This window comes from Podarcis raffonei, chromosome 2, assembly GCF_027172205.1.
Source record: "Podarcis raffonei isolate rPodRaf1 chromosome 2, rPodRaf1.pri, whole genome shotgun sequence".
NCBI classification, from domain to species: Eukaryota; Metazoa; Chordata; class Lepidosauria; order Squamata; family Lacertidae; genus Podarcis; species Podarcis raffonei.
Window position 1 is genome coordinate 32134607 of NC_070603.1, and position 133815 is coordinate 32268421.

General features: G+C 45.0%; 7 protein-coding genes across 15 annotated transcripts; 2 read left to right on the forward strand and 5 right to left on the reverse strand.

Annotated features, from left to right (window-relative positions):
• Positions 1–16577: 16577 nt before the first annotated feature.
• On the reverse strand, positions 16578–20976 carry MCRIP1 (MAPK regulated corepressor interacting protein 1). Of its 5 annotated transcripts, none has more exons than XM_053375635.1 (5): positions 20817–20976; positions 20137–20197; positions 19059–19177; positions 18474–18575; positions 16578–17631 (listed from the first exon to the last, which is right to left on the reverse strand). In XM_053375635.1, exons 1-5 carry the CDS (start codon positions 20959–20961, stop codon positions 17567–17569), a joined length of 492 nt encoding a protein of 163 aa, XP_053231610.1. In that variant the 5' UTR covers positions 20962–20976; the 3' UTR covers positions 16578–17566. The 5 variants fall into 5 exon arrangements, with proteins under 5 accessions (XP_053231610.1, XP_053231608.1, XP_053231612.1 ...); XM_053375633.1 differs by having other exon boundaries at positions 19059–19225; XM_053375637.1 differs by lacking the exon at positions 20817–20976 and adding an exon at positions 20578–20760 and having other exon boundaries at positions 19059–19225.
• Positions 20977–23544: 2568 nt separating this feature from the next.
• On the reverse strand, positions 23545–26212 carry PPP1R27 (protein phosphatase 1 regulatory subunit 27). The gene is made up of 3 exons (XM_053375639.1): positions 25703–26212; positions 24644–24794; positions 23545–24160 (listed from the first exon to the last, which is right to left on the reverse strand). The coding sequence occupies exons 1-3, from the start codon at positions 25878–25880 to the stop codon at positions 24037–24039; spliced, it is 453 nt and encodes a 150-aa protein (XP_053231614.1). The 5' UTR covers positions 25881–26212; the 3' UTR covers positions 23545–24036.
• Positions 26213–31890: 5678 nt separating this feature from the next.
• On the reverse strand, positions 31891–53019 carry P4HB (prolyl 4-hydroxylase subunit beta). 2 transcript variants are annotated; one of them, XR_008328778.1, is made up of 12 exons: positions 52749–53019; positions 51492–51698; positions 47328–47461; positions 46691–46828; positions 40601–40705; positions 40243–40368; positions 39113–39313; positions 36690–36810; positions 36332–36513; positions 35898–35984; positions 35481–35556; positions 31891–32943 (listed from the first exon to the last, which is right to left on the reverse strand). XR_008328778.1 is itself a non-coding variant. In XM_053375640.1 (11 exons), the coding sequence occupies exons 1-11, from the start codon at positions 52912–52914 to the stop codon at positions 32860–32862; spliced, it is 1551 nt and encodes a 516-aa protein (XP_053231615.1). In that variant the 5' UTR covers positions 52915–53017; the 3' UTR covers positions 31891–32859. The 2 variants fall into 2 exon arrangements, 1 of the variants encoding a protein (XP_053231615.1); XM_053375640.1 differs by lacking the exon at positions 35481–35556 and having other exon boundaries at positions 52749–53017.
• A 22110-nt stretch (positions 53020–75129) lies between these two features.
• On the reverse strand, positions 75130–93151 carry ARHGDIA (Rho GDP dissociation inhibitor alpha). 2 transcript variants are annotated; one of them, XM_053375645.1, is made up of 7 exons: positions 93029–93111; positions 86042–86186; positions 79410–79614; positions 78353–78436; positions 77274–77350; positions 77091–77154; positions 75130–76742 (listed from the first exon to the last, which is right to left on the reverse strand). In XM_053375645.1, exons 3-7 carry the CDS (start codon positions 79597–79599, stop codon positions 76543–76545), a joined length of 615 nt encoding a protein of 204 aa, XP_053231620.1. In that variant the 5' UTR covers positions 79600–79614; positions 86042–86186; positions 93029–93111; the 3' UTR covers positions 75130–76542. The 2 variants fall into 2 exon arrangements, with proteins under 2 accessions (XP_053231620.1, XP_053231619.1); XM_053375644.1 differs by lacking the exon at positions 86042–86186 and having other exon boundaries at positions 93029–93151.
• A 2946-nt stretch (positions 93152–96097) lies between these two features.
• Positions 96098–100443, reverse strand: ALYREF (Aly/REF export factor). Of its 2 annotated transcripts, XM_053375642.1 has the most exons (6): positions 100107–100441; positions 99610–99741; positions 98437–98584; positions 98103–98166; positions 97632–97803; positions 96098–96409 (listed from the first exon to the last, which is right to left on the reverse strand). In XM_053375642.1, exons 1-6 carry the CDS (start codon positions 100335–100337, stop codon positions 96395–96397), a joined length of 762 nt encoding a protein of 253 aa, XP_053231617.1. In that variant the 5' UTR covers positions 100338–100441; the 3' UTR covers positions 96098–96394. The 2 variants fall into 2 exon arrangements, with proteins under 2 accessions (XP_053231617.1, XP_053231616.1); XM_053375641.1 differs by lacking the exon at positions 96098–96409 and having other exon boundaries at positions 97602–97803; positions 100107–100443.
• A 90-nt stretch (positions 100444–100533) lies between these two features.
• ANAPC11 (anaphase promoting complex subunit 11) lies at positions 100534–104612 on the forward strand. Of its 2 annotated transcripts, none has more exons than XM_053375647.1 (3): positions 100534–100613; positions 103346–103489; positions 103575–104612. In XM_053375647.1, the coding sequence occupies exons 2-3, from the start codon at positions 103381–103383 to the stop codon at positions 103718–103720; spliced, it is 255 nt and encodes an 84-aa protein (XP_053231622.1). In that variant the 5' UTR covers positions 100534–100613; positions 103346–103380; the 3' UTR covers positions 103721–104612. The 2 variants fall into 2 exon arrangements, with proteins under 2 accessions (XP_053231622.1, XP_053231621.1); XM_053375646.1 differs by lacking the exon at positions 100534–100613 and adding an exon at positions 101020–101111.
• A 9126-nt stretch (positions 104613–113738) lies between these two features.
• NPB (neuropeptide B) lies at positions 113739–115051 on the forward strand. Its single transcript, XM_053380166.1, has 2 exons — positions 113739–114052; positions 114746–115051. The coding sequence occupies exons 1-2, from the start codon at positions 113777–113779 to the stop codon at positions 114872–114874; spliced, it is 405 nt and encodes a 134-aa protein (XP_053236141.1). The 5' UTR covers positions 113739–113776; the 3' UTR covers positions 114875–115051.
• Positions 115052–133815: the final 18764 nt, after the last annotated feature.

Here is a 133815-nt window from a genome sequence, read left to right on the forward strand (position 1 = left end):
GGAAGGAAACCAGTACTACCATTCAGTATATATATCTATGCGGAAGTGACACGGCTCACTTGGGTCATTGACTTTGTACGTGGCTCTACCATTGCATCCGCACTGTGGGCATGCTTGCACCTTCTGTGCTGGGTGACTCTGTAAATCTACTTGTGTGGGCAATACAAGCTCTGAGGGCCACTTCTGTGTCTGCGTATGTCTGCCTGTCAGTGCCAATGTTCGGGTGATTGAAGGACCCAATAAATTGTGCTGTATGTCCTGGCAACTTAGACGGTGCCTCCTGATGCACTGAGATGTTTATCCTTGCTGGGGCCTGGACTGCCTTTCATTCACCAGCATGGACAGGAACAGGTGTCCTGCACCAGCCTTGTCCTTCAGAAGTACTAACCTTTCCAGGGAGGCCACGCAGCAGCTTTAAATTAGAACCATTGCAAGAAACAGGTAATTGCCAACTCCTACCCCTGTGTGATGTCCCATCCAGTCCCCAAGTCCCTTTACAAAAGTGTTTCACTAGCACCCTCTGATTCCAAAATCTCCAAGCAGCAACTATTGGTATGTTCTTCTTTAAAAACACTGCATTCCACGCTGTCCCAAAAAAGCTTCTTTTTTAAAAAAGGTTTTCAGCATATGTACATTCACATGTGCACGCATGCACAAATGTGGCTTCTGAACATGAACAGCCACATAATAACTCCATGCATACGCATCGTAGTGATGTGCCATAGCAGGACACCAACTGCAGTATGGAAGAAGTCTTCAGTGCAGGCATGTTAGGAAATCATCAGAGCAGTCGGAGGCCATCAGCTTCCTGCTACCTCCCTCTTGCCCATTCCCATTTGTAGCCTTCTAAGCACTGGCAGGAAACAATCACCTTCAGCTGTGGCAGGCTTCAGGAGGCAGGTGGTCCGGTGGGGCAGAGAGCAGATTTCTCTCCATTCCTTACCTGCTTCCAGTCTGGTTTTTCCCTCTTCCATCCCATCACAGGTCTGCCCGTATACTATGGTGTGGATTCCCTCTGTGGGCAGAGAATGCTTTCTAGCCATGGACTTGTTGTCTGGTCTTAGACAGATTGCTTTCTTTCTGCCTCTGCAGCTTTCCTGTGAATGGGAATCGACTATAAACCAGAAACGTAATTTTCATTATTTTCTGCTGCGTAGCAATTGTCTGGCCTTGAGCAAGTATTTTTTTAGCCCTTGCTCCAACTGCTAAGTCCAATAGGACTGCTCAGGGGGTCTCCATCACAGGTGGTCATCACACGGAAAATATCGGCAGGAGTAGCATTTTCATTGTGAAGGCCTTGTTCTCTTTACTTCTGGTGGAGAGAGACATGTACACATAGAATGAGCTGGAATAAAGTGCAGGCAGTGCAGAATTGTAACAGGTTGATCTAAGAAAGGTCCCCCTAAAGCTGCCAAGGTGTATTTTTAAGATTAAATACTGTTCACATCTGACCTGGAATAAGGCCTGAATGCCAACTGAAAGGGCCTGGAGCAAGGTTACTGCTCATTGTGGATTCTTACAGACATCTGTGGAAACAGTTTGAATGCTTATACAAGCCTGAAAAAAAGCATTCATATTGACACGTAATTTGATTCACAAAGCATTATTTGAGATAGTAACAGCAGGCAAAACTTGAAGATGGGACAAAGAGATCCTACTGAGGAAGAAGAGAGAGCAGGTAAGCTTGAAAATGAACTTGCAGCACATCCCAGATCCTTTTCTGTTAGGAAGGAACCTGTGACGCTCCAGATATTGCAGGACTACATGATCCTCCCTGATCATTGACCATCCCAGCCAGAGCTGATGGGAGTTAAGAGTCCAAAAAGATCTTGAGGGCCACAGGTTTCCCATACCTGTGATATTAGATCACTGAAATCATACTGACTGCTCAGCTCCTGCCCAGTCATGTCCTGAACCAGGTACTGAACACACATGGCCAATGATGTACTCAATAATCCACTAGTGGCGTCATTTCTGCAAAGCACCACACTTAAGAAAGTGCATGGCCCTTTTCCTGACGTGGGATGATGACGCACCCATTGTGCTCACTTTGGATGCCTGCTGGACGGGTTACAGAAGAAACGTAAATTGTGTAACATCTTTCACAAACACATAGCACTTGTCGTCGTGTCCCGTCCCGTCCCCCCCCCCCCGTGCTACGTGCGCAAACAGGAGAGCATAGTTATGTCACACACACTCTCCAGTTCCTTTGTGCCTCCGCCTAAGGTGCTTTGGCAGCATGTGACTTCTAAGTCTCCCTGAGCTAGTTTTAGGAACGGGACAATCCCCTTGTTCATGGGATTAGTCTCCCTGTCTCTCCCCCAGTGCACCACCTCCCAAAATGTCCCCCCAAACAGGGAAGCATATGCCAAATTAACACTCCGCTTGCTGCTACGCATGCACACCCTCTTCAGTTTGACAGTGGGGTACATGCACACAGCCAGTTATTTGCTTGGCATTCATAATGCCTGTGACCCTCCAGCGAACGCCTTCCTCGTTTCATCTCCCACTGGTTTTAATTCAAAACAACACCTCGTTCCCAAGCCATGAGATGTAGAGCTTTTCCTTCCCTCATTTGGGAAGGAACACAATCCAGTGCCCTCTGCGCCCTCAGCCAGACCGCAGTCACACCTGGGGCCTGATTGGCTTAAGACCCAACAGACTGTAAACATGTCCCAGAGCCAACATCAATGGCCAGAGGGTACCCACGCATTCTGTTTAGGACTCAAGAATCTGAAAGGCACAGCAGGCCCAAGTGACCATTTAATCCGAGCCTTCACTCCATGTTAACATGCAACAGGAGAAGAGACGCAGAATCCCGCAAAGTAGAGCAATCTGTGCAATCTGGAGAAAAATGCTTTCTGCTCCAAACGATGGCAGTGATGGCTGTTTTGAAAATTCAGACATGCTGAACTCGCAGAGCTTACCAAATGCTTTCTTTTATTCCAGCAAGCATTTTAATTGAAGTCTGATTTTAAAGGTTTAACCCATTTTTAGTCTTATGCTATTGGGTCCCCTGTACAACTGCTTAGAGAAGGCTGTGAGGAAGCGGCACACAGTTGCTGGTATCCGTCTGTCTGGGGAGACAATGGAAGAATGCACTATCAGGCGTAAAGTCAAACTGCTGGAAAGTTACAGTGCCTGCTGTGGCTGTAGAGACCGATATAGGAGAGACATGTTTTATTGCAGCTGGGGCAGATGAAGGAATCTGGTTTAATGGTTGCAGATGTAACATGGCATTTCTTTTCTCTGTGCTCTTCCCAGCAGTCTAGAGGATGTGATCTAGAGGAGAAATGACTGCTTGGATACATGAACTTTCTGTCTCCAAGCACTGCAGTTGTTTGCAAGGGATTCACACATGGTGGGGCATACAAGTGTCATACAAACCGTTGAAATAAAAAAATTAGTTGCTATCTTGCATATAAGCTCACACTGCACATGGAATACAAGCACAGTGACCAGAAGTGCAAGTTGTCTTTGGAAACATAACAGCAGTATTTGCCTGGTTTATTATTTTCCTCTCTCTTGCAACCTTCACCCCCAAGAGCAGACGAGAATGGACTCAAGAACCACCACCTCAGCCATCTGTTCACAGGCCTGTGGTGAGCAAGGGGCACAGACTGAGCTGATGTCTCCCCCCACCCCCTGCAAGGAAGCCACTGCCGTCACCGGGTGCCTCTGACTGAGATAACGAGCCTAATTGAAGCAAATTGCCGGAGCACAAAGGCACTTGATGCAAAGGTAAATATGGCTGGTGGCGGGTCAGGCGCATGGCATGGATGGCTCGTTCTTCCCAGTTGTCAAAGTATCTCAAAAGTGAAGCCTAAGAAAGATGCCTTGTGCCTGTCCTCTGAAAGGGAGCGCCCACAATGCTGTTGCCTTCAAAGAGGCTGAGAGATTGCTGTGACCACCACAGTGGAGGTAAAGGTAAAGGGACCCCTAACTGTTAGGTCCAGTCGTGGATGACTCTGGGGTTGCGGCGCTCATCTCGCTTTACTGGCTGAGGGAGCCAGCATACAGCTTCCGGGTCATGTGGCCAGCATGACTAAGCCGTTTCTGGCGAACCAGAGCAGCGCACGGAAATGCCGTTTACCTTCCCGCTGAAGCGGTACCTATTTATCTACTTGCACTTTGATGTGCTTTCGAACTGCTAGGTTGGCAGGAGCAGGGACCGAACAACAGGAGCCGACCTTCTGATTGGCAAGTCCTAGGCTCTGTAGTTTAACCCACGGCACTACCCATGTCCCACCACATTGGAGAGAGGGGAGCAATTGCACTCTGGTTCTGTAATGCTCAAATTCCAAGACGAGCAATTAAATACTTGATAATGACGACTCAGTTCCAAGACTATGTGGGATGGTGGACAATGTCACCATGGCAGAACTTTCAGTAGCATGTTTGTGGACTCAGATGTGGACTCAGATGTTGTAGGTAAGCACCATAGGGCCAGCCCATAGCCAACGGGGCTGGCTGTACCATCGTCATGAAGAGTCCAGGGAGACTGACTTTCGACCTTCACAGATACGAATCCTAGGCAGGCCTTGGACTCCTGGCAGCAATAATGCATGGTTGGCACACACCGTCCTTATCTCCCACCCTATGTAACTGTGCCCAAATGCAGAAAGCTGTGTCTCTATTGGCACACTGAGTAGAGTTGGCAGGATAAATTACAGCCCAGAGAGCACAGCACCCTAGGCACTCCTGTCTGTCGTGTGGGCGATGCTGTGCCTCTGACAGCCACTTAGTCTCCAAGCGCAGACAGAAACTTATGTAAGAGCCCCATCGGGGTCAATTTCACGGTCCAGATCCTAGAGCCTAGGGAGCAGGCAGAGACCCCACCCACACAACACAGGAGGTGCCGGCAGACATTCCTTCTTATTCCTGGCATGGGATGCTCTAATCTTATCAACAAATGCTCACAATGGGAAACTCTGGACTATGGTGTCATGAACTTGGCCCAGAAAGGTGATTTAGAAAGAGCTAAAGTTGCTGCCACTCTCTACCCCACTACACACACACACAACCTATTGATTCTTGGGGCCCATAAATTGTACCCTGCCACATGTGTCTCTCAGAGGACTACTCCCAAAACAACTTGTGTCAGCCCAACTTCAAGACATCCCCCACTAGCTCCTCTTATCACTGCCTGCATTTCCCAATGAAGTGAGGCCCTTTTAGGGAGATTTGTTCTCCTCGGTTGCAAAGTTCTCTCACAGTGCAAAGAGCAGAAAGTGAAGCGGTTTCCTGGGCCCCACCAGTGCTGCTTGCTTCCCCAGCACTCTTGGGTTTCATGCACCACAGGGCAGGGCAGAAGATCAAATGCACAGACATTTTCTCCCAGCTGTAAAGAACCATGGCACATGTCATCTGAGAAGAATGGGCTTCCATGGTAACGGGGGATGCTCTGACAAGAGCAGCACTAGCTAGGCAGGAATCCAGACTTCTTAGGAGGAATGAGTTACCTGCTGGTGGACACAGGCATGACTAAACACTAGGAGACAAGGACTTATCACAAAGTACATATAGACCAGCTCTGCCTAAGCACAGGTGAGCAACTTGTGATTGTGGAAGGGGGATGTTTTTAAGCCAGGCCATGCTGGTTCATATACACACATTACCTTGCCCACAGGAGTGATGGACTCTGGAGCTAGCAGACTACTTCATATGGAGAGGAGTCTGTAAAATTAGCAAGCAACTGCACAGATGTCAAGGACTGGTACGATCATTCCTTTGCTAAATATACAATTACTGAAAAGGAGGACAATAAATCTTGAGTCTTGTTTCATATAGGAGTGGATATCCACAATCAATCTTTACACTAGCCTCAGTCCTGACTGATTTCCCCCATCCCTCTGTGCAAACAGTATCAAAGAATAAGATTTCAGAAGAGGAGGAGAGAATAAGAGCGTCAGAAGAGCAAGGGGGGGAGGTAGATGGGGCATGTGCAGCAATTCATGTGTCTTGCAAGGTGTCCAAGAAAAATATATAGGAAGAGAAGCTATAGCTGTCCCATCCACCACTCTGGTGTCAAAACAGTGAGACTTGAATTCCTTCTCAAATCTTTTCTCGGTTTAATTTATAAGATTCAGCTAGGCCTGCAATTGAAACAGAGCTGAAACAGTCAGAAAGAATAACTATTTCCAGCATTATTTCATTTGAATGATGATTCAAGGCCCATGTATGAAAACATCACTTTAAAGTGTTTTATAGAAATGTGTTTTCTATTCTGCTGCAATGAAGTTCAGTAAAACCTCAAAACGTACTTTCACCACTTAGGCACATGCATTTCTGTGGATTAAAAGAGACATCATAATGTTTACACACTTTTAAATGCTAGCGCCTTAGGAATAATGTATGGAGAGGAAATGCACCATAATCAGCCTAATGAGTTTGGGAAGCTGTCATTCGGTTTCTGTTGCTCTCTTAGGGCCTTTTATTATCTCAATACTATCTTGTTTGTAACAACTCAGCGTTAATGGTAGTGATTCATTTTGCTCTTCACAGCGTAAAATTTGGTCATTAAAAGAAAATCAGATAACTGTCACAATCCTAGCTCTCTTACCAAATAAAATAAAACTAAACTGTTGGCTTCAGGAAAAATAAACAAACACATGCTAAACATATTCAGGAGCTATGTGGAATAAAAATGTTTTCACACTATACAAACTCCTTTTTAGATGGGAGCTAAGGGAAGCTAATGGATATGTAAACAAAGAGGACAAGAACCTTAAAACTAAACCCAGCCAAAATTAAGTACTTTTAAGTTTCCTTGATTTCAGGAACGGCACTTGCTTAACTTTTCCTATCATTATCAACTGGATTTTGAAAAGCTTAATTAAATCATGCTTTGAAAAACAACAGCTTTGAATTCCAAAACGTCACTGAAACCTGTTTAAAATTATATATTCTGCAGCTCAAAGCAGAAAAAGTCATTCAGGTATCTAGATCCCTTGTCATGACATAGGATAAGAGAAACTAGTTCATTCATAGATCAGGTTAAAAGAAGAATGAGCCTCGAGACAAATGGGATTTTTCACCATGTAGAAAAGGTAAACTGCAGGGTGTCTCACAGTTTACCCATTGATTAACTGGAAAAGGGGATGGAGAGGAAGTTTGCACAACCGGCAGACAATCAGTTTGATTTAGCACAATTAAGCTCATAAAATGCTGCAACAGACTTACACACAGATCTCATAAAATGCCTCATAAGAAACAATGCAATCAAATTCAAGGTTGAGAAGCACAAGTGTTGGGATTCTAGAAAAATGAAGTATGCAGAAAAGACATCTGCTAATCCTTACAGATAACATAGCTCACTGAGAAAATATCAGCTTGATGTACTGAACAGTCATCAAAGAGACAAACAATGTCAGGAACTGTTAGGGGAAACATATAAATAAAGCCAAAAATATCACAACCACATATATTTGGGGTGTCAGCCTAACTTGAATACTGTGCTGTTTTCACCCTATCTCAAGAAGCTACTAATTTGTCACAGAAGAATTGAAGAAACTGCAGTGAAAAGCACATGCGAACACACACATCAGTAGGGGAGAAAGCAGTTTCCAGTATTTGCAATACAAGCAACCTAATTTCATTCTGGTATTCTTTGAGTTCACTTTTGTTATAGGGCATTTGCCTTTTGTAATCCCAAATATAACTTGCATTCACTGCCCCATTGCTGCCATGGCACCGCCATCCCTCAGGGTTGCACAGGACATTCCTAGAGATGTGCAGTCAAGCTTTGGTTCCAAGATGCTTCCATTGACCATCCTTTTAAAAACTAGTCATCTAGAGCCAAATGTATGCTTGTACCTTGTGAAAACAGTGCTGCCGCCCCAAATTCATTCTGTACTTGCAAGTATAGACTGAGCAGGTACAAGAACACCTACACAGATCAAGTGTACAGACTGAATTGTAGAGTTAATGCAAGACATCCACTATAGTAAGTTGATGCAGAAATTTGGCTCTATTCCAAACACACATCTGAACCACACCACCAGGGATTCCATCCATGCCTATGAGAGTTCCTAGATCCTTTCACGCAGACCACATAACCGAATGCGTGTTTTGCGTATCTCAGCTCTGCGCCAACAGCAGTGTAATGACTACATAATTAAAGGCTTAAATGAAGGGAACAATGTTTTCTATCAGGGGCTGTTGGCCAAGCGCGTCATTAGAACTGAGTCACAACAATGAGCAACTCATTTCCAAGAACCACCCCCTCTAGATGCGGAAGAGGAAGGGCTTACCGACGCAAGGTGCAAATAGAACAGAGTCCCTCCCAATTTCTGGTAGCGTTATGTATTTCATAAGGGGTATATATGGCCAATGACAGATCTGTTCTCCTTGAAAAGCTTCAGGGCATTTTAGAAGCCAATTCCGTACTTAGTTCTCATCACTATTCTGATTGAAGAAATCCAGCAATCAGTCTGCATACATCATTCACAGGGGTTTCTTAGCCTATTGTCATAGCAAACTGTCCTAGGTTAACAGGAGCTGTGTGGTTATCTGGCTACTGTCAGGATTGAATATGGAAAACCTAGGATTCAAAAGCTGGTTCAGGCCCAAGCTCATTGAGTAAGCCTAGGCAAATCACTTTCTCTCTGCCTACCTAACCTACAGTACAAAGGGCAGGGACTGTGAGGGCAGCTCCAGGTTGTATTTTGCAGGAGGGATTCAAGTGCATACCAATTAAAGTGGATTAGAGTGCTCTGTCACCATAGTGCAACAAATCCTTTTTTAAAATGGATTTTTGTGATTAAGAAAGTGAAGAGGAAATGCACTGGCACGAATGGCTAACGGAAAGGTATATGAACACCCTACAAGCAAATCAGAACATATGCTCAGTAAAGACGACACATAAACTACAGTAACCTCTGCGTAAGGTTAAATAGTGCAAGTAAATGAGGATGAATGCTCAATAAACAGGTTGTCTGGAAGAGCCCTGAGATTAGCATCCCATATGGAGCACCTTGGAAGGGCAGCATACATGTGCGGCAGATAAATTATCGCTTTAAAACTTCTCACACATAACTAGATGGATGGTTGGGTGATGCTGTGTATTCTCATCTGAATGAAAAGAGCTGAAGATGCATTTGGAGGAATCAACCCTCAGCACCTGGGCTAACTTGGGCATAAGGAAGACTAGGCTTGAAAAATTCACACTTTCTATGTCAGTAAGTATTTAGGGAAATCTTCATATTTTGAAGATAGCCCTTGTTGGTGAGTTAGCTTATTAAGACCACTTTGCTCTTCCTCACACAGGAAAGGTCAAAAACACTTCATGATTTCTAGAACTTAACTCCCCGCCCCAAGTATGCTGGATAACTGGAGAACAAGTGGTGCCATGATAAAAACAGATTGCAGAAGTTGATTTTGCTTAGCACAGAAAATACTAAGAGGTGACATAATCTAGTATTCAACTACTTGAAGCCTATCAACAGCAGGAAACAAATAGAAGAGCTCTACCAACCACCCAAAAGGTTGATGCTTGGCTTTAGGAAGAACGTTTTAACTCTATGATGATAGAAGACTATACATGTTTGGTTCGGAATATGGTGGAATATGCTGATGTAGCTGAACTATTGTACAGTGGTACCTCGGGTTACATACGCTTCAGGTTACATATGCTTCAGGTTACAGACTCCGCTAACCAAGAAATAGTGCTTCAGGTTAAAAACTTTGCTTCAGGATGAGAACAGAAATCATGCTCCGGCTGCGCGGCAGCAGCAGGAGGCCCCATTAACTAAAGTGGTGCTTCAGGTTAAGTACAGTTTCAGGTTAAGTACGGACCTCCGGAACAAATTAAGTACTTAACCCGAGGTACCACTGTACATTTTAAAACTTTGCTCCGATTACTGTAGATTAATGATCAGTATCCTGCCTCAGAATAAACCACGTATTCTTTGGATATTAGGCTTTGCAGGTGCCAGTTCTTCCTTTCCAGGAGTTCTTCACTCTACCTCTGGGACACAGCAAGTTTAGACTCAAATTATTTCTAGTTTTTTTATAAGCTGGGAATAGATCACAAGGCATACATCTACCTATATTAACCTTGGTTGTACATTTTTCTGTTGTGCAACTGGGACAGCATACTGAGCAGGTCAGGCCGTCAACTCAATCTAGTCTGGTACAGTTGATGTTCTTGTGACTGGTTTCTTTTTCTTGTCTATTCACTCCCTAATGAGAGCCAAGACTTCGCCAACAAGGCATGTTTCATTTGTATCAGCACTGCCATCTTCAGACAAAAACAGGGAACGTCCCACAAAATTTTATCCAAACTTATTTCCCCATCAGGACAGAGAAAACATGGGAGCTCAAGGGCATTGCTTCACACTTTGGCTCCTTTCACTTGACATGAGAGAGAAAACAGGAATGAGAGGAGAGGGTGCTCTTTGTTGGACTCAGTTTTATATTTGTATTTTCAGCCAGCCAAGCCACTTCCGTTTTGTTTATGGGCAGAAAGGATTGCAGCCTCCTTACATTTATGGATGCAATCAATTAAACAAGTTTCAGTCCATCCAGCTAGAGCTTGGGTACTCCAAATTCTCTCTCTTGTGCCATACTGTTATCACACAAGTTGCTGACTTCCAAGTAGAAATGAAAGTGGAACAAAGAAGGCCTCACACGGATTGACACACCACTTCAGGCCCCCTGTCGCCCGCTGAGCAGATCTCACCTTATACACACCTGCGCTGCTGTACAGCCACAAGATAATACCTGCTCTTCATTCTCCTATAACTTTTAACACTGTTTTACCTATGTTTGGCAACACACCATCCCCTTCTATACACGTTATACAAATCTAGTGAAATCATGAATCACTGTGATTTCAGGGATATCACAGATTAATACAAGTCCTGCAGCAGAATCATGAGAATATTAGTTAATTAGCTACCAAGCAGCTAATTAACAATAGGAAAGGTGTCCAAAGCAGACAAGCAAATAGGCAGAATAAGGCAATTTTTTAAAAAAGCTTTCTGTTAGTGTATGGGAAGTGGGGACAGACTCAATATGCAGATAGGCATATCTGTGTCATCAGGGATGAGCATGGAATAGATGCAACGGCTTTACTATCCTCATATCTAAGGGTCTACATGGATGGGTGAATTCACTGAAAGGGATTTAGTGAGAAAGCAGGAAGAGGATTAAAAACACAGAATAGGAAATGTGGCCCTGTCTGTTGGACAGAAGAATATTCCTTATTTTCTGCGATCAACCAAGCGACATTGATCTGTATAGATAGATAAAGAACAACTAGCATGGGGATGTCTCAATGTCCCGTCCCCTGTCCTTGTGTATTTGGATGGATATAACAAGATCAAGCCACTCCCAACTCTTCCTAGTTAAAGGTAAAGGTACCCCTGCCCGTACAGGCCAGTCTTGACAGACTCTGGGGTTGTGCGCCCATCTCACTCAAGAGGCCGGGGGCCAGCGCTGTTCGGAGACACTTCCGGGTCACGTGGCCAGCGTGACATCGCTGCTCTGGCGAGCCAGAGCCACACACGGAAACACTGTTTACCTTCCCGCTAGTAAGCGGTCCCTATTTATCTACTTGCACCTGGGGGTGCTTTCAAACTGCTAGGTTGGCAGGCGCTGGGACCGAGCAACGGGAGCGCACCCCGCCGCGGGGATTCGAACCTCCGACCTTTCGATCGGCAAGCCCTAGGCGCTGAGGCTTTTACCCACAGCGCCACCCGCGTCCCTTCTTCCTAGTTAATGCAACACAAAAACCCCACCCTTTGTGTTAATGAGTGCTTGCTGACACATCAACTAGGGAAACTGTTCCACCCACATCAACATCAGATATTTGTTTTTACTCTGAACTCTCCACAGGTTTAAATCTATAGTATGAGCAACACCCTTTTTCTTTCTTTCATTAAATGGGTTTCTCTTCAACGTGCAAGGTATTTTAGGACAATTTCAATGCAAAACAAATGCACGGTATTTTTGTTGTTGTGAGAAAGCTACATGTGCCCTTGCCTCCAAGCCATTTGCAAACTCGCTGCACTTTTTAATTTAAAAAAATACTCAAGCTACGGTATTTTGCAACTGGGAATTTGCTATTTCCTTTTATTTGCCACAACTGTTGCAGGAGTGAACACTGTACATACCTAAAAGTGATAAGCTTCCCTGACCCCATCATTTTGCCACTTTTTTAAAAGGTTCTCTAAAAGCTGGATATTTCTGTATCTTTTCTGAATCTGCTGTATCTTTCAGGAACAAGCATATTCACACAAAAACCTGTTACACACACAGAGAGAGAGATTTGTAGAGCAGCATGGCTGCCCCCTTCTTTTTGCAATGCAATACCTTTCTAGAATAATTCATTTTATTTTCCTTAGAATTTAATTATGGTTTTGAGTGAAGGTTTTGAGCCCCCCACCCCTCTGAAATGGAGTGGTGGTGGAAAGGCTATTCCCTGCAACAATATTCCTGTTCCTCTAGTGTTTCATGTGTGAAGGGTATCATGTCAACTTGTGCAGGATCAGAGCCAGCATTAACAGCAAGGACTATTAAATCCAATTACTTTTGTGATTTGGTAAAAGTCCTCACTTTTTCAGCGGTGAAAACATTTTTTTATTTAATGTAATTAGACCCACTATGCCAAAATTTGACCTCATAACCCCAAAAAGAATTCTAGGCCACAAAATGCAAGGGGCGGGGGGGGGGGAATAGCTCATAAACCTCACAGGTCAGACCTAAATAGGACTGTGTTTCAAGAGATTCACAGTGGCCAGAGGTGACAGGGTTCAGCCTTGGTGAAGTGATGGGGGAAATCTTGCATCTAGTAAGTGTAATTTAGATGGCAATAAATCCTCTGGACCAAAGGACGAAAACAGATCTGTGTATATTAATAGATGCAGCATTTAAATCCCAGTCCCCTCAGACAGCAACAGGGATGTCTCATGCTTTCTTGCAGGACTGTGGTACCTTATGAGTGTGGAAAACAATGCAGGTTTCCAAAGCCATTAAGTTGGCTTCCACACTCCTATGTATAAGGTGTGCGGCTGTAAAAAGACAGTGTTCCATGTTGTTAATTCACGTACTCTTCCGGTTCCACATTCACAATCACTTAAGCTGAATAGAATCCCCCACTGTTCATGTAAGTGTATGCTAAAAGGATGGGGAAAGCACACTATTTCACAACTTTTGATCATTTGAGTATGGCTGGCTGGGTAAGAGGTGACAAGCTCATCTCAAGAGACCATGAGCATGTGCCCTGAAGTTCCGCAACAATGTGAATCATGCAAAAACAAGGTGACGTGTGATCCATCTACAAATACAGCTGCCACGTTAAGTAGAAGGCAGAACGTAGGGATTGGCAGCTGGAGGCCCAGGGACAAAATCCAAGCTGGCAAATGAATAGTCATTTAGCTGGAGACCAAGAACACACACACACACACACACACACATGTACCTAGGACACTTTATTCCCAAGCACCCACACTGGGGTTAGTTTCTGTACTCGGTTAGTGTTAAACTGCCTTGTGAAACCCAGCCATATGGACGGGGTATAAATAATAAATTATATCATTATTTTTATTATTATTGCTTCATTCACTCACTTTCCACAAGGCACCCACATGATGTCAGCATCCAATTGTTGTCCCCCCCCCCCCCCCGTGTTTCTTCTATGGTTCTTCTGCCTTTTCTCGGAGCTCAGAATATCTGCTTTTAATTTTTTACTAGAACTGGTTCCAGTTTTTCTGCACACGCAGATAGCCATAGCTAGGCTTTTCCAATTCCAATGTGTGTGGTGTCTTGTCGGGCAGGTGAACATATCAGCAGTATCACACCTCCACTATCACCTCTATAAGGGGCATCATTTTATCAAGAATTCTTTATTATTCCCTTAGTTCCGATTGTTAGCATCAAGACACTTTTTTGGCGATACTTATTTAAAAAGTTAAGTTCTTCACACAATAATGTCAAAATGAAAAGTGCCATGGTGCTAACTTTTAAGATTTAAGACTCACCCCTCTTTCTCTTCATTGCCATCGTTTCAGCACTGCAGATTTTCCCTATCACTTTCAAAGACCTAAAGGTAATCTCATTATTGCACTTAAATAAACAAACTAAAAAAACTGACTATAGGAAATGGCTGCCCAAATGTCGTCCTCCTTTACCCATATAGTTGTGTGACGCACAGTAATGTGGATGGTACGTAGCAGGATATACACATATAAAAGTTTCGCCCACCATGTTAATTTTGCATTTTTAAAACATAGCATTATAAACTCTGTGGTCAAAGTCTATACCAAGCCCATCACTCTTGAGTGATTAAGGGTCAATTTACATGATAAAATGTTTATGTTGAGAAATCAACATGAGCTGCTTTGTTCCATATAATCTTATCACATTACAGTTGTGCCCACATTTGGAATATTTTTGGGGGTGGGTGAGTGTCTGGCAAAGGTGTCTCGTCTAACGATGCAGCCACTCAGGTGAGAGGTTGCAGGGGACACTGCCCAGTCAAATCAAAGGAAAGACTCAAATTATGTAGGTGTAACACAAACAGTCACATGGGTTAGCACTAATGAACGACCATTCTGTAGCCTTTTCAACAGAAGGGACAGATGTGATCAGCACATTTACAGTCTTTGGCATCCCAACACAATGGGTTGAGGGCTGACATCTAGCCTCAAAGATTCACAATGCACTGCATATTCCTGTATCGATACCTGTATCATCAAAAAGCTGGAGCAGGAGGAGTAATTCTGAGGCTGATAATATTTTCTGAAATCTATAAAGCCTGTACACATCCCAAAATATCTGGTGAAGAACAAGGGATATAACTACATATTACCAAAAACAACATGTCTGGTTCTCCTTGTTTTCCTCAAAAATGGGGGGGGGGGGCTAGACACAGGGCTGTTTTGGGCTGCAACCACATTTTCCCTGAGGCAGCATTGCACTAAAGCATAACCTATTAAACACAAGAAAGAGCAATAATGATTAATGGAAAGAAGTAACCTCTATGGACTAACCCCACAAATAGAATGTAAACCTATCCCAAGTAAAGATTCACACTTTCAGAGTGTCTTGGAAAACTGCCCTCTTTGTTTAGCTTGGATCAACAAATAAGATCTCACTTAATTGGGTTAATTCCCATGTTGGCTTCATATTTCAGCCAGAAAAAGAAACCCTGCAATACTGCATGGAGGGAAGTGCGTGGTTAAAGGTGCTGAAGGATTTACTGAAACCATCCCGTTTATCATTATCACACCACTGGCAACCTTTATTTTCTTCATTTGATCTTCTATATCTTCCTTGACGTCTCCTTGGCACTATGCTCCATGTTGCTTTCATAGCTACGTTTTTGTGCTGCCTGTTGGCAGAGAAACACACTCTGTTCTAATCCAATTCATGACATGACATTTGGTCAAAGTAAACAAATTGGTCAGGCTGGGTGCAAATATTGCCCACTTCAATCAAGACTGGCAAAAGCGCTCAGCAAGTTGGGTATGATTTCAAAGCTAGCATAGAGATATATTTGGGAAAGTAGACTGAGATAAAATATCCACAGCACAGCAAACTACTGAGGATTCAAGCGTTACTGAATTTGGGGGTGCTGATTCAGTTTGCTGCGGTAGGAAAATCCTGCTAATCCAACTAAAGGTAATAATATCACCTGCAGCCAGATTACAGTGTGAAAATAATGTTAGCTTCCTGTTGACCCTACAGGCATTACTGCTCCAGTTCCCAGACTTCAAGGAGGAAAAATACCTTACTAAGCAACACTCCCTATCCTGTTGCTTTAGGGGAAATGGATGTCTGAAAGTCTCCACCATTCTGCTGCAGAGGCACATATGTGTTCTGTGCACACAAAAACTTCTTAAGGTGTCAGCTAAGACTACTCAACATAACCCAACACCAGATAAACCCCGTGCTAACCCTATTAAGCACCAGTATTCCAAGGATAGGAAACACTGTAGGTGCCTGCTGCCAATCACACAGAAAATGATCATGTCATTAGCCAAGGAAATAGCAAGTTGTGAGAGAGGCCTTGCTTCACAGTAGGTGTCACCTCATAGCTAACATGAAGCACTTTCCCCAACCAGCCCGCAACTCCACCTCCTTCACAGCACGATGTGAACACCCTTCTAAGGTGCACAAAATAATGTGTATCCAAATGGCAACTGTTTACCAAGGACTAGGGTATCTTTCTGAATACTGATAGCTAAATACATCACACCTAAGGGACTAGATATTTCATAGTTCCTTCTCCCCTACAGGATTGCAAAAGGGACTTGAATGCCCTTCTGGAGGCTTAACCATCACAACAGCATCAGGTTAGGTTGAACTGTAAATTACTCCAGACAGACTAAGTTGCAACTAGCCCAGCACCAATGGAGAGTAATAGTCAAGTAAAAACACAGGAAGCTGCCAAGCACTGCCGTTAGGGCAACAAAAGGAACAAAACAAATCCCCTTCCTTTTGAGAAAATTCACTCTGGCTCAGGTCAAGCAGTTCAGAGCAATGAGAACATGGAACCCAAAGAAAGATTGGTAAGCAAGCCCCGTTCATGGGAACCCAGCTAGAGATGCAGGATAAATTCTCAGAGCAGAATGTCAAAATGACTAACCAGTTTTTATTTACAACACTCCTTAAAAGACAGACACAGACCAAGAGGGGACATTACAAAGGGAAAAGAACAGCCACCATGCCCCTTGCCTACCCAACTCTGAGCAGGGTCCCCAACATCACTGCCTGAGCTGGACACAAACTTGGGCACTACTGCCACTTGCCAGTGCCCAGCACACACCAAGGCTGTCCCCAGCCCTGCTGGGGCACAGGGGCTGGGCTCTGGGGCTAGCTCAGAAATGCTACCTGCCCCCCCTGGCTGGGGCTGCAAGTCAGCCGAGTGTAAAGACAGCAGAACCTGGAGTACCTGCTCAGCTCAGAATAAGGGAGTCGACTCAGTTTTATCCTATACAACAGAATCCCAAAAGAGTTTTCCCTTGGGAGACTTTGTACCTGGGTCCCTCAGCCTCTATCTTCAGAGTTTCTCCATTGTTGTGCCACAGAGCTGAGCAGATAGCATATGGAGATCGTAGCACAACACTCTTTCATCCTCCAGTCTAAAAGCTCAGGTACTGTATGAGGAGTCAGTCTGAATTCTCACAATGTATTGATAGGGTGGACAACGAAAACCCATATTGCTTCTGTCCCATCATTCTCTCTTAGCCTTGCCCTAAGAAGGGCTGGGCTTTGAGACGGGTATAGGGAGAGATTAGATATTGTTCCTGATTCTTCTGCCTTATTCCACACTCCTAAAACAGACAGGGTACACACCAACCTCTTGGCCACCATCAGAGTAAAATGTCATTTACTAAGGGGGAAAGGTAATTTCTAGGGCCAATTGTAGAATGAAGGCAGGCAGGCCAGGCCAGGCCAAGGGAAGCTGTGAAGAAAAGGCAAGAAGCCTATCCTTCCTTAGGGAATTCGGAGCCAGCCCCAGGCACAAGCCAGACCAAAGGAGGAAACCAACACAAAGTCATCAAATTCATGTACCAGTGGCCACACGCCAGCACTTGGGGCTGAGGCAGGCCGAGCCATTTTAGGATTTCTTAGCATCCTGTGTGTTCCGCCGCTTTAGGTCACTCAAGTCAACAGGTCTGAAAGCTGTCAAAAAAGAAGAAAGGAGACACAATTTAGGGTAAGATTCCTGACTACTAACATTGCTTTCCATCAATACTCCCTCCAGCCTGCCTGGATAAGAACAAAGATGCTAGCCTCCCCACCATCACCTAACAGTTAGTACCCTAAATTGGAATTCAGATCACAGGTAACCTACACACCTAATTAAATGGTTTGAGTTGGTACCCCAAGCCTATTCAACACAGCAGGCCATTACTACAACCCAAACCAAAGGGGTCTCCAGTTCTACCTAGAATGATAACCTAAATTCTGCAACCAGAAAATCTCTAATATGCAAGAAAGTAGGTACATCTATATTCATGTACCTAATCAAATTCATGGACTATAACACTACCACTATATGTTTCCAACTATCCTCCTATACAAGTGAGTTTTCACCGTATGTCGGAAGAGCAAGAAAGATGAGGACAAATGGGCTTCCCACGGAAACAAATGTCAGAGCCTGAGGCCAACTGCTGAAAAGCCCCTTTCATGCATAGCCATCTAGCTCAACCCCAGAGAGAACCGGAACAGGGCTTGAATTGAGTCAATAGACAGATCTGTATTGGAGCAGTCAGTCCAGGCCATATAAAACTTTAAAAGTCAACACCAGCACTTTGAACTGAGCCCTGAAACTATCTGGAAACCAATGACAACAATGCTTCTAGTGATGGGTTTCAGTTAGGATTCTTTCAGCTGCATCTTGGACTCTATGTTTTCAAATGCTCTGCAAAGCCAGTCCTACATCAGAGTAATCTAAACTGCTTGTAACCATGACTAAATTAGACCTCTCTTTGAAAGGGGAAAGCTAGCAAAAGAAAACTCACTTTTCAGACTGGGGTTTGGCATCTTCTCCACATACTCCTCCACAAGTCCCCGTTCACCACTTGCCATCTGATTGCGGAGATCCCGCTCCACACACTGCCATGCTGCAGAGAAGGGGAACAGTTAAAGTGGGGATAAAACTTCACATGGAGAATACGGAAGAGCTCTTTCCTTTAGCCCAAGAGTACCGCCAGCTTTTGGCACCCTAAGACAGCCTAGACACCAAGCAGTGGTCCCACCGTTACTACGGTAGAAGTCTTTAAATGCAAATAAAGAAGCAGGGAGGCAATGACAGCTGTTGTTATGCTGGATGCAGAATCAGAAGACAAGTCTCACATACCCTCAGAACTATCCGTCAGTTCCAAGAGTTGGATTCATATCTAAACATTCCAATGAGTCTCATCTTCATTTTCTTCACTTTCCCGCACCCATCTTAAATACACGAGTAAGGAAAAAATAACACCAGAACTGGCAACCGCATGAGAAACATATGTTACATACAGGGTAAGAGATAAGGAAATGTGCTACTGACTCAGTGGAGATGCAGCAACTGAAGAGATCAGCCTTCTCAAATGTAAATACTGCACCTTCAGAGATGAAACGCACATTCTCCTCATGTGCAGGAGTGAAGATCTCACTGCTGTTGCTTGGGGAGCGAGGGCTGCTGTTTCTCTTGCCATTGTATACAACTCGGGAGACAGGAGAACTGAAAGTGCAGTGGAGACCCCAGTGAGAGAGGAAACAAGACACTGATCTTTGCCACAAATAAAGAAGCAAAAAAGGAAGATTTATGCTAGCTATCCTGGCAAAAGGATCCTTTAGCTCTACAGACCATTCAATGTGGCTGCTATTACACTTCTCAGAGAGTGTGACCGATACAGATTGCGGTTGTGCTTAGTTGTCATTTACATCAGGAGTAGGCAGACTTCAGGCATGCAAAATCTACTCTTTTTTTTAAACTAGAGCTCAATGATCCAACAATCACAGCCAACTCACAAGAGTTGCACACTTAGAATTGAAGAATACTGAGCTCAGTAATTTGTTTTGAATATGAGCACTGAACTAAACTGAGCTCACAGTCCTTCTATATAAAAATCTACCTTGGGTTACCCCACCCTTTTCATCACTTGAGCCACATTACTTCAGAGGGATGGTCATTTTGTTATTGTCAGTGCCAAGCAACTGGGAATCAAAAATCCTTACCGCTCTACATCAAATCACCCAGAGATCTATTCTGATATCCCTATGGCCGACCCCTGATTAGCATGACACCTTCTTATGTACAAAGTGTTAAGCAGTTATTGTTTCAGACTCAAAACTAAAGTTATATAAATAAAGAATAGAAGCTTGGAGGAACTGACATCCAAACATTACCTAGTGAAGCTGGGTGGGGAGGTGAACACAAAGACCCATGCTAATGACCAGTTAAAGGTTCAATCAATTATATCCATTTACTTTTATTGCCCACACCATTCCTGAACCACTGTCAGCAGGTAGCAACACAGAACGATTTTTGGTACATAACCATGGTATACACAACCACCAAAGACAGCAAAATCAGCACTGTGGGTTGAAAGTCTCCAATCATCGAGGAGTCAATACATTCTGACAGCCCGCTCAGTATTAACACAAGTTCAATTCTCACAGCCCCATAACTTTTCTCACCTCGTCATGGCTGCCTCTTTCCCAGCCCTGGCCCAAGTCCTGGATGTGTGGCTTGGCGGTGCTAAAACAAAGACAAGACACTGAGCTCAATGGGGACGGACCCTCAATAAATCCCACGGGTGGGGACAAATTGCTCCGGTAACTGACTTTGGGTGGAAGCATCTATGCCCACCTCTGCTATTACATTTAAGGAGATTGCAGCATCTTACAGGCATAGAAAGCAGGATCCCAACCACCCTCCTACCACACTACCGATAAGTCCCATCCCATCGCTAAAAATCCCCGAATGTGTCAAAAAGCCCTGGAGCCCCCCCGACCACCACTTCGGGACCCCACCGCCCTCCTCCCTGCTCCGAGTCCAGTTCCTAGAGGCACCTGCGCCTTGGGGAACCCCAATACTTCCCTCAACAACCCCCCCTCCAATCCGCAACCCCACGCTACCCTCAGGCACGGAGATGGGATGTCAAGCTTCGTGAGGGAGGTGCGGGGAGAGGGAGGCCCAAGCAGCCGAACTTCTTCTCCCGGCCCCGAACGACAACAAGGCAGGCGTGGAGTTTGGGGACTGCGCTACTAGGCCCAGAGGAACAGAAAGGGAGCACTTCCACGGGGGGCCGGGGAAGAAAGGGCGCCCCACTCGCCGCGGCCCCACCCTCAATTCCCCACCCCGCAACCCTCTTCACCTGGGCCCGGGTTAAGTCCCGGCTTCTCTCGCTGCTGCCAGGCCCGGGGCGGAAGAGAGCGCCTAGGCCGGGCTGCGCGTGCGCACTGCGGGCGAATGGGCCCGGGTAGCCCCTGCACCGAGTACCCGAGGGAGGAGGTTTCCATGGAAACGGAGCGGCTGGGCAGGGAGGGGTATCCATGGAAACGGGAGTGAGGGGTGGGGAAGAGAAGCTCTGGGAGACGCGGGAGAGGGCGGGGAGGATCTCCAGAAACGGGGAAATGGGGCAGGAGCCGGAGCGGGACGGAGGCTTCTTAAAAGAGATCGCGTTTCCCTCCTTTGTGAGCTTCGGGAAGTCGGCATTGCCCAAAGCAGAGTCGCCACTTCCCAGGCTTGGGTCAGGATCCAACTGAGCGCTACCCGCCCCCCAGTTTACCGTGTGCCCCGTTTTGTAGACGTTTGAGGCTTCTCTCCACATCCTGTTTTCATAATCATTACTCTCTAAGCCTACGCCAACTAAGTGTGGACAATTCTGTGATCACGGGGGGAAATCATTGACATGATTTCACACGTTTACATTAACATTTTCCGTGTTTGTATTCGAATTGCAATCTGAAAAGAGCCTTCTCCAGTTTTCCAAGATCTAGCTCTGTTTGGGATGGCATTTAGGATGCATGGTTGACAGAAAAGATGGCGAAATTTCCCATTAATTAGGAAATGTTATTGTTTTTCTTGTGTAGGATTAATTTTAGACCTTGCCCAAGCCTTCAAGATAGGGCACACTATATATACATTGACACTTTCAAATAGCAATACAAAAGCAATCCCTTTCTCTCTCACACACTTGTAGTATCTTTTAAAATTCATTTTTAACTTGCCCATTTGTATGGGTTTTTGCCATTACACAGTGTTCTGTAGAAGCATTTTAAAGTGCTGCATTCGTAAGGGGAATCATGGGAGTGGAGACTTCCTGGTTTAGTACAACTCCAACACATTAGGAACTAAGGTTTCAACAAAAGTCTCCTAAATGTAACCAAACAAATGTAGGTAAAAATAAGAGAAAACCACTTGTTTTTGCTTACTAGACAAGGGCAGATCAAATATCCTTGCTGGACACTGAAGCCCTGACTTCTGACCAATCTTGTACATCACCTTGCTTATCATCTTATTGGGCATTGTCTGTGCCTATCATCTATTGCCAGGGCTAAAGGTTATTTAAAAGTAAAGCTGAGGATCTCAGGAGGTTGAGCAGTGTCCCCAAACTTAATGCATGTGCAGTGTATTATAGAGTGAGCCCTGACAATAGCTCTGCATGGTGATGTATGCTTAGATGGCAACCACAGTGACACCTAACCAAATATGTAGGAAGCCTGAAGCAACTGTGAGTTGTGCAGAGCTGCCCTACTTCTGTCAAAGCATGCTGACCCAGATGGTGCAAGTGATTCACTACTGATTTTCACCAAGAGACAAACTATCCGACTGGGAAGTAGTATTTAGCACTTATCAGGTGTCTCTGAGTGGACAAACCTCCAAGCATTGACTCTTCTCCAAGAAATGCCACATCTAATTTTCTTCCCGTCTTGTTCATGCATTTGCCAAGTCATTACTAGAGCCAACTCAAGTCATTTGGGACAAAAATAGTAAGAACTTTATTACAGGCCTCTTATTCCCCTTCCAAGTGATAGGTTGCAGGAACAACACCTCTGTACCTGAAACCTATCAGAAAGAAGCAGCCACAAACAAAAGAAGCCCAATTATTTAATTTATTCAAACTGTATGGTGTACCATAGACCATGCAATTATCAGAAATTTTGCACTCTGAATCACCACAGCTGAGGGCTAATACTCACCATTTAATTATTGCATTGCCATTTCATTCTTCTGTCTTCCAGAGAAAAGAGCATGCAAAGATTCATAGAATTGTAGGGTTGGAAGGAACCACGAGGGTCATCTAGTCCAATCACCTGCAGTGCAGGAATATTTCACCAACATAGGGCTTGAACCCATGACCATGAGATTAAGAGTCTTGTGCTCTGCCAACTGAGCTATAGTATGTTGCACATATTATAAGTGCTGCAAAAAAAAACAACAACCTCTAGTTGCTTAATTTAATAATACAGAACTGTAGAATTGGAAGGGACCCCAAGGGTCATCAAGTCCAACTCCCTGCAGTGCAGGAATCTCAACATTTAATCTGAAACCATACCAGACCCTGCTTAGCTTTGCAAATGTGCTAACAATTTTATTACTGCACCACTAGGAGGACATTGACCCTTACTTAACAGAATGAAATAACGGTGCAGCAGGGACAATGTCTAATGGACAACTTCAAGGTTAATACAAGTCCTCCATGAAAGTTAAGCAGCTAGATGTGTATGAATGAGAACTTTGAGGCATTAGTCACTATATCTTGTTCTGCTTTTTAAGCTGTTCTACTGTTCTTTAGAATTAATTTCCTCATTTCATATCCAAAATCTCATGTGGAGCTAGGGAACAGTCTAAGGGCAACCTGGGAAACAAAGTGTCTGGGCAGGAAGTGTGGCTACCCTTCCCAAGAGTAAGGGGAATAAAAATAACCCAAGGTTGTAGAAATTACTTTATTGAAAAAATAAAAAGCTGTTTCAGAACCACATAAAAAATAACAGTAGAAAAGCAAATCTAGGAGCAAACATGTGAGACTTTATACATGACATTTTTAGGATAATATATACAGCAGAAAGATACCAGCTTGAAGTTGGGGCTATTTTCTCTTTGTGATAATCGTGTGAGGATTCTTCAGGCCTGAATAGGTTGAATGTCTTTGAGAAAGCACTGTTCAAATCAGTCATTGCCAGATAATAATTGGAAGGTGTATGTTCACACAAATTGGTACCCAGTCCAGTTCATTTCATAATCACCTGTGTGAACCTCCTGCACAACAGTGCCGTTTGGGCCAGTGTGTCCCAGCCATTAGACTCATTTTAACTAAAGCCTGACCGTAACAGGTACCAGAAAATGGGCCACATGGTAGAGAAGTTTACATTTTCTGGAAGGGCTATCCCAAGCATAGCTCTCTGATAAACCCCAAGGTAGCCACTCTCATACATACACATTACAACCAAACTGTGGTCTCTTTTAGGAGGCCGTACACTCTTGCCAACGTAGTAGGGGCAACTTTGCTAGCCTCCTTGCAGCATGCAACAAATGCTGCTGCCTACCATGGAGGCTGAACTCCACATGTGAAAGAGCTGAGCGGCACTAGCTTAGTCTACTCGGGCTGCTTTGAAAAGCTCCACGAGCTCCTTGTACTCTGGGTCAATTAGGTCAGATGGCTTCTCCCCTTCATCATTGGTAGCATCACGCTGGGCCCCAAGAGAGATGAGGTACCTGCAGGATTAAAGAATGAGGTGATGAGACGAGGACATAATTGACACACATACCCACATGCACAGTTTAGTTCAAACATGCAGTTTTCCCTATGCTTTCATATACAAGATGATACAGAGGACTTGTGAATTGGCTGTTAGTTTCAATGTAAAGCTTTCCCCTTTCCATAGAGACCAGTCTTCTCTTATAGCTGGTTTCCATTCTCACCTTCTTACTTGACATATCCTATATATTTGGGAGATATCATAGGTCACTTAACCCGCCAACACAAAACATCACTGCTAGTGTCCGAAGACTAGCACTACCTATTGGATGGTCATCTAGCCAACAGACATGTCATCATCTCAAGTCTAAGCCTAGCACTCACTGTTGAGCAAGCCCTACTTCCCTCCCCATTTTCCTTGACCAAGTTTGTGGCCTGTCAAAAGAGGGTGGGCATGGCTAGACTAGAGATTAAAGGTTAACATAATTTGCATCTCTGACCTTGCAATATCAGCGTGACCGTCACTGCAAGCCATGTGTAGGGGTGTCCAGCCGTCCTCATCTTTCTGATTGATGTCAGCACCATATTTCACCAACAGCTTGACGCAATCAAGGTTCCCAGAAAGCACAGCTTCATGGAGGGCAGCCATACCTAATGGGAGAAGGTAATGCATTAGCCACAACCTGAAGATCTTAAGAAAACATCCCACAAAAAGGGAGTTATGCTAATATGCTTGAGACAGTGGGGAGGAGTCATCTAGAAGCAAAATGCATCTTTTTTCCCCCTCGGGAAACTAGACCAGGGCCTTTACATTTTTTGGGCTGCATTATCTTATAAATGTTGGGGAAACGGCACACAGAGAGGACCATTTTTGGCCCACCAGGTTATTTGCATGGACAAAAATAATATTCTTTTAACCAAGGCTGGTTGAGTTCCAGAAACTTATTTGGGGAATTAAGTAAGCAGTTTGTAAGAACGGCACCTCAATTAAGGCTTCTATGGCCTTCTGCAGTACTGAGTCAGTGTGATGAAAGTCGGTAAGAAGCAAACACACTCTAACAATCTACTGGGCCATAGTAGCTGTAACTGTTGAAATTCCTGTGACTACTGGATTTCTTTTTTAAGTGCAGCCTTTCATGCTGAGATCATAGCTGGGGGAAACGGCTCAAAGAAACACTGATTCAGCTTTACGGTTGGGCATGAAGCTACTCTGTTCATCCTGCCACTGGATATACTATTCTGTTCTCAACTCAGCAGCCATATTTTATTCACACAGGAACAAGCTGCATTAGCAGATTATTAAAGGGATTTAAATTTTCTCAGAGAGTGCGCTGTACATTGGCATAGTTTTCTCAGCATCTATCACCTTAGAATCTGTTCAATACCCAAGTGTCTAGCAAAGGGATTTCAGGTGACATAGCTCCCTATATTGATGTAAGTGTTAGAGGGGAAAACATGACCTAGTTTGTAACACACAGCCTGACTTTGGGATTAGGCATCTGCTAGTGCTTAGGCTTATTCAACCACCCTTCAGTTAGGTTCACCCACGTCCTACTTACCTGAGGGGTAGATAGTGTCCAAGGTGACCTTCCTGGCACGGATGAAACGGCCCACCTGCTCCAGGTCGCTCTGCCTAATATGGTCCAGGAAGAGAACGTCATTGGGGAAACGCACAGTTTTCAGGCCTCGTGTATATCGCCTATACCTGGGAAGTGAGTCTGGGTAGTAATACTTCATTGTGGCAGAGGTAGAAGGAAGAGCAAGAGACCAGCGAGACAGGACTGAAAAATGGTGTTGAGGAATAATTAAAAAAAGCACACGGCAACCCAGACGACTTTGAAGTGCCTTGAGACCCAAAGGATTCTCTTCTCTGTAACGCTTGCACCTGAAAGACTGGTGGGATGTTAGCTATGATTTCTGCTCCTGATGGGACTTCCTTGGAAAACACTGAGCATGTGTGGGTGATCTCCTGTTGAGGACTGACTATTTCCAGCGGTGTCTCCTGTTATATATCTTCCCCATGGCTATTTTGAGGATAGTCCGCTCATGCTATTTGCCATGAGATTTGGTAACTGAGCTGCCCTGCCCTCCGGCCTCCCCCTTTTGAATATAAGTCAGGGTTTCAATTTACATCCCACCTGTCGATGTGCAATAGTTAATGGGTCAAGCTTGCTCCACAATCGGCTTGTGTAGATCCCAGAACCCAGCAGCCCCAGATTCTGCAAACCACTGTTTGCAAAGTCCACTGTTAGCCCTGCTTTCTGGAACCTCTTGACAACCTTTGTGGGTTTTCCAGAATATACACAGGAGAGAAATGCATGGAACTTCAGTTCTACACTGAAGTTCACTTCAAATTGTGCGGATAGCAAAACTTCAAAATTTACATCTTTTAAAGGAAACTACGCATTTCCTTAAGTTGTATAACTCTAACTTGCTGCATTTTGTTGTATCTTGAGTTTTGAATAAGCAAGAATATTACCCAAATTATGTGGTGAAAATGGTGGAAACTATGAAATGTATGCATTTCCTCTTTTCGAAAACATCAATGCATTTCCACCAATTTCCCACTTCAAGTGCTGCCATCTCACAGAATGAAACTGGTCTCATATCCCAAACTTAACAGCAAAGGGTTGTATCCCATCAGGTAGACACCTTATTAGCAACTCTGATTAACTTCAGTTTGTCTCCTCCATTATGACTGGCACTGGATATAACCCTACGTACCCTAGAAAGGCATCTCCCAACCTTGGAAACTTTTCTTTCTTCAATCAGCCAGTTGATTCCAGACGTAACTGGCTCAGGACAGAACGGCCATTCCCAATGATATCCGTCCTCCTGCCCCTTTAGAACTGGCCACCAACCAAAAAGCATCCGCATCAGAGCAGCCTGATGAGAAGAGGTTTATCTTCCCTCTCTTCCTGAAGAAATATGCCAAGTTTCTGACTCTGTAAAAATAAACTAGAATAATCTACTTTCCTTGGGTACCTCAGCAGGCACTGGATGGTAAACAGTGCAACTGCAAGGAGCAGTAATGAGACATCCCACAGCTCTGCTTTTGTTATTCTGGGTTTTGTAAGGAACCCCCTGTTTACAGACACTGTGACAATGAATAAAAGCATGTCCCATTTGCCTTTGATATTACAACGCATGAGAACACTACACAATGAGATCAGGATGAGCAAATTACTGGGCTAGAAACTGGCTTTTCATCTCAGAATGAAGGCAGCTAAAACCAACAAAGACCCATAGCTGGCATGGAGGCCTTATTTCATAAACTAGCCCTGTTCATATGGGATGCATGTATTCCTCATAGCAACGATTTGAAAGTTTGCCTTCTGCAGCTTGAAATGAGAGACATCCTGCTAGTGTCAGAAACTAAAGTGACATATTGGGCAGGGGACCAATGCCGTCACACAACTCCCCCTGCCTATGGGCCCAGCTCTCGGCTCTTACCTAGCCTTGGATCAGCCACTCTGCTAGAAGTGTACATGTCAGTTGAATACTGCCAAACACATTTGTGCATATTTGCATATATATTTTTAATTTTGCTGTAGAAAGCCATTTGAAACAATCTACAAACAGACCCTATTTCTGGAGGCCCTAGCTCGCCTGGCATCCCAGCTGAGCAGAGCGAGAAAACAGTCTCCTGTCTTCCCTTCAATCAGCATGCAGCAACTTGTTTTCCTTTGCTAGGGCTGCTGTCGCTCCCCATCATGTGACAGAATTACATATTTGCTTACAGAAATATTTTTCAGCAGAAGTGGCCAGCAAGCACAACACCTGTCAGGATTCTGTGCGTATGACAGGTAATAGCTGTTCAGTATGTGCGTCTTTGTACACCATTTCTTGGAACGAGAGGGAATTAAAAGCTTCCTGACCTTTAGAATGTTTTCTACACTGAGAATCCTCAACTTGCCCAATGGCTCTGTCCTTTGGCAGGCTGGGCAAGGTTCTTCTGCACACACAGGATTGGGCAACAATATCCAAGTACTGCTTTCTGGTAATGACCTAGCAGGTGAGAGAAGAACTACAGAAATAAGGTGCTTCCAAGTCCCCAACCCTCTGAGTTGTTCCAGAGCACAATGTTGAATGATGATACTAAATGTCTCAGAGATCAAGAATCCACAGGGTTGCAGGGTTTCTCTCCCAATAAAAGTGATCAGTCAGGGTGACCAAACCTGTTTTTGTAGTAAAGCAGCCTGAAAACAATTCTGAAATTGGTCTAGGAGCGATCGTATCAATTTCCCTATCTTGCCATTTTAAAATGAAACTAGGGCCTCAACAGAAGCAACAGCCTGAAAAATCCCCCAGATCATTCAGAAATACATCAGAGTTGATCTCTCTTGGGTCAATGGGGTGATAATCACCACCAGATCCTTCCTCAATCACTCAGTAGCAAAGATGATATTTAGGGCATGACCACCAGCATGTGTTGAGTGCACAATTTATTGAGACAGCCCTATGGTACCCAGGAAATTCTGAGCAGGCCTAGGCACAACAGGCCCTGCATGGATCTTGAAATCCCTCAGCACTAACATCCTGAAATTCTCCACCAGGTCAGGCAGGTGGGTGGACAGGACACCAACCACATCCCTGTCCTGTATCTGCCACCCAACAGAGGTAAAAACCCTCACATCCAGCTCCCAGATGGGCTGGCCCTTCTGGCACGAATGATGAAATTTAATGCAGCAACCACTACATCCCTTCCCTGTTACTCCAATCTTGCCTGATGCTGCACCAAATACCAAGATAGGCAACACAAGCTAAGGTCAGGGCCCTCCAATTCACCTACCCATATCTCAGTTATGCGCACAAGGTCAGTCACCTCACCCATTATCAGATCATAGGTGAGTTGTTTTGCCTGGCATTAAGCAACAGCGCGGGACAGGTAAGCATGGATACCCAGTTCTCTGTTGTGGAGGTGGCTGACCATGGATGACAGACTTATAACAGAAAAGGACCAACAGGTGCAGTAGTTCCACTTAACTCAACGCTCAAGTGATGACGAGTACGGTATTGCTTTAGAAAGCACTCTTCAATTACGGGATTTTAAGCACATTGTTGCAATGGAGCCACCAAACTACCCGAGTAGCTTGGGGCACTTTTCAGAACATCAAATGCCTTTAGACTTGCTATCCAAATTCAGACCTAGCAACTGCAATAGCATCCTCACAATCTTGCCATTGTACTGCAGACTAGGAGGTTGCATGTGTTAGTTTTTCCTCTGCAGGTCGAGTCCCAGCGCCTTAAAACTCTACTATATGAGCCCTTGCAACACTGGCTGAATACAACAATTCCACTGGACATGGGGGTATGTGCTTGCTCCCTCTTTACATAAAGAGTAAATTCCTAGCATACGCAACCACAAAGATATGCTTGAAAGGTGAAATCTCAGAAGCCAGAGTAAGGTCTCTAGAACCTTGCTGAGTAAGGTCTCTAGAAGCCAGGGGAAGACTCAAGCCTTGCAGAGCTTCTTGACGCTGCCCAGGATGAATAAAAGAATTATGCAGAGTATGCGGTCATACTAAGTTGCCTAACTTGCCTGATTTATGTGGGTTACGGAGGTCAGGTGACGCAGAACGCAGCTCAGCTTACAGGGGACTGACCATCCGGGAGCACTATTACACCAGGGTTCCTATCCTGCACACCATTCAAAGACTTGGCCATGACGTACAAAGCCCTTTAAATAACTTGGTCCTTACATAACTTGCAAGTCACACTCTTCCTTAAGAGGAAGCACTTGCTTTTTTTTTTTAAAAATCATCCAATCTACTTCAGCAGACATTAGGCATCTACTCTACCACTTACAGAATTCCTTCCCTGTAAAGCTTTGGAAGATAGTTTAGTAGTTTGAAATGCCTTTCAATATGAATTTAGTTTGAGAAGAGTGGAGAGAGAAACTTCCATTTTGTATTGTTGTATTACAGGCTCTGCCGGGAGCCTATAAGAGAAGATACAAATTTGGGTTGCTCCTGAATTTTACCCTTTCGGTCAATAATGTAGACTTTCCTCAGTCTCAAAAGGTACAAGCAAGCCGCCAGGGCTCTGAAAGATCAAGCTACTGTGCCTTTAACAGCCTTCAAGAGGATGGTGGAGGGTCTGCCACTGCATACGGAGGCATGGTTTCTCATATCTAATTCTGTTGGAAGTGACATTCTGTTCCACACCTGTTCTTAGAACCATGTTGGAAGTAGATCTAGGAAAGGAAATTTGCCAACACTCATGGGAGTTCTCCTGGTCTTCTAAACTATTCACCTACCTCCTCTATCATCCAGGAAAATTCACTTAAAATGTACAGATGAGTGAAACTAACACAGTGCTACTTTTCCAGAAGAGGTGCCAAACTTACTATGAACGCCTCCCTTGGTTCTCTTATAATGGCAATGGTGCCTACCAGAACAGTTCCAGGTGAAAAGCCCTGGCACTATACCCTAGTGAAAATGTCACAAATCTTGTGAACACCCAAATCCCTCTGCTGGAGGCACTGTGGGGAATGTGGCACTTATATCCATCCTTTGTGCCTTTGCTCAGCTGTAAAATCTATCTGGATGCAGGTACTATAGAAGATGGGTGTGATAATTCATGGCTCAGATTTAGGTTTGCTTTTCATGTTCTGATCAAATCAATAATCTTCCAAAAGAGCTAGTTATCTTTATGTTGGTAGCCATAACACTGAGTGTAACTCAGAACTGAAAAGATTGGGGGCAGGGCTTGAAAATGTGGTGTAAGTCAATTTTTTACTGCAGTTTTTGAAACATTCACACATCATTTAAAAGTGCAATGAGGCAAACCTGGTCTTCAAGACTTCGCAGCTGTATGGTAGCCATTTTTAGCTCCCATGTCTGGTACGCCCCATTAAGCTCAGGTACCAAGCCACAAAGTTTTTGCTTGGAACTATATGTAAATATTTCCTCTTCTTTTTTTCCCTCTTCAAAAATAAATATGATCTCTTACTATACTGTCTCCTTCTGCCATAATTTACATTTTATTACCAGATAGAATTCCCAATTTTCCAGGGAAACAGCCTGCTCTACCACCTTATTCAGTAGTACATACAGACCGAGCTCATCTCCTGAGTTATAGCAATTAAATGGAAGTGGAGAGAGTAAGGTCCCCCTCATTTGACCCTGTACATTTCCTGGAATGTTGCATCTAGGGTCCCCCCCCCTACAAGTACAGTTTTGCACACAGCTGAATGCAGATAAAATAATTCAAGCATTTTTTGATGTAATCAATGTTTAAATGTACAGATTAGTTTTTTAATTATCTATGGACGGTTTGTATCATTCTATATTCCGTACTTAGTAGGTAATTTCCCACTACTGCCATTTTTCTTTAAGGTTTTGCTACCACATAGCATAAATCCACCCTCCAGATACTTGCTATTGGACTTTCATAAGCTGAAGTCAAAATAGCCAAAGATGAAAGTGATAGTATACCTCTGGAGAGTACCATGTTCGCTTCCCATGGAACATACTGTTCTTCAGATACTGAAAACCTAAAGCAATACTTTGCACAAATTAAGTTACTTTGTTCAAATGTGCATTTGTGCAAAACAGATTTGAATTCTATAGTAAGAACATGCAAAAGGCTGGACATAAGTTTCCCCCAGGAGGGGGGGAATATTTATCATGCAAGCAAGTTTCAGCAACAGAAAAAACCTTAAATCCACTTTCATCCTTCCTGGCCTAGATGAGAAGAGTTCTCCTTAAACCAGAGTTCAAACAAAACAGCCAGATACACAATATAGTATTAAAATCAACTTTTATTTGGCCAATGAGTTCCATTCCTTTTAGCATCATAGACGCTCCAAACTAATTCCAATTCTGTCAACATACATTCTTGTCCTCCCATCACTCCTTGGCTCTCAAGTACCCCCACAAAAAAAAACTAGTTATTGAGTGTCCTTTTTGTTTCATTCTGGTAGGCCCCTTCCCAAACAGCTCTGTAAATGCCTGGGAGACCCATTCACAAAGCAAATGCGTAAAGAGCAAGTCGTATTGTTTGTTCAGGGGGCAAGGTGGCAACACCAGTTAAGGTTTTGCCTCAGGAGTAATTGGGTCCTTTCCCCCTCAAGGACAGTCTTTATGCCATCCTAATCTTTGGAAGAGAGAGATACATATACTGTTCAGCATAAAAGGGAAGCAAGACCATGCAATGAGTTAAGAGGACCTGCTCATTTCCCTTTCCACTGCCACCACCGTGGTTAGCCCAGTAGGTTCCTCCACACCGGAGCAGCCCAAAAAAGAAATAGGAATTGAAAAACAGCCGAGACAGTATCCAAGACCCTGCTGGGCCAACAGCAGCTTATGACATTTGGACAAGTGTGAGTAAGTTTTAAGGCGGCATTACTGGTGAGGCTCCAAAGTGAGTTAGGCAATGGGACATGTTGCCGTTTCAATCTGCTTCTACCCAGATCACAGAACACTCTAGGAAAAGAAAATGTACATCACAGTGTGTAAAGGAGGGGGGAAAGAGAAGACCCAGCAGGGCTGGCTACCTAGGCAGATCCCTCTTCCAAACTGAAAATAATAATAATAAAAATTAAGTAGAGGAATCAGTTGACAGACAAGTTAGGATGAAGGGTTACTTTAGACCATTCCCTGTACTCTCAGACAGCATCTGCCTTCTGGTTCAAGTTGGTTCTGGACTTGCTTAACTGCATGAAGTGGCAGCCACAGTGTAGTGTCTGGGGATATGCAGATTGGACTTGTCTTTACAGTTCATCTTTTACAGTGTTTGCATCATCATCGTCTTCTTCTGCATCTGGCTCTTCAGCATCCTCTAGATCTTCCAGATCCTGTTTAAATGAAGAAGCAAAAGCTTGGTCAGCGGCAGCTACTCTCACAGCCAGTGCCAAGGAGGCCAACACACAGTTAGGTCCTGCCAGTGCAGCTGCCATTGCCCTTAATAGCATGAGAAATTCATGTAACTGCCTCTATGCTCAGAACTTTGCTCCTCTGGCAGACAGAGTCCTGCCTCCCGAGATGTGCAGGCCAAGGAAAGTCCATGCATTCCATCAAGTCACTCAAGGCAAAATAAAATAAAATAAAAATGGAAACAACCTACAAATTTCCATATACCAGGCAGAAGGAACTTGTAAGACAATGGGGTCAACACCAGGTCTGTTGGCTTTCTGCTTGCCCTATACATCTCAAAATTATTTGAATGGATAAAAAAACCTGCTGTACCAACTTTAGCACATTCTCCATCTATATAGCATTCTGAATCAGATGAATGCCATCGCATTTGAAAACCAAGTTGGTGATTTTAACGTTTTGCTCAACCAAGAAGTGCACAAAAGACCTCTAAGAAACTTACTTTAGAATTAAAACTTCATTAACACAACCATGTACTGTTAAGGTAAAATCTGATCTCACTTCCACACACAAACACACACAAAATAACAGATAAAGAGAAGCTGTGATTAAGGCAGCTGTTCCAGTATCTGTCTTTGAACTTTCTAAGCAAATATTAGTAGTAGCTCCAGAATAGGTATAATCATAGGAGATGATGCTGACAGGTCACATTCAGGTTCATTATCAGGGAAGCCTTGCAAGAGAATTGTACCAGTCCGTTCACAAATAAATGTTCCATTCACAGTAATAAGCAAAAGTAAAACAAGTGGAGATTCAGTCCGAATGACTGATGCAGTACTCTATACTGCAAATCCAATTGGCTGTTCCTTAGATTTGTGATCTAAACCCACCCATGTTCAGTTCTTTCTTCAGAAGTGTTGACTTTCAGTGGCTTGCAAAATCCTCAGTGATTTGCATACCCTCAGCCAATTATTTCATATACACTATACCAGAGGTGGCCAACTCCCAAGAGACTCACAGAACTAAAAACTGGCAGTGATCTACCCCTTTTTGGGGGGGTTCAGGTCAAAGTTGTTGAGCTCACCAACAGATTGCTGAGGAAACAACAGCCTCACTGAGTAAACTCCATCTTCCATTCTGCAGATTGTGCAGCAATGGAGGGCACGGCAAGGCCGAATTCTATTTTACCAGCGCTAAGGAAAGGGACCCAGTGATCGGCCACAATCTACCAAAACCTCCCGGGGATCTACCAGTAGATCGCAATTGACCTCTTGGACATTCCTGCACCATACCATTCCACTGCATTGCCTTAAAGAATATAGACTGGCTACCAGCATACTGACAAGAAGCAAAGAATATAGGCTGTTATCTTCAACAACAGCCTATGCTGAATAACAGACAGATGTTTAGCATTATCCTGTTCTCAGCATCTGGTACTAATGCTTTTTGAATGAGTACACACTGTGCTGTTGAGTTAGCAACTATGAAAAACCTGCTAGCACACAATTCTTCTCAGAATGAGAAAATGCAAAAGCACTTGCAAGAAATACACAGGGCCAGCCAACACAGCACCTCCAAAAATCAGCCGTGAGGGACTGGAATACCATTCACAGGAAGGACAGAATTTGTTTGCCTCCAATTCAATCACATTCTTCAATTCAAAATCTGTTTCCATGAAACACAGATTCAAGGACCTGCTACAATCCAAGAAGATTTAATGGCCATTTTTGGCCAATTCTTTTGCTCAGTACTCTTTATGTTTTTATACCCAAACTTCCACCGGTGACATCTTATAGAACACAGGTTCAAAAGCTATCTGTCTTCAAGGTGTTGGAACCTGACAAACAACCAAACTGAATAAAAATCCAAATTTCCAAAGTGTACAGAGATGATAAAGAATCAAACAAGCTAAAGCAAAATGGGGCCGGCCAGCTCTACTCTGCTAGGTCTCAGCTACATGTTAGTGCCAGGTCTGTGCCTGAAAATCATATAAGTGATAGCTAACCATAGTGTCTATCACAAAGATGCTGAATATCAAAGCCAGTTCACTCTTAAATCACAAAGCCTGGTGCAAAGACTTAAGCTCAAAACAGGGACAAAGGAATCAAATCAGGATATAGTTTCTGTGTATGCATCACTCATGGTCATTGTACCAAACAGTTGGCACCCTTGATAACTGTAGGTCTAGAAGTGTAGTCTACAGAGCTTTAAATCACACAGAACCCACCATACAGGGTCCGGGAACATGCAGAGGTGCAAAGGCTGGGTCACCAGTTGCTCCCTGTATCCAATGGTAATGTAGGAACGGCAGCCCTGAATGCACAGCAATTCTAACTTGGGCTATGAGCTTTACCCCCTCTATGTTCAGCTGCTACTCCTGCTGGGCAGCAGCACCCAGATAAGCCTAGCAGTGCTGCAAAGAGCCAGTAGCATTGCTAGCACAGCAACAGAACAAGCAAAAATTGTTACACATGCTGGCAGCAGCGACTACTTGACTCAAGCAAGAGGACACTCGCACCTGGTGCTGGGTGCTGGAGAAAGAGCCAATTCAGTGTAGGGTCATCTCTTGAGAACTACAGATAGTAGGGTCAACGCTGGGAAGAATGTAAAAAAAAGTCATGTTTCTTGAACATTTGCAGTTGATCTGGGAATGGTGGGGCTCTCACAGGCTGACTGCCTGTTTGTGTGGCCTGGTTAGTCCACATGGAATGGCAGGTATTCAGGAACACCCTTCCCCACCACCCCAGTTCATTCTGGGTATTACCAGCTGTGCTTTATTTACAAGTTGCTAAGGAACCAGCATTCTCGGCTGCCACAGTAAGCCCAAAGTAGCTTTGCAGGACAAAACTTCCCTTCCACGGGGATTGCATCTGAACCCTGCCCTAAAACAGCTACACAGGACAGTGCCCAACACGGCCTGGGTTTAGATACTCACATCTTCATCTACACCACCATCCTTTCCGCCGCTTTCCAGGAACTTCTTAAAACCTTCCAGCGTTCTCTCGCCATTGTAGTCTACAACCTGCAAAAGCAAAGGAGGAAGTGTGTCAGCAGTCGAAAGGCAAAGCTGGCACTGGGGGCTGAAGAATCGCTTTCTGAACAGCTAAGCAAAAAACAGGGATTGGAAAATTCACCTTCACCCATATGAGTCGAAGTAGAGCAGCCAGCCACTAGATTCCCATGATCGCTGCGAGGAGAGAATAGCCCGTACATGAGCATCATCCTCTACAAAGCAATCCTCCCCCCTATAATAGCAAGAACCCCCTGTGAACCCACCCTTAGCAACTCAAACCAAGGCACACCCTGGGAGTGGGAAAGAGAAACACCCAGGGGCAGCCACCTACACAGACCGACCACCGGTCTCCTCACCGTTCTGCCAGGGCCTGCGGGGAAAAACTTGAGGGTAGGGAAGCTGTGGACTTTCACGGCCTCCACTTCATTGGCTGTGGAGTCCATTTTGGCAATGATGATGTTTTCATGGTCTTTGTACGTCTCGCCTAGTTTATCCCAGATGGGAGCCAGCTGCTTGCAGTGGCCGCACCAGGGAGCATCTGCAAGTCAGAAAGGGGACAAAACCCAGATTAGAATCTGCTCAACAAGAACCACTCACTCCCCAGTTCCAGTTCCTGCCACCTGAGAAACATTCTTCGCTAGCCGAACCTGTGCAACTCAAGACAGGATGCGCCGAGGTGCGAGTGCATGTGGACTCAGCTATCGAAATACTTACAGAATTCAACAAACACGTTCTTATTCTCATCAAAGGCCACTTCTTCGAAGTTTTTCCCAACCAGAACTTTGACAGGTTGTTTGTCCCAGTCATCAGAAACATCTTGGCTCATCAGATGGGGCTGAAACAGACAAGCAAAAAGGAACCCACATGAAAGCAACAGCATGGAATGCGCCAACAGGAAACCCTCCCACCCACTGTTCCAAGACAGGGCAGAGCAACTGACAAAAGCCAGAGGCTATAAAAAGTCAGATTAATATAGACTTCCTCCTTCAAAGTCAACCCCCACCCCACCCAATGACCCAGCCATGTCCTTCATGAGCTGCTGCACGAAGGATGCGTGTTTACAGGGAGCTGGCATAGGCATGCTGAGCAGACAAGAGCCCACTCTGCTTCAGTTAAAGAACAAAAGAAATGCATGGCAAGATATATGTACAACAAGCAAGAGGAGATGGCTGCAAGAGTAAGATTAGTTCCAATATTTTTACAAGAGGGAGTTAGGGCTGGGCGATATGTGGTTTTCAACATCACCAGCTAAACATCGCAATATAGTGATATATCACAATGTCTAAAATAAAGATGGAGCTATGACAGGCATTGGAGGGCTTCATGGTTTTTCATGCAGGATTATGTTTGCATAGAGCATGTACACACACACACACACACACACACACACACACGATTCACAATATATTGCCAGGTCAAAAATTATGAAACTGGTATCACAATACGGATTTATCAGTTTTGGACAATATATCACCCAGCCCTAGAGGAGGTCTAGGATGTTTTCCAGAGCATTTTAACAATGAAAGTGACCTATTAAACCATTGTGTCAAAATTGTGTTCCAAGGTACAGAGCCAGCTGTCTTGTACAGAAGTCAGATCATTGGTCCATTCAGCTCCCTGATCTCCAGGGTTTCAGACAACCCCTCCCAGACCTACCTGGAGGTGCCAGGGATCTAAGCTGGGACATTCCGCATGCAAACAGAGGGTTCTATTAAGTGTTCTATCCTTCCAACATGCTTAACATTCAATTTGTCTTGAAGCCCATCTGAAAAATCCCCTACAACTTCCCCTAGGCTACATCTTTCATCTATCAACTGTTTTGAAACTCCCAACTCAAAACTGTTCAACCCTAGATCTACTTTAGCTTGAAGACCATGCATACTGTATCTCATGAATGTGAGGGGTCTTCAAACAGGCCAATGCTGAACATAACGTTCTCTGAGGTTAGAGGTCTTTGGAATGTTTCTATTCCTATTTGTAGTTCTAAATAACTTCAAGTATCTTTTCAGAAGTGAGGAATGCTGCCCGAAGGGCTATGCTACACATTAAAAAGGAGGCATATGTTACACCACCTATGAGACAGTACCACCTTTAGTGTGAAGGTGGGGGACTGCATGATTCAATGACCATATACCCCCAATCTAGCAGAACGCTACAGAGCAGAACAGAGTTCTAGCCTTTCCTTCTCCAGAAATGCACCAGCTTCCTATCTACAGAGTCTGATACGGGGGAAGCATATAGATATGTAACACTCAGCCTTTACAGCCAAGTGGCAGGGGCTTCATTGACCACATGCTCGCACTCATATGTTAACAGGCTGACCAAAAGAGTACTACAACATGAATATGTATTAATACAACCTAGAATGTATTTTACCTTTTATGTCATGCAACACCTTACTGTCTATGTGTTCCAAAATAGATCTACCATAGTCCTGTATCCTATTCAAGAATGTCCATCAAGCCAGGTATCACAATACTTTTTCTTCCCTATCATCAACTTAGCTTTCCCAATTAGAAAGGTCATCCTGAACTTTTAGCCTCGTTTAATAATCCCTTCCAGTTTTTCAAAGGACCTGCTGATTTTCTTTAAAGGTGTACTTGTCCAGTCGACTGAGTAATTAAGATGAAGGCTGTAACTTCACTGAACAGGAAAAGGAATAATGGGAGGCAAGGAAAGTAAATGAAATAGGCAGAGCCAAGAAAGAGCCCTGCAAAATTCAGGTGTGGGGCAGAACAAAAGCAGTAGCTGGCTCTGTACAGCTGCTTTCTTCTCCAGATTAAGATGGAAGCCTCCCAAGCGCTCGTGCCACGTGAGGACAAGGCCATGCAGCCATTAAGGCAGAGGTAGTTCTTAAGAGCTGGTGATGCAGAGAAGCTCCCAGACTTGTCAAGCTCACTTTATCAGCATTTAAAGGCTATTTTCATACTGGCACCGTGCCCCACTGGCTTTGCCCTTTGGGCTTCTCAGCATGAAGTCTAAATACTGGGCTGCTGGACGTGCTGCAAAGCCAGCTTGAAAGACTTCGTGCCACGTGACTGTTCTCAGGTTTCGTGTGATTCGTGCTGCGGGGATCACCTCACATGGATGCCTGTCTCAAGAACAAAATACAAAAAAGGAAGGGAAAAAAGAATTACCTTAACTTTGCCCTCCAAGAACTTATTGCAGAAGTCCCTGATGTTTTCTGGAGTCAGCTCTTCTGAATCCGGCTTGTACTTGGTCATTTCCTCCTCCAGGGTAATGAGGCGGATGGCAGGGCACTCCTCTTTCTTGAGGCCAAAGAACTCCAAGATCCTCTGGTTATCGCCGTGGTCACTGTCTATGAAGATGAACAAGATCTTGGCGGAGGAGAAAGGAAGAACAACAGTGGAATTGAGGCATTAGACAAGTGCATGGCACAGGCAAGAAACTTGCTATTTATGTCCTCCTTAAGTAACTATTCTTTCTCCTGCCACCCTAATTGTGTTTCATGCCCAACTATAAGCCTAAAGCAAGTTCTTGTCCGCTTAATAGTTGTCAAATACTTAGCTCAGTGGTTTTCAACCTTTCTGATTCCATGGCTCCCTTAACCAACCACAATCTTTCTGCAGCTTCCCTGGGGGAATCACTTACAGCGGGGTTCCATTACAGGACTCGAGTCAGTGGGGACTCCCCCATTCTGCCCCTTTGCTTCACACTCCCCATTCTGTCCCTGCCATCTCCCCTGAATGTTCCTCAGAGTAAAAGAGAGAGAATGCAGGAAGATATGAGCTTACAAGTTAATGAAAGGATGGTTCCCCCCCCCCCGGCTCCCCTGAACATTCCTCAAGTCTCCCCAGGGTGTTTCAGTACAACCATTGACCAAGCTTATTCCATTCAAAGACTTCTAGAGTTGTCACCTGATTGCTGGGGCTATTTAGGAGCAGTCTATGCTGAAGCAGCTTGTGCTACTTTTCTTGTTACTTAGCTATATTCTGAAACTCCTATGATCCTAATCCATGTCCTTCCTGAGAAGCCGCAATATTAGAACTTGTTACGTTTGTTAAAGGTTAAATCTTTCAGGTTGCATCCCACAGCGACCCAGGCGACCCAGACGTCACACGCATGCGCAGAAGCGGCGAATCACGACCCGCGCAGACGTGGGTTGCATTCTGCTCATGCTGCAAACGGGGCTCCAGAACGGATCCTGTTCGCAACCAGAGGTACCACTGTAAGTGCCAGTGTTCACCACCTGGGAAGCCTAGGGGGCGAAGAAAGGATTTTTAATACGTCACTTCCTGGTCCTCACCTTCCCTTTGAAGCTCTCTGCTGCTTTTTTGAAGTTATCCAGTTTTCCCTGGTAGTCTGTAACACTCTTGGGCAGGAACAACAGGATGTGGGTCTTGATCTCTCCTCCAAAGATTTTGGGTGCCGTCTGTGGAAGAACAAATAGATGCATGCTAGGGCCAAGAGTGTTACCAGTTGCCAAGATTATGCAAACTCCCCCCTCCCTCATTTACAGTTCATTCTACTTGGTATAATTTGTATGGTTAGAATTCTCCGCTCCTGATTGGTAGACACAGATCAAGGTGTGGGTTAGGTCACCCAGCCAACCAACCAACCAACCAACCAACCAACCCTGCCTTGCTAGAGAGCCACTTCCATACCTGTTCAGTGAATTCAATCACCAAGGGCAGCTGGTTTGATTTGATGAAGTTCAACAGATTCTCTTTTGTTATCTCCCCATCATAGTTGTTACGTCCTTCATCAAACTGGAAACAAGCACAAAGGGACACGTGAGAATAAATCAAGCCGACTTACGGTTGAGATCAATCAAGAGTTACAGGTGGGTCATCAGCCTACTGATCACCAAAACACAGGTTATGGGCAGATTGAGTGTCTGCCACAATTCTACAGGCATGCAGAATTTGGTATTGAGTAAATCATTTGGTTTCCTGAAAACGTTGGTGGTGGTTTAGGCTTCTAACCCTTATGTCTATGAAAAAATGTGTGCAAGTATGTAGGACTAAAGGCTGGCACAGCAACACCGAGAATGGCTCAGTTCACATTCAATCCTAAGCCAAGCTATGGCTTGAACACACCTGACTACCAGGGATGAGATTGTGGCCATTTTGCTCCTCCTCCAGTCCTTCCGCCACTGCACTGCTGTAAACCAAAGACTGGTTCAAGCTCACGTGTTATCCAAACCTGGGCTTGGATTCTTGTGGTGTGTGAACCACGAACTCTGGTTCAAACACAACACTAAGCCAAATCACAACTTAGCTCACAGCAAATGCAGGAGGAGCAGAGAAGCAAAACGGCTCTCTCCAGTAGCCCACATGCCATGTCATAGTTTGGACTAGTATTACATGTAAAACAGGTCAATAGTTTGAGGAATGGGACTTTAGGGCCTAACATTTATCTTCTGCCAAATCCAGGCTATTATTCAGATTTATGTAAAAAAGGCAAACATGGAGTCCAGCTGGCTTTCTATCCATTATTTCTCCAATTTTTACAAGTACAGAATACATAATCCTGAGTGTTATATCTGTAGGGCTCCCACTGACAAGTCTTGACACAAACTACGGTGCACATTTCACACTGCAAGCAAGACACAGAATTTCTCAAGTTAAAATCCAGGGTAGAATCTCTGCCAAAGCTCTCATCTTACTAACAAGCTAGGATTCAAGGCTCCATAGGAGTAAACAGAGCAGTGACTAGAAAGGAGTTTGGCACTTTGCAGATGATCTTGTATTGACATTACAAGAGCCAGTACCTAGTACCAAAAGGGCTTTAGAATTATTCCAGGAGTTTGGTCATGTGGCAGGTTTTAAGTTAAACAAGTTAAAAACTAAGGTTTTGGAGAAAAACTTGACACCAATGGAGAGAGAGAGGTTTCAGAAAGAGACAGATTTGACATTAGTAAAGAAGGTAAAATATTTGGGCGTGAATATGACTGCCAAGAATGCAAATTTATTTAAAGATAATTATGAGAAATGCTGGTCAGAAGTGAAGAAGGATTTAGAGATTTGGTCGAATTTGAAGCTTTCCTTGCTGGGTCGGATTGCTGTCATTAAGATGAATGTATTGCCGAGAATGTTGTTTTTGTTTCAATCACTACAAATCATTGACAAGATGGACTGTTTCAAGAGGTGGCAAAGAGATATCTCTAGATTTGTCTGGCAGGGCAAAAATCCCAGAATAAAATTTAAGATACTTACTGATGCTAAAGACAGAGGGGGGTTTGCCCTGCCGGACTTTAAACTTTATTATGAATCAGCAGCTTTTTGCTGGTTGAAGGAATGGCTACTTCTTGAGAACACAGACATTCTAGATCTTGAAGGTTATGATAATGTATTCGGGTGGCATGCATATTTGTGGTATGGCAAGGTTAAAGCGCATAAAGCATTCAAAAACCATATTGTCAGGAAAGCACTATTTAATGTTTGGACAAGATATAAAGATTTTTTGGAGAACAAAACCCCAAGGTGGTTATCACCTATGGAAGCGAAAGCTATGAAAAACTTAATATGGAGGCAAAATGGCCAAAGTACTGTGAAATTTTGGAACAGGAAGGTGACAAGCTGAAATTGCAGAGTTATGAGAAGCTTAAAGGGAAGGTGCGAGACTGGTTACATTATTTTCAAATAAGAGAGGTTTACAATCAAGATAAAAAAATTGGTTTTCAGGTGGAAAAATCAAAGTTGGAAACAGAATTGTTAGAACCCAATGCTAAGGTATTATCAAGAATGTATAATTTGCTGTTGAAATGGAGTACTGAGGAAGAAATGGTAAAATCTGCTATGATTAAATGGGCACAAGATATTGGTCATAATATTTTGTTTGCCGACTGGGAGCAGTTGTGGACCACTGGGATTAAATTTACGGCATGTAATGCCCTAAGAGAGAATATTATGAAAATGATGTATAGGTGGTACATGACCCCAGTCAAGCTTGCAAAAATATACCATTTGCCCGATAATAAATGTTGGAAATGTAAAGAAATTGAAGGTACATTCTTTCACCTTTGGTGGACGTGCCCGAGGATTAAGGCTTTCTGGGAGATGATTTATAATGAAATGAAAAGGGTATTTAAGTATACTTTCATGAAGAAACCAGAGGCCTTTCTCCTGGGCATAGTCGGCCAATTGGTGCCAAAGAAGGATAGAACTTTTTTTATGTACGCTACAGCAGCAGCAAGAATACTCATTGCAAAGTATTGGAAGACACAAGAATTACCCACTTTGGAAGAATTGGTGGAAATTTAAAATTTATTTACAGAAGTATTGTAAAATGTATGAATGCTGATGACATTGAAATAAAATGAAGGGGTTCTAGTAATAAGAGATAAAAATTTGAAATTTGGGAGGTAAAATATATAAGGATAAAGTAGTAGGATACGAATTTGCTGAACTAATTGTTAAAAAGGGATATAAAAAAGGGAGGCGTGAGGAAGTCAGGAAAATAAGTTAATTGAAGATGAATAATTAGAAAAGAGTGATTTGTGTTTTTCTTATTTTACTGTTTGTGTGTTGATTGTTTTTTTTTTCTCTTGTTAAACGTTTGTATTTTATGTATTGTGAAAGTTTGTATTGTTGTGTTTTATATTTTTTGTGTTCTTATTGTCCTATTTTTCTATTGTTAAACTGAATAAAATATTATAAAAAAAAAGAAAGGAGTTTGGCACTAAGGGATTGCCAGATTCTTGCTATATACCCACCACCTCAAAAGGGGTTTCTTAAATATTCTATAGTATTTTAAATACACAACTCTCGAAAGTCACAGAAGCAGGTTGCTCATTTCCTGGTAGGCAACAGGTTGTGCAGGTCTTGCTGGGAGCAGATATATTTATCTGATCAACAGAACCACTAAAAAGGAGGTAGTGTCCTAGGCAGCAGGACACAACATGGAACCAGTAAATATATAGCAGTTTATTCAGAGGACAACACATCCCTGCAGGACTATTGTTAGCCAAGCAGGAACAGAAGTCAGAAAGCACGCTATCATTCCTCTGCCAGGAATAATTTTGCTGCAGAGCAACACCTATTACTGTCCAGGTTCTCAAAATCTTTCCTGGCACCATGGAAAGGGGCAGGGAGTAACAGACATAGGAGAATCAAGGTTATCCACCAAGAAGACATGCAAGGGAAAGCAGTGATCCCATTGGCTGGGCTCCCTAGTGACAACTCTGGGGGACGCACACATAGGTCACTGTTTGAGTAACTTTCCAGGAAAGTTATACAAAGAAATCTACTTCAAGACAACGTGAAGCTTATGCAAAAGACAAGGAAACAAAAAGCAAAGTTGGGTAGCTGCAGTGCTGCATTCAAATCTCACCTTAGCCATGAACTCAATAGGTAGCCTTAGGTAAGCCAGTTTTCCCCCAGACACCATATATATATATAGTAAGAGCTACCTGCCTTCACATTGGCAGGTTAACCAAAAATGCTGTTTGCACACTCAGAAGTGTTTTATAAAATGCCAGATTTTAATACAACCTAACCCTGAAGAACAGTTTATTAGAATACACCTGGGAAGGAGGCACAAGTCAGCGGTCACAAAGAAACAAAACTTTAAAATGTGCAGCCTTACCAGGGACTAGATGTTCTACGGTTCTGCCAATCACACCTCTGCTTGTTTATGTGTGCTACATAAGACTTATAATAAACCAGTTCCTGGCCTTCATGTACCTCCAGTGAGATGCATTTAGAACAGGCTTCCTCAACGTTGGCCCTCCAGATGTTTTTGGCCTACAACTCTCATGATCCCTAGCTAGCAGGACCAGTGGTCAGGGATGATGGGAATTGTAGTCTCAAAACATTTGGAGGGCTCTGCTTTTACTATACCCTGTAATCTTAGCAGAAACTAGCCAACTTAGAGATACCTCAAGATTCCAAAAGCAGTCTTGCCACAGTCCAGAAGATTCTGAGTGCCACTCTCACCAGCCCCAATGTTTAGAGGCCTGCTAGCGGAAGACCATACAAAGACTTTGCGAACACAACAGGGCTTCACTCCGTGTGTGTGTGTGTGTGTGTGTGTGTGTGTGTGTGTGAACAACCCCCAGAACAACATGTGGGGAGGGAGGGTATATAACTAACAGCAGGGAAATAGAGGCAGGTGATTCCATCAGGCAAGCAGAAATTATCGTGCTGACAGAGCTATCTGCTTAGCGCTACTCTGAATTCCTCCCAGTGCTTCACCACTTAACAGCTGCAGGGGCATTTCACGTCCTGTCCAATTCTGTAACTGCTTACATGGTTTCATCTCATTCCAAACAATATTCCCTGGCATCAGTGAAGTCACTTCATGACACTCAAGCTCTATGGGGCCATGTGCAAATGTGGTAGGAACAGATTAAATGTAGCATCTGCTGAAAGTTTGTTTCATTTTGGTTGGAAGCAAAAAATAATAAAATGGCAGCACCACAGAGTTAACCATGTAAAAATTCAAGCATTTGACAGGTGTGCACCTGAAGAGTTCAGAAGCTTGGGCAAGTGTCCTTTTGGCAACTAAAAGGGATTTGCTTTTACTTTGGCTGGTTGAAGTCTCAACAGCTCCAATACTGAGGAGCAAGAAATGGAGAATAAGAGTGAGGAAAGTCCTAAGCCACTCAGAAAAGCACCCCCTTTTGATAGAAGAGCTGGCCAATCAGAAATTTACCTCCTATCCTTTAATAAAAGTGCTGGCCAAACACAACTTCCCCACCCCCTTAACAGATTGAAAGGTTTTTAAAAGCAAGTATTCAGCTTAACATGCCAAACACTTGAAGGTGGAAAAGCCTGTTTGAAGCAGGGAGAATTGACCTTAAAGAGGCAGTCAGGGTGTAATCTACAGGCTATAGATGCCTTTATAACAGGCGAGAGCATGCGTTGCTCTACTCTTCTCAGGTGGAGAGAAGGGTATGGACACTGTGGGGTCGCCATCCACTTTGTAATGGCGCTCATTCCCACTATCAAAAGTCAATGCCCGCAACTACAGTAAGTTCTGGAGGATTTCTTCCCTTAATGGTTGCTCTGCTAAGGGCCCCATAACTTTTGACAAACCACTTTGGCAACCTAAATACTGATAATGGCATGAGTCAAGATCTTGCTCTTGTGGCTTGCAACACAAAGCAGGGGTGTTTTTCCCCCACAAGTGTCCCTGTTTGGAAGTCCCCCCCCCTAAATTACCTCCTCCATTCTGGTTCTCTAACATCTGAACAGACCTAGCTATTATATTAACAAGGTTAACTTGCTGAATAAGCTACTCAGACTGCTTCTTCCTGTTCTGCTTTCACAATCCATCCAGTGTGCTTGGTTTCCACCAACAAGCTCAGCAGCGGAAAGACTGGTTTTGTTCCAGAGAATTGCAATTTAAGTGGCAACGAGTCTTGCTGCCAATCATTAAGATTCTCTTGCCTTAATCATCTATACTGACCTTGAAAACAAAAGCCCGACATCAGTTCCTCTTCACACTACCACTTCAGCTGTGATACTAGAAGTACCCTTTGAGGAAGCAACTGGGTTTTACAGGCTAAAGCCCATGCACTCTTAGGATATAAGAGCAATTCCAGGAGGGAGGGGGAAGCTGATGAGAAAAAATTCAAGTGGTTTCCAATTACCTCCTTCAAATCAAGTTTTTAGAGCACTATTTGGACCTGTGTGAACTTTCTACAAATACAGTAACAGTGTGGGTGGATGTGGAATAGAAACATATTGGGGAAGCAGAGTGCAGCCAGCCAGACTTAGCACATTATGGGAATATTTTGCACCACTCACCTTCTTAAAAAGGGCAACTCCATCTTTGCTGAGCTGGTATTTGGCAAAGACATCGCTGTTGGAAGAGATCCCAAAAGGAATGTCATCAATGGACTCTGCTGCCAACAAGAACTGCTTGGCAGCATCAGATTCTGCATCCTAACAGAAAGAAGGAAGATTTTAAGTTTTAAATACTCCACACCATGCCTTGATTTGATGCATGTTGCTTACTCAGTGATGCAAGAACAACAAAGAGCCAAGATGGGATAAAGAAATGGGCATCATACTCTAGCTGTAATTTCCCTGTGTCCACAAATTCCCCTCCCCACTGAAATTGGGCACGATTGATTCTACTGTAACCAATTGAACAGGTTGTGGTGTGCGATGCCCACAAGTTTCTCTGGTTTGCAAGTTTATTTATTCTATTTTTATCCCACCTTCCCCCTAAGAAGTGAAGATGCCATACATGGTTCCCCTCCTCCCCAATTGGAGGTAGGTTAGGTTAAGAGACTGTCTAGGCTCAGGTCACCCAGGGAACTTTGTGTTAGACTGCCCATGGTCCTAAATAGGTTAGCGAGCCCTGGTGTAATCTCTTCCCAGATAAAGGCCTCCAAGGGAGGTCAGCTAAAAGCAACAGTAACCAAGTGAAGCACTCTACCTTGAAGAATCCGATCACAGCAACTTCACTGGATTCCACCAGTTTCTCAGCAGCAGCTACATCTGCCAGGGCAGTGGCTGCTGGGCCTGTGCGTTTCTTCAACCAGTTGACAATGTCATCTGCTTCCCTGCCAGCTGTATTAGGGGGGAAAAGACACATCAGAATCTCTTTCACGTTTAAGTTGGAGCACTTGATCTAATCACCCCAAGCGGAAACTCCCATTATTTCCGGGTTCAGAGGGCAAAGAGTTTCTGTTCACCTTTCTAGGGAGATAAGCCACCATCTTCTCTTCCCCCTTTGCCTTCCAAGACAAAGTTGCCACCAGAAGGTGCTATTGAGCACAAAGCTGCTTTACTTGGTACAAAAAATATTTCATAGTAACATTTAAGAGCATGCTGTTTCTATCACCACATTGGCTCATGTATACTTAGAGCTTTGGTCACATTATAATATCACTGATGCAAAACGTTCTGCAAGATGCAAGCGTTTTCATGCTGAAGATTACCACAAAATGGTTGAGTGAAGAAAAAATACAGGAAGCAAGATTTTCTACCACAGTACCAAAGCTTAAAAGCAACATATAGATTTTTCAACGCTGTTAAAATTAGATCTGTATTTCTAACTCTTGGGAGGATCCACCCAAAACTAGCTGCCTTTAGAATCTGCTTTAAGCACATCTTGCACTGATTATATACAATGCAAGATAAGTTACTATACCAATCTCCATTTCAAAATTCCCCAAATGTAAATAATACGAATTGCCCTTCCCTATACCTGTGAACAGAAAGATTCCTATAGGCAGGAGGGTAGATACCTGCTCACTGTGACCATCACCCACATTGCAGGGGTGACTGCAGCCCTGGAGCTTGAGGGTGGTGGTGCAGAAACAGATCCAGTTTTATTGAGTTTTATTGATGAAACAATAGGAAAGAGCCATACCCCAGCTGTAAGCTTTGAAGGGGGGAGTTAGGAACAGCCACCACCTTCACCTTCCACTGCCTTGCCTCCTTCACTCCCAAAGTTTGCAGCAGGACAAGGGGAGCAAGTGATCGCTCATAATCTCCGGCAGTGCAAGCTCAGGGATAAGACCACCATCCTATGCACACTTACCTGGACGTAAACTCCACTGAATACAATGGGATATATAAAAACATGCAGAGGATTGCACTGAAGAGGAGGGGCTAGATCCTGACAAATATGTGTTTTTGGCTTGGCTAGCCAGATTAGGTGAAGCTGGTACTGGGGACAGAGCCCTGCTTTCTTTACTTGGACATGGCCAAGCAGTGTGAGAAACAGAAGGGCCGTGTACTCCATATTCTCTAGGCAGCTCTCAAAACTCTGCTGGACCAAGCTATACACCCACCCACCAAGTCGAAAATGATGCCCAAAGAATTCAGTTCAAGATGTATGGGATTGCTTATTACAGCTACTTTTACCACACGAGAAAGAAATCATATAACCAAGCCTGTAACATTTAATGCATATATTGATACAGCAACCTGGGGATGGGTTATTGCTTTTTGTTTTGTTACCATGCAATGTATTTTTGTGTTCTGATATTGTAAACTGCACTGCAATCCTTGAATGAAGGGTAGTTTGGAAATTTAATAAATAAAATAAACCTATTTTTTTAATATGCAAAAGGTAATAACTAACTCTACCAGCACTCAAAGTGGCTGCACAGGCTGCCTTTCAAGAAAGCCAAAATCAGAGGCAGGACAGTCATACCTGTGGGAAAACTTATCCTACATGTGGCTTCTGTGGCTGCTGCAAGCTCTTCTTCCCATACAATGGAAAGCACTTCTTCCCCTATAACTGGAAGCTCATCTTCCCCTACAACTGAAAGCTCGTCTTCCCCTAAAGCTGAAATCTCATCTTCCCCTATAACTGAAAGCACTTTTTCTCCTACAACTGGAAGCTCATCTTCCCCTACAATGGGATCTAAGGATGGGGGACTGGCCATTCTGTAGTGTTGCCCCCCCCCCAATGCAGTTTTTCACCAGCCACGAGCACAAAAAGTTAATAGCTGAAGACCATTCAGCTTCCTAAATGCCTAAATGAGATTTTTGTGCCTATTTCTAGGTGGCAGGCTCCAAAGCGTGGAGGGATTCTTCCCAACTGTCACCATGGAATCTTGGGAGAGAATCAGCTTCTTACATCATTGTGGCCCACCCCAACCCCACTTCTGAACCTTCCATCAGCCACCACTACCTTTTAAAAACTTAAATATTGTTTATTTATTTTTTAACCTGTGTGATTTTTCTTTTTTAATATGACTGGGAGTTTTAATAACTCTTTTACCTTAAACCACAGGCCTTCCATTATGATATCTGGGTTAGGGGAAAGTACCGTATGTTACAATCAGCATAACCAACCATTCAGAATGATCAGGCATGCTGATCAGCTGTCTGCCAGTAGCTTTGGTGATAAAAGAAGTTTGTCTAGCACTTATATCATCCACGTATATGGCACAACTCACAGAATCATAAATTGTAGAGTTGAGAGTGACCCTGGGTTTTATCTAATCTGATCCCCTGTAAGGCAAGAATCTCAACAAAAGCATTCAGACGAAGGACATGTCCCTGCCCCAAGGCTCTTACCATTTAGAAACAGATAAAGCAGGCAAATAAAGGAACGGAAGGGAAAGAGGGATGGGGTAAACATGGGGGAAATCACATTTCAGTAAAATGTATTAAAGGCTTAGTTGCAATGGTGCTTTAGGAGTAGGGGTCTGTCAAAAGCTTCGTGGAAAAGGTGATTTTGCAAATGGTTATGTAGGAAGGGTTTTGGGAGGCAGTTCAAGTCACAAGGTACAGTCATTGAAGGAGCAGAAGACAGCTAGATGACCAAGCATGGAGGAGCTGGCCAAGCAAAAGAGACAGGGAAAGAGATATGGGAGGATGTGGCAGCAGTGAGGCAAGAGGGTGAAAGCTACTGAGAGCTTTGAAGATGAATCAGGGAGGACTCAAAGGCAACATAGGGCTGCAAGAAGGGTATTTCTGTGCTCAGAATAATTTTGCCAAGAGTGATGAATATAGGCAAGATTATCAAGTCCAGAGGGCAGAAGGCTGGATGGATCAGAGGTTTTTTGCTGAGGGACAACAGGGAGCAGAGTGCAGGTAATGTTATAAAGCAGCCTTACTCATCTGCATGTCCTACAGATACTGCTAGACTTCCACCTCAACCCCATTTTCCAACAAGTAACATGTGGAAGAAAAACTTACTATTTTTATCATTTATGACATGCTAGTGCCTATGCTTTTGTGTTTTTAAATGCAACTACAGGTGCATGCTTGTCTCAGTTACACAAAACTGGGAATATGAAATATTTGATAAACTCTCATTTAGTTTTGATACAACTTCAAAAAATAGGACATCCATTTTATACGTAGGAAAGAGGCTGAAATAGACTCTAGTGAATGAATGGCTATGACTGAGCAGTAGCATGAGCTCAGTGCCTTGAGTCACAGACTTCTCCTTCAAGGCTAGAATGCTGTTCAGAATACAAACACTGAAATAGTCACTGCTTAATAGATTTATTGCCTTTGGCTGTAGCCCTATCTACCTCTTCTTGGCAGCAAGCCTCACTGACCTCCATGGAGCTTACTACTGAATAGATATATACAGAATTGGGTTGTAAGGAATAAACAATGGTGAGGGAGGGTATTACATGCAGTAAATTGCTCCAAGAGCTGCAATTTTGCATTTGTGATTCCATCATATACAAAGCAGGGAGCAGATATATCCTAAGGGCAACTATTAAAAAGCAATACCAACTTGTCCTTAATTTGTGTCAAGAGGAGTTCTAAGCTAGAAATGTGAAACCACGATACCTTATTCCTATTTAACAGATTATCCTTGTCTTTCTAGTGACTAGAAGAATTACATGCAAGGACAACGTTGCAAGTCCTCTATGAAAAACATTTTTTCGTGGGACTATTTAGCAGAGACCTTTTAAACTGGTGAAATATACATACAACATGAACAAACAGCTTAAAGGAGGCAGAGAACTATATCTGAACAACATGAAGTGAAAGCCAACAGTTTAGGCATCAAAACCAAGAAGTATCCTCTTGTGTCACTTTTGCTTTATGTTCCAGGTTTGGTTCCGCCCCCACCTCAATTCACATGTTCCAGACTTTTTAACCATTATCATAGTCTCACCTGTGTATTCTTTAGGGGATGATTTATCGCCATTCTTGAAGAATTTGATAGTAGGGTAGCCTCGAACACCAAACTGTTGGGCAAGCTCTGATTCTTCTGTTGCATCCACCTTGGCCAGCCGGATTTCTGAGTTGTCAGATTTCAATTTTGCTGCCGCCTTCACATACTCTGGGGCCAGAGCTTTACAGTGACCACACCAGGGTGCATCTGAAAAAGAGAAGTACTTAGTATCAAAGCAATTACTGTGCAACCCTCCAACACTGACACTTTCTATCAACAGGAATGCACGCACAACAACAAAACATTCCATGCAGATAGCATCCAAGTGACGGGTGGGGGTGAAAATTATGGCAAGGAGAGCTTCACGTTTGACTGCCCTGTAGTACTATAACCAGCACCTTTCCTACCACAAAATCCTAATGGAACTTTCCCCCTCTTCACCTATTACTTTCTCTGCAGTGGAAATGCAATGAGTAGGCAAGACAACGAGGAAGTCTAGAATATCTAGAAAAGCAAGAGACAGGCTCAGTCCTCAATACTGTTGCTCACTTGATGTAAATCTCTCCCCAGTGCATAGTTCAAAGTTTCTTGTCCTGCACTGCCGTCAGCAACAACCTGCAACTAGCACAGCACATCCAACTTTGGGAGTCTTCCAAGACTCCACTGAAGCCTCTTAACTTTACTGGCACACCCCTTCCAACAGTACTCCTGGTACTATGGCAATGCCACCAACAGACATAACATGGCACAATGCTTTCCCCAATACTTGAGAGAGGTGCATTTCAAACGCACTTTGCACTCTTACAAAATCTTCAGCGGGCCCCTGTGCTCTCCTGCATGAGACACTACCAGTGTTTCATAGCCAACTCGTAAGCATCTATCTATACCCCTATTTTCAAGGCTGAAAATATATAGCAACAGTAGCACCGGCCTATTCCATGCATCCGGGACACGCCAACAGCAAAAGACGAGCAAACGCCTACAGGCCCCTCTTTGGGCTGGTAAAAGACATTACCGCAGCCGGCGCACGCCAGCTCTCGCAAGTCCCCTTCTCACGTGAACTGTGTAACGTCTGAATAGGCAGGGGTTGTTTCCCTAATGGCGGGGGGGGGACGACCCGCTAACGTGAAAAAGCCTGTTCCCCATCCCTCCCCTAAACCGAACAGGGGGACCCCAACCTCAGTTTCCCCTCCCACCCGGCCGGCCTTCCCTCTCCACCCTCATCCGCGCTCCCCCCCCCGGCGCCCCTCCACTCACAGAACTCCACCAGGATGTTCGGGTGCTGCTCCAACGCCCGCTCGAAGTTGGCCGCCTTGAGCACCAGGACGCCCTCGTCCTCCTCGATATCTGCGTCGCCGGCCAAGCAGGCCCGTCCCAGGAAGAGCAGGCAGAGGAGCGGAGAGAAGAGCAGAGCGGTCTTCATGGCGGCGCTGACAATGACGGCAGGATCCCAGGCGAACAGACCGGACCACGAAGAGGCGCCGCAAAAGAGAACACTCCGCGCCCGCCTCCCGCTTTATAAACCCGCCCTCTCCCCGGTGCGTCTATCGCCCATTGGCTGCTTCCGCCCTCCTACGCTTCAGCTCCCATTGAACTGGCGTGGAGCCTAAGGCCGCCCTCCGGTCCTGGATTGGTCAGCTTTAAAGGTCGCGTCGCCTTTCCTTCCCCACTTCCGAACAGCCGCGAGAGTTTCCTTTGATCCGCGGGCTTTGATTGGCTGTACCGACCTCTCCGGTGACTGGGATTGGATAACGCGGCCGCTCTTAGAAACTCCGACCAGCCGTTTCTGATTGGTTGACCTCAACGAAATTCCCTCCCCTCCCCGCCTACTTTCGTCTCTCTTCTTTGGAACGTGGCATTCGAGAGATACGCCCGCCTCGCGCTGCGCATGCGTGTTTGAGTGTGGCAGGGAGACCTCGTTCGTGTTTGATTCTGACTGGCCGCATTTAATGAGCGACCCGGAATTGAAAGCTAGCAAGGAACCAAGTGTTTCCGGGACTGTACGAAAGAGGGGGAGGCTTTTGCATAAGAATTGCTTAGAAGTGGGCGGGGGACTCAAGCGAGCAAGTTCATTACGATGGGAAGTTCTGAAGTGTGTACATCTGCATTGCCTTTGTATATGCTTTACTGTTGGGAATTTTTTCTAATGAGAATAAGCGCACATTATATTTTTGTATTACCATTTTTATTATATATTTTTACGTATAACCCTAGCATGTTTACTCAGAAGTACTATAGAACTCTCTTGAGGCTTAGGCTGCAGTCCTAACCCCCACTTACATGGGATCCCCACTGAATTCAGTAGGACTTGCTTTTGAGTAGACGTGGTTAGGGCTGCGGTGCTGGACTGAAAAGGAATAGCTTTATTCTCTGCCTTCCTCTCCTGCTTTTTGACTTCATCTTTTTACTGCTGCAAGGAATAGTGTAGCTATATTACCTGGACAACTTTCCCCCCCAGCAATGAGGAGGAGTTTGCTCAAATAGAATTTGTTGATAAAATAAAATACAAACATTTTGTAGTTCTTTATATGGGAAATACATACCAGTGTCTGGATCATTTGCACTCCCATGTTGTCTGTGTTTCCTCTTCTGTTCTCTGGTTTATAATATAATATGGTCATTATAATAATGTAATGCATTTTATATGTCAATGTTTGAAAGGGCAGGGCAGTAAAGTGGCAGAACCAAGCCCAATAGTTTCTGAAAAACTATTTCAAAACATTCCATCCTTTATACATTAGCATTTCCACCACTATTCGAAAGACCTGTGCCACAATCGACCATAAGTGGAGCTCTGGGAGAGTGGTCTGTTGTAGGCTGTGTCATATTGTTTATGCCTAACAGCATAAGAGTTGAGACAGCCAAATTTGCCATTATGTTTAGATTGAGAGTCAAGCTTCAGACCTTTACTAACTTAACTGGAAGAAAGTCCCATTGAAATTATGTGGCTTATGTCTGAGCTGACATGCATTGTAAACTAAGACTGCAATCTTAACCTCACTCACCCAGGAGTTAGCCCCATTGAATTCAGTAAGGCTTCTGAGTAGGCACTGCGAATAAAATCATTGGGAGACAGCCAACATTAGTTATGCTCAGAGTAGATCCACTGAAATCAATGGACTTAAGTAACCTGATTTAGTGGGTCTGTTCTGAGTATGATATAATTGGATTTTACACAATGGCAGTGCAGTCCTATCTGTGTTTCTACATAAGTAATCTGGCTATATTCATTTGGATTTATTTCCAAGAAATAATTGCATTTAGAATTTCAAATTGCTTTTCTATTTTCAATTTGCTCTGCTTAGGTTTTTTATGCCAAACACAACTCACATTTTATAGCATCCTGTGTTTTTAAGATGCTTAAGAAATAATAGCTGTTAAGTGGACAGCTGAGCTCTTGGGTTAATTAACATTTTTAACCATTTTTATGGTGCTGGATGAGACTCTTGAGGGTCCCATGGACTACAAGAAGATCAAACCTATCCTTTCTTAAGGAAATCAGCCATGGGTGCTCACTGGAAGGACAGATCCTGAAGCTGAGGCTCCAATACTTTGGCCACCTGATGAGAAGAGAAGACTCCCTGGAAAAGACCCTGATGTTGGGAAAGATTGAGGGCACAAGGAGAAGGGGACAACAGAGGACAAGATGGTTGGACAGTGTTCTCGAAGCTACTAACATGAGTTTGACCAAACTGCGGGAGGCAGTGGAAGACAGGAGTGCCTGGTGTGCTCTGGTCCATGGGGTCACGAAGAGTCGGACACGACTAAACGACTAAACAACAACAACAAACCAATCATTTCCTTTGGTCTTAGTTGAATCAGGTAAAATATGACAAAATTCCAAATCATGTAATTTTACACTAGCCACCTGCTGATAACAAACTTTCAAAAAACTTTTCCAAGTACTTAAAGTAGGTCAATTATTTTTCAAATTCCCCCCATGTGCATTTTGGTATGATACAAAGAGATGCCTATCATACAGAACTAGCGAATGGGTGTTTTCATTGTATAAATTTGCATGTCCAGGAACCTGAAGGACAATTGCATCAATGGATCATCCGTGTAGTTGACTCATCATGCCTGCTCACAATTACCATCAACTTCAGTGGCATTGTTTGGCTTTGTATATGACTGCTGAAATAGTTGTGAGCTGTATAACTTCAGCAAAGTTTAAAGGGATGTTTCTGCTGCTGTGCAACATGACCAAACATTTTTGATATTCAAAATATTTAGGCTTGGCAAAACCCAATGTAAGCAGTCCTTTACATTGAGCTTCTAGACTAGTTTGGTTTTTAGATATTATTTTCTTTCTTTCTTTCAGTCTTGGTGTGTGTCTCTAGTGAGTGGGAAATTCCACATTGCTTCAGCCCCTGGAAGTCAGTATGCACACAGTAAGAATCTAGTAGTTTAGCCAGTTTAGGTAGAAATCCAAAGCTGGAGCATCTGTTTTGTGTACCTTACCTTTCTGTAGGATTGCTACCTGGCATTCTGTGTGGAATGGATGGACTCAGGGGACACAAACACTAAGCTTCTACAGGTATAATAGCATTCCAACAGCACAGGATTGAACAAGTTAGCAGCAGCAGTATTCAACAGAGCATTATAAATAATTTGGGCACACCCAGGGAGAGTATTTCAGCAGGAGCTTCTAGATCCTTTGCCACCAGGAGTAAGCAACTCTACAAGTGGCAAAGTAAATACATATAAGTCTGGAAAGATCCCAAAGCTGGAAGGCTCTCAAATTTATTCTAGCTTAAACAGTTTTCATGTTAAAATATTCCTAGTAGGAATAACAAATACAAATAGACTACATGCAAGTATATCAATGAATAGAGAAACCTCATGCTAACTTTGGTTAAAAGATCCTAGTTTTGGAAATAATTGTACACACACCCTGTACACATAGCTGTCAACTTTTCTTGTGAGAAATCCTATTCTGAATAAGGGAAATTCCCTTAAAAAAGGGAAATGTTGACAGCTATGCCTGTACCTTAACTTCTTTTAAAATGTTACACTTGCTATGGATCGCCGGGGCAGAGTACAAGGAAGGTCTGCTTTGAACTGCACACTAAACTCTTCCAAGGCTGTGTTGCATTTCCATCACGTTGTTGTTAACCCACTCAAATGTGGGTGTGCTTCTCTCAGCCAAGCTACTCTAGTTGTGCAAACAGATCTCTCTTTCTTCATCAGGGTGTGTATGCATGGGACAGAGAGGAGAGACAGCCTTGTTAGACTTAGTACTGCTGGGACACGTCATCAGAGATATCCAGCTTTGCAAGATGCCCTCCCTGTAAACGCCAGCCAAAGGCAATTCAGCTCAAAGTCCTACCTTCATTTCTGTCTGATCTATTCATAAGGACGGTGGGCCAGCCTGAGCAAGCAGGCAACAGTGGGTGGGTAAATCAGTACTGTAGAGCTAAAATGTGAGGTAGCTCCAGGCTGGAAGTAATAAAGGAATGAGAAAAGTTGTTATTTCAACCTTAGGAAGCCAGTGCAGTATGTAATACAAAAGGGACTCATTTCTGATAAAACACAGGAGAGGTAGGGAGCTTGTATCATTCACAACTGAGAATTTAGAGCAGGCAGGCATAACTGAAGCTGGGGCTTAGTAACCTCCTGTTTTTTCTTCAAAACTATGGAGACTGACAAACACCTACCAGTATGTAATTCATGGATATTTTTGGCTTAGTGGGTGGAGAAAGCACAATCTAGAGTCATCTTTGGCTTGTCTGTCAGGGGTCTGCTCAGAGATAAACCCCTACAACAAGTTCAGTGAATCTCCCTTTCAAGTAGGTATACTTAGAGTCGCGCTATTAAGAAAGCCACGGTGCACATTATGGACCTTCTTGCATTTTACTGCCTTCCCTCTAATTTTAGTACTCAATCCAAGTGTAAGGTAAATCATTCCCTGCATAAAATTATGTAATAATTACTCTTCTTCCGTCATGCAGGCAAATCTGCAGTTAAGCAAATATTTATGCAGAAGGTGCATTCCCTTTCCAGAAGAGCAGTCATCACTATCCTCCCCCCCCCACCATTTGTTTCCTGATTGTGAAAATCTAAACAAGTTCCCTATGTGGTGGCTTCCTCCTTTCTGGGTGGACGTGTCCCAGCCTGTTAGGTTAGAACCCCAGAGCCAGGGAAGAAGGCCACCATTTAGGAAGCTTGAGCTGGCTTGCTGCAATTGGTTGACTTGTACTGCCCCTTTACCCTTGGCTGAGAGCTGTGGCAGAAGGGGATAGGGCTTTTACTCCAGTCTTGCTCTGTTGTTATCTTGCTCTTCCTAGGAGTAAAGTAGATTCTATTGGCTGGGGATAGATAAGGTTTGCTTATCAATCTAGCTGGAGGAACAGATGTTACTCACCTGCTCCAATGTCCAGCGGAACCTAGAATGGGTTTTTCCCTTGGGTGGATATCTTAGCTTGCTGTCTGCAAGCAAGCCAATGCTTTGCCCTTCAGCCTTTATTCCAGCCAGCCTGGCTTGCTTTCTTGAGCTTTCCCACTGCATTTTGTGTAGGCAAAGCTGCTGTGGTGCACCTTCTTTTCTGACAGAGATGAAGTGTCTTCAGTCATGGCAGGAAAATATGTTGTAAATAGATCTCTATCTCTCTGGCTCGGTTTTTTCTTCTTCATTTTTTTAACAGCTATTTATTCTGCTCTGGATTTATTTTTATGTTGTTTGTTCTGTTTTGATCAGGTTTGTTTTGATTATTACTGTTATCTGAGCTGGGGGCGCCTTTCAGGGTGGATGAACAAGACAGACGTGTTGGGCTGGATTCTAGTAGGAGCCAGCAGAGTTACTGCAACCCCATATCAGCTCTGGGGGGGGGGTCAGGAGAACCCCCCCACCAGAAAAGCACACAGTGTGGTGCAGGGAGATCTTTCCATGTGGCAAGCGGAAATGCTTGTGCTGATGGAACTATCATAATAGTGTGACGTTGAGTTCAAAAGCACTAAGGAAATCCAACCACGGTAACTGTATTCATTACTCTACTGTGGACTGGTGAACTTGCTGAATTCCTGTCTATTAAGGGCAAAGTAACCGTGTCATGAAATGAGGATCCAGCAAGCGTGTGACATACGAAAACAGGAACAATTTGCCAAACTGGATCAAGGCCAGCAGTCGGTGTGAAGAAGGGTGTCTATGCATGATAAACATAATCAAGGCTTTAAAATATTGTAAGTGCTTTTCAGGGAAGACACTCCTGTGTGGAAAATGTTTCTAGTGGAATCCTGCAAGAATGAGAGCTCAGTTCCTAAATTAGGAGAACAGTGACAGGAGATGTTAGCGACTGACCTAGAAACTACCGTATTGATTTCATTTTTGCCTGACATGTCAAAACTCAACAGCTGAAGTTTTTCCCATCACTTCACCTCCATTCTTCTTTTATGTGCTGAATTTCTCTGCATCAGGCCTGCTGTTAAAGGCACAGGAGCTGAGCTATCTCTGACCGGAGTCGGGAACCCTAGACTCAGGAGCCAAATGCGGCCCTCGTGGACTCTCTACTTGGCTGTCAGGAGCAAGCAGTGGTAAATCACACTGTGATCATTGGAGTCAGCTCTTTATTAGCAAAAACATGATCAGCGCAGGAGTGCCAGGCTTAATGAGCTCAGCAACCCATCTCTGGTAGGTCTTGCCCTCATGAAGCAGTTGCTGAGACTGAAGGTCCCTGCCTCCTCACATCTACCTAAGTCCCTTTCTCCAGGGTTTTCTCCAAGCAATCGGAGACTGCATCTGCACCTCACCGGTCTCTCCTCTGCCCTTTTCATGCCTCTTCTGATTCTGGGAGACCAAGGGGGAGAGGAGCTGGTCGCAGCAGGAAAGGAAGTCACCCATGCCTTTAGATCAGCCTGACTCATCTCTGCTTCTTGACCTCTCTCCTCCCACCCTCCTGCTTCAGCTTCTGCCTCTGATTCTGAACTTCTCTCTGCCACAGTCTCTTCCAGCTCACTAAGCCCTGTTGCCCCTTCAGCTTCTGACACCTCCTCCTCCCAGTCTTCTCCCTCTGACCACCATCAATTCTCGGGCTCTGAGCCTTTGTCCCTTGGGGGTTCCGCCGCTGGTTCCTCCCACCATTCCTCAGTGTCCAGCCAGTCCATGACATCAACCTGCAGCACTCTCTCCAGGCCACAATCTCTCTTCCCCCTAGTCAAAATCCTTCACTGGACCCAGGTGTTTTTGCCTGGCTGGAACATGCCCCTTAAATGAACTCTTGCTTGTCTGGATAGAGGATAGAGGGGTGTATGAGTGTGTGTAGAAACTAAAAGTACAAAAAGAAAATGTTATATTCATCACCCACTTTTGCCTTGCTCTGCCCACCACTGGCATGCGGCCCCCAGAAGCTTGCTTTTAAGGGAATGTGGCCCTCAAACTGAAAAGCACTCCCCACTCCTGAATTAAGAGATGTTTGGATAACTGTATTTCAGGCAACTGCCAGGGCTTTCCTATACAGAAAAGGTAAAGGGACCCCTGACCACTAGGTCCAGTCGTGGCCGACTCTGGGGTTGCGGCGCTAATCTCGCTTTATTGGCTGAGGGAGCCAGCGTACAGCTTCTGGGTCATGTAGCCAGCATGACTAAGATGCTTCCGGTGAACCAGAGCAGCACACGGAAACACTGTTTACCTTCCCACCGGACCAGTACCTATTTATCTACTTGCACTGGTATGCTTTCGAACTGCTAGGTTGGCAGGAGCAGGGACCGAGCAACGGGAGCTCACCCCGTCGCGGGGATTTGAACCGCCGACCTTCTGATTGGCAAGTCCTAGGCTCTGTGGTTTAACCCACAGTGCCACCCGCGTCCCTTCCTATACAGTACATCTACTCAAAAGTCAGCCTCATTGAGTTTTGTGGGACTGAACGGCCAGTACAGTGTTTTAGGATGAGCAAAGTGCCAATGATGCAGCCAGCATTACATTCCTCCGACTCTTTCGCCATCTCTTGGTTAGCACCAGGAATTGTGTGGATTCAGATAACAATGGGAATAGTACACGGGAACACAAATAAACCAGTGTTACAGCTATTGAAGGAAACTGTCTCAGCTGCAAGGCAGCTCCTTCATGTGCTGTGCATTTTATAGCCCAATCCTAACAATATTTACTCAGAAGTAGGTCCCACTAAATTCAGTGGGGCTCATTCCCTGGGGAGTGTGTTTTGGATTGCAGCCCTTGATTCACATCCATTGTGTATTTCTCTTGCATCACCTTCTCCAACTCACGCTTTAGTCACCAAATACAAATATTCCCCCACCCTTTCTCTGTGTGCAAGCATTAGGCTGGTCATGGTAACCAGGCTGTACTTTGGAATGGCTGGGCAAGGTTCACTTCTCATGTCCACTTAGAGCAGTCATTAATATTACTTCCCTGCGCTGTCATATACTTATGCAATACAGTGGTACCTTGCAAGACGAATGCCTCGGAAGACGAAAAACTCGCAAGACGAAAGAGTTTTTCGTTTTTTGAGTTGCTTCGCAAGACGATTTTCCCTATGGGCTTGCTTCGCAAGACGAAAACGTCTTGCGAGTTTGTTTCCTTTTTTCTTAAAACCGCTTGAAGAGGTGCAGTTGTGACTGACCGTGCTTCGCAAGATGAAAAACCGCGCAAGACGAAAAGACTTGCGGAACGAATTAATTTCGTCTTGCGAGGCACCACTGTACAGTGGTACCTCGGGTTAAGAACTTAATTTGTTCTGGAGGTCCGTTCTTAACCTGAAACTGTTCTTAACCTGAGGTACCACTTTAGCTAATGAGGCCTCCCGCTGCCGTCACCATGCGATTTCTGTTCTCATCCTGAAGCAAAGTTCTTAACCCGAGGTACTGTTTCTGGGTTAACAGAGTCTGTAACCTGAAGCATCTGTAACCTGAAAGCGTCTGTAACCCGAGGTGCCACTGTACTATAACAATACAAGTCAGAATGATGGGGAAGGGGAAGAAAAGCAAGCAAACAAACAAACAGGGCAAGCAAAAATGCAAAGAAATAATTGGCTCTGCCACTACATAACATATTGCAGCGTACAATTTGGAGGATTTCTGTTCCGACACATGTTCATTTGCTCGCCAAGTTGACAACAGAAGAATTTACCCCTTTGTGGACTGGTATCACTTTCAGCATCAGAACACACCCCCAAACTGCAGATGGTTCTGGGGTTGGTGATCCTGTAGCAGATGAGCATTAAAGCTGCTGCAAATTGGCACTTGCATAGAGTAATTGGTACCAACAAAGCACAGCAACATTGCTGCTAATTGACTTCCAAAATACTATTCTGCCTTTCTTCAACTGCATGGCAAAATTCCAAGATGCCCGCTGTCCTTGTCAGCTAGTGCCTCTTTTCTGATATTCCCCCGGTGAATTATTGCCTCTCCTTTATATAGGGATGTTTCTAACATTTTTGTTAGTATGTTATTAGAGTTGCTATTCCTCACATCTCAGCTCCCACCCCTGTGTTTCTCCCTGAGTTTCTCCTATTGCACACATACATACATCTAAATGTATTCATTTGGACACAAAATGTTTGTGCAAGCATTCCAGACTGCAGTCTGTGAACCACCAATGACCTCTGAGCTTTGTTCAGGTCTGTGGCAAATCTGTGGATTTGTGGCTGAATATGGGAGTTGGGGTTTTTTTTTTTTTGTATTTTATTGCTTCCCCTAACTCACTAAGGATTTAAGTCCCAACGACCACCCTTGCCTTCATCTACTGCAGCTGCAACGAAACATGTGTCTCCCGTATCAGTCTCTACAGCCACAGTAGGTGCTGTAACTCTCCAGTGGTTTGACTTTACCCCCAAAGGCTCACTCCTCCATTGTCTCCCAAGACAGATGCAAACTATAGTTTTACTGCTTCTTTTGTTTTTTTCTACTGAAACTTGTGTTGCAGTTTGAATTATATTAAATTAAAGTTGCTATAACAGGCATTAAAAAATAAATAATTAAATAATAATAATAATAATAATAATAATAATTTATTATTATTTATGCACCACCCATCTGGCTGGATTTCCCCAGCCACTCTGGGTGGCTTCCAACAGAATTAATGATAATAATAATAATAATAATAATAATAATAATAATAATGCGATAAGACGGCAGACTTTAAAAGCTTTCCTGAACAGGGCTGCCTTCAGTGTCTTCCAAAAGTCAGATACAGTAGTTGTTTATTTCCTTGACATCTGATGGGAAGGCGTTCTACAGTGCGGGCACCACTACTGAGAAGGTCCTCTGCCTGGTTCCCTGTAACCTCACTTCTCGCCGTGGTCTACCAAGAACTTTGGATATTTTCAAGTAGTCCTTGTGGGGACGAAATTCAGTTGGGGGACCACTCTGCTAGTGCACAGTTTCCTCCTCTCCACCAAACCATAACTACCTATCCAGTTAGTAAATCCCTTATCCCTTATCTCGTCTCTTATTGATAAACCCACTTGGAATTGCCTTTGGCTTGCTTTGCTTCAACTTTGAAAGCCACGAACACTTTAGCCCAGGCATCACTAACGGTTTTGGGACTGTGGGCACATCAGCAAAGTAGATAAACGGTTGTGGGCAACATGCATGCACCGCAACTGTGCATGCACCCTCACTCTAGCTCCCCAACCCTGCACCCATAAACTAGGCTTGGAAAAACGTGCTTTTGCTTCTTCTCTTTCAAGACGTGTGTGTGTGTGTGTGTGTGTGTGTGTGTGTGTGTGTCTGTGTCTGTGTCTGTGTGTGTGTGTGTGTGTGTGTGTGTGTGTTGGGGGCGGGGAGAGTGTCTTCCTAGAGTGTGCAGCTGCAACTTGCAACAGTTAAGCAAGAAAAAGCCTTCTGCTGCCATCAATAGCAGGCCTTTTTCATGCCTAACTGCTTTCCCTTTTCTCTCTCTCTCTCTGAGAAAGAGAGCAAAAGAGCAAGAGATGACCCATCTCTACTCAGTTGTAGCTCCTTACAGTATTCGAAGTCTAATTGAACCAAGAGGGGCATTTTCAGCAAGGAAGGAGTCACAGCTGGGGAGGTAAGCCTTAATCCTCCCCTTCACAGCTGCGACTCCACCAAATCAGAGAATCGTAGAATTGGAAGGGATCCCGAGGGTCATCTAGTCCGCCCTACTCTCTTTAAACCTCTGCTTATAAACCTCCAAGGAAGGAGAGTCCACCACCTCCCAAGGGAATCTGTTCCACTGTTGAACAGTGTAAGTTCTTGCAGATGTTAAGCCAGAATCTCCTTTCTTGCAACTTGAAGCCATTGGTCCTATCCTCCATGTGGCAGCCCTTTAGACCATGAGTAGGCAAACTAAGGCCCGGGGGCCGGATCTGGCCCAATCGCCTTCTAAATCGAGCCCGCGGATGGTCCGCAAATCAGCGTGTTTTTACATGAGTAGAATGTGTGCTTTTATTTAAAATGCATCTCTGGGTTATTTGTGGGGCATAGGAATTCGTTCATTTTTATTTTTATTTTCAAAATATAGTCCGGCCCCCCACAAGGTCTGAGGTACAGTGGACCGGCCCCCTGTTGAAAAAGTTTGCTGACCCCTGCTTTAGACAGTTAAAGAAGGCTATCATATCTCTTTTCCAGGCTAAACAACTTATTGTAGCCAACAGAAGGCTTGTAGTCAACAGAAGGCTTCAAAAGAAGCTAATTATGGTGTGGGAAATGATCACAGCCAGGAAAGGGAGAATTAACATCCCCCCTTTAAAAAAAAATACCACAACTCTGTCCCACCATTCCTCAAAACCTAATTTTGAGGAAGAACAAGGGGGATGGGGTCCTGGGAGTGCATAGGGGCCCACAGGCACTATGTTGACAACCCTGCTTTCGCTTTCACTCATTGTTAAGGTGTTCACACCCAGGGGCCTTCTGCATTTTCTGTGTCTGCCTTCCTGCATTCCCATGGGCTCCTGAAGGCAGACTTGTTTAGATAAACACTTCCCTGGTATTCTGAGTTGAACCTGCTGTTTAATTGTTGTTTAAACTGTTTCACTGTTTTAATGGGTTTGTTTATTACACATTTTAATTATGGATGTTTCAATGTTGTGATGAAGCTGTTTTACTATGTATTTTTAATAATAGCTAGCTGCATTTTTATGATCAGTTTTATACTTGCTTCGTTCTATACTTGCTTTTGGATTTTTTTTACCTGTTTCTGCACTGCCTTTGTATTTCTTCTGGAAATAAAAGGAGGCATATACCGGTAAATTATATTGCTATTGTTGTGGTGGCAGTGGTTTACCTCAACCAAACCCACTTCTTCAAGGTCTTTGTATTAATCAACAAAGCCCCATGCAACTGGATATCTGAGAGAATGAGCTTTGAGGTAACACAGCACAAACCTTGTTCCTTTTTCAGGAAAGAATTTAGCTGTTAACGGGTTTGCTTGATCAATAACTGACTTTTGTTGAGGGCAGGAAACCAAACAGAAAGAAAGCCCACAGGAAACAGGTAACAGTTCAGTTAGGTTGCCCACTACTGCAAACCTTAATGTAATGCAGATGAAATGGTGTGCTGTTGTTGTTGTTTTTAAATTACCTTAAGCACTTTGGGACATGTTCACTGAATGCTGCTGGAATACCCCAAAGGATATTTTCCAATCAGAAGCATCCCAGACCTTGAGATTCCAGGGACCAAACCTGAGACATAGTGGCAGCCCCTGGTGATGTCACAGGGGCAGATCCTGGAGACAGAGGTTAATTGGGAGAGTGGAGCAGAGGAGGGCAGAACCCACTGCCCACTAAATGTCTGTGCTATAATTTGCAGCCAACTCCTGCCACTCACAAGCTAAAGCTTGCAAGCTGCATATGCAGTCTTTTAATTTTTTTTATCTTTTAAAAATGTTATTAAGGGCACTGTCACCCACCTGGAGATTCAGGTCCTTCACTCACTACCTGGAGGTGAACTTGGAGACTTCAAGTCGGACCTCGAGGTCCGGCAACCATACCTTCAACACGGGTGGCAGAATACCTTGGGACAGACCTGACTTCACCTGCTTATATATAACTGCCTTGGTTCAGCTTGGAGGTATAAATGTGCAAGAACAGGCTTACATGTGGCTCTCTGTAACTGGATGATTATGAGACGACTCCCATGTGGCAAACCATCTCCTCACATCCTGACCCTCACTTGCACTGTCCTTTGTTGTGGGCAAGATCCAGTCAGAAGAATTGTCAACAGCACCAATTAATTAGGAAGAATGAGAAGCTGGTTTCAATCCCTTCATCCCCCAAACGGATAATTGATCCTATCTCTACTCAAGTAATAGACTCAGGGCTTTGTTTTTTGTGTGACAGTACTCACTGGTATAGAGTATTGGCACTTATTTTTTTGCTGCCCATGGCAGCCATTTTGTGCTGGCACCCACAGCACTTTTAGCTTACCAGCATTCATTCCCCCCACCAAAAGCACTCCAAAGACTACTTGACTTGGATTATCTCACACATGAGTCTGGATTGGGGCTAAAATATTCTGTAATGATTTTACATTTATATTCTGAATTGCCTTGGGTGACCGGATAATCTGGAAAGGCTATCAGTTTAAAAATAATAAGTTGCCATATGCTAGCCTTGGCAAAGAGAAGGTGATGTGATGACAAAAGTGATGTTGTTCCAGCAAACAACTTACAGAAGGCTAAAAAATGGGATGCTAAAACTGGACACCCTGATATCTAAACTACTCATTAACATGGTATCCTCCCGATGTTGTTCAACTTGCATCAGCTGCAGTCAGCATGGCCAATGGTCAGGGATAATGCGAGTTATAGCACAGCAATATCTGGAGGATCCCTACAATAGCACTCAAAGGCTTGCAACAGATTATGCTAAACACTGTGTTTTATTTCCTCGCAGAGCAATAATTGAGAGGGCAACAAAAGGATACTGTTAGCCAAAGATTTTTTCCCCTTTATCTCAGCAGTTAATCTGACATTTTTTTATTGCTTGCGTTTGGGTTGTCCTGTCCATATACGCCACCAGAGAAAAGTACCTCCTGTTCGTAATTAGTGAATGCCAACCTAATGAACGTTGCCAAGCATCAGAAAATTGTTTTACTTATTCATGCATTCGTCTATTGTATTTATGCCTGAGCATATAGGCCAGTTGGGCTCTCAGAGCAGCTTACAACAAAGACAGTTGTAAAACTAATCTAACAGGCAGAATTTAAAATCAATCCTAAATCAATAGTTGAAATCCTATTTCGGATACAATAAAGAATAACTTTAGGTTTGGTATCAGGGATTTTTGCCAAATTAACCAGATATTTTTGAACTAGACCATGTATCCACAGCAGTAACCAGAGGAGGGATGGCTGCTGGGAGGAGTGCAAAAAGAAGAAACTCCATGTTACACCTGCATCAGGGTAACCGGACACCTTCATCTGCCCCTGCTGCAACAAAACATGTCTCTCCCATATCAGTCTCTACAGCCACAGCAGGTGCTGTAATTCTCCAACTGTTTGACTTCACCCATGAAGGTGCACTCTTCCATTGTCTCCTGTGACACACAGATGCCAACCATTTGAACGGCAGCACAATTCCCCATCTGCCTGCCATGATCCCATAACCTGATCCACCCCACTGTCTCCCCAATTGTACTATACCAGGCACATCCAACACCCAAGAGACTCTACTCACATTATAAAAATACTGGCTGTGATCTGCCCCCATTGTTATCGACAGGCAAAGTTGTTGAGCTTTTTTAAGGGAGCCAAAGCATTTTTGGGGGGGGGGGGAGATCTATCGCAATCTACCACAGACATCCAGTGATCTACTGGTAGATTGCAATCTACCTGTTGGACATGCCTGGTTACTATACCAAAGCACACACACAGCTGCAGCCCTGGCCCAGCAAAAGTTACCAAGCTCCACTGCCTGAGCCCACTCTGTTTCTGCTCAATTACTTGTTCAAGTATTTAAAAAACCCCACAAACTTACGGTCCTGGCCCTTATTTACTAGCAGCTGTCACACTGCTAAAGAGTTTCAGCAGGAGTAGCTGTATCAGTCTGTCACAGCAAAGAAGACAAAAGAGTCTTGTTATGCCAATTTAAGGATTAAGTATAACATAAGCTTTTCCATGTATCTGATGAAGTAAGCAAAAAGAATCATAGAACCATGGAGTTTGAAGTGACTCCAATAATCATCTAGTCCACCCCTCTGCAATGCAGGAATCTCAACGAAAGCGTCCATGACAAATGCCAGACTATGAGACTTTATTCTGAGATAGCATTTGTTGTTAAATGGCCACAGGACTTTGGGGGTATTCAGATTGGCGAGGGTGCTTGGGGTGCAATACAAAGCTTTCAGCTTCTTTGCTCTTTCCAACTAAAATTGATGATGGCATCTTGTGTTGGCCCCTTAACCTTTGTCTGCTGGAACTCCAGGAAAAACCAGTGGCCCAGTTCACACGTAACGCTAAACCATGTGGTTGGCTGATAGTAAACAAACCATAGTTAAGCTGCTGGGCAGGGTTCACACATATTTTTGAACCATGGTTTAGTCTTATGTGTGAACGAAACTATACAAGCCACATCAAACACAGCTACCTTCAGAGTAAACGCTTGTTGAACCTAGGAACAACATTATGTAATGCTGTAATGGCTCAAGTTTAGACCAGTAGCCCTGCTGAGTCACGGGATACTTGGGAGATTGACAACGTCTCATGTGTAGAGAAGGGGCTGTTACGGGACAGAACATTCACACACTCACATTCATACATATATTAATAGAGAGCTGTGACTCAAATGCATTTGTGTGTGGAATTGCAGGCTGTTGTGTGCAGTCAACACCCCCTTGCATTTATCATTGATGAGTTTCTTCTGGCACAGTGTCCTCAGAATGGCAGGCACCTTCTGGAGATAATTATGACTTCCAACTGCTAGTCAGAAAGCACCGGGTAGAAGATTTGGCCACAGAATCAGTTTCACCTGTGATGTAGTACTTTGGAGACCAGGAAGCTCCGCATGGTAGAGAAGGCAAGCGACAGTAGCAATTTTATCCATGGGAGAGGTTTCGGGAAACTGATTCTGTGGCCAAATCTTCTACCCGCTGCTTTCTGATTAGCAGTGGAAAGACATAATGATCTCCCAGAAGGTGCTTGCCATTCTGAGGACACCATACCAGAAGAAACTCATCACTGATAAATACAAGGGGGTGTTGATGGCAAGCAACAGCCTGAAATTCCAGGCACATGTCTGCGTTTCTTTTTTGGAGTCCTAGCTCTGGCTTCCTCCCTCCCAAGAGCTCATGATACCACACATGGTCCTGCCCCGCCCCCTGCTACATGCAGAGCAAGTAACTCAAGACAGCCAAGCCACACATGATGTGAGTCTTATGATCAAGGAGTTATTCCCCTCCCCCAATTATTTTTCATCAAGGAATTAAACATACCGTATTTTTCGCTCTATAGGACGCACCCGACCATAGGACGCACCTTGTTTTAGAGGGGGAGCACAAGAAAAAAAAATCTCCCCCTCTCTGCTCAGCACCCCTTCAGCGAAGCAGCAGGAGAAATGGAGCCCCTTCCATTTCTCCTCCCGCTTGGCTGAAGGGGCACTGCGCAGCTCTCCCTCTCTGCTGAAGCCAGGAGAGTCTTGCTCTCCCGGCTTCAGCAAAAGGAACCCGAAGCCTTCGGAGCACAGCGCGAGTTCCCGCTGCGCTCCAAAGGCTTCAGGCGGCTATCCTGGAAGCCTGGAGAGGGAGAGGGGTCGGCGCGCACCGACCCCTCTCGCTCTCCAGGCTTCAGTGAAAGCAACATGTAGCCTTCGGAGCGCGGAGGGAGCGCTCCCTCTGTGCTTCGGAGGCTTCGCATTGCTATTGCTGAAGCCAAGGAGCCTGCATTCGCTCCATAGGATGCACACACATTTCCCCTTAATTTTGGGAGGGGGAAAAGTGCGTCCTATAGAGCGAAAAATACAGTATACAGTGGTACCCCTAGATGCGAACGGGATCCGTTCCGGAGCCCCATTCGCATCTAGAAGCAAACGTAGCCAGCGACGGCATGTCTGCGTGCATCGCTTTTCGCCACTTCTGCGCATGACATCATTTTGAGCGTCTGCGCATGCGCAAGCGGCGAAACCCGGAAGTAACGCGCTCTGTTACTTCTGGGTTGCCGCGGAGCGCAACTCGAATGCGCTCATCCCGAAGCACATTCACCCCTCACCCCGAGGTATGACTATAAAAGCTTTCAGAGGGAAACCTTCAGTTTCACCAGAATCACCCTCCCATTTCTGTGCTGCTCACCCAACAGTCACTCCCCTTCCCTTGCTGACCCTCTGTGCTGTAGCCCCCTCCCTCTTTTTCCCTTTGCATGCTAGTTGGCTAGGCACAACGTACCACAGCCACCTACCATTTTAGTATGCCCAGAGTCCTGGTCAAATTAAAATCCTGAGTGGCTGGATCTCAACTGCATTGTGCTTTGCAGTGTGTCCAGGCAGCCACCCAACAAACAAATTTTCATTTATTAAAAAAGGAAGTTTAAAAAATCAGAGCAAGGCAGAAAGGAACAAGCAGATGGCTTTCATTTTGGGGGAAACCACCCTCATATAACCAACATGCTTAAGTCTAATTAATGCATGGAGGGGTTAGGACCATAGAGTAAGCTGCCCTCCCAGGCTTAGTTCGCTTTGGGAGGCACTAGATAATCAAGCCTATTGTTCAACCCACTCCCACAGTCTACCAGAGAAGGTCAAGATGTGAAGAAGCTAAGCTGGTTGCTCCAGCTTACTTGCATGGTTATCACAAGCCGCTCTTCTGTTCCTATACCAATAATTTAGGAACTTTCACCACTTTGGAAGTAAGCTACGTTTTACTGCCTGTGCAGTCTACCTGTATGATGTATGGAAAAGCACATGAACCTGACCTTGGAGACTTTGTAAGTAAACCATATTTAACTTACTAAATGTGTGGTCTTTTCCTATGCTGGGGGAAGAGGGGCCTATAGTGGAACTCACTTGGAAATACATATTCTAAAGGTCTAACAGTCTTTATTTCTGCACTTTACTTTGCTGCATGTTTTGTGAGTTTAAATATCTGCTGGGATTCTCTCACCAAAGTGTACTTGCCCCAAACTTGGATCTTGGCATCCAGGTGTTCTCCCTTTTTATATACCTATTCTTTAATTGCACCAACATTTATTACATATGCAAACAAGTCAGAACATGGATACACCCTACCTTCATCAAATTGCACATTACTGAAGGATGATCTGGGCTGAACATTTGGGGCTCCTTGTAGGAGCAAATTGGGGCTGCTGGATCAGGCATTGCAAAGCTCTGCTGTACTCCTGATTCTCTTCTCGTCGCAGTTGTTATTTTTGATCAAATAAAAATACAAATTTAACAAGTTTAAAAAGCAGGGGGAGAGATAGGAGATCCAGGGCTGGTGCAAAAGACCAGAACTTGGGCCATACCTAAGAATGCCAGTGAGAGACAGTGACTGGTCCAGGGCCACATAGTTGAACGGCTCTGTGCTACGCTGCAAGTCAAGCACTGGAGAAATAACTGAATGTCGAATTTGAGAGAAATGCTGTTAACATAAAACGTCACCTGGTTTGCAAATGAGATGCCACTAATTGGCATCTAGCTTTGCAGGGCGAAATGAACCCTTAGGCTGTAAGCTAACCAGGCGTGCAAGATTCCTGTGTCACCATCGTGCAGTGCAAATAGATGCACTTCAGTCAGTTTTTCCTTCTCCTTTATTTAACGGTATTAGTACTCCTTTGAAAAAAAGGAGGGGGGAGTGAGGGGAAGCAGTTCCCTTCTACCTATATAAACAGCAGTTTCCATTGTGATGCAAATGTATATCCGTTGGAAAGGAGGCCAAGAAGTTTCAAAAGTAAATGCCACAAGAGTCCTGAGCTAGTCTGCGCCTTGAAATCAGTAGAGCAGAAGCTGCTTCACGTCATCGCGTTTCTTTGGCGAGAGGTAATTTGCCGCCGCTTGAATACCAACGCTGTTCTTCAGCGGCCTCTGGCGGCTATCTAGGAAACAACAGTGTTTATACAAAGACTGGCGTGACTTTTACTGTCTTGTTGCTAGTAAGGAGAACCAAAAGGACTGTGTTTGTCGTAAGGCTTTTAAGGAGTAGCAACTGGCCTAGGATTTAGCATGTAAGTTTGATCTTCTCATCCACAACCACTACACACATACTAGAACACTGCTACAAACTTGGTTCATTAGCATCTCTGAACAAAATTCTTCTATGGAGAAGCACTGAATAATTAAATCGTGATGTAGTCCTTTGCTTCTCCTTTCAAGCATAAATATATGGTTATATGAGCTAAGTCCTTGCTGCTGCCCCGATACAGTCAAGGAGCACAAGTCTCAGGCTTTCCTACGTTTAAAATGACTGTGTGATACTGAATGTTCATATATACACCTTGCCCCCACTCACTGCAACATTAGCTCAATTCCTATCAAAGAATTTCACATGCAGCAAGATTGATCAAGGGGACAAGGCTGCTCCATGGAAAAGGGAATACGGTATATAGCAGAAAACCAATCGAAAATGATGAGATGACCAGGCTATCAAATCAGTCTGGGCACTTCTGTGACTGTTAGGAAGCTGAGGCTTGTTAGTCCAAGACACCACAACTTTTTGGTTGGTGTTGAAACACACCAGAATACAGAGAACTTAAAAATACAAACATAAAAAAGAGTACAGATGATTCCATCATGAGACACGGTAAAGAGAAAACATTCTATTTGGGAAAAGAACGTTCAGGTATGGAAAAGGAAAAAAGTAAAATAAGTTTTTAAAAGGCTCAGTTTGGGGCGAAGGTGACAAATGTTTGAGTGAAAACAAAAAACTGTTGTATTATTGTCATAATGGTGTCAAAATGGAACTGTATTTTGATGGAATGCGCCAGCTATGCGATTGTCCTGCCACATGTCAGAAACAGCCACTAAATGGCAGCAAAATCCTCCAGGTCAGTGTCACCCCAGTAACGCACAAATGATGGGTTAATTTTTCAGAAATGGTGATACATAAAACCTTTTGGAACAAACTATCCCAATAAAAAGTAGAAACATTCTTCCATCTTGGGATATAACCAAGTGGACAGCAACCAAGAAACAAACCACCAAGAGTTTACAAGTAATATGTGTTTTTGTTAACAAATGTTTACCAAAAAAATAGCTTTGGATCTAGTGACACCTCTCATCCCATCATGAGGCCTATTTCCCTTATAGACATAGTGGCATTTCCACCACATGTGCCAGTAAGTCCTCTTTTGGATACTGCCATGCCCATAAAAGAGTGGTGATTGCTTGTGTTATGCAGGCCAGGCCAGACAGACTGGGATCAAAACATACTGGTGGACCTCTTTCTGAGTTTTCTCGTAACACAAAAGGTCTGAAGGACACAAAATTGGCACCATTCGAGAAGATTCACTTTTTGTCTTTAAGAACTGACTCCAACCCATTTCAAATTTTCAAAGGGGGAAATCAGAGTCAAGAAATAAAGTATGCATTACTAAGACTAGGTCTCTGGCGTTACCCAGGGATGCCTATTTTCTCTTCCAAGAGAACTGCTGTGTGTTCTAAATCTAGAGAGTTCTCTCCTGCATTGTTTCTTTGTTCTTCCACCTGTCAATTGGATGATTCATCAAAGAACACTATGGACCTGTTTAATCAGCAAGAGTTGAGAGCAAATACACTATGTGCATTACAACATGGGAACAGAACTTGTGCAGTGGGCTTGCTATCTGTAGGCAACTCTACCTGGCTGCTTCCACAGGATCGTGAAGTCAAGTACTGATCGAGGTTCCAGTAAACAGGGTCCCTGCTGGGCCAGACCAAGTGACCACCCATTGCACCATCTTGATTCCAAGAAATTGGTAATGTAGGAACCCATATTATACAATTAGGAAACTGACCCAACTAGCTCAGTATTTTCTACGCTGGCAGTATACCCAGCCAGATGGGTGGGGTATCAACATCATCATCTCTCCAGGATTTCAGATGGGAATCTTTCCCATGGCTACCTGGAGATTCCAGGGCTTTGAACCTGGCACTTTCTGCATGTGAAGGAGATGCTCTCCCACTAAACCACATTCATTCCCCTAATGCTAGACATAGGAAGCTGTGTTATACAGAGTGGCCCATCTAGCTCATACAGACGGACATTCAGATGTCTCTGAGAAAACTGCAAGCAGGGAATGTTGGAAACCTGTTTTCCTCAGTGTGTCCAGCACCCGGCATTCATGGAAGACAAATGTCCACAGGCACCACAGGTCAGGTTCAAAGGCAGTAAAACAGCTGCTAGGAGGCAAAAAGCAGGGTAGTCCGCTCCATTAGTGGCCTACTTGTAGACTTCTGCAGAGACAGCAACTTCTGGGTAAGGCTCAGTGGAGCTTCAGTCTGATCAAGAATTCATTTGTGAGCGCCGAATAATGGCAATGCCTCCAGCACCACCCTGACTTTTTAGTCCCCTTGTGTTGTACAGAGACAGCATTTGTGTTTACATATTCCAGCTTTCTCTTAAGGGGTGATGCTGAGGATGCTTTGCCTGAACTGCCCCCTTCCCCCATCCATACACCAGCTCCAGGACTTGAAAACAGTCTCCACATAGCAGCCATGAAGGGAACAACAGGATCAGGCTACCTTCTTTAGGCTGAAAGGCTACATTCACTCGCAGTCAACCCTCCAGGTACTGCATGCCAGCAGTGGCTATGGCCACCCCACATGCACAACACACAGCCACCCACCCATTGGATTTGAGAAGTTGGCCATTTGCATCATTACACGGTAGAAAAACTCAGCAGAGACCCCCTGTATGGCATGGAAAATCAGCAGCTTCTACACTAGCAGCCAAAGGGATGTGGGTGGCGCTGTGGGTTAAGCCACAGAGCCTAGGACTTGCCGATCAGAAGGTCGGCGGTTCGAATCCCTGCAATGGGGTGAGCTCCCATTGTTTGGTCCCTGCTCCTGCCAACCTAGCAGTTCGAAAGCACCTCAAAGTGCTAGTAGATAAATAGGTACCACTCCGGCGGGAAGGTAAACGGCGTTTCCGTGCACTGCTCTGGTTCGCCAGAAGCGGCTTAGTCATGCTGGCCACATGACCTGGAAGCTGTACGCCGGCCAATAAAGCGATATGAGCTCTGCAACCCCAGTCGGTCACGACTGGACCTAATGGTCAGGGGTCCAGTAGGGGTCCTTACACTAGCAGCAGGTATTCCTGGCATCAGATGGTGGTGGCATGAATGCTCACAGGTCAAGCTGCAAGGAGCTGTTCCAGTCTCCTTGCAGATGGTTCTAACAGCGATGCTCAGTCTCAAAAAGTGTCAAGTGTGGGAATCAGAGAGAAATCCCTTTGGCATATAAGGTATTCATCTATGGATTGTTGGGAAAGAGTCCCAAGTGAAATGTAGATTCCCAAGACATTTCCCCTTCATATGTTTGAGAATGTGCTATCAATAAATGGTATCACTGCAAAAGCTGAATTTCCTAAGCCACCACTTGGCAATTCTTCCCTGTTGAGTCAGGGACAGGATGCTAGCGGCCCTTAAATGTTGTTGAACTCCCTGCTCCCATCAGTCCAGCCAGCATTAAGCAAGGGTCAGGGATGGATGGGTGTTGTAGTCCAGCAACATCTGGAGGCCTTGGATGTTTGAGCCCCATTTCCCCCTACCACACACCCACTGCTCACAGCAAGCTTGGAAGAACTTCGACGAGGAGGCGAAAACCATGTCAGTTTCAAGATTTTATTTTACCGTCAGAAAAGGGGAAGCTGATGATTCCAAATCTGTTACTCCAGATCTTTAGATTTACAGACAAAAACGCATCAAATCAATTTAACCCAAAAAAAAAAAATTCCTGCAAGGGACGGAGTGGGGAAGAGGAGTCGGGGGCAGAGACGTAGCTATGAAAGAGAACCGCGCACACACACGCTTGGTCCCAGTTCTAACACAAGTTTGGGACTCGCAATAGCCCCGCTGAGTTGGGCTGCTGAGCTGGAACGTGCCCACCTGACAAAACAGAGAGCAGGCCCTGCGAGGCCTCCTCTTTCCACGCCAGTGGGGTTTCTACTGGGGGGGGGGCTGTCCGGGCATCATGAAGGAGAAGCATCTAATCAAGGCAATAATAAATACTGACAGGCCAGGCACATGATTTCAAAGGCAGAACAGATACATAAGGCATTCACTGCTCTCGAATATTTGTCCATAGCAAGCTCTTTTGTTCGGATCAGGTGAGGAGCAGCTGAGCTGGGCCAATCCTTCTTCCAGCCCTGAAACCCAGGGACTGCCCTGGGACTGCAGGCCTTTGCAGCCAGTTTAGGTGTGACAGAACTAAGATGGAGATGACAGTGGCACTCGTAACTTCCACGCCCACCAACAGGCCCCACCTCCCTAGCTGGAAGCAAGCGCTTCTCTGGCCACAGGGAGCCTGTAAGGGGTAGCAGCTTAAGCCCTTGAGACATCAGCCTCAGCAGGGGGGTGGTCTGGCCAGAAGATGCAAAATTAGGAGGAGGGAGGGGTATGTGTTGGGGGACAGGACAGGAGCACATATAAAAAGTGTAACAAGGTCGGGGGGGCCCCTCCCTGGAGGATGTATGTTACACACATTAAGGCATCATGGTTACAGGAAACCATCACAAATGGAAAGCCAACCCATGTCTCCGGAGGAGAAGGGGCAGGCCATGAACATGATTGAGCCTGGAAACAATTGGGGAGGGACAGGGGGGGCAGCAGGCAGTTCCCAGCTCTGCATGGAATCGATTCCTCAGCACCTTGCCCATCACCCAGAGACAGGAGTGCCTCCGAATCCTCTCCCCTGCAGGCAGGAATGTTGCTTCCCCTTCAGCACCTGCCTGAAATGTATTCAAAGTGGGTCAGAAGCAGCAGACCTCGTAATCGGGAGGCCAGAGAAAGGAGAAGGAGCACTTCCACCTCTGCGCTTGGGCCAGACACTGCAGGTTTGGTCAATTTCTTTCAGTGATTCTTGGGAGGAAATATGTGGGGCGCTGAGCCAAAAGGTCTTCCTGATGAGCTTAAGAATGGGGAAGGGGGAAGGGTATCCAATGCCAGCACTTTGGTACAGGGTGGGGGGGTTTTCTACTGTAGCCGCTGTCTGAGCAACTCTCAGGATTTGGCTAGGGAAGGGCTAATCCTTCCACTCCTTCTTGATGTTCAGGTTCCACTCCCAGGAAAGGTGGTCTGTCTTGTCGTCGTCTGTAAATTTGGATCGGATGTTGTAGCTGCCCCGAGCCAGCATGCCCTTGGGGGCTTCCTCCATGGGGGTCAGGAACTCGTAGTCCTCGGCACGTGGCCCGTAGCTCCCAACCATGTAGTCAGTCTTGTCAACTAGAAGGAGAAAAAACACAGACACAATACGTGAACCGGAATATCTGAAATACGCCCATGACTCTCCAAAGAGTTTTTGTGGGGAGAGGGAAGAGCCAGCCTTCCAAAGCCATTGGAATCGCTCGCTACTGCCGCCTGCATGGTCGGCATTCAAGCGGAAGCAACGCATCCTCGGTATCAGCTCAAACACCAAGTTCTACTTTTATTGAGGTAATGTTTCAAACTAAAAGTTGATAGAACGCCTCTGAAAAACCATTGCAAAGCCCCCCCCCCTTTTGCTCCGTAAAAAGCAAATGAAAGGTATGGGATCCACTGCACATGACCCCCCCCCCACTCCTTGACACTTACTTTTTACTCCTTTCCTGAATGTGTGCTGAATATACTTCAACCCCGAAACAATCTCTTTGTGCACCTAAATAGACAGAGAATTCCATTAGCCAACATGCACTTTTCTCTGACACACAAAATCCTAAAGGCCAGAGCAATGTGCTTAGCGAACCGAAGGCTGACCAATATGACAAAAGACCTCACCCGAAAGGAGATTTTTAGCTGGTATTCAACACCTTCCTTCAGCACAAAGCACTGCTTCTTGAAACTCTCCAGGTCACCTGAATAGCAAGGAGAAGGCAGGAATCAAAGACATGCAAACTTTCCACTGAGAGTTTTAAAGCAAAGAGAAGCAGATTGATTTCTATGTACTATTAGCATATAAAGCCCTTAACAACTTGGGACCAGTTTACCTACGAGATCCCTTTCCTCCACATGTGTCCATTTGATTACTTAGGATTGGCACCACATAATACCCGTTCCTCATTTTTAAGAACTTGATTATTTAGTGTGGCAGCACCTGCCCTTTGGAACTCCCTGCCTATTGAGGTCAAGAAGTTGCCTTCACTGTACTCTTTCAGACAATCCAAAGGCATGTATACTAGGCCATTTTGCAGGCTATTCAGCTGGCACTGCAGCACTCAGTAAAATGGCTGGGTTTGCATCAAGTCCTACTGTAGTCTAATATTTCCTTCTTTCCAAAAAGAAAGAAAAAGAGAATTGTGCATTCAGGTCCAGATTGGTTTTCCCTCTGGGAACCTGCTTATTCCAGCTGGCAGCTCTGCTACAACTCTGCAAACTGCACTCTCTCCTAGACAAAGTCTTTCCCAGAATGCAAAGGTGCAGATGTGAAATGAGGCATATGCCTTTGCTGGGAGACTGCTCTACCACTGGACCAGTAGGCGGTCTGAACAGCGAAATATAAATTTGGCTGCTCTGAAACTAAGACTTAGTCTATCTCATGGATCAATGCTGAGCCCTAACATGACTTTAACACAAGCCTATTCTGTAATAGGCAAGACGAGCCTTAAACCACATCACAGCAGCAACTGTGCAGGGAAAACTCTCTTCAAATGGCTCTCAGATCTGGCAATGACCTCTTCTCTACAAAACTGGGTGCAAAGCAAATGCTATAGGGCGAAACTCTGTGTAGTAGTAGATGTTTGTATAGGGCTGGCTATCTGCAGTGAGAATGCAATGCATTGAGATTGAAAGATCCTATGGTGAGCCAGGCTAGCCTACCTGTACAGGACTGATCATATATTCTGACCTAACCCACTCACCTGTGAGGTCCAACTCCAAGGGTCCAGGAGCAGTAGCGCAGACCAAAGTCAGTTTTGTTACCACCACGTTTGGAGTACTGGGATCTGAAAGAGAAGTTGAGGCATAAATACCAGAGGGTAAGCAGACCAGCCCTTAAGTATCTCATTTGATAGCTGCAGGCATGGGCTGCAGAGCAGAGAAGCAAAAAAGCATGGCAAGTATGGATCCACCAATGTACTGCGCAGCAGTCAACAAACCTGCAACCTGGTGAGCCTTTGGGTTGTATCCAATTCAATTCTCCCATTAAGGACCTCTGCCTGTGCAATTGGGCTTGTTCTCCTTCCTTTCTCCCCATGCACCTCCATTCTGGGTTTTCCACCACCACCACCACCACCACCACCACCACCTCTGCTGAGCAAATTTGGGGAGAGTGAAGGGAAGTCTTATCGTGCAGGCCAAAGTCCTTGTGCTAACAGGTCAACTTCATTGGATACAACCCTTTGTGTCTTCACTTTAAGATAAGTTTACTTAATGTTCTCTTCACAATTGGACTGTACTGAAAGCCACAAAGTGGATCCCAAAACTGAGATTAAGAGGAAAGCTTTGTGCCTTTAACTCTTCTGGTTCCCTGGTCCTTATAGTTTCTCACCCCCTACTCACCTACCAGTACTTATTCCCCATCATTTCAGGTGCTCCCAAAAAAGTAATTAGCAGTGTGTGTGTTAGAGAGAGAGAGAGAGACAGACAGACAGACAGAGAGACAAGAGAAGGCTTACACAAGTTTACTCCTGACTTAGTTCTGCTTACAAACCTGTAGAGTTTATTCAAAGTCTAAAGTTCCAGTTTGCAGAGACAATTCCCCCCTCCAAGACCATGGATTTCAGGACTGGGCAACTCCCAAGCTTCTTTCCTCAGGACCTCAGCTCTTGGCTTAGACCAGATGGTTTCCACACCACATCCAAAAGGAAGAGGGCCAAATACTTTTGGAGAAGCATGCATGTGTGAGAAAACAGGGCAGGTTTCAGAAGGCCTGCTTCCCTCACACAGTAGGCCCAAGTACGTCCTCCAGGGACTCACCGACAGCGATGGCAACATTTCCCAACAGGGCCTCCTTGTACTTGCGTAAACTCTCATCATCCTTGTCCAGTTCCTGAATCTCCTGGATGCTCTTCTGGGCAGGGGGCTTGTAGTTGACAGAGTGCTCGTCCTCCTCATTTTCAGCTGCAATCTGGGCCAGCTGTTCGGGGGTAGGCTCTTGTTCAGCCATTTCTGCAACTATGACCTATGGGGGGGGGGGAGGAGAGAAGGAAGGGACACAAACAAGCACATTAGCTACGGCAACTTGGCTGGAAACGGCAATGTCTGCAAGGGGAAAACCCTTGCCAAAGCTCAAGGAAATTCCCCAGGTGCTGTAATCCTTTAACTTTCTGAGATTTTTGTTTTTGTGCACAGAATTCCTGAAGGAATTAAAGGAGCAGAGACTGAGGTTCCTAGCTGATATGCTCCCCTCCTCCTCCTCAAAAGAGGCACCACAGGATGTGAACCTTTGCACTTTGCCCCCTGCTGCTGAAGTTAAAGAGCTTCATTGCCAGATAGATGTTCTGTTCCACCTCACTCAGGAGCTGGAAGGAAGGGAATCAACCGAGTGACAAGCTTGCTGCTCCACCCTAGTCTTTATCACTGCATGCTAGCTCCATTAGCCAAATTCTGCCCCATATAAGCCAATGGCCCCCCAACTCACACAGCAGGCAGGCTAGGGTTGGCAGCACCTGCTGCCCGTCTGAAAGAGAAATGAAGCCAACGCTAGACAAAGCCAGCGAAGGTGGCTGCTGCTATTGGCTGGGGTGGGCAGGCAGAGGGAGCAGTCATGGAGTGAGGTGGGGTAAGCTTCCTCCAGGCTCTCTCAGGACAGCGAATAGGAAGCTATTACGGTAACCATGGTTAAAGGAGCCTGCTCTCATTATAAAACCCGGTTCAGACACTCCCAACTCCTCCGCAGGCTACAAAAAGCCCTTTGAAGTTGCAACTCATCCCAGGGGGCTCCCTGGAAAGGTTAGAAATGATCTGAGGTGGTGTTCTCAAGCAACAGGGTTTCAAAGGCCTTGGAATTTTCCTTTTGTGCTGTTGGCAACCAGCAAGCTCGGGCCGCTTGTCTTTTTTAAATAAAAAAAATGGTGGTTCAGGGGAAGTAGCTGTTCCGCTGCCACCAATTTTCTTCCTCTTGTGCCTCTCCTCTCCTCGGATTCACTTTGCATAAATATGCAGAGGTCAGAACAAGGGCTAAAATCACGCCAACAGCCACTACGCAGATGCTAAAAGGACCCAATGAGGGGAGAGTGGAGCGCACTTGAAACCTGGAACAAACTCCACACTAACCAAACTGATTAGTTGTGGACGGCCTGTTGCTTCCAAAGTACAATCTCCTTTGAATAGCGTGACCAAGGCCCTGAGGAGCTGTGACAAACAATAAGTTGAAGTGAAGCCAGGTCTTTTGTCTCAAAGCATCACAAACGGGAAAAGAGCATCAGGATGCCAGATGAATCCTGCTAAACACTTTAAAAAAAACAAAAAACTTTGGCACTTTATTACGAAATTTTATTGGGTAACAAGGCAGAAAACAATATACTCCCCCCCAACCCAGTGAGCTTTCAAAGGTCTTCTCTGCTCATAAAAAGAAGAAGAAAAGTTTGGATTTGATATCCCGCCTTTCACTCCCTTTAAGGAGTCTAAAAGTGGCTAACAATCTCCTTTCCCTTCCTCCCCCACAACAAACACTCTGTGAGGTGAGTGGGGCTGAGAGACTTCAGAGAAGTGTGACTGGCCCAAGGTCACCCAGCAGCTGCATGTGGAGGAGCGGAGACACGAACCCGGTTCCCCAGATTACGAGTCCACCGCTCTTAACCACTACACCACACTGGCTTATAATGCAGCGGACATTGGGTCTATCTAGTTCAGGGCAGCCTACACTGACTGGAAGCAGCTCTGCAGGGTTTTTAAGCCTGCGGTCTTCCCCAGCTCTGCTATGGAGATGAGTCAGGGACTTTTTGCATGTTCTCCACCACTGAGATATGGCTCTCGAGTCTAGCCCAGCCCCCAACTGTGCTCTGGGGGGTCTAAAGTTTGTGTACCTCCAAATTTCAGGACCACTAAAAGACCAGACACCTGGCTGTAGGAACTGCCTCAACAACAGCAGCTTTTGCTACTTAGTCCTCTTTGAGTCCTTGCCTTACTTAGTCCTTGCCTGCACCTGCAGGGCTTGGATGAAGCAGCAAATCTCAAACCGGGCAAAAGTATGCCAAAGTCAATCAAAACTGTACAGTCATACCTTGGATCCCAAACGCTTTGGTACTCGGACGTTTTGGCTCCCGAACACCACAAACCCAAAGGGAGTGTTCCGGTTTGCGAACGTTCTTTGGAACCCAAACGTCCAGTACAGCTTCCTGCAGCCAAGCAGAAACCATGCTTTGGTTTCCAACGTTTTGGAAATCAACTTCCAGAACAGATTTTGTTCAACTTCCAAGGTACGACTGTATTTCAATTTTCAGGAAGATTTCTCTGCCCTTGTATTTGATGGAGAACAAATGAAAATGGGGGCAGAAATGTTTTTTCACTAATTATTCAATCAGGTAACTGACAGCAGTTCTGGAAGGGATTTGTTCATGTGGCTTACAATGCATCTGATGTTTTATGATGTCATAATACGATGTCATAATAATTTTTCTAACCTTGGCACAAGCAGTGTTAGAAACTAAAATATATAAGCTAGGTGCCATACGGCTCCTTAAACCAAGGTTACAGTTGCCAAAACGGAATGTCTAGTTGACATTTTTGGGGCATGACAGCTCTAAAGTCTTATTTTTCAAACGACAGACTGACTGTGATTGATTATTAGTTAAACATCTGGCTAGTTCGGATTACATTCTTGAGCTAGGTTAGGAGCTTTGTGAACTTACAAGAAGGAAAACACTTTATTTAGAGACAGTCCAGATATATATTGGCGTAATCCTACCTCTTTTTCTTAATGGTGACATGGACCATTCATAACATATGAACATTATTCACAACTGTGAGCAGGGTAAGTGAAGACAATCTACAACAAATTAACTATAATGTCGTTCACTGCTCCTGTTCACGTTGTAGAGAAAACATTTCGGTTCCTGAAATTCATTCTGATTGTGCAGATAAAATATAACCAATAGAATTGTACAGGATGGGGTATTAGTATGTGAAAACAGTCAAGATCCAAGGATCCCCACGTGTGCACCTCCAGATGGTGATGTCAAGCGCCATCCTGTCACTCAGGCATCTTCACTTGGTTGCAAGTGGCCGACAATCAGATGCAAAATGCACCTGGCAAATTTTGTACAATGGCCACAAGTCTCCTTGCTTATCCTGCTGAAACAGATATTAACACAGCTACCTCTCTAGAAAATGAAGCTTATGGGTTGTTGTTGTTTTTAACAATTAAGAGTAGAAATGCCAGGATTTCGATCAACTAACAAGGACTCAGCACAGCTGGAACAACTTTTTATTGGAAGGAAGAACTCCACAAAGATGGCTAAATGTGCAAAACTGTATCCTCTATCAACTGGGAAAGTACAACACATCACATAGGATGATCTGTGGCTTCCATCCGCAAGCATGCACAACTCTCAAAGGGGAAGGCAGACGTGGAAGGAACACTCCAAAGGGCAAACTGCATCCATCAGAAAACTCAACTATATTTGTAACATAGGCTGCTTCTGCACCAGACATATAAAGTATGGTTACACCACCTTAACATTTGGTCCTTCCTACAAAGGGCTCTGGGAACTACAGTTTGTTTAGGATGCTGAGAGCTGCTTTCTTCCTTTGCAGAGGTATAATACTCACAACTTCCTGAGAAGAGGGACTGGCTGTTAAACCACTCTGGGAATTGTAACTCTGGTTCCCAGGGTTCTTTGGAAGAAGCCATATAAAAGATGTTTAGTATGGTGCAGATGTGGCCTCCGTGACTATCTCTATGTCTTCAGTATAAAGAAACGCTTGCTTCTCCATAGCAAGTCTCCTCGATTTAAGCTTCTTTCAAAGAGGCTGATGTAGTTGTTCTACCTGAGTCCTTGAAAAGGCGCAAGTACTGATTTAGGGAGGCTAGGTATTACATGGACACAAACAAGTGCTCCAAACTTCTCATAAACACTGACATTTGCTGAGATACATGTGTTGTGAAAGGGCAGGGCTTCAATCTTTTTACTAGAGCAGTCTTAACTACTACTACGATTTAAAGTTGACTGAACAAACACACTGACCCCTCACCTTTCACAGGGGAGAGAGAGAGTCAAAAGGCAGAGATTTCCAAGATACCAGGCAGCCAATACAAACAGCCTTCTTCATAAATATTCAGTAGCAAGGCATCGGCCAACATGTTCCTAAGCCAAGACAACTATGTTGAAATGAGCAACTAGGCACACCCCACTTCAGAAGCTGTGTTAGAAACTCAGATATATAAGCTAGGCACCAAGTGGCTCCTTAAACCAAGGTAGCAAAATTCACCCGGAGCCTGTCTAATTTTGAACACTGTTCACAAAACCAAGGATAAGGAATGGGAAATGACCTTGGGCAGTTACCGTATTTTTTGCACCATAACACTCACTTTTTTCCTCCTAAAGAGTAAGGGGAAATGTCTGTGCATGTTATGGAGGGAATGCCTACGGGTGGCATGCCTACGGATTTTCCTCCTCTAAAAACTATGTGCGTGTTATGGTCGGGTGCGTGTTATAGAGCGAAAAATACGGTACCTTCCAGAGGAGGAACACCAGCCCAAATTGCCCCTGTCCCTCCTTGCATCATAGAACTGCAAAACATACTTCAGCAATCTTCAAAAAAATTCCAGGAACTGAGGGAGACCTTCCTTGGAATAAAAGGTGTAGGAAAAACTACAGTGGTTCCTCAGGTTACATACGCTTCAGGTTACATACACTTCAGGTTACAGACTCCACTAACCCAGAAATATTACCTCGGGTTAAGAACTTTGCTTCAGGATGAGAACAGAAATCGTGGCGGCAGCAGGAGGCCCCATTAGCTAAAGTGGTGCTTCAGGTTAAGAACAGTTTCAGGTTAAGAACAGACCCCAAAACGAATTAAGTTCTTAACCTGAGGTACCACTGTATACCGGGGAAGGGGAGTTGTGTGTAATCTGAAGGCTACACAGAAAAAAGCAGTTGTCTGCCCCCGCCTTGGGAGTTGTTTTCTTGTGTGTACACAGGGTCCTCAAGGGGGGAAGCTGTTGGCGAGAAGCATTTTCCTCACTCCAGCTGGAGTGCCCCTTTAAGGCACAGCGGCTGGCTGTCAGGACTGGAAGTATAAAATGATGAAGCCCTGCCCTACCACTGGAAAGCAGAAATGCCCCTCCCCTTCCAATCAGGAAGCTGGCTCGCTCCCCAAGGGTGTGACCACATGCCTTAGACGTTACTGAAGAGCTGCTGCCACTGGCACAGCTCAGCTGCTTTCCTATGTGGGTTAGGCCCACTTACAGGCTTCTGCCTACATCCCACTTCTTTTCCCCTAAAGGCAGCCAAGAAGCAATTTATTGGGGGGGGGGGGAGAGAGAGACTATCAGAAGTACCTATTATACCACCCACGCTAGCATCATGCAGTCCCAAGTTGTGCTGCTAGGCTCACTGTTGTCCCTGTTTCCACCCCAACCCCGTTAAAAGCAGCTAGTAGGATTCATGTGCAGTCTCATGAAAAATTCCCTGCCATACACAAACACAGCCACACACCACCTCCAATCCTGGAACCGACATCCACATTACAAGTATTGCTGCAGAGCGAGAACCTTGCCATCTTTTATGCACCCCAGAAACTAAGTGAAGTACACAGCAATAGCAGCAATTATGAAATACAGGGATCGGGGCAATACACACTGAAGTAACCTTGTTAATAAACCCACAAGCCTACAAAAAAATGTTAATAGCATGTGGGTGTCTTCCCTCCTCTGGCAGTCCAAGCGGCTTTTGTAATGGGCACAGAAGAGGGATGTTGTGACTCTCCCATTCACTTGCCTGCATGCAATTCCTTGTTGCCTACAACTACCCAATTAATGCAAGGCTGCACTACAGAAAAGAGTCAGGCAGACAATGGGTCCACTTGGAGAGAGACACCATCGAAAACATCCCCACAACAGCATACCCATTTCTCCAAAACAAACTGAAGAAAATCCCCACAACACAGGTTCACACAGAAGAAAAAAGTAGGCAAACTATCCCAATGACCATTAACCCCCCCTGGCCCATCACCCACATATTACAACACGCAGCACAAAACCTCCAGATAAAAACCTGGCACTGTCTAAAAGACTTCTATGAAAACGACAAACCCATACCAAAACAAGAAATACAAGCCAAACTAGGGGACACGGAAATACCTTGGCTACCACACCACCAACTACATGCCTTCTTAAACAATCCAGCAGTAAAATCAGCAGCGACTAGGCCCTTGATCAACTTCGAAAACCTTCTCCTGGCAGCAGAGGGACATGGCAAAGGGATGGTATTCACAATATACAAAATACTGCTCCAAAATCCCACGAACTCCCTCAACGCAATCAAAGAGCAATGGGAGCATGACATAGGCTATGAAATTAACTCCACCCAATAGACTAGAATGTGGTCTAAACCTCCCTTTAAATCCGTATCAGCCAAAAGAAGGGAACTCACTCTGAAACTCACCTACAGGTAGTAGTTAACACCACAGAAACTGCTGCTGATACGCCCAGGAACCTCACCAAGATGTTGGAGAGGTTGCACCTCCACAGGCACATACCTCCACATGTGGTGGGAATGCCCTAAAATCCAACCCTTCTGGACAGCAGTCCTACAAGAGATAGGCAAAATAACTAAACAGGTATTAGAACGCACCCCAGAACTGGCGCTACTGAACATCTTCCAAGATCATAATGACCACTCACATACAGAGCTTATATCCTAACCTACTCTCAGCAGTCAGAAGTCTCATAGCCAGACACTGGAGAGGCCTGTCTGGAGTAAACATGGACCAATGGTATCAAATTGTATGAGAAAAGGCCTTACTAGAAAAGCTAACCGAAAAACTGAAACTGACACAGGGACAAATAGAAGAGGATGCCTTCACCCCAGTATGGCTCCCCTTTATCACATACACAGCCCAACAAGACAAGAAGAACCCACTGACAGAATACGAATCAGTCTGGCTTACCCGAGCCAACAAGCCTTCTCCCCACCTCACAAATGCAAACAAACCCCACTGCAGCCAACCATAGCCACCAACCACACCCTGCCCCCCAATACCTCTCACTACCAAGGAAATGTAATAAACAAATAGAAAGAGAACCTACCCAGTTGATTCTGACATAAAACCCCACACATACACTGTATAAAAGAATATAAGCCTCACCACCCCACCCCTCTTCTCCCCAACCTTATACTGTACTCAACGCAATTGTCTCACAACAAATGTAACTGATTTGTAAGAAAGGCAAATCTTTAATTAAAAAAAATTTAAATGGGGGGGGGGAGGAGAAAAGAGTCAGGCAGGAGCTGTCAGAACTGGACTGCATGATTCACCATTCACAAAGCAGCGCAAGCCCAGCAGTGGCACAGAATATGACGATACTTTGCCACCCCTGTCTCGCCGCCCCAGGCCAGAACGTTAATCCTCTAAAGACTTCTGTCAATATAAGGCTGGAAAGCCATTTCAACTGCCAGGACTTCCAGGGAAGGCAGACACCACAGCCTGGCCCCACCACACACAAGGGACTATGCAGTCCTAGAAAGCAGACTTTGCTACCAGTACATGCAGATTTGCTGCAGGCGAAGGGGCCATGCAATTGTAGTATAACAGAGAAGGCTTTGAGGCGGGAGGGCAAGCTCATAGGCCCTTGCCAGGGTGCAGCTTCCCTTCACATCAGGTCACAAAATCCCTGCCTGCATTAAGAGGAGCCGCTTCCAATCAAAGAGGAAGGCCACTTTCTAACCAGCCTCTTAAGCCCCTTCCTTGGAGGAAGGGAGCAGTTTACTAAGGGTCAGCAGGATAAAGACCGCCTAGAGGGAACAAAGGCCCTTTATCGCCATTTCCAGGTGGTAGTCAAAGCAACACCAGCAGATTTGCTTTTAATCATGCTCTCAGACCCTCTGCTCATGAAATCTGCCGCAATGGCTGTGCCTGATACCAGAAATAGCCATTCAAGTTACACTTTCCAGTTTTTCCAAGCACAGCAGAGGGGACCAGTGGCACAAACTCTTGCAAGATTGGTGCCACAGTATCTTAAGCAGCAGAGAGAACGAATTTTGGGTGGGTGGGTGGGGGAGACTCCCATGGAAATCACGCAGCGTTGTTCAAAATCACAGTAAAGTAACTTGTGCTCCAAAGGACTGCCAGGGTTAGGCTGGTACAGCAAGGCCAAGAGTTTTGTACCATTCTAAAGCAGGACTAGGGAACCTGTGGTCCTCAAGACATTGGTGGACAACAACTCCCATCACGTTTAACCACTGAGCATGCTGCCTGGGGCTAATGGGTGTTGGCATCCAACAAGACTTGAAGGACCATCAATTCCTCACTACTGCTTTATGGTGCCATGACGCCTTTTGATTCCAGCAAACAGCTAGGTGCAAGTCACATGAGCGAAAAGCCACATACATAAACTGAAATGCGAGCATCTATGTTTAACTACAGCAAGCTTTGTTTAGCTTCCCCTGTTTGCACCCTGTCTATACTACTAGATCTTTCCATTATCAAACCACAGAATCATATGCAACAAGCTTAGTATTAGAACCTTTTGTACAACCTTAAATCTTCTACAGCAGAGAGCATGGGCAGGGCAATGCCTGTAAGCTTGCAGATACATGCAAATCATGGAATTTGGCATGAAAGCAAAAGCCAAAATGAATTCATTGGAGTTTAAAGCACCAAAAGGTTTTGCTTTTGCTTAAACACAGATTAAACAAACTCAGTTACCCCTCTTGTTGGGTATTCCATTGTTTTAACAGTCATATCAGCACATTAAAAATGTTAAGGATCACCAACAGACCACAATAATATTTAGATACATTGGAACAATTTGTTCATACATGCATGCATAGCCTACACTAGACCATGTAGTGCTAACAGAGTTTAGGTGAAAGTTATGTGTGCATCATTTCAAAATTAGTTCATGTTTTCCACATGAACTACATACACTTATTTTTGGAAAATTATTCTATGCCATCTAGAAGGAACAGGAAATTAAAGATGAAAAGAGCAAAAAAAAAAGAAGGGGGTTATTTTAACGCTATATTTGTGTCCTATATGAACTGGAAAGTGTGCAAACCTAGGAAGAGAAGATGGGTCAGGAAAAGGGGAATTAACTAGCACTGCAGCTTCAAGGACTATTTGAAACACTTCCCGTACTAATATAGAACTGACAAATTATCTAGGAACTGGAGCACCTCTAGACCTAAATATAGCTCTAGAGCAAGCTGGCATCCTCAAGCACCTGAATTTGAGAGCCACTATCATGTTGACATGATTAACTCAGAGGGGTATAATAATCTGAGCCAATTTTGCATCTGAAGATTTCAGGCAACACCTAAAAGTATCTGAGATTAAAAACAGCCAATTAGTAACACAGAAAAGCTTGCCTGCCCTCAAGTGATTAGGGTACTTAACTACATCCGTACGGTCCAATTCCCAATTGCTCTCATAGCAAATGGCTCTATATATTCCCTGCAGCATTAAAATGACCATCTCATTCCTTGGTCAGCACAGACTGACCAATACAACACTGGCTATATCAGTCTGTTACATGCCACCCACTGGTCAGACAATGGGTCAATACAATGGTTCAGGGAGGGGAAACCTGCTTCACACACACTTTCATTCATGGGATAAAATCACTATACTGTACAGAGGAAAGTAAATGTGTAAGCAATCTTTAGTATGAAAGGGTCAAAACTAATGCATTGGGCTCTATTATACAGCTACCATCTTTCAGGAGCAGCAGGGCAGCTTGTTTGCAACTGCCCAGCCGTACTGCTTGCCGGCACTGCTCCCAGTTTCTTTTACTGACAGACCCTCACTACTCATCCAGCCTTTTCACCCTTTGGAGGTTTCTAAAGGGAAGAAGGGGGGCCCAGAGAAGCAAAGACTCAAGGTCTTCCAAGAAAGCACAATCCACATCATTAATCAGACTGCCAGACAGACAGAGGAACATTCAGCACTGCAGGGAAGACACAGGGTTTTGCCACCAGGGAAATTTGCTGCTGATGAGAGGCAAGAACAGAAGCTCCTCACACGAATGGTCCCCAAGGCTGAACCACTAATTCACTTTGGCAGAAGGTTCCATCTGAACGAACTGGAGATCCCATTAGCCTTAGAGCTAATGCACTCTGCTGCAGTGAGGGAGAAAGGGATCAGTGGGGAGTTTGGATTTATCCTTTTTACATGCACAATTGAGCCAGGGGATGCAGGAAGCCATTGATTGCCAGATCATGTAACTCTTGCTGGTTTTGACCACATCTGTTAGCGTTTCGTACAGAATTGAAAAGACTTTGTTGCTAAAACATTCACGGCCTTTAAAGCCGGGAGAACAGCCTGATACAGAACTCTTACACAAACTGGCATTTCATAGCCTCCAAGCATTGGTGAGCTTTGCTTGAGTGTTCTGGAGTTCTCATACTGGTGGAGAATTAGGCAAGACAGACTCTAATCTGCATTTACCCGCTGTGCAACGTTCATTTGCCACGATGTGTTAGCTGATAGTACAAGTTTGCTAAGCTGCAGCATACACAAGCACTCACCATGGAAACAGAGCAGCAAATATTGACCAGAGTAAAGGCATGACAGGAGTCCTGGCTTTTACTGGTACTGCTATAGTGCCAACCTAAAACATTAGGAAGCCCAAAGCCAGCACTGGTGCTGAAAGGTCAGAGTTGTGTGTTAGCTGAGCTCTGAATGCTGGAACTGAGAAAGTGAAGACCAAGCTAGCAGGACCCCTTACAGAATAGCACCACAAGATTGGCAAAGCAGTTGAAGCAATCCAGAGTAAAGTAGGTAGATAGACTGGATAACTTGTAGCACACTGGCAGCTAGATCACTTATCAAAGATCCACTAATCACTGCTTGACTGTAGTCACTGAAATCCTTAAATACAATTCCTTTATTTCACCCACAGCCTGCCGAGAAGAAAAAAAAACCCCATACATTCCCTAAAGCAGAAGAGAGTCATCTTCCTTGCTGAGTTTATTTCATACAGAATGGCTACATCAAGGATAGTTTCTGCTTCCAGCATATTCCTGATGTGGTTCACTGAGCATCAAGACTGACCAGATTTCAGTCCCCCGGGACTCTGACCCAGGGGCCAATCTTGGCATTCTGGACTTCCCCATTTGGACAGTGAGGCCATCTTGGGCAAGCCACTCTTATGTACCTTACCCCACATGAGTAGGGACAGGGCTTAGCCAAAAGGGTGAGGTCTTGTCATAGTCTGCTTAAGCAGCTTCCGAAGTGCCCAACAACCAGCTGGTTGTCAGGAGTCGGAAGCCCTGCACAAAGCAGGATCATCTTCCAACATTGGTTTGCGGTGAAATAAGCTGCTGAAATGAAGTGGGAAGGGAACCTTGCTTTTAGCATCACCTTGCTGCCTGCTAGTTCTCCGGACATCATTTGTGACTGTGAAATGTGGCCTGTAGAGCCAAAAAGGTCCCCACCCTAAACCAAATCTTGGCTGATTAGTTGCAGCCTATAAGAGGAAGCCTACTGTGCAACCAGGATGATTCAGGAAATGTAGCTAAGATTTAGTGCACTCTCAGAAAGGATGCAGACAAAATACATGTTGCATCTAAGCCATTACAGACATAGAATTACTGTTAGAATATTGTTTTACAGCCTTTTTTGTAATTTATATTCTTATAACTGTTTGCAGGACTGAGAAGTTGGCACTAGATTTACACACACCTTACAGATAAGGTATGACTAACTTGTGCAGATAACATTGTGTCTCCCACTTTCAACACCTCTGTTACTAGTGGACGCTTAGACAACAGAACACTCCGTAACAACAGAGTCCAGGTCTGTGGGTCATCTCTAGGTCCAGCATCTCTAGGTCTTTCCAGAAGACTGCTAGAAAAATAGATCAGCCATTTTACCCCGAAAACATTTTATCAGCATAATTAATCCAATGCCAAAAAGTGATACAGCCCTACCTATGGCAACAAAGCCCCACAAATGTATAGTGGTCAAATTAATCCTCTGTATCCAGTGACTTTTAGCCACAAATATGATCATGCTGCCATAAATACGTACCCTATTATCAATCACATTTTGCTATGGAATTAACATTAGCTGCATAGCATGCTGTTGGTCCATAGGATATGCACTTCATCCACATCTCAATGTGCATGCAATTAGTCCCAATGTTTCAATCCAACCCCTTTGTAAGGTTCTATAAGCAGAGCCAACATGAAGCATATACTATGGAGAGAACAGGCTCAAATAAAGGTTTTGTTAATAAAACAGTTTGAGTAGTGACCCTCTTTAGTGATTGCAGTATGAACGATCACCCACACCAGGGCTTAATATAAAAAGGAGAGATGCTCTTCAAGCCTGTAGAGTGTTCACATTAAGACTGCTGAGCTAGAACTCCCATCAGCCCTAAGCAGCATGGTCAGTGATGACAGGAGCCCAACAACACCTGGATAGCACCACACTGGCTTCCTCTGTGCTAAACCTAGAAACAGAAATATATCAACTCAGTCATGGATGAAATGGTACTCTCTGTACAACACTGAGCCCCCCTTACTCCAGGGGGGAAACCAGTGTCAAAATGCCAAGTTTTAGCTCAAATAAAGCCTTGAGCCATACTCAAGCTCAACCATACTCTCTCATACAGCAACTTTCTGAAAGGCCTTGTGTGAAATTTCATGTCATGATACACTGAGCAGGCACTTAGAAAAATAACATTAACACACACTTGCTGCAGGCTTGACTTGAAGGAAATTGCTGAGGAAAAAATAAGAGCTCCTATGGAGGAAAGACCAGGAAGTTGTGAAGGCCAGCAACGCCTACCCAAGCAGCTATAGAGCAGGTAGAGATACACTTTACGCCTATTCCAACAAAACAGACAAAGAAACAAAAGCAGTTTATAATGGGAACTGGTCACTTATTATAAAGAAAGGCAGGAACAAGAAATCTGGGTATGAACAGAGTAAAAAAAGATCCAGGATTAGCAATCAGAAAGGGAGGTTTATTCCCTCCCGCACCCTATGCCAGCAGGTGCCTTCATGGCAGCACTAACAGGCACGGGAGACTATTAAGCGATGGAAATAAATTTAACTTGATCTAAGTGATAGCAGAATAAGGAGGAGAGGAAGTCAGCTGCAGAGCTCAATGGACGGCACGCCAACCGAGATATTAACGGGAGCGCGCAGAGGTCGCCCATTCATAACGCAAACCGGCCCTGAGGGGTGCGACTCCCACAAGGGCGGAAGGGAAACCATAAAACCGCCCCGGAGAGGCGACGGCGAGCAGAAACGGCGGACGACCATCACCGCCAAAGCGAAAGGAGGGTGGGGTGAAGAAGCCGGATGGGGCGGGGGAGGAATACGGGAGAAAAGGAGGCTCCCAGGCACTGCAGCAGCAGCCCGCCCCCAACCCCAGAAGTCCCGACCTCAGCCGCAGCCCCCTTGCCCAGCGCCGGCCTCTACCTTGCGCCGGTGCCGCTGCTCCTGCTATTTCTGCCGCCACCGGTGACAAACGCCGCCCGCCACCGCCCAGATCCACCCCGCGCGCGCCCCCGCCCCCACACTTCCGCGATGCTCCCTTGGCGTCACTTCCTTCCACCGGCAGGCAGGCTATCCCGGCTGCCACCCGCCCTCCGTGGAGACGTCACGTCCGGTGAGCGGGCCGCGCATTGGCTTCCAAAGCGGAGGCGGGAAAAGGGAGCCGAGCCCGATCATAGAGAGAGCGCCCCAACGCCTAGAGTATCCACATATATAGAGATAGGGAGACGCGAAAAGAGGGCGGGGGAAAATTCCCCTTTACCCCGCCCGGCGGCCATCTTGGGGATGGGAATGGCGGACTTTTGTCTCCTGTGCGCCGGGCGGATGACGCTCTTCCATTGTGTGGAGAGAAGGAAGTCCAGGCTTTAGGGTCCGAGGCCTTTTCTTCCAGCGCTGGAGGAAGGCAGAAGAGGAGGAGGAGGAAGGGGGCGGTGGCGAGGGGACTGTGAGCGGAAGGCTTCCTCCTCTTCACTGCCATCAGGTTTTTGCAGCAGCGGCAAACGTTGAGTTCCCTCATCCACACCACGTTAAGTGACCATCGCACCCTTCCTTTGTTCCTCCTATACATTTACAGCTAACATGAATTGTTTTTGCCACCTCCCCACAGCCTGGCTTTTAAATATTATGCCCGAATTGCCCCCACCCCATTCCTTCCCCCGTCCTTGTTTGGCGAGCCTCGCTTCCTCATACACGTAAGTATATTTAGGATTTTAGCGGTAAACACGGGTCATCTCAGCAGAGGATTACTTCTCACCGCCATCAGATAAAAACTTTAAATTGTTTCACGCGGAATTGACGTGCAAGAATACGAGACACGGATTTGGAAATGCCGTTCAGCTTTTTGGGTAAACACATAAGAACGGACCACTGAACAGTTAGGAACTATTAGGCATAAGCAACTCTTAACGCTTTCTTAAATACAGCCTGCGTTTATGAAGGCACGATCCATTCCAGCGAGTGTTGGGCACAAACAGAGAACACAGAACTACTGCCCGATTAAACTATGCCAATAGATTTTTATTAATTTGCACTACGTGAACTGTGTGCCCGCCCATAAACAAGTCCAAATTAGGCAATAGCCTACCACCTCATTAAATTTGTTTTTCAAGGAACAACAAACTTAATCCCTATGGTATTTAAAATACTGTAATCCTAACAAAATGTAGTTCTTGCAGCTACTAAAACGTAGTGTAGCACAGTGGTGCTCTATAGATGTTTAGCTGCAACTTTAAAATGTACCTGGAAAGGGCAGTAACTCTTTGCTAAGTATGCACATGTGCAGCATGTATTAAAACAATTGTTAAGTACCTTATATTCCCTATTAATTCTGTAGTGTGGTGCTTTCCTCCATTGCCCTTTAGTAGCTTAGCATTTTGCTAAACAGAACCAAAATGGAGTTAAGGGTTAAGAATCTCAAAAAAGCTGGTACTATTCTGAAATGAGAAACTAGTCTTTTATAAAATGAGTATAATTTAAGCAAACGTTCTACTATACACACACAACAGTCCTCATTAAATGGGATGCAGGGAACTGATGTATATAAAGTTTTTTGTATATAAAGTTCTTTTTTTAAAAAAAATAGCCTCGTTGCAATTGAGCATTAATGTTCTAGGCAGGGTATAAGTTCAACTAGCTATGAATACAAAACAGAATGCACCCAAGTATCTGGAAATAAGTTGAAAACTTGTTCTTAAAAATATAGTTAACACAACCTTCTATGACTATCTGAATTTTGTACAGAAAACAGTTATTTTTCCTCATTACCTTAAATCAGGAATGGCTAACTATGACTACTGGTCATGTTGGTTCTGGTTAGATAAGGAGCTGAGAGTTCAAAATCGGGAAGGTTACTAGTCCCCCCCCCCTTCCAGTCATATTTTCTACACATCCATCATCACTGCATGCCTTAACTTAGCCAATGTCAGGTTTTCTCAACTGAAATTTTCACCCAGTATTTAGTATCATAATAGGTATTTATGGAGATTTGTTTGATCTTGACAATTTGTTGCACATAATTAATGACAGATCACAATGTCTAGCAAGTATCTACACTTCTTGTATGCAAAGCTTTCCCCCTTTTGGTTTTGTTAAATGTTTTTCCTAGAAATGTAAAGATCAAAGATACTTCTGTAATTTTGGTACTGTTTCAGATTGATGCATTCCTACTCTCACCTTCAGCTTTAGGAAGCTGTGGTGCTTAAGTGAAAGTGTGCCAAAAACCATGAAGACACCAATTCTTTCATATCCAAAGCTGATAACTGGTGGGGAGAGAGAAACCTGTATCCTTGGGTGGTGGTACTGGCACAATGTCTCTATGAATGGCTTGAAGTTAATGCCCACCAAACATAGAAGATAAAGATCCCCTTCACCCCACCACAATATTACAATATGTTCTCTGCCTTCCGATCCCACAAGACCTGGAAATGACTACAGTATATTATAACCCACTATATCAGTAGTGAAAAAAGACCATAATAAATGCCACCAAACAGAGGTACTTGAAATAAGAATTCAATAGGGAATTGCAAGTTGAAAGACTAAATCTTTACTTGGCATGTTGGAGTCACTGAGTTTTCACAGCAACTTATTTTACAGTAAAAATACTGAGGTGGGACCAGCACTGAACTTTGGAATCAAGTGTTAAATACAAAAACGACTTTAACAAGAAATTTACTCCCTCTCATGACCACTAAGGGTGGAGCTTTTTCACTGGAGACCACCATCCTCTCCTTGCAAAAGCAGTCACACCGGTTGGCTTTAGCACAGACGAAGAAGAGTCAGCACACAGGAGATGGGGAATATACAGTTTACAAGCCCATACGGAGGCAGAGTGGAGAGAGACCTGAGAGAACAGAATCCCTCCCCTTAGGAAGGGCAATCAGCACCAACTCTTTTGCTAGGGGCCTACAGCCAGACACCTGCTCCTCTACCCGTCTTGGCTTCTGCAGCCCCAAGACTAGGTTCCAGCTGCAACAGGAAGCAGACATTTACAGCTCTAGACACATTTCTATTTTATTACTGCCAAGGTGAAAAAGCCATCTTGGCCCAACAGGCAACCAGTAAAATTTTTCCCAAAAATAACTCGGTACAAAACAGATCTGTCTCAGAATTAAAAAAAAAGAGAGAAAGAAAACTTTACATGAGTTTGAAACCTATTCCAGAACATAAAAGTAAAACAAATTCCATTCTTGATATTAGTAGCCGCTGCCGCCATCCACCCTTCTTCTCCCACTGGGGAACATGGAATGAGATGTCTGCAGTCCTTCCCATGCACAAGATGCGCCAACAGCTTTAACTGGTGTCCATCTAAGAGAAAGAAAAGTTTTAGTTGGCTGCCACCAGCTAAGTACCAAGACAAGAAATCCAGATAGTCACGGGCACTTCCTCAAGCAGCACAGTACAACCAGAACCTGTGCAGTACTGTTTAACCATAACAAAATGCTTTTAAATAGCTTTTCACTGCATCATTAATTTCTGTGCATGTAGGCAAAGTTATTTAGCCAAGAAAGCAATCTGCACTTTCCCCAATATATCTCATACCTTTATAATATCACACATCTTTATACCTCAGTGCTGAGGAAAATAATTCTCTAATACATTTTCACTAACAGCAGAAAGTGAATAGAGTTCACAAGAGCCTTTCCCAACTGGTTCCCTCCAGATGTTTTGGACTACAACTACCAGCAGCCCCAACCAGCACGGCCAACAATCAAGGATGATGAGACACTTAGTCCAGCAACATGTGAAGTGCAGCAGTTTGGGAAAGGCTGCAAACATGGCATGTACATAAATCTCCACTCAAAACTGCAAGCAGTTACAGAATACTAGAGAAAGCTTAAAATCTGCATCCAAGTTGTATTTTGTACTCAGGAAACAGATGGCAGAATCACAATTAGCTGGCCTCTTCTATTAACTAGCATGTACTTTACAGTCCTGCATATTTAAATTAGGTTTGGTTCTTGGATTTCAGTTCCAAGTAATGACTCATGATGGTAGCAGGAAGATGGTATGCAGCAACGACTACCCAGATTGACTTCTTTACAGGGCAGAAGTGTTAATAAAGAACACCATCCATCGCTGAGTTGAATCAGCAGCTGTGAAAATAGGATTGTGCAGCATGACTATGAAACATGTCTAGAGCATGACAGCTGATACAGCACAGCAGAACGTGATACACTCCACAACCACAGGCTGTGTTCTATCAAAGATAGCAAATCTAGTGAGTCACCAAATTCACCAGACTGAGTAGCACTCCACAAGAATCATAGTTTGCTACACTGTAGGAACTGACTCCACAGTTGCGCAGCTAATTCTTGCGCACACAGGAGGGAACACATGGAAATCACTTGGAAACTAAACAAAAAAACTACAGACTGCTCTGCTTTAGTGCTGTGCTATCTCCAAATGTCTTACTTTATGTGAAGTTGCACTTTTCCTCTCAGATGACTAATGCATGTATGCCAGGCTCTGCCATCAGGCTCACCTCCCTCTCCCCACCGCCATCCACCATCCCTCAACTATTACTTACCCTGGCATTGTAAGCATCCAACTGTGCATCCAATTCTTCTGCAGAGAGCTGCTGTTTGGAACTCCTGCCAGCACCTCTACCTCTGCCTCTGTTGCCACGGCTGCCTCGTCTGCTGCCACCGCCAAAGCCACCCGAACCACCACGGTTTCTGGTCATGCCTCCTCTATTTACACTAAAAGCAAGAGATAAGACTGAATTACAGGAACCTACAAATAGAAACTGCATTACAGTTACCCACTGAAATAAATTGCAATCTACACCCTTCACAAAGAACTTCGTAGAAAAGCCGAGTATGGTTAACATAACTACAATCTAAAAATCATGCTCCATGTTGTAAAATGACAGTGGGAAGTATATCTATTATTTAATCTCTAGGAATCAAAAATACAAATGAACAGGGTCTGCACTAAAATTGGAGACATCCATATAGTTTATTAATCAATGTGAAACGTCAAAAGACAAATCTCCTACCTCTGTATTGGTCTCCTCTGTGTATCTATCTGTGATGTAACCAGCTGGATGTTCATGGGACGTCCTAGGAAAAATACAAAGAACAAGTGTTTACGGCAACCTTGTAAGCAAGTTCATAAAAATTGCTGACCTGCAAAAATATATTGGTCTGCTGACCCGAGAGTGAGGCAGGATAGAATTTTTCATCCTTCCTTCACCTGCCTGCTCACTTACCAGCATGAAATTCCATGCACTTGGTCAGCATGTTACTGTCGCCTATGTGTATGAGCAGAGTTCGCATTCATACCTTCTCCCACCCACTGAGTAAATACCTAGGTGAACACAAAATACATACCATCCAGGGGAACTCCGTTGTACTGTTTCATAGCCTTCAGTGCATCTGCCTTTCTCTCAAAATGGACATCTGCTGTACCTAGACTACGCCCAGAACGGTCATAGTGCACTGCTGCCTTCTTCAATGTCCCAAATTCTGCAAAAAGCTCCTAGAAAGCGAGAAAGCAAGATCTCACATATGCTAGGACACAGTAAGAGGTTCTTGCAAAATATTAATAGATGGGCCAAAGAATAGAACAGCAGACCTTTCTGTTCTCCATGACATTTTGCTTTTTAATTTTAGCCTCATCAGAAGCAATAACGAAGTCTAAACTGCATTTAATTCCTTAGTTTATAATTACATTTATATCCCACCTTTCCACTGAGGACAAAGAGAGCACATGTATTTCTCTTCCTCCCCGTTTTATCATCACACATCAACTTATGAGGTAGGTTAGGCTGAGACAGTGACTGGTCCAAAGTCATCCAGTACGCTTCGTAGCAGAGTGGTCCCCCAGGCCCTTGCCCAACACCCAGGTCCTTGTCTAAGCACTACACCTACACTGGCCATATCTGTGCACTACATCTCAGCTAATACATTAGGGTATTCTTAGTTCAAATATAAAATAAAGTACAAAAACATTAAAGAAAATTTCCTATACTGTCTCCAAATTTCCTATAAAGAAAAAAATAGTTTTGCAACAGTAACTCTGATAGGAAGCGAAGGAAATTTGAAAGACAGCATACAGTCCTGGATAATATGGCTAAAACAAATGCCACGAGATAAACTTTTAAAAAAGCTTATCGGATTGAGGTCTCCTGTCAATCAAGAATTTCAAGAGGCACCTTTCTCTTCTTAAGACAGTGCCCACATGACTTCACTTTCATAAATGCTTTTATATGTACTCAAAACAGGAGCACCAGAACATGCTAACTGAAGCTGCATGCCATCCCAAACTATTGGGGGGGCGGTTTAAGGGCAGTTACCTATTGTCCCGTAACTGCTCTTTTCTGGAAACTTACTGTTGAAAAAGGATGGGGAAATGTAGTAATGGATCAGGGAGAAGTTAATACATTACACAAGGGAAATCTAGAACAGCAATAGGAAACTGCAACGTGAGTAAAATAACTAAACGACCAGCTACAACTATCCACTCCTCTTGGCTCCCTCTTATTAAAGACAAGGAGAAAGTACCTGTATATCTGCATCCGATACTCCAAAATCCAGATTAGAGACGAGCAGCTTCCCGCCTGTCTCGACACCAGCCCCAGCACCGAAGCCACTCTCGAAGAGATCGTGTTGCCACTTTTCAGGGAGTTGCTTTGGCTGCGACGAGAGAGAAAATCCGATCAGTACAACGTAGCGTCCCACATAAACGGCGGCCCCATTGTTCTGCATTTCTACTCAACCCGGAGGCGGAGCGGGGAAAACCCCTTCATTTCCTCTCCCCGCTTGCCGTCAACAAGCGCTCCGAACTGGGCCTAGGCGCGCCGGGACCCCGAAGCAACTCCTCCCGCCCAACCCTCTTATCTCCGCGTGGGGGAGACCCCCCTCGACGCTTCCCGAAAGAGACAGAACAAGTCCCGAGTCGCCAGGTTCCCCAAGAAAGTTCACAAAACAAGCGGCCGGAGCCCAGTTCCAACCCGGGTAAAGGGGGGGCTCCGTCCGCGCCCGCTCGCCCAGGGACCTACCCGGCTGTAGGGCGCAGGCCTGTTCCTGCCGCCTCCCCGGGACAGGGCGCCTCTGTTCCGGACGGGGCCGCCCCCGCCTGCCCGCCCAGCTCCGCCTCGGCCGGCTCCGCCGCCTCGACCCGCAGCTCCCCTTCCGCGACCTCGGCCGCCGCCGGCTCGGCCGCCGCCGCCCCGCTGGCTCCGGTTCAGCTTGATAATGTCGTCCAGAGACATATCCATTTTGTCGCCCATGATGGCGGCTCCCTCCGGCTCCCGGGGCCTACACTTCCGGCCGCGCTACACCGGGGACCGGATGCGGATGAGGCGGGGAGGACGCGAAAGCCGAGCGAGACGAGGAGGGGGGGGGGCGGGGAGAGAGAGAACGAGCGCGCACGTGCAGTCTCGGCTGGGCGAAAGAAAGAAGAGGTAGCAGCAGGCGCCGTTGTCGCGCGAGGCTTTATAGGAGCTGGGCCCGCAAGGAAACATGGGAAGTCCCGTCAAGGGGCGGGACTTCCGGTACAAGGGGAGGTGAGCTTGGGCGCGACGGTTGGAGGTGCGACGGAGGGTTCCGTTGAGTTGGGTTTTTATCCTTGCTACCCCAGAGTCTGGCTGTTCTCCTCGTACCGCTCTACAGAGGGTTGGACTAGATGACCTTTGGGGTTCCCCTCCTATCAATGCTCCCTTACTGCGCATTACACCTGGAATTGGTTCCCAGGCCTTCTAAATACTCCTCTCTTCTGTGAGCTCGACCCCTTAGTCTGCACCCACAACTGAACCGAAACTTGTGTATTTGCATTTGCTCGCATTCATACTTTGCTTCCATCTCTACTTTCTGGTCTTTCTGTCGTTTCCCTGACTGCTGAAAGTTAAGACGGTATTCTCTTAATTGGAGCGGGTACTTTTATATGTTTTGTTCCTCTCTCTTGCTTTAGAACCTCATAAAATGATACAGAAGTGACAGTGGTGCAATATTTTTATTTAGACTGTTATAAGAATTCTGAGACTAAATCTTCATAAATGCACAAGGTAAACACATGTATAGGGATGCGGGTGGCGCTGTGGGTAAAACCTCAGCGCCTAGGGCTTGCCGATTGCATGGTCGGCGGTTTGAATCCCCGTGGCGGGGTGCGCTCCCGTCGTTCGGTCCCAGCGCCTGCCAACCTAGCAGTTCAAAAGCACCCCCGGGTTCAAGTAGATAAATAGGGACCGCTTACCAGCGGGAAGGTAAATGGCATTCCGTGTGCTGCGCTGGCTCGCCAGATGCAGCTTGTCACGCTGGCCACGTGACCTGGAAGTGTCTGCGGACAGCGCTGGCTCCCGGCCTATAGAGTGAGATGAGCGCACAACCCTAGAGTCTGTCAAGACTGGCCCGTATGGGCAGGGGTACCTTTACCTTTAAACACACATATAAGTATATAAACCACATGTCTGAAATACCGTATTTTTCGCTCTATAAGACGCACCAGACCACAAGACGCACCTAGTTTTTGGAGGAGGAAAACAAGAAAAAAATATTCTGAATCTCAGAAGCTAGAACAGCAAGAGGGATCGCTGCGCAGTGAAAGCAGCCATCCCTCTTGCTGTTCTGGCTTCTGGGATAGCTGCGCAGCCTGCATTCGCTCCATAAGATGCACACACATTTCCCCTTACTTTTTAGGAGGGAAAAAGTGAGTCTTATAGAGCAAAAAATACGGTAGTACAGGAGAGCAATTCCTGAGGCCATCTTGACTCTTAATAACCCCAACTATTTCCTCTGCAGAAGGAAATAGATTGGAGAAGCGTTTGCCAGGAGTTCATTTTGCTTACAAACCCTGTATTGACGGCACATTTGTGTATGAATAGGGTGGGCCTGTGAACTAGATGCAAAAACCAAAGTACTAACCATTTCAAAAGAATGGCAAGATTGCCCAGGTAATGCAATCAGTAAAACATCAGATATCCTGGCAATCAGTAAAACATCACATATCCTGGAGAAAAGCCACACCCTCAAATTTCTGTGGTAGACAGCCTCTTTCTGTGATGTGTGTTTGATGCTTTTAGAGTAGTCTTTGGCTAAGAGATTGGGCAATGTCTATTTAAAGGGATTTGCACACCTTTGTTCTGAGCCTCACCTCCTTGAAAGGAGAGGGGAACTGGTGCAACAGAAAAATAAAGATCTGCCAACCCCCAAATTTTTCTACAACAGAACTAAAGACAATGCCACAAAACTATTTGCTACAGATTGGATGTTAGGAGAATGGGAGAGGGGACCAAAAATATATTCAGGGGCATATTTTACTGGCCTGTTAGTTGTAGTACCTAAGGTAAAGTGAGGTTAGTAAAGGAAAATGTAGTCCTTTTAACAGTGATGTTAAAAAGAGATGTTATGTTTTTCTCTTTGCCTTTCAAAGAACTCAGGTGCTCCATTTATTTCTATTGTTTAATATCCTTAACTAATTAAGTTAAAATAACTTCTTTTCCTCTCCCCATTTTGTTTGTTAGCTTAATATCTAGCCTCAGAAAGAGTAATGGTGGACTCAAAAGCTCCATTTCCCTATTTGATGTTTTAGAATGTACTAGTAAAGATACTACTGCTGCTTTTGGACAGACACGTTTACCTGCAAATTTTGTTTGCTAGAAAGCAGTGACAAAATATCAGAGCTAAATGTCTGCAGTCACCTGAACTGCTGCCCCCAAATCTTATGCCTAATAGACCTGTCTTAGTTTGGGACTTCACCATAGGGAAATGGCAAGTAACATTTATATAGCCATCTGCATTGTTGCGCTCATATCTGTAATAGCTCAGCCTTTCCTATAGTGGAGTTTTAAGATAACAGTACAGCATAGAACTGATAAGGCGGTACACCTAAGAATTGTCCTAGCACTCTTGTAAACTGAGAAAGTGGCCATATGTTCTTATCTTGCTGTTCCCTATCTGTAAATTTGACATACTCTCGAGTCTTCTTCATAGTGTGAGGTGGTGTTGTTCTTGTTTAGTCATTTAGTCATGTCCGACTCTTCGTGACCCCATGGACCAGAGCACGCCAGGCACTCCTGTCTTCCACTGCCTCCCGCAGTTTGGTCAAACTCATGCTGGTAGCTTCAAGAACAGTGTGAGAATAGTGTGAGGTAGTAAGGGATTTGAGAGAAATTGTGCAAAAACTCTTAACATCTTTAGAGAAATGTGAAGAATGTACAGTTCTGAAGATCGCAGTCTTTTTAACTTGGAAGATCTGCAGAAACAGAAAATGTCTTATTCGACCTTTTACTTCTTCCCTCAGGTGCTATCTTAAGCTTTGTACGTAGTCTGGACACAATGAAAGTGAAAATCAAGAGCTGGCATGGCGTTGCCTCTTGGCTCTGGGTTGCCAATGATGAGAACTGTGGCATTTGCCGGATGGCCTTTAATGGCTGCTGCCCAGACTGTGAGTATCAGTTCACTGGGATTTTCCTTAACCTTTGTGCACCATCTTCTCCCAACTTTGCTCTAATGGAACCTATGTTTTGCAGGTAAAGTGCCTGGAGATGACTGTCCCCTAGTGTGGGGCCAGTGTTCCCACTGCTTCCACATGCATTGCATTCTCAAATGGCTTAACTCCCAGCAAGTCCAGCAACACTGTCCAATGTGTCGACAGGAATGGAAGTTCAAAGAGTGACACTGGCAAGATTTCTTCCTCTCCCCAACACCTCTTTGGCTTTTGTGGACTGATTCCCCCCCCCCACTCCCTTCCCCAAGCTTGGCGAGCTTGCTACTTTATAATGCCACACTTACCTTCATCCTCCCCAGAGCTGCTGAAGAGAGAGGTGGATGTGGGAACACAGCTACTACATGTTACAATATCCTATGTTTTTCCTCTGTTTGTGCTGTGATCACAAGGTCTCTACAATGTATGAAGTATAAGGCTATGCTGTTTGGAAGGTTAGAATATCAGACAGGCAAATGTCATGAAAGATTTGTGCTATTTTACAACATCTGAACCACCTCGTTAATGTTTATGTCTGTGTCTTGGTGAATTGCCTTGGTAATGCACATGAGGTGCTTGCAAATGAGGCCTGATTTCAGGGAGCTGCTTTGCTCAACTGCACGAAGGGTTAAGAAAGCTGTTCTAAATCTTCTTGTTAAACTTATACCCCAACTATTGTAGTCTCTTTAAAATTATTTGTAATTTATTTTTAATTATTGTTTAACAATAAGAACAGCAAACATCACCAACTATTGCATTCTGAGGCGTGAAGCAGTTAACCTCTTTTCTGTTCCTTACAAGTAGCACTTATATATGAACAAGGATTCTTGGTTTCCTGTTGCTATGTAGCCCCACTGATAGCCATATAATTTGGTCCAGGATCTAAGCTTTTGAGTGTAAATAGTGTTAGAGATTGGGGGTTGCTCTAGGCTTGTGTCCTCGTCTTACTACACATTTGGCCTGCAGTACAATAATATGTTTGTTCCCAAAAGGCTGTAATACCAGATCTTTCTGATTGCCAAGTGCTTGCCCACAGTGAGTTACCATTTGTACATGGGATGGTTCCAGTAAATTTTGTGAGTCAAAATCAAATATCTTTAATACGGTCAATGACCAGAAAGTTGTGAGTCATTCCTTTAATGTTCCTGCCTCTTTCTTTCATCCACATGGGGGTTCTTCAAGAGTGCAGTTTTCCTATCTGTGGCCAATGCAGTGAGGTGATAGGATGTGACCTGTGGGGAAGGGGGGTGTCCTCATTCTTCTTAAAAGCTTAACTAAAATTACTTTTAATGGGAAAAATACTCTTGCACTAGCTTAGCTGTGTAGCCACACAGCCTACAGACCAGCTGTTTGTGATGCTTCATCCTGGCTGTTGGGTGCCCAGTCCTTTATGCTACCCCCGCCTGCAATGTGTAATTGGCGCCCCTTTATGGCACCCAAATGAGAAGGTGGTGTTAGTAAACGGTTCCAATCTGTGACCTTTTGAACACAGAGCATAGTATTGCTAACAAAATGGTAAGCTTACTCTCCTAAAGGGAAAATTTCCAGTGGCAAAAATGCTACCTCTCAGCGCCCCCAAAGCCCTCCCCAGCTTTGAGAGATGTGCCCTTTCAAAGAAACCCCGCTCCAAAACAGTGATAGACCCAAAACAACTTTAAAAAAGGCCACAGAATTTCACTTCAGTTAACCTATGTTCTACCTCAGTGTTTCTAAAATACAATGAGGCCCCACTTTTACACCCAAAAAAGTTTATTCTAGGGTGCAACAGGGTGAGAAGTGCCTGCCTGAAGTATAGCCTGCCCTTTGTGTTTTCTCATGAGTCACTGTGTTGTATCTGTTTTGCAGATACGCCTGCAATTTATGCAGGGGTTATGTTCTGGGGATCGCTCCTAAAGGCAAAGTCATATAGTCACAATGTGTTGGGTTCAGTGGCAGGTGGAACTGACAGATATTTTTCTTGAGAGATATTTCCCCCTTTTTATTTTTATTATTGCCAAGTGCGTAGACCAGAATGGAAACAAGTTAAATGTGTGTAAGTTGTGGGCTTACTCTGTTAGATGAGGGCTAGCGCACAGCTGCAACTCATGCAGAGGCACAGTGGGCAACAGAAACCTCTGAGAATTCTCCCATATGTGAGGGAATGATCCAGTTACATCCAAATGCAGAGATGTTGCAGAATTTCCTATCGCCAGCAGTGGCTGGAAGGAAGCAATGCAGAGATGCCAATGTCACCCTCCTGTTTATTATTTAGACTCGGGAATATCTTAATTTATTTCTCATTACATCAAATTTGGTGATTACCGTTCAACCTGTTTATATAGTTACTACAAAAGCAAGAGTTACAGGATTATTGTGTCTAAAATTCTTCACTTTGTTCTCGGTCCCCCAAGAGTTCTGCAATGGTGCTGGTTGACTCCTTAGCTCCAGCTACTGTGGCCAGTGATGATCAGAGTTGTAGTCCAGTGATACATGGAGGACTACATTCTGTTTACCTGTTTTAAAGTATTTCACACTTAATGCTTTGTTGCAGGAAAGCCTTGGTAACTTGAAATTTGCTCTTTGTCCAATATATCAACTGAGGTGCCAAGTATGGTTCATGCTGTCATTTCAATCTGCAGAAAGTGTTGGCGTTGTTACAAAGTATGTGTCTGAACCCAAATGCATGTCCAGCACTCGCATGCATACACAAGAGGTTTAGGGTCTTTTGCTAGAATTATGACATGTGTCTGTATGAATACTGTATGTGTTTTCTCCTAACCCCTTGCCCACAAAAAGTTCTTACACAAAAGACTTAAAAAAAACTCGGTTTATTGTTACATGAAATGAAAGTGACAGAAAATATATAGATGTTGCTTCAGACAGCAAAATTACAAATTAAGCAGGCAGCAAATTCTACAATACATACATACCTTGATCTAAAGAGTGAAAGAATCCCCAACATTTCTCAAAATCCTTTAGAAAGTGAGTGTGACAGTTTTCCCCACAGAACCCACACTAATAGTCAGGAAATGGAGGAGGAAGGATATGCCTGTCCTTAAGGGAAGGTGAGTGTGGGTTCCTTGAAAGTACTAAGTTCCTTGTCTGAGCTTGGAGAGCTAACTAACCATTGAAGATCCAAGATTTTTGCACTAATTTTAGGCTATGCATTCTAATGGAGAAGGGGGGAAGGCTTTGAGATGAGCAATTCCTATACTTCCAATCGTTCTATTATTTCTTCCCAGATTTTCCTGCCTCTTTCTCATTTTGTTTATACTGCTTAATGTAGCACTGGAAGAATATAATCCTAGTAAGCAATGACTAAACTAGTTACCCTTGTTTGCTTCCTGTCTTACAGTTAATCTTATCATTTTATCTGTGCCACACCCATTCTTTAGCAGGTGTTGATTAGATTTTACTGGGGTGGCGCTGTGGGTTAAACCACAGTCTCACCTTTTCAAACCAATCTGTAAAAAAAATTTCTAAAAAGGGCACTTGTCCAAATTAGTCAATTTAACTCTATAAGGGATCGTTCCTGCTAAATCAAGGCATATATACCTTCGTGTATCTGGTGTTTTCATGGATCCTGAAGCTTCTCCTTGGTAAAATGAGTTTTAACACATTTTAAAATAGGTAGGGAAGGTTGGTAGAGTGCAGAGTGCCAGGTGGGACAAGGAAATGTGGTCATAAATTGATCTAATCTAAATATTGGACTACACAATAGCCGGATCTATTAGAAAACATAAAATGCATGAGAATCCTCCATTGGGGTGTAAGCAATAAGACACTATTCATTAAACATAAAAACAATTACACAAAAATTGGGTCACACCCCCCCCTTTGTGGAAATAACATATACTGTCAGACATAGTTTGATGTTTCTGCATAATATCACACAACATAAAACATAATAATTATATATCAATTGCATATCTTGAGGCCAATTCTTGCTGCTTTTACGTATCTTTTCAAACCTAGGGCAGAGTCTTGAGGTCAAAAAAGAGAATGTCCTTGCAATTCAACTTCCCCCCTTTGTCAGCCCCCCACTCCCTGTCAGTCTATGTCCTTTGGAAAGAGATTGCTGTGGCCACTTTGAAAACTCTGGTGTCTGTTGTTGTTGCAGGTAATAAATAGTCTTGTGGTCACGAGGAATTGGGCTGAGGGTTTTCCATCATTGGGTCTGCATTAACATCTGGAGAAGGGATATCCTGTAAGGGGCAGGGTTTTGGGGACTTAAAAAGACAGAGAATATCCTTGTGTTTTCTTGGGAAGCTGCAAACAATAAAAAAATCTTAGAGTTAAGCATTTTATTCATTTCAATATTATTATCACCTTTTCATATAATTACTACTGTTATTTTCTCCTCAGTCTGTTTAATTTATTTCACTTAGTTTGGCTGTGGAAGAAACGAAGGGACAAAACTTTTGTTAATTTGGACACAATTGACAAGTTATTAAATATTTTCCTTATGCGGGTTTGAGTCTTCTTAGAGGTTCACGTATCCTGTTTGAAATGGGAAATTATTTCATGTGAAAATCTCTGTCAGGAAATGCTGTTCCTAAAATGCATAGGTATATACACACAAAACAAAACCTATTATAAAATTCATTAAAACCCTTTTTTCTTTTTATAAGTAAAAACTACTCAAGAGACAAACTTATAGTAGGACTACTCTGATATTTATATTTGTAGAAAAAATTTGGCATGTTAGATTTGGAACTTGGCAACCTCTTGACTTTTGATGATCCAGTACTTAACCCCTTTTGTTTTTCCTTAAGTAGCCCCTGGAGCAAAGGACACATAAAGGTGATTTCCCTCAATGGTTCCAAGTTTACATAAATAAATTTGAATAAATTTCTCCTTGCACAAAACAAAAAATTTTTTTTCCTTCCAGTAGCACCTTAAAGACCAACTAAGTTAGTTCTTGGTATGAGCTTTCGTGTGCATGCACACTTCTTCAGACTGCACACTTGTTTTGACTATGGCAGACCAACACGGCTACCTTTCTGTAACTTTCTCCTTGCAGTCAGCTGTCTCTCCAAACCTCCTTTTTTCTTTTCCCTCTCTCCCCCCTCTTCTCTTTTAAGCTGACATAGCCTCTGTGCATGTGCAGAGTTCATGTTTTAGCAAATCTTTTATACCATTAAAAGTGTTACATCTTTTGGCTAATTACCATTTGAATAAAGGAAGGGAAGGGTAAGGAATACGTTTTAAAATAGGGTTAGATTTAAAACAAAAAGAGAAACCCAGCAATTCAACTTTTCACCAAAGCCAGCAATAGAAGTTGGTCAAATTAAATTTGTTAACTCATTTCTAAGGAATCATGTTTCCTGCAGCCCAGGCAAAGGGAATTGGAAGTATCTGCCTCTTTTATGTACAGGAAATTAGGGTGCAGGTCTCTATAAAAAATGTGGGCTATCATTTTGTGTGCCCCCCCCCGGTCATTCATGGAACAATCACTCATTCCCTTATGTATGGGTAAAAATGGCCAGAGTGTCAGAATTCATAAGATCTTTAACATTCTCAGTCATTTCAGCCTTATCATTTGCAGACAAATTTTTCTGCCCTTTATTTACAGGGGTGGTCAAGGCTCATTCTACTTGATTATGAATTTGTATGTGCTTAAACTCTGAATAGACTTTGAAGTCTGATTTTAAATAATAGACAAAATGGTAAAAATGGTAGAGAATGACTCAAATGCTTGCTATCACCAGCTCTGCTTCAAAACATCATGGCTTTCGCATCTCACCCTTTAAAACTCTCTACTGTATTCTAAACTCTGAAAACCAGTCTTTCCATCTTTCTGTACCAGAAAGCAAAGCTGGCCTGAATTTCAACCCATCATCATACACCAGAACTTAAGAAATATCCTCCAATGCTTGCAGACACGTTGCACATAGCCATAAATTGAGAGTTGGAAGGGACCCTGGGGTCACCTAGTCCAACCCTTTAAAATACAGGGTTCATAGCAAGATTTGCACTACAGCAACCTTCCTGCCTCTTACAATCTGAATTCAGAGTTCCTACTGAACGCTTGAGGTCAATTTGTTCAGGACTTTTTTTATGTGGGGTTTCAGACATGTGGTTTATATATTTATGTACATGTTTGCTTGATACATTTATGAACATTTATTACATATCTAAGACCTTAAAATATTTCTCTGCATGGTCAAAGTGGGAAACCTCCCCATTGTCTCCTTCCTCACAAATCCTGTCTTAAGGGCACATTTAAGATATGAATAGGGTGTGAGCCTGTTTCCTGGCTCAGGAACTAAGTATTTATCATTACAAAAGACTGGCCAGGCTCCCCAGGGTATCCAATCAAGTAAGCATTAACAGGTAACCTGCCAGACAGGAGATAAACAACGACAGGAGATAGACAATGCACTCAGATTTATTTTGATTGAGGTATGATGTGTCTGGGGGGTGGTCTTGAGCTACGCCCCTTCTGTGATGTATGTATGATGTTTCTGGGGGTGGTCTTGAACTCCAGGGCAGGCAATTTAAAATGTCTATATAAGGGCGGACACACCTGGGTTCTGGGTCCTCCTCCTTCTCCTGCGTGTGAGGGGAGCACCCTGTTGCAACAGTTCAATAAAGATCAGGCTTACTAGCTGCTTTGCTTCTCAATATTCTCTAGTTGGCCTCTGTTATTTTCTCCGACCGATGGAGAACCTGCAAAGGACTCTACAAGGGCTCTGGTGTACCCCATAAGGGAATATAAGGGCAGATTTCCGTTTATTACAGTAAACAGTTCCACCAGTGGGGCACTGCCACAGAGTGGGCTCTGCCTTGCTGCTGCCCCATGGGCCATATCTATTTGTGGTATCTGTTAGGATATAGTTCCGTTCCACCTTAAAAGGGAACAGGCATGACTGTTGTGTGTCACATGCCTGTTTACTTCCAGCGCTTGCTGGGAACTTCCGTTTGTATATAACTTTTGTATTGCTGCTGTTTTGCTGGATACGAAGGGAAGCAGACATGTTTTTTCCTTTGTTCCTGCTGCTGAATAAAATGCTGTGATATACTGCTTACATATGACTCTGTCCGCCTCTTCTGCTGTGAGAAGATTTACACACTCTGCTGACAGAGCGTGCACGGGTCTCTAAACGTATCTGAGGCTCATGTCGCTGATTGATGCTGTTCCAATGGAGCCCAGTAATCGTCTGGCTGCTGGCCGGTGGCTGGAGCCAGCTGGGGGCCTGCCTGATGCCACCGTCTCCCCGGCAATATCCCAACAGTATCACTAGCAGCCTCCCTGCTGATCTTAAAGCACAGGTTGGTCAGTGTTGAGAGAGATGATCTCAAGCCTATAGGACTTTGTACTTCAACTTGTTGAATTGGGTCTGAAACCCACAGGCAGTGCAATGCTTTAAAGACTACAGTCAACCACATTTAATATCTGGCAGCTGCATTGATCCTCTGTTTGACCATGGTTTGCCAGACGATTGCTCTGTGGACTGGCAAAAGGAAATAAGTCTTTTCCATTCTACACTTCCTTTGAGAAGCCTTGAACAGCTTGAGTGGTGATGATTCTATGTGGAAATTCAGGGTTAGCACGACATTTAGATAAATGGGAAGGGTCTTGTATTTTCAGGCTCTCTGAAGGTCAGTACAGAAATCTCTGCTTCATCATTCTCCAATCATGTATTTTCTGTATAACTAGCACCGCAAGAGCACTAAAAGGTTGAAAACTTGTATTTGTTTCCTAAACAAAAAGAAACTCATGAGAATTAGTTCAGTAGTTCTTTTGCAAACAATTTTTTTACATGCAGCCACCAAGGATGTGGTTTGAATTGGAAGGATCCTGGTACTTTTTCCTCAACATGGGTAAAAGTGACCCAACAAGTGTTGATGTTTAGTTGGAATAGGACAAGACAGAGAAAGCTGCCTTATCCTATACTAGGTAAAGGTAAAGGGACCCCTGACCATTAGGTCCAGTCTTGACCGATTCTGGGGTTGCGGCGCTCATCTCGCTTTGTTGGCCGAGGGAGCCGGCGTTTGTCCGTAGACAGCTTCCAGGTCATGTGGCTAGCATGACTAAGCCGCTTCTGGTGAACCAAAGCAGCGCATGGAAACGCTGTTTACCTTCCTGCCGGAGTGGTACCTATTTATCTACTTGCACTTTGACATGCTTTCAAACTGCTAGGTTGGCAGGAACAGGGGCCGAGCAACGGGAGCTCACCCCGTCACGGGGATTCGAACCGCCGACCTTCTGATCAGCAAGTCCTAGGCTCTGTGGTTTAACCCACAGCGCCACCCGTGTCCCCTTAAACTTCAACCTTATCAACTGCATAATTTCTAGAAAAAAATAACAGTCAAGCCTAAACAATGATCAAAGTCAAGTATGCTTTAAGATTGCAACCCAAGGATCCAATATGAAATCAATGGTACATCTATCGATCTAAGTCGTTTTGAACTGTAGCATCACATATTCGACCTGGTACTGTATCCCTGGGCAAAGGTATTTGTCCTATGAACTAATCGTGGTCAGAACCTGCCTCTCTTCAAATGAGCTGGGAACATAGCTGCCTGCCTGTGCAGATGAAAAAACGCCACAAGAGGGCATTAGAAAACATGACACCTTTTATTCATCATACGGTATAAAAGCTCTGTACTTTTAGTCCTCTGTAAAGAGAATTTTGTTTGATAGCACCTTCAGAAAAACTTTAAATAAGCTTTTAATTCCAAATTTGACAAGCGACCAGGATTCGCCCGCACAGCGGTGGAGCCGCACGTAAATAAAAGCCTACTTTGTATTTCCACTCAAGTTAAAGCATATTTCAGCAGCATCTGCTTCAGCAAAGGGACAGCTCCCTCGACCAGAAAACAGGCGACTGGAACAGAGAAAAGGAAGTGAACGTGTGAGCGAGGCAAGGAAACGGGAGAGCACAGCTCATTTCAGAAAAGGGAGAAATTCCAGGGAACATTCAGCTCTTTTTCCTGATTAATTAACCTGGAATAGATACTTAAAATCAAAGCAAATGATAGCATCGCGCAAATGGATGGGCAGGGACTGCCATTGCTTTACTCCTCTGCGTATGGGTCCTCTTAAGTGAACGATTATTCATCCCAAGGCAGGTGCAAGACTTTAGGGTCAGCTTTAGACACAGAGAAAAAACCCTCCTTAAAAAAGAAAAGAAACCACGACTTTTAAATGCTTTTAAATGCCCTATTATAGTAAATTATCCACAAAACTTTATGGACAGCAGAGATATCTCACTCCTCCCCCCCTTATGTCTAGGGGGGAGATCTTCCGCAATTGCCTGCCTGGCAATTCCGCCTTCTGTGGTCTCCTAACCCACAACGCTTTCAAGGTACAGTGGTACCTCGGGTTAAATACTTAATTCGTTCCGGAGGTCTGTACTTAACCTGACACTGTTCTTAACCAGAAGCACCACTTTAACTAATGGGGCCTCCTGCTGCTGCTGCGCCGCCGGAGCACGATTTCTGTTCTCATGCTGAAGCAAAGTTCTTAACCTGAAGCACTATTTCTGGGTTAGCGGAGTCTGTAACCTGAAGCGTATGTAACCTGAAGCGTATGTAACCCGAGGTACCACTGTAGTTAGAAGTTTCTTGGGCGCGGGGGAGAAAGGAAGCCAGCCCCTGCGTTGCCTTCCTCGCTAGCCAGCAGCGAGCTCCGAGCTCGAGCTGCGCCAGCTGGAAGGAGCTGGCTGCGAAAGCGATGCAGGGAAGCAGGACATGTGAAGCGGCGGCCGCGGCGGGAGGCTGCGTGTTGGCAACCCCCTGCCCGCCCGCCCCTCCGGTTCTCAGCCCTGAGCTGGCGACGTGAAGCTCAAGGGACACGTCTAAAGACCGAGGGAAGGGCCGTCGAGCCTCCAGGGCAGAGCAACTACTTTGCTCGCAGGGGGCGCCGCAGACAGTCCTCAGCAGCATCCTTAAAGGCGAGCTTGCAATCCAAGGCTAACTATGAGGTTGGTGATTCGAGCCCACCCATCGACGGCTGCGGGCTTTGCAGGGGGTTGGACTAAATGACCCTCGAGATCCCTTCCAACTCTACCATTCTGAGTGCGCCAGAACCACAGAAGGGCATCCTTCCGAATAAGGCTCAGGATCAGGCCGCCTCCTTCTCTCGACGCAGCCTCGACGCCCCCACACCGCTCCTCTCCCCCCGCCCGTCAGGTCTCCCGCAGCTTTGGGGGGCTCCGGGAGGAGGCTGGGCGGCCCCGCCTCCGCTCTCGCCTCCCCGATATAAGGAGCCGCCGACGGCGCCGCCTGCCCAAAGAAGCCGCCGTCGTGGCCGAGCGCACCATGCCGGGAGCCGGGACTTCGACGCTGCTCTGCCTCGCCTTGGCCGCGCTGCTCAGCCCGCCCGCCGACGCCTGGTACAAGCAGACGGCCGGCCCCAGCTACTACTCGGTGGGCAGGGCGTCGGGGCTGCTGTCCGGCATCCGCCGCTCGCCCTACATGCGCCGCTCCGACGACACCGACAGCAGCAGCACCAGCGCCGAGAGCGGCCCCGGCGGCGCCGCCACATCCTTCTTGATGTCCGAGGCGCGCCCCAACCCCAGCGGGCTGCGCAACATGGTGAGCTGCTGGGGGCGCCCGGACGGTAGTGGGCAGAGCAAGTGGAGCCCCCTGGAAGAGGGAGGGGGTCCCGGGTGGAGAAGGCAGCTGCGGGGGAGTTTCTTTTATATGCATTGTGATTTATTTCAATGCATTGCATTGTATATTTATTATTATTGAGTTAGAGCGTACATTAGCCACTCCCGAAAAGTTGTATTCATCAGATAATTATAGTAATAGTATCAATCAGCACTTTCTAACTTTTTAAATTAAAAAAATCTAGATGGTTTTATACCTATATTTTTTTACCTATAAAAATCTGAGTGAAAATATCTATTTTAATTGTTTTAACGTTGTATTTTAATCTTGTTTTTAAGTTGTATTCATGCAACTCGTTTTTATTATTGGTTGTTAGCCGCCCTGAGCCCGGCCTTGGCTGGGGAGGGCGGGGTATAAATACAATTTTTTATTATTTGCTGCTTTTTAGCCAAACAGGCCGTCGGGTCGCGCTGTATCAAGGAGGTAAAGATATTGCAATGATTGAAGGGCCCGGGAGATGCTCAGCTCCATCCTGGGCACATTGAAAGGCTCTTCTGCTCCACGGGGCTTCCTCCGAAGTGCTTTAGGATGGCAGTCGAGCAAGCCGGGGAGGGAGGGAAGCCTGAGGCTGGTGCCCCCGCCTTGCCCTTTCACTTTCCCCTTTTCCCTTTGCAGGCGGTGTGTGTGAAGGAGGTGGCCCCGGAGCTGCAGAGCTGCCAGCTGCTGCCTGGCTTGCCCAGCGTCATCCAGTGCAAAGCCGATGTCACCGTCTCGCTGGACCCCGCGGACTGCGCCAGCGCTTGAGCCCCGACGGGGCGTCCTTCCCCCTGGAGCCCGAGCGGGGCATCCGGACGGGGCGAGGAGAGGGAGGGAGGGAGGCGGAGGCGGCGGAGGGGGTTGCTCTCTTGCCAAAGCGACCGACTCCGTCCGGGAGTGTGTGTTTTTTCTCCTGCATCTCATAATAAAGGCGCTTTAAACGGCTCTTGTGCTTGCCTGGGTTTCTTGATAAAACAGGTTATTGGCTCCACAGAAGGAGACACCGGGAAGAGAAAGATGACGCTTCTTTGGTCAAAATCTGAGTAAACATAATTACAGTGGTACCTCGGGTTACAGACGCTTCAGGTTACATATACTTCAGGTTACAGACTCCGCTAACCCAGAAATTGTACCTCGGGTTAAGAACTTTGCTTCAGGATGAGAACAGAAATTGTGCTCTGGCGGCAGCAGGAGGCCCCATTAGCTAAAGTGGTGCTTCAGGTTAAGAACAGTTTCAGGTTAAGAACGGACCTCCGGAACGAATTAAGTACTTAACCAGAGGTACCACTGTAACGTGAACTCGGTGAGGCTCCATTCTGACCAGGCATATATCCAGAACAGGCTTTAGGGGTGCTCAGAGGTGCTGCTAGCACCGCCCAGGGGATTTCACATTTGGAGGACAAAGATTTCTCAGCTCCATCCCTCCTGCCGCTGTTGCAATGGGAGAAGCTGCCGCCAAGCCCAGAAAAGGGAAGAGGGTGCCTTTATCTAGGTCAGGGTTAGGCAAACTAAGGCCCGGGGGCCGGATCTGGCCCAATCGCCTTCAAAATCTGGCCCTCAGACAGTCTGGGAATCAGCGTGTTTTTACAAGAGTGGAATGTGTCCTTTTATTTAAAAAGCATCTCTGGGTTATTTGTGGGGCATAGGAATTCGTTCTCCCCCCCCAAAAAAATAGTCCGGCCCCCCACAAGGTCTGAGGGACAGTGGACTGGCCCCCTGCTGAAAAAGTTTGCTGACCCCTGATCTAGGCAGAGAAAGAGAGTGGGTTTTCACGCTGCTAAAATGGTCCCCAGGTTTCTCCCCTCCTGTTCCCAGGATTCAAAGGCAATCAAGGCTAACCAGGAAGATCAAGTATTTCTAAAAGACTGGAGTAAATTTTTCATATATTTAAAAGACCACTGTAAACAGTTAAAATCATTGGCGGGGATGTAATGACACTTGTAATGTGGAATCAACTATGGTAACTATAGATATATAACAGATGAATAATGGTAAAAGATGCAGAATACTTTATTTCAAATATTGAACCCATGGAGAGAGGGCAGGAGGTCCACAGGTTTGAAAGAACCTTTTATTTTAATGTTTGAAATGGTTAAAGTTAAAATGTATAAAACTATGTAAAACCAATTTAAAAACAAAACAAACACACAAAAGCAATCAAGGCTGTAGCCCTCTGCTTGCATTTACCTGGGAGAAAGTCCCACAGAACAGTGTAATGCATTTCCACAGAAACGTGCACTGGATCGCACTGCCTGGCTGCAAGCCAAAGCTTGTTTAGGTAAAGGTAAAGGGACCTCTGACCATTAGGTCCAGTCGTGACCGACTCTGAGGTTGTGGCGCTCATCTTGCTTTATTGGCCGAGGGAGCCGGCGTACAGCTTCCAGGTCATGTGGCCAGCATGACTAAGCCGCTTCTGGCAAACCAGAGCAGCGCACGGAAACGCCGTTTACCTTCGCCGTTTACCTTCCTGCTGGAGTGGTACCTATTTATCTGCTTGCACTTTGACATGCTTTCAAACTGCTAGGTTGGCAGGAGCAGGGACCGAGCAACAGGAGCTCACCCCATCGCAGGGATTCAAACCACCGACCTTTTGATCGGCAAGTCCTAGGCTCTGTGGTTTAACCCACAGCGCCACCCGCGTCCCTAAAGCTTGTTTACATGAAAGCAAATGTACGGGGATCGGTCATTAGTGTTGAGTAAGCAGGGACAAGTCAGGCTGCAACTTATTTTCCTGCAGCAAGGCTGATCCACGAATATTGGCACCATATGGCTTTCCCTATAGTACCTGCCCAACCTAATCACCCTAATAAAAAGTAATTAGGGAAATGATAATTTGCATTTTTAATAGAAATGCCTTTTTATCTGTGTCAAAAACAATTACATGTCACCACGGGGGAGGGGTACTAGAACCAGTTTAATTATTTATTTGAAAATTTTCTTAATTGCTTTATATTCGAAAGAATCTCAAAGCATACAAAACAGAAGTCAAATGCAATATATTAGTAAATTAAAATAGCACTACAGTGGTGCCTCGCAAGACAAAATTAATCCGTTCCACGAGTCTCTTCGTCTTGCGGTTTTTTCGTCTTGCAAAGCACGGCTATTAGCGGCTATTAGCGGCTTAGCGGCTATTAACGGCTTAGCGGCTTTAAGAAAAAGGAAACAAACTCGCAAGAACTCGCAAGACGGAACGTCTTGCGAAGCAAGCCCATAGGGAAATTCGTCTTGCGGAACGACTCAAAAAACGGAAAACCCTTTCGTCTAGCGAGTTTTTTGTCTTGCGAGGCATTCGTCTTGCGGGGCACCACTGTATACTATTTAGTCAGTAACACAAAGACACAGCCACCCCAGATCTCTCTGTCCAAAATCCTAGCAGGTCACTTTATAGAACAAAGACAGCTGACCAGATGAAAAAAATTATAATGGCCATGATGGCTGGGAGTGATGGGAGTTGGAGACCAGCCATATTTAGAGAAAGCCACAGGTAATCTAATAGGCCATATTCAAAGGTAAAAGCAAGGTGTAACTGTGGCTCAGTCACATGAGAGAGCTATGAAGATCCTAGAAGGAATGTAGATAGAATGTAGGATCTGCTCTGAGCCCATCTTTTATTGGTTCACTTTATTCCTGATGGCAATGGGAGAAGGAGAAGAAGAAGAAGAAGAAGAAGAAGAAGAAGAAGAAGAAGAAGAAGAAGAAGAAGAAGAAGAGGAAGAAGAGTAGTAGTAGTAGTAGTAGTAGTAGTAGTTTGGATTTGATATTCTGCTTTATCATTACCTGAAGGAGTCTCAAAGCGGCTAACAATCTCCTTTCCCTTCTTCCCCCACGACAAACACTCTGTGAGGTGAGTGGGGCTGAGAGACTTCAGAGAAGTGTGACTGGCCCAAGGTCACCCAGCAGCTGCATGTGGAAGAGCGGAGACGTGAACCTGGTTCCCCAGATTACGAGACTACCGCTCTTAACTGGAGAACTTTGTTCTTGGCTAAAGTTTGAATAGTCTTGTCCAGGGCTTTTGCCATCGTAAGTCAAGTCAGGAACTGTGGGCTATTTCATAGTTATTATTAATAGAGGTTAAACCCATGTCTGTTATGGAGTGGACACTCAGAAATAATATTTATTAATTTCCTAAATTTTATGTATATAAAATGGACTGTGGAAAAATCTCAAAGCAATTCAAAGAAGATAAAACAATAAAATCAAGAAATAAATCACAACCCTACTTTAAGTTATACAGAAGTTAAAATATTAAAACAGATTAAAATCACCACAACTTTCTAAGCATCAGGGTAGGCTTGTCTAAACAGGAACGCTTTTTTGCAGGCGCTGAAAAGAGCACAGCGAAGGTGCCTGCTTGCTTTCAATAGGCAGGAATTCCAAAGTGTAGTGCTGCCACACTAAAAAACCGAGTTCTTACAAACGTGGAACGGGCATTACTGTATGTGGCACCTGTAGTAGTGCCAACTCTGCTGATCGAAGCAGTCAGCTGGTGATCTCTTAACTGAAGCAATTGTAGTTATCTTAACACTGTACCTGTAAAAGATACATTTGGAAACGTGACTTTTGCTTTTGTGGCACAGCTCCAAGCTCTATGTGGCGAACACAATTGTTGCATATACTTCAGTGTTTACACTGTGTACCCTGCCTGGTTCAGAGCTTCTGCATGTGTACACAGTTATTTCAAAACATCTATGTACATAATAATAAATGCACTTTGGAACTTCCAGCCAGTTGAGATCAAGCAGGCATATTTTGGTGCTTGCTTATAAAACCCTTTTTTGTTTAGGCAAGCCTTGCCAGCCATGTAGATGCGCTCATGTTTTTATCTTTTCCGTCTGTTGGTTTTTCTCGTTTTTAAATATTTTTAACTGTTTCATTGAAAAATAATATTTCTTGTAAACGGCTTAGAGGTTTGGTGGCAATCAACCTGTATATAAATGTTATAAATAAATGAATAATCTATACTTTGTGCCCACTGTGCAATACACACACCCTGGTTCTATTTGTCACACAAAGTGGAGCTGCCCACCCTCTTACATCTTTAGACGTGCGCTTACTTAGAGGTGAGATTCCAGATCCTCCTTTGACTGTCTGGGACAATCTAAATCCTCAGAGCGTGGAGGGAATGGATTGATGTATCAATCCTGGATCCCCTAGTTTGTGGGAATATCTAATTCCATCACTGTCTCTCTGTCTCTCTCAAACACACACACACACAAACACACACACACACAAATATTGGAGCTTCAGGAATTACAGGCCCATAAGGCAGATGTCCTCATTTAATCATCTCATCTGCAGAAATTAACGAACTAATTAGGGAGAGGAATAAGTTCCACAGCCCAATGTTAACTAATACTGTCAAGCAGAACCAGTCACCTTTCCTCAGAGACAGCAGCAGCTGCAGCTTAATTACAAGTGACAGCACTGCTCACAGATAGAGGAAAGAAATCCCCACCTCCAGGAAGGGGAGATGAGCGCTGTTAGCAGCAGCTTGTTTACTCAGCAAGAAGTTGATTTTGGGGTACATTAGCACATGGGCATGGGCAGGATATTGGGGGGGGACCTTTTGTGGGTGGGCAGAACCTCAGTTTGCTATGTATTTTTACTAATGGTATATTTATTTGGGCAGTAGCTAACCCTCCCTGCCTCCCCTTGGCTATGGCCATAGGGGGAGCTATGATGTAGCCACTATTGAGAGGAGGACTTGGAACATGCTGCAGGAGAAGGCAGAATGCATGTGTGTGTGTGTGTGTGTGTGTGTGTGTGAGAGAGAGAGAGAGAGAGAGAGAGAGAGAGAGAGAGAGAGAGAGACTAGACACATATAAAAAACGTTGTAAAAAAAATATTGAATTTGCCATAGCTCACCATCACCATCTAGTGTCACATTTGTATAATTCACTTTAGTAAAGGTAAAGGGACCCCCTGAACTTTAGGTCCAGTTGCGGACGATTCTGGGGTTGTGGCGCTCATCTCGCTTTACTGGCCGAGGGAGCCGGCGTACAGCTTCTGGGTCACGTGGCCAGCATGACTAAGCCTCTTCTGGTGAACCAGAGCAGCGCACAGAAATGCCGTTTACCTTCCCGCCGGAGTGGTACCTATTTATCTACTTGCACTTTGACATGCTTTCGAACTGCTAGGTTGGCAGGAGCAGGGACTGAGCAACAGGAGCTCACCCCATTGCGGGGATTCGAACCACCGACCTTCCGATCAGCAAGTCCTAGGCTCTGTGGTTTATAATTCACTTTACAACACACTTAAATGCTTTATTTGCAGCTGTATAGCTGAGTCCAGAGGGGACACGGGTAGCGCTGTGGGTTAAACCACAGAGCCTAAGGCATGCCGATCAGAAGGTCGGCGGTTTGAATCCCTGCGACAGGGTGAGTTCCCGTTGCACAGTGCAAGTAGATAAATAGGTACCGCTCCAGCAGGAAGGTAAACGGTGTTTCTGTGCACTGCTCTGGTTCACCAGAAGCGGCTTAGTCATGCTGGCCACATGACCCGGAAAAACTGTCTGTGGAAGTGGACAAATGCCAGCTCTCTGCCTGTAAAGCGAGATGAGCGCTGCAACCCCAGAGTCGTCCATGACTGGACCTAATAGTCAGGGGTCCCTTTACCTTTACCTACAGCTGAGTCCAGAGAGAGAGAAATTGCTGAAACAACGCACATAGAAGCCAGTGTAGCAGTGTGGTTAGAGTGTTGCACTAAGACCTGAGAGATCAGTTCAAATGCCCAGTTTGCCATAAAGCTCACCACTCACTGTATTTTACCCCAACCTACCTCACGGGTTTGTTATGAGGATAAATGGGCGGAAGTAGAACTGTTGTGTGGTTCCTTGAGAAACACTGTGTTTTCATGTGTCCCACCCCCAAACCAGCTGTGATCCGATTTGAAAATGTAAGCCACATGGAGACATCCATGTCCCCACTCTGCCCACTGGTCTGGACAGACAGCAGGAGACGTGGAAACACATTTAACCCTACTGATGTGTACAACAACCAGCAAATGTGCTTTGAAACATGGGTGGGTGGGTGTGATCTCATTGCATTTTAAGCCAGCAATGTGTACACAGCCAAGGAGTGGAAGGGAGATCATCAATGAGTAGAAGCAGGTTCAAGAAGAAAATCAAGTCTAGCTCAATAGTGTCTGCTACACAGATTGGCAGCAACTGTCCAGGGTTTCAGCCAGAGATCTCTCCCAGGTGCTGTGGCTCAAACCTTGGAGTTTTTATGTGCAAGGTGTGTATTCTGCCACTGAGCCAGGGCAGGACATAAGTAGAATTGGCAGCTCCTTGCCTTCTCCACAAGCGTTAACATCTTTGGAAGAGGAACATGCAGTTAAGAAGCACTGCCATCCCTCCATTTGCTGCAGTCATCTATTCTCTCACCCACAGAGCATTGCTGGAGTTGTGCTTGCAAAATCAAGACAAAAAGAGGATGGACCAGTAGAGTGGTGTACCACCTAAGTGGGAGAAACCATTCCTGAATGTTCTGATACTGTTTTAAGAGTAGCGGTTGTCATATCTGGGTCCACAGCAAGCAAATCGACATGTGAAAGCACAGCCCCCACTCTTCGGTTTGGGAATCCCTTAACCAAATTACTCTTCCCTGTGTAAATGTGTAGAATTATGGGGGTGGAAGAAAGTGGTAGTGGGGAACATCTAAAAGGGATGGGGAGGTTTCTTCGCCCCCTGGGTCATTCCAGGCGGGAGCTTAATTTGCATATGCGTCCATTAGATATTGCAAAGGGATTGTTAGCCTCAGGGTTTTTGTTACATATCTGAAATATACTCAGAGTCGAGAGTGGATTTCATGCTCCTTATTCAGCTCATACTGGTGAGGAGGAATGGAACTTCCCCCAGAATGTCTGCTTTATATACATTATTTACACAATGGGCCCCACGTGATTGGCTACTTCCGGGATTCACCTGTGGGCCAATCAGGTTGCGGATTCACTTCCAACTGGAGCTGGATTGGGTGGCTCCTGTGGACCAATCAGACTGCTGCATTTTGGATCCTATTCAACTCAGTACATAACAATATCATTTCCACCCACCTAGGAAGGGTGCATCTGGATTAAATGGGAGGCAAGGGAATAGAGGTCATTATTTTTATGGCAATGATATTGTTTGCACAAAAAAACTTGTACGCAGGAGCAGGAACACTGATCCCACAAAAACTACAACAACAACCATCTGGAGTATCACCTTTCAGAAATTAGACAAGTCCAGTTTCAAAACCAGCAAAGTTCTTCATTCCCATAGCAATTCCCCTCTGTAACATCTGCCATTTGTCAAGCAGAACTTTTTCTTCTGTACTTACTGACAAGGAAGTGGCTCCATGGCCTCCTGGGCCCCATCAGGCCTGTGACAAGCATAAGTTTATAGGATCCCGCCAAGTGCCACCGCTGCTCAGCCAGTGGAAAATTACTGGCTGGAAGCGACTGACAAATTGGTGCTCATAAACTATGTGCTATGTCCTCCTCCTGAGCCCTGGCACTCATGGCTGCAGCAGTGGCTGAAGGGCCATGGAGCAAGGAGGGGAAAGAGATGGCACACATGGAGGAATCTGAGAACTGGGGATTAGGAGACAGAGTGAGGTATGGGTGCTACACAGGAAAATCCAGCACAGTGGTACCTCTGGTCGCGAACGGGATCCATTCTGGAGGCCTGTTCGCAACATGAAAAGCCCGCAACCTGAAGCGCTGTATCTGCGCAGGTGCATGGCACAATTTGGTGTTTGTGCGCATGCGCGAAGCACAATTTAGTGCTTCTGTGCTTGCGCGAGCGGCAAAACCTGGAAGTAACCCTTTCCGGTACTTCCGGGTCACCGCAGGACAAAACCTGAAAAAACGTAACATGAAGCAAACGTAACATGAGGTATTATTGTACTTTTTTCAGCCGGAACTCACCGGAACTCAGTTCTGGCATCTCTCAGGTGGGAACCATGTCCATTATAAGAGAACAAGGGAGGCATGCATGGTGAGTTCCAGCACCTCTTTTTCTGGGGGGGGGGGGGAAGCACAGGGAAAATCCACAGACCACTGCAGGGATGGGGAACCCATGGCTCTCTGGATGTTGCTAGACTACAACCCCCATCATTCCTCAGTGGCCTTTGGCCATGCTGGCTGGGGCTGATGGGAAGAGGAGTTTAACAAACACAGCCTGGGTTAATGGCCCCATTGCATCCAGTAGCTCCTTAGACTATTAAGGAAGTTCTCACATTCACTGCTCTTTCATACTATATCCATGCTAGCCTGCCCCTCCACTTCCCCAAAACCTGCAACAGCTTTGAGTTTCCCCCCACAAACATCTGGTATATAAACTTTATGAAATAAATAAGTAAACAAACAAACACACACTGAACTCTGACATTCTCTCTCTCTCTGTCTCTCTGTGTGTGTTACACACCCTCACATTCACTCACTCACACACACACACACACACACACACACAGATCAGCTCTCCACCCAGACCTCATAAGGTAACATAAAAAGGTAAAGGGACCCCTGACCATTAGGTCCAGTCATGACCGACTCTGGAGTTGCAGCGCACATCTCGCTTTATTGGCCAAGGGAGCCGGCATACAGCTTCCGGGTCATGTGGCCAGCATGACTAAGCCACTTCTGGCAAACCAGAGCAGCGCACGGAAACGCCGTTTACATTCCTGCCGGAGCAGTACCTATTTATCTACTTGCACTTTTTAAAAAATATTTTTTATTAAGGATTTTCTTGTTTTACAGAAGTGTAGTGCCTCGTATTTTTTCTTCTTCTTCCATGTAACATTTTTACAAATCCGTTTCATTTGTTGAGGCATTAGGGGGAGAAGAAAAAAGAAAGAAAAAAGAAAGGGGGGTGGAGAGAGGGAAGATGGATGGGGGTGGGGTCGGGTGGCGGTGTTTCTATTATGTTTAATGTATGTAGAATCTACTTGCACTTTGACGTGCTTTCAAACTGCTAGGTTGGCAGGAGCAGGGACCGAGCAACGGGAGCTCACCCCGTTGCAGGGATTCAAACTGCCAACCTTCTGATTGGAAATACATAGGCTCTGTGGTTTAGACCACAGTGCCACCCTCACTTATTTTCTCTCACTGCCTTACTCTGCCTGTTGGTGGGGACCAGGTTAGCATCTCTTGTTTCCATCTTTTCCCCAACTACAGGACAGCCACACATACTTGGAACTTATCCTGCACTGAAAGTGATGCTCCCTCCAGAGCAAAGCTTAAATGCATCCTGAATTGGGTGCCTATATTGGGGGTGGGCAGAGGTGAGAGGCATTTAATCTCATGTGACAAGCCGTTTGAAATGGAAACAAGGTGTTTCCCAGCCTGGCACACCTAAATCTGAAGGACTGCTAGTTCCTTCCCTTCCTCTCCTCCAGTCAAAATTATTGGGGATTAGAGAAATGTCATGACTGCCCATGAAGAGGGGGCTGGGGCTAATTGCACGACCAATGCATATCCCACATGGTATTAAGAAATCAATGGGTTTTATCCTAGAACTAGCCTACTCTCCGGATTCAACTCGGTCAATAATATATTGGAAAAGTGTCCATCCCATATCTTGACTGCTCCTGTTCTCTCAGTGGTTGTGTAATTAAAAAGTCCATCAGGTTCTGGAGATCCCTTCATCCATCTCTGCAAGTACTGGTCCAATGTAATCATGCTGCAATGTTGGGGGCAGGTTTTGGTTTTTTTAAGGGTGACAGCAGGCAGTCACACTGACACTTCAATTCCCTCAATAATATCATCCTATACTGAACACCTTACCCCATATCTTATCTGATAAGCATTTGCTGTTACTGTACAAGGTGAGACACCACCATTTCATGAATATAAGTTGAAAAGAAGATCACAGCATATATAAGCATAAGCTAAGGTGTATAGTGGATGCGGGTGGTACTGTGGTCTAAACCACTGGGCCTTTTGGGCTTGTCGATCAGAAGGTTGGCGGTTTGAATCCCTGCTACGGAGTGAGCTCCCGTTGCTCTGTCCCAACTTCTGCCAACCCAGCAGTTCGAAAGTATGCCAGTGCAAGTAGATAAATAGGCACCGCTGTGGTGGAAAGGTAAACAGCGTTTCCATGCGCTTTGGTTTCCATCACGGTGTTCTGTCGCGCCAGAAGCGGTTTGGTCATGCTGGCCACATGACCCAGAAAGCTGTCTGTGAACAAATGCCAGCTCCTCTAGATGTTAGATCCTGCCTGAGATCCTGTACCTGTACTTGCCTGGCTTCCTGCCTCGTGTCCTGCCTTGGCCCTGTCAGACTGACTCCTAGCGGAACCTTCGGATTCTGGACCAGTCCTGGACTGCGTTTCATGGGTTACCCCTGGGCCCAGCACACAGAGGTCCTTTACCTACCTTTTTACATCCACATAAGCTGAGAGGAACACCACAATGAACTAGTCTCAATTGCTATGTTCTGCCTCCCTTCTCTGCCTCCATCCATCTTGGGAGACAATGCAGTTGTCCCACTTTGGGATAAGGACAGGAGTGTAAACATACTCGGAATGTGGCCTTGGGAGTACTATGAAAAAATGATCCTTTCTCTGCTTCCCCCCCCCAAACCCCCATTCCCTCCTTTTTTCTGTTTTCAGTTTAATCTTGGAAATATCCAAGAACTTTGCTGTAAACTTTCCCACTCCCCAAACTTCTTGGCCCCAGGGGACGTGTTTTTTTCATGATTCCAAAAGCACAGCCATCTCAGACAGGCAGTGCCAGTTGCCCACCTACACATGGATTGGGTTCCTCTGTCTCCTTTAGGCTGCTCCATCATCCCACCAGTTAGCAGTTAATTCCACTGACATTTATTGACATTTGGAAGGTTGGGCGGAGTGGGGGGGGGGACCCTGGCTCTGTGGAGGCTGCCAGTCACAGCACGCACCCTGCGGTAGCAATAACAAGCTAGCTCTACGCATCCTCCCATTTCCATACTAATCACCTCCCCAACCCCAAACCACCTGCACGCCCAGACAGAAGCCCCAGGCCCTGGAAAGAGCCAGTGCCAAGGAGCAGTCGCTGCCACCCGTGCTATAGAGCAGCAGGCAGGACAAGAAGTGCTCAGAGAATTCCACTGGCGACACTCAAAGATGAAAGAGTGATGCAGAGCCCCACATGGAGCCCAGTAACAAAGGGGCTGGGGAAGAGTACAAAGAAACACTCTGTGACACTGTGCTCACTCTGGTGCTAGAGAGGGAATATCTTTTTGTGGGCTTCTTTTCTACAGTTCAGGAATGTGCCCCCACCCCCCAATATGGCTCGACTACAACTTCCATCTTTCTTTGACCATTGGCTTCATCTAACAGAATCTAGAGAGCCACAGATTCTCCATCCCTGCATTAGATCCCCTCCATAAAAGACAAGTAAAGTTCAGGGAGCATAAAGACCATGGAAAGTACCCCGAAATTCCTAATTTTGAGGACAAGCTCCCTCCTTGTTCTGGTTCTCAGGTGCAGCTATCACTCCACAGCTCTTAAACGGCCACTGGGTTAAGCAATTTACACAGCACTGGGTGCACTTGTGTGAATTATCCAAGTCAATCGTCATCCCATTTACTGCAAAGCTATAATTGCATCTGTACTGGCTTCCATTTACTCTGTGATGGCTTCAGATGAGAGTAGAAAATCCAAATGATGAGTCAAGTTAGAAAGCAACAAGCAGTGCCTTATCAAATGACCTTGCAGACCCTTTGATATCAGAATGGGAGCTATGAGCTTCACACACTAACACTTTCCACACAAATTGGGAGAGGGAGGGAACAGAGACACGACTGCAGCTCTGGTTTCAGAGTACCAGGTGAGGTGGCACTCTCAAAGAAAACAGAAGCAGCAGCAGTAGTTGCCTGGGAGGAGAGAAGGACTCCTTCCCAACCACTGAGTTTCTCCCCAAAAATAACAAAGCCAGAGTGCTAACAATTTGGAAGAGAGAAAGTAGCTGTCAATTCCGCCCTATCAAAAGCATTCAGTATGTAATTTGGGGTGGGAAACCAGTGTTACTCCAGATGGTGTTTGGACTCCAACTCCCATCAGTCCCAGCCAGCATGGTCAGTGGTCTGGGGTGATGGGGATTGTGGTTCATTCCAGCAACATTTGGAGGGTCCTATCCCTGAACTGTAAGAGGCAAGCAGCCCTCTCAAGTGCTTGGTGGACAAGATGTGGTGGACAAGAGGATGAGGTGTCAGATATGTTCCTTTTTATATAGACCCCTTCCGGCACTAAGGGTGCTGTCACAAGCAGGCTGAGGATATTGACTTCCTCTAAAGGTAAAAAAAGGGTAGTGGACCCATGGACGGTTAAGTCCAGTCAAAGGCAACTATGGGGTTGCGGTGCTTATCTCTCTTTCAGACCAAGGGAACCAGCGTTTGTCCACAGACAGCTTTCCAGGTCATGTGGCCAGCATGACTATACCGCTTCTGGCACAATGGAACACCGTGACAGAAACCAGAGTGCACCGAAATGTCGTTTACCTTCCTGCCACAGTGGTGCCTATTTATCTACAGTGGTACCTCGGGTTACCTACGCTTCAGGTTACAGACTCTTCAGGTTACAGACTCCGCTAACCCAGAAATAGTACCTCAGGTTAAGAACTTTGCTTCAGGTTGAGAACAGAAATCATGTTCTGGCGGCGCGGCAGCAGCAGGAGGCCCCATTAGCTAAAGCGGTGCTTCAGGTTAAGAACAGTTTCAGATTAAGAACGGATCTCCGCAACGAATTAAGTACGTAACCAGAGATACCACTGTACTTGCACTGGTTTGCTTTTGAACTGCTAGATTGGCAGAAGCTGGGACAGAGCAACGGGAGTTCACTCAGTCGCAGGGATTCGATCTGTCGACCTTTTGATCAGCAAGCCCAAGAGGCTCAGTGGTTTAGCCACAGCACCACCTGCGTCCCCATAGTCACCTTAACCATCCAGGGGTCCTTTACCTTTTACCTTGACTTCCTCTAAGACAGAGTCGCTCAGATAACACCAGTCCCAACTGAATTAATCAAACTAAATGTGAGAAGGAGGACAGAAGGCCCCTTTTGCAGTAGAAACTATTCTAAGGAACATTGTACTCAGAAGACAGCAGTTGTACCACAGCTAACAGAAACTTCCACAAGACATTTTCTCCAAGGAGCTCAGCTCTCTACTCCTTCTCATCTTATATAACTTCCACTGTATCTGACACAAATGCATCCTTTGCATCTTGTTTATGTGTTCCCACAGACACACAAAGTTAGGTACACCCAGAATAATGGAAGGGGTGAGGGAAAAGAACCCTCACAAACCAGCTACCAACAAAGCACTAATAGAGAGATGACCATAGATCAAAATCACCTGAGTGGTTATTGAAGAGCGCTTGCTCTCTCACCATCACTTGTACTAACCCCTCCAGCTACTGTTTTCTCACTGGGGTACTTCTAGATTCTTCCTGTGACATAAAATCAATTTCTTTGTAGCAGCGTTCTTCAAGCCCAAGCCTTGCTGGCCCCTGAAAGATACCAGACAATAAATAAAATACCCAAGCAGAGCATTCAGAAATAAGATTTCACATTTAGTTCTAGCAACCAGGGCCAGAGCTCCATGGTGGAGTGTCTTCTTTGCATGCAGAAGGTACCAGTTGCTATCCTTGGTGTCCCCAGTACAAAGACTCCTGCCTGAAACTCGTCTATAAAGCAACAACCAATCAGTATAGACAATACTGAGCCAGGCTTACCAATGGCCTCATTCAATATAAGGCATCTCCCTATGTAATGTATTGAAATACCTTTTCCAATAATTCGACAACGTGCCATTGTCATAACATATCATTTGTCCCACAATGTGCTTTATATTAACAGGCATTGGTGTGCAGCACATCTATTACAGTGGTAGGTACCTTGGTTGTGGAACTTAATCCTTTCTGGGAGTCCGTTTGACTCCAGGAGTGGTTCAAAAATCAAGGCACGGCTTCCGATTGGCTGCAGGAGCTTTCTGCACTCAACTGGAAGCCGTGTTGGATGTTCAGCTTCCAAAAAAGTTGGCAAACCAAAACACGCACTTCCAGGTTTGCTGTGTTCGGGAGCCAAAATGTCCAAGTACCAAGGCATTTGACAACCAAGGTATGACTGTATAGCAAGTATCCCATACTGTCAAAATGTTTTGGACTACAACTCCCATCAGCCACAGCCAACACAGCCATGCTGATTGGTTGCTGAGAGCTGTAGCCCAAAGCAGCTGGAGGACATGAGGTTGGGGAAGGCTGATGTATGTTTTTGTGCGGGCAAAGTTTTCATTCCCATTATAGTCTAACACAGTGTTTCCCAAACTTTGTAGTTTTTGGACTACAACTCCCATCATCCCTAGCTAGCAGAACTAGTGGTCAGGGATGATTGGAATTGTAGTCCAGAAACAGCTGGAGACCCAAGTTTGGGGGGAAATTGTCGAACATATACCCAGTTCTGCCATTGCTTCACATTCTAGTGATCAACAAAACAGAATCCTAGTAAGAGCAGGTTTGACTCTCAGTGGCTGGAATCACTAGAAAGGTGGGAAAGGTTTAGCACTTGCTTCCACAGTGTCCCTAAATCATTCTTTCACTCCCTCCCCTTTTAATGAATAGTACCCATTCACATGTGTACCCATTCACAAATATATAGTACCCATTCACAAAGGAAAGTGCATGGCAACACTATTACGGTGAGACCAACCTGCCCTCATCCATAATGGTGTGTTACATCTTCTGAGGGCCCTCGCATACAAACTGTCCTTCTGCATGCAACTCACCTGTATGAAGCCTATCTTACACCGCAGGCTCTGTATTGGTCTGCTGATGCTCTTGACCCCCAAAATTCACACTTGCTGCCCTGCTAATACTGACAAGAAAATGTGGGCCCCTCCAAACTGGTGTTTCGTTGTGGAAGTTTTCTGCAACGTGCTCTTGATACAATAATAGCAGTGCCTCCACTCCTTAATATTAAGCAATGGGTAGGCAAATCAAGCCAGAATTAAGGACTAGTTAAGATTCAGTTTCCCTTATTCCTTTCTGACCTTTGTACATAAGCACATCAGTCTAGGCTCCAAGATGAATGGAAAATTCCCCAAGATGTGTAGTGAACCCTTTTACAAACATAAAAAGTTCAGCACAGGTATTTTTAAGCATATATTGTGGTCGTTTTTAATAAGTGGGTCACAGGGCGTTCAGTTTCATGGTATAGTGGTACCTTGGTTCTCAAACGGCTTAGTTGTCGAACAAATTGGCTCCTGAATGCTGCAAACCCAGAATTAAGTGTTCTGGTTTGCAAACATTTTTCGGAAGCTGAACGTCCGACGCTCCTGCAGCCAATCAGAAGCCATGCCTTAGTTGTCGAACGGTTTCAGGAGTTGAACAGACTCCCAGAATGAATTACGTTCGAGAACCAAGGTACCACTGTATCCCTGTAGGTCAGGCCAGTAGAAGCTTAGGGATTAAGTAAAGGTAAAGGTAAAGGGAGCCCTGACCATTAGGTCCAGTCGTGACCGACTCTGGGGTTGCGGCGCTCATCTCGCTCTATAGGCCGAGGGAGCTGGCGTTTGTCTGCAGACAGATTTTGGGTCATGTGGCCAGCATGATTAAGCCACTTCTGGCAAAACCAGAGCAGTGCACGGAAACACCGTTTACCTTCCCGCCGGAGCGGTACCTATTTATCTACTTGCACATTATGTGCTTTCGAACTGCTAGGTTGGCAGGAGCAGGGACCGAGCAACGACAGCTCACCCCGTAGCGGGGATTCGAACTGCCGACCTTCTGATTGGCAAGTCCTAGGCTCTGTGGTTTAACCCACAGCGCCACCCGCGTCCCAGGGATGTACTCTGTGTTAAACTTTACTGATTCTAAAAACTGGCCACAGGAACAGAATAGTGGACTAGAAAGTGGACCATTGGGGTAATGTAGGCAGTGGCATTGGAAGAATCTTCAGTCCTCCAGATGTTATTAGGCTCCAACTCGCATCAGCCTGGCCAATGGCCCTGTTGTAGTCCAGGATCATCTGGAGAGCTCCAGGCTCCCCACTACTAGTTTAATGGAACAAGATTGCTCCTAAAAGTGAGCGAGCAATGACTGCCAGGTCCCAGAGCTTTTATTGAGACAGGCAACAGTAAACAGCCTCCATTTGAAATTCATGAACCTTCCCCATAATCTAACTCCAAGTTCGTTACCATCTCCCATTCCCCAAGGGGGAAACAACCCATCAGCAAATGCCAGCACAGAAAGGCAGGGACCCACAGGCACTTTAAGAGCAGGGAAAATGTAAAATGCAAAAGGGTTTGTGATCAGAAAGAACAATAAGGTGTTGTGAGTAACTCCAGCTCCGCCAGGCACTGCTCATTGCATTTGATTGAGTAGACCTGAAGTTTCAGATTCAGGCTGCGAAGCAGCAGGGAAGGCAAAAATTAAATAAGTCTGACATTTTTAATAACAATTTTCGAACAGTTGGAAGCCAGCGGCACCTTCTTCCTATGGAAATGCACAGCCCGCGGTAGATTTGCCACTTTGGGCTGAGCTGTTTGCATTTAATGACAAATCCTTTCCAAATCTCGCACTCTGCAGAAGCGGCCGGGCCCAGAGGAGTTTCAAGTTTCAGAGAAATTAATTCAAAAATGGTAACAAGGCGAAGATTAAAAACAAATATGAGATGCTCAGAAGGAGAGGAGTTTCAGGGCATGAATGCCACTTTGTTAAGGTTCCAGCGAGAGGTGGGATGGGGCACAGAGCTCAGTCAACGGCCCATAGGCAGGTGGCACTTGGCTAGGAAAGGAGGAGAGGAGGTGTCCAGGCCACAGCAGCCCCTCTTGTCCAGGTGGGCAGTCAGAGTGGCAAAGGAGACTGAAGCCTGGAAGTGCTGTGAAACTACTCCGTGCTCCCCAAAGACAATCTTCCTCACCAAATATTACATGTTTGGTGGCAGGGTCTTGAATCTGCCAGCCACTCTCTGCAGAAACCACATCATCATCATCATCATCATCATTATTATTATTATTATTATTATTATTATTATTATTATTATTACAGCTGTTAGGATGAACACAACAATTTCCTCTCCCCCCAACCCCACTACTGGTCTCCTTCCCACCTACCCTTCTACTGATCCTTCAAGGCCACTTCCCACCACTTCTTCCCTAGGAAACGAAAGCTACCCCTAGAAATCAATGGGCCAAGTGTCGTTAACAGCAGAGCCAAAGAAGCTAACAGAGCCATTCCATTTTCTAATGGAAGCCTTGTCCAAGTGAGAACAAAAAAGGGAACACAAACTTTGGCCAAAAAATAAAATAAAATAAAGGTTTAATGTTGTTTAGTCGTGTCCAACTCTTCATGACCCCATGGACCAGAGCACACCAGGCACTCCTGTCTTCCACTGCCTCCCGCAGTTTGGTCAAACTCATGTTGGCAGCTTCAAGAACACTGTCCAACCATCTCGTCCTCTGTCGTCCCCTTCTCCTTGTGCCCTCCATCTTTCCCAGCATCAGGGTCTTCTCTTCTCATGAGGTGGCTAAAGTATTGGAACCTCAGCTTCAGGATCTGTCCTTCCAGTGAGCACTCAGGGCTGATTTCCTTCAAAATGGATAGGTTTGATCTTCTTGCAGTCCATGAGACTCTCAAGAGTCTCCTCCAGCACCATAATTCAAAAGCATCAATTCTTTGGCGATCAGCCTTCTTTATGGTCCAGCTCTCACTTCCATACATTGCTACTGGGAAAACCATGGCTTTAACTATACGGACCTTTGTCAGCAAGGTGATGTCTCTGCTTTTTAAGATGCTGTCTAGGTTTGTCATTGCTTTTCTCCCAAGAAGCAGGTTTAATAAGAGATACTAAAAAAAGAATTTGAGGAGCACGTTGCTTAAACCATGAAGGCCAACCATAAAGACAGTCAACAAAAATCTTTAAATACGTTAACGACAGGAGGCTGGCTAGGGAGGCGGTTGGACCTTTGCATGCCAAGGGAGTCAACAGTAGGGCAAAGGAGGTTAAGGAGAGTGCAGAGAAGCTGAACGACTTATTTGCATTTGGCTTCACAGCAGACAGGGCCTGCCTGCTCATGAGGCACAGTGAGGCAGCTGCCTCAGGGTGCCAGGCTCCTGGGGCAGTGCTGCCACTGCACACCCAGTGCGCATTGCCACAGGGCGGTGGGCTCCTGCCACTTGCTGCTGCAAACACCACCTGCTGCTTGCTGCTGCTGCTGCCTGGTGCTCATTGCTTCATCCTGCTCCTCCTTCACTGTGCCCATGCCACCCCACTGCTGCGGCCTACCCACTGCTGCGCCTTCTCCTCCTGGGGAAGCCCTGAAGGACTGGTAGTTGGGGTGTGTGGACTGTGGTGTGTGTGGCCATGGATTGGTAGTGGCAGGGGGGCACAGCTACAGCAGAGGGGGATCAGGAATCCAGGAGTGGCGAGTGTCTGTCAGTGGTGAGTGACAGGGACAAGCTAGTGGGTGCCTGATGGCAACTAGAAGCTGGAGGGGGGGCACAGGGGGAGTGGGAAAGAAGAAGCAAAGTGGCAAAATGTCACAGTTAGGGCCTTACAGCAGAAGATACAGAGCAGATCCCTATGCCTAAAATGACTTTCATTGCAAAGGGAGTCCAAGGAACTGAGGGAAATTGTGGTTATGAGAGATTATGTTTTAGGCTTCATAAACAAAATGAAAACTAACAAATTGCTAGATGGTGCATCTTTGTGTATGTCATGTTGCCGCTCCTCCCATCTTCAGACGTGAATTTCCCAC

Bases quoted from the DNA above. Each gene is read 5' to 3' on its own strand.
- MCRIP1 (XM_053375633.1), bottom strand. From the start codon at position 20,961: ATGGAAACCTCCTCCCTCGGGTACTCGGTGCAGGGGCTACCCGGGCCC. The intron at 20,198-20,816 runs GTGAAGAGGGTT...TCTTTGTTTTAG, and splicing joins GGGACTTAACCCGGGCCCAG to CACCGCCAAGCCACACATCC. The intron at 19,226-20,136 runs GTGAGAAAAGTT...TTTGTGGCAAAG, and splicing joins AAAGAGGCAGCCATGACGAG to ATCAGTGTCTTGTTTCCTCT.
- PPP1R27 (XM_053375639.1), bottom strand. From the start codon at position 25,880: ATGAAGTATTACTACCCAGACTCACTTCCCAGGTATAGGCGATATACA. The intron at 24,795-25,702 runs GTAAGTAGGACG...TTCTCCCATTAG, and splicing joins GGACACTATCTACCCCTCAG to GTATGGCTGCCCTCCATGAA. The intron at 24,161-24,643 runs GTCAGAGATGCA...TTAATCCTGCAG, and splicing joins GGTCACGCTGATATTGCAAG to GTACCTCATCTCTCTTGGGG.
- P4HB (XM_053375640.1), bottom strand. From the start codon at position 52,914: ATGAAGACCGCTCTGCTCTTCTCTCCGCTCCTCTGCCTGCTCTTCCTG. The intron at 47,462-51,491 runs GTGAGACTATGA...CCCCTAATACAG, and splicing joins ATCCCCTAAAGAATACACAG to CTGGCAGGGAAGCAGATGAC. The intron at 36,811-39,112 runs GTAATTCTTTTT...TGTCTGTTTCAG, and splicing joins TCTTGGAGGGCAAAGTTAAG to CCCCATCTGATGAGCCAAGA.
- ARHGDIA (XM_053375644.1), bottom strand. From the start codon at position 79,599: ATGGCTGAACAAGAGCCTACCCCCGAACAGCTGGCCCAGATTGCAGCT. The intron at 77,155-77,273 runs GTGAGGTCTTTT...CTGTCTATTTAG, and splicing joins AGCTAAAAATCTCCTTTCGG to GTGCACAAAGAGATTGTTTC. The intron at 76,743-77,090 runs GTAAGTGTCAAG...TTCTCCTTCTAG, and splicing joins ATTCAGGAAAGGAGTAAAAA to TTGACAAGACTGACTACATG.
- ALYREF (XM_053375642.1), bottom strand. From the start codon at position 100,337: ATGGGCGACAAAATGGATATGTCTCTGGACGACATTATCAAGCTGAAC. The intron at 99,742-100,106 runs GTAGGTCCCTGG...CTCTCGTCGCAG, and splicing joins GGCCTGCGCCCTACAGCCGG to CCAAAGCAACTCCCTGAAAA. The intron at 98,585-99,609 runs GTACTTTCTCCT...CTCGCTTTCTAG, and splicing joins TATCGGATGCAGATATACAG to GAGCTTTTTGCAGAATTTGG.
- ANAPC11 (XM_053375647.1), top strand. From the start codon at position 103,381: ATGAAAGTGAAAATCAAGAGCTGGCATGGCGTTGCCTCTTGGCTCTGG. The intron at 103,490-103,574 runs GTGAGTATCAGT...TATGTTTTGCAG, and splicing joins TAATGGCTGCTGCCCAGACT to GTAAAGTGCCTGGAGATGAC.
- NPB (XM_053380166.1), top strand. From the start codon at position 113,777: ATGCCGGGAGCCGGGACTTCGACGCTGCTCTGCCTCGCCTTGGCCGCG. The intron at 114,053-114,745 runs GTGAGCTGCTGG...TTCCCTTTGCAG, and splicing joins CCAGCGGGCTGCGCAACATG to GCGGTGTGTGTGAAGGAGGT.